The sequence below is a fragment of the Lytechinus variegatus genome, chromosome 15 (assembly GCF_018143015.1).
Source record: "Lytechinus variegatus isolate NC3 chromosome 15, Lvar_3.0, whole genome shotgun sequence".
Lineage (NCBI taxonomy): Eukaryota > Metazoa > Echinodermata > Echinoidea > Temnopleuroida > Toxopneustidae > Lytechinus > Lytechinus variegatus.
The window spans coordinates 2,229,450-2,344,784 of record NC_054754.1 but is presented as its reverse complement, the minus strand read 5'-3'; the positions used below and the strand labels follow the sequence as shown (position 1 = coordinate 2,344,784).

Below are 115,335 nucleotides of genomic sequence, written 5' to 3'. Positions count from 1 at the left end.
GCATATATTTAGAAAAGCATTTGTCTTGCATTTTTTCTATTTTCCAACTTATGAAATGAATAAATCCTAATTTATTGAACTATCAATACCATATTGGTTCCTGCACTTTTTATTTTGAAATCAGTTCAACTTCGATATATATCAAGTGATATTAGTATCTGCATTATTCTCTCTGTATCTTTCTACAAATATGTAAATTCATCAGGGGAGCGTTTCATCAATATTTTCATCCAACAAGTTGTCAGATCTGACATCTTTCCATGATTTTGATTGGCACTGTTCCTATGGTAACTGTCGGATAAAATGGGACTTGTCGGATAAAGCGTCTGACAAGTCCTTTCATGAAACGCCCCCCAGTACATTCACCCTTCCATCAATCTAACCATCCTTTTCTATCCATCATTCTTTCTTTTGATCCATCCATCCATCCTCACATTTTTACAGTGGTGCTAGAAAATTAGTGAACTCCGCCAGATAATGAACATATTAAAATGTTGAAGTTCTTCCATCTTTAAGATAATTGTGAAGTCGGGTGATAAAATGTTACATTCATTAAAATTACTTTGGGCTCACCAGACATTGTAATGTTGTTGTCTACATTCAACACTCGGCGTGAAGGAGTGCATTTTCTGGCGGGGTTCACTAACTTTTTAGCTGTACCTACATGTATCTCAGCATCTCAAAGTCATTTGAATAAAAGTTGGAGGTGTTTCAGAAAGTGCCAAAGAGCACAATATTTTACCAACAAAGGGCGTGCATCCTACGAGCATTATCTGACCAATGCAGTGGTGCACTATATAGCATAGTTAGACTACAGTGTATGTTAGATACCCCCTACCTGGTGCAAGAAATGGTGACACGACACTTGCTTTGGCAACAATCGCTCCAGGCTTTATTTCGTCTAAAGATATGGGGTAAGGGTCGCAATTGGGTTTTATGTTGGGTTAAGTATAGGGTATAACATTAAATCCAAGGTTGAAGTTAGTTGTTCCATTAATGTGTAAAATTGGCTGTGGAGCAATTGTCGCCAGAGCAAATGTCATGGACCCACAGGTAATGTACCACCAATCAAATGCATATTTGCAATCAATCGTCATTGATATTGGACCCTAAAATTGATTTTGAATCAATTATGATTATTTTTGCAATGCCCAGTAATGAAAGGAATGAAATAAAAAGTAATTACAAGATGAAGCATCAAAATTTATTACACAATAATAGATTTTACATATGAAAAAAATGTACAAATTACTTATAATTATTACTTTTATACTGCTACATAGATTTCTACAAATGCATCACACACATATCTGTATTCATGATTGAATAGTGAATATCATTTTACTTTTTAAACTCGGGCTCTGGGCCCCATTTCATAAACAGTTTATTTGATGGTGAGTCTTGTTGGAATGTCAACTACCATGACAACGGTGAAAACTCTGCTTCCTGATTGGCTCTTCAATGAAAGTTGACAAACGATGGAGCAGGAGTTGCTATCAAACCAACTTATTATGAAATGAGGGCCCTGATTTTGTACTTAATCCTATTTCTAGTCTCTGCAAACCACATTTTCACAATCTTGCAAGAAAGATAATCTTGATAGAAAAGATGGATACATTAAAGTCAAGGCCCGTATTCTGAAGTCGGATTTAACTTAAACTCAGTTTTAAAGTTGTGGTTGAAGTATGAACAGCCAATTGTTACATAAGTCACTAACAGTAGAGATATATTTCACCTCATATGGCTCTCAAATCATTCATAATTGTCTAGGAAGTAAAATTCTATGATTGTCTTCACCATCAATGAATCAGGAAAGAGCACAGTAAACATAAGAAACATACAACTTAATAACAAAATTTTGACACTTGGCTTCCCTTAAATTGAGCACAGAGTTGGACCATGGTCTAAGTTAAGCCTGACTTCAGTTTCTTTGCTCCAAGGAGACACAGGTCTGTATTACAGACCTATGTCTCTTTGGAGCAAAGAAAATTTGCCACCTCCAAACAAAATGTACTTTTGCGATGCTTTGCACCACAGGACTCTGACATGATTTTGTGGGACATTAACAAAAAATAGACCTTTATAATTTAACAACTTGCATGTAAGGGGTGATGCGAGAAGCTTACAATTGACTGCATGTGAATTTTCAATAACAAAATCATAAGTCTTGCAATCTCTGGCTGGTCTCATTCCTGCAACGGAGCATCAATCAATTAAAATTTGGAAATTTGCGATTGATTACAAATACATTTGATGCAACACCCCTTGTTCTTCCAAATCAACATTTATTGGAACCATGTTGGTTATTGTTATTAATAGTTTTCGCATTTACTACAGGAAAACTCAAGAAACGCATTGATTCCTTAGAAAATGCAATTAAAATCACATTGGAGAGCTGAGAGGCTTTTGTCGAAAATCGGTGGACTGGAACAGCAGATCATACCAAGAATTGCACCGGATGAATAATTGCAAATATGTCGTTGTCCAGAGTCAAGTGATTCTGATGTTGTCCTGGTCCACCAACTTTTGATAAATGCCCCTCAGCTCTCCTTTGTGACTTTAATTGTATTTTCAAAGGAATCAATGCAAGTTTCCCTGTGGAAAATGCAAAAAGTCCGGAATAACAGCATGAAGGAGGAATGACCATACAATCTTCAATAAGAATCATTTATCCTCTATCGTCACTTGATGACTTTCATCAAATAAAATACACACAAGTCTGAGATGATATACATTTGGAGTACAAACATATGAACTGATACTATATGCCTTCATTAGACTCTTGAATGTTCAGTAGGTATCGGCAAAGAATTCCAGTCATATCTCTTACAGTCATATAAATAGAAACTAAAGCTTGAGAATTTCATCTAATGATGAAATTGAAAGCAATCAACATGAACAATAGACTTTTTAGTGATCCCTGCAAATGAGCGATTGTTTAATAGGTCTCATCCATACAGACATATCAAATGCCATGATTTCCAAAAGAATAAAACTTACAGTTTCCATGGCAACTTGGTATCCAGCACACGGGTCCAGATTTTACCAAAAGCAATTTGTGAACAGTAGGATGGTTCTTCCCATGATTGACTCCCAGTCAATAGAAAATTAATCCTGCATAATTAACTTTTTTCATGCCTGTCCAGAAAAATTGCATACATAGTAGCAATATAAACTCTCAAGAGTGTGTAGTCAGCTTAATACCTGATAGGAACAGATACTTGGACCCTTTGGTTCCGTGCGACCATGAGTTCATCAAGAATTCCTAACTAGACTGCATCAATTGAGACAATGCACAGTTGTACCAATCAGCAATCTCAGCAATGTGATTTCATGTTGCAGCCCTCAAAATAAGCCCTCGGGAGCACAGCTATTTGTTGAGAAACTGCCTCAGTAACAGCGTTTGTACGAGGGGAATTTTGAGAGCAGCAATGCAATTGGGATGGTCACCAAAGGGAAATTCCTTCATCATGACGAGTTGACGCAAGCCCTTCAATGTTGAATCTATATCCTCGGTGCGACAATTCGCTTTTTGTAGACACCATAGTACCACATCAGACTTGTGAAGAGGGACAAACTGTACCTGTAGATAACAATGAAACACAAGATACAATGAGATATCAATACACCATTTAAAAAAAATCAATTTCCAACTGGTTTAATTGCAATAAATGTTTATGTACCCATCAAGTAGTCTGAAGAAGAACAGTATAAGCTCACTTACATAAATATCAAATAAGATACAATGAATACAATAAAATACATAATTCATGTGTCTGTCTTCAAGGAATGTTGTTGGCATGTAGTATTACTAATATACCTAGTCAAACCTCAGCTTTATCTTCTATATTTTTTGAATGATCTAGTTTTTCCATTATAATTGGATGGCCACATTTAAATTCAATATTTCTTATTCCTTAAGACTTCAGGATTTTCATGTGAGGAAATGGCAATATGAGGAGAGGGAAATTTTTGTGATGTTGCACTTCTACAGTAATACCTTGCGATTCAGCAGCTTTGGAGTTTCAAGGTATTTTCATCCCATCAACTTTATTTATTTATTTATTTATCATTTATTTATTCATTTATTTATTAACAAACAATTATTTATTAACAAACAATTATTTATATATTTATTTTTCATTTAATTCATTAATTTGACATTTACATAGAGGCCATGCATAACATAAAACACATACTTGTAGATACACAATCATTTACATTATACTAGTAATACCATGGTCACATTTGCTCTACGGCGGCCGTACGGCGAGTCGAAAACAGCCGTTTTATTCATTTTTATTCAAACCACCTATATTTAGCTGGCACAAAAATGTTAAAACGGCTGTTTTTTACCCGCCGTACGGCCGCCGTAGAACAAATGTGACCAAGGTATAAACAGAACAAATGATTCTAATGAGTAAAGTACACAAAAATCAATTACAAGCTCTGCTGGTATGAAATCATATATGACCAAATTTTGGAAAACAAATAATTTGTATCATATGAACTGAATGTTTTAGCATAATCAAACAACATATTACCATGTCAATATATACTGCATGTGTTCGTTCCTAAGACTGATTCTTGTCTGTCCTCCTATAGGTCCACCAGGCACTGTGCTAGCTGTAGAAGAAAAAAAAACATCACATAACATAAATGTATAATTCTCTTGACAAATATATTATTATTGATTTGTTCAATGTTTGTACTTCTTACATACATGTTTGTACAGTATGTATATTTTTGTTTTTACTTGTCTGCAGCGCCCCAAGAAGAACAGTACTTATTCCACTGACGGGGTTACCCTGGGTAAATAAAAACCAAATAAATTGGTACTAGTTTAACATGATATCAGTAAAACAGCCCTCCCCCAATCCTTATTTGTCCTTCTATTGGACCATCAAACATTTTGTGCTAGCTTGAACACTCATTCGAGAAAAAAAACAGTCATACAACATATCATTAGTATAACATATCAGTATTTGAAAGCCCCCCCCACCTAAAAAAAAGCATTATTCCACAAGCTGAAAACACAGTTGGGGAAAACATAGTTCTACCTCTATGATACCAAAACCCCAGTTTGAATAATTAAAGAAGTAAAATGTAATTACAATGTAACATAATTTTATGCCTTTGTAACAGATAAAAGGTGTGTGTGTATTTGAGTTTTGTCAGACGTGTGAAGGTGCCGTGGCCGAGTGGTCTAAGGCGCCTGGCTATACATGGAAAGTCCAGGGTTCGATCCCCGGCTACGATACCTGTGCTCTTTTATCCTGCATTCAAATAAATGGAAATGCTTTACGCATTATTTGTAACTAGGTGTGCACTTGTTAAAAAAAAAAAAAGTATCAATCAGATATGATTATTTACGTCTGGGACCGACCTTTAACGTCACCATCCGAAAGATGTGACCAGGGCTCGAACTTCGAACCTCTGCATCAATTTGTAACTTCCCCACAGCTTGGATTACTGGCGCACGCCACAACGCCCAGGGCAGGGACCCATTTCATAAAACTTGTCATAATACATTTTCAATAACAGTTAAAAGCTACTGAAATCCTTCTTTCTGACTGGCTGATGGTAAATTTGTTATAGAAATTTGGCTTTTGCTACAATAACAAGTCTCCATGAAGCAGGATTCTAATTTGTTCTCACCTGAATCAGCATCGATCATTATAGGTAGCGTATTGGCAACTCTCGACATGGCTTCAAGATCACGATAATGCCATCTGTTCTTCACTTCATCGTTGTTAGGCATGAATGGCGCCCTCTGTAGGCAGGAAGAAAAAAACAAGAATTCAAATTGAATATCATTACAGCAAACTTTCTCACTCAGAATGAGTCAAAGGAGCTGAGGAATTATTATTATTAATAAAGTCTAAGTCATATATAGACGCAGGTCCTGCTTGCACCTGATCCAGGGTGGTCCAGGGAGAGCTCCATGGGGACAGCTCAGGCATCCTTGGAGGTCTATTGAGGCCCATGAATGCCTGGGTGGCAACATGGTAGTTTTGGGAGGCAACAAATGGCTTCATTCGTGGACTGCCATATTGGTAGAGCAATATGAGATGGTCTGTGTAGCTGCCGTGTAGGTCCATGTGGCTGCCTGGAACAACTGTTTAGACGCCATGAGTGTCCTTGGCAGTCTGTGACATCTTTTTCACATCAAGGACCATCACAGATCATCAAGATAGTTAACCAGACATACGCGGCACATTAAAGGTTAATACATGATCAAGGACCCACATGATTTCCATCTAGGGAGGGGGGAGATTTCAACATCATCTCACTGCATCACCATAGTCGAAGAGATAAGATTGAAGCTGATCAGCTCTCAAGTTGAGAAATGCCCCCCAAATTAAATTTCAAACAGTATCCTAGTTGCAAATACCAAACTTGCAGAAAATAGTGTAGAGCTGCAGTGTGAACAGTTCTTATTCTCTGATTGGTTCTCTCTGTCATGAACTTAAGTTCATTAATATTGAATAGCAGCTATTCATATGCCATGTATATTTATGTATTTCTTTTACTTGCTATCTTTGCTATTTGAATATTCATTATTTATCTTTGTTATATATATAAATCAAGCAGGTAAATATCTTATGCTAAATACACCCCTGAGGTTCAAAGTTATTCAGCTGAAAGGCAGTTCATCACAGGCAATCATCGAGTAAGTTTGTCCACTTCATGTCTCTGTAAGTTTATAGAACCATGCCCTTTGCCTACTGCTCTGGCCACTCTACAAATTGGTGGCAGCGGTGGGATTCGAACCCACGCCATCGAAATGATTGGTGAAAAGACTGGTAAAAGGAGATATTGTTTGTAGAGCTGTAGTGTGAACAGGGTTTCAAGAATAGTTAATGTTATTAATAGGATGTGTCCTGGCCACTCTACAACAGGAAAAGAAATCCTAGGGTTAATGCTACATCTGTCTCAAAAAAAAGTGTGAATGAAGAGACAAATGTGGGTTCATTAATCAATGGCTTGCATGAACACCACACCTAGGACAATATGCATGGCTAATGAAAGAACTGTAGAATTAAGATTCGACAGGCTTCAGCAATTATATCTTACGCATGGAACACAAAATGTAGTATACAAATCCTGACAGGTATTGAGCACAGAATAGAGCACAGAAACTATTCCATAAAGTCCACATTCTACTGCGCTTAAAGGGGAATCCAACCCAAACAAAGACTTGTTTTTATAAGAAAAAGAAAAATCAGACAAGTTAATAGGTGAAAGTTTGAACAATATTGGACAAACAACAAGAAAGTTATGAATTTTTAAAAGTTGTAAATATTGGTAATCACTATACCCATGGAGACTTCAAATTGGCCGCATATGGGATGTCATAGTGATGTAAGGCAAGGACTACTCTTCCATGTACTCCGATACATATTATGGCTAAAATGTCATTTTTCCCAAAAGTTTTATTTCAAATTATATTTTTCTTTCATGAGGACATAAAACAATATACTACCAGGATTATATTTAGATTACTGCCCCAGGGGAATAGGTACTTAGGAGAAAACCACAAATCCCTGATAATAAAGTACATGGCCTATGGGAAAGTTGTCCTTGCCCCTAGTCATAATTTACTTACCCAGTTGCCAATTTGAAATCTACATACATGGCCTATGGGAAAGTTGTCCTTGCCCCTAGTCATAATTTACTTACCCAGTTGCCAATTTGAAATCTACATACTATTAGTGATCTCAATTTTCAAGCAGCTATATCTTTCTTATCGCTTGTCCGATTTCTTTCAAACTTTCGCCATTCTGTTTAATTTATTTTTCTTCTTCCCAACACAACATTTTATGGCCAAGGCTGGATTCCCCTTTAATGGGACTCCTCAAATGCTTGTTATCAAATACATATGTTTTGAGCTTTGATTTGAAGTTGTTTACGGATGGTGCTTTTCTAACTTCCAGGGTAAGCTTTTCCAGAGCTTGGAAGCTACACGAGCAAATGCTCGATCAGGCCCAAGAATTGAAAGAACATAGAATCTCTATCAGCGGGAATCAAGTTGGCATTATAGTTGAGATATCTGGCAGCAAGGGACAGTTACTACTCTCTAATGTACGGTTCTCCTTGGTCATCGTCAAGAGTGTGGTGCTTTGGAAAGGAAATACAATCACCATCCAGAGTCCTGATGGTGGATCATTGTACTACATCTACAAAGGGTTTCATTTCTTAATTCTGTTAGCCTTGGTCGATGCTGACTAAAAGTTCATCTGGGCAAAAGTAGACAGCAATGTATCAGTTGGGGATGCACGTAAGACTTTGACAGCAGTTAAACTGAAGAAGCAACCGACAGAGGTTTGGGTCTGCCAGATCCTGAGCCACTACCAAATGACGACACATTAGTGTCCTTCTACACAACAACAGATAACGCTTTCACTCTTAAAACATACATCATGAAGCCATTCTACATAGCAGCAGATGACACTTTCACTTTGAAAACAGACATCGTGAAGCCATTCTCCAAGAAAAACATGTCAAAGTAAGTGAGAGTACACAATTACAGCCTATCCAGAGGCCGAGTAATTGGAGAGAATGCCTTCAGGATTCTTGCTCATTGCACATGGTGACTGCTGGCAACCATGCTCTTAACACAAGAGACAATGATAGAGATTGTGCATGCTCGCCTCTGCTTGCATAACCTGGCGGGACTACGAAAAAAAGTGAAGCATATTGGTATTGCCGACCAGAAGGACCACGATAACGTTGCAGGAGAATGGAGGAAGAATGACCCTCTCATGGATGGATTTGAAATTTTGAAATTTGAAATTCCTCTACAATGGCTGGGGGGGGGGGGTGGGGATATCTCCTAGCTTACTTCAACTCAGAAACTGGATGACATGATTTGAACTTTCATGATTATTGTGCTTATCATTGTATATTATGAGAAAATGATAAAAGAATGCTGGAAACCCTTTTAAAGTTTAAAATTACTATTATTATACAGATGATTAGAATATGGTAGGCCCGAAAAAAATTTGATATGTAATTCATCCAGATCCTACAACCTTTCAGGCAGATCCTTTCTTTTCTCATGTAGGTTTGTAGCTGATATTGTAAGGTTGTTAAGAATGTGTGTGCAAAAATTTGTCATGTCACATACATTAGATGAATACCAAGTTCAGGAGGGGGGGGGGGGTCATCTTCTCCCACCCCCTGGTCATCAATACTCAAAATATGTATTATGTATATGTTAATGAGCTATCTGATGCGATTCAACTGGTACCTTGATGTCCTGTATATGAAGTTACATGTATTTATCAGTTTATGATTGTATAGTATTTCATCGCTGTTTGTAAACGTTGATGTCACTGGACGGGTCAAATGAAATAATACTTAAAAATTAAACAAAAAAAAAGAAGTTGCCCTGTCCAGTTCTATTTAGGGTAAATGTGAATTGTAAACTGTTAATGTAACTCCAATGTTTCTTATAAAAAAAGTACATTTACATGTATCTAACCGTTTGATATACTCAATAACATCTCTGAAATGGGTTTCAGAAATGAGATTCTTACCTTTTCTGTCAATCTAACACAACCCACCAAGTCAACTTCACCGGTTTGCTGCATAGGATAAAAAGAGCAAAGATTAGATTTACCTAAGTTAACACAGATAATGTATTTATATTTTTAAAAAATCACCAATTCTTTTATTCACTTGCTCATTTTGCTTTATTGTAGCAGAGTAGTTTCTTACATGAGGGACCTGCATAACATAAAAACTTAAAGAAATACAACTATGAAATCTATATTACATTATGGGGCATTAACAGAAAATACTAAATAATACACATGAATGAGAAATCAAATGATCTACATGTAAATGCTATGATCCAAATACGTTGAATGACTAAAAAATTGATTGCATGAATAAGAAATCATTTGATGGCTATATGACACAAGGCACACTTCAAATTTATCTCATGAAAGAATAAACATTCACATCAAATCACAGATATTAAAAGCTTTTAAAGTTTGAACAAAAAGAGAGAAAAAAAATGAAAGATCATGAAAATATTACCAGTAAAAAAATGTGAAAGAAATCTCTCATTACTGGAATAAAAATGAAAAAGGTGGCATTACACATAAATGTACTTCCCAATACTCTAAGACAATGCTTTATGATTTTAATGCAGTGAAGCTAGAGTCTGTCTATTATCTGCGCGTATTGATTTTTTTGCTGTTGCAATGATATCTCTAGATATCCTTTTTTTTCAAAGTTTATTTTATATTTTATATGTATTTACATGTAAAATCAATTCAAAAAATGAAATAAAAATAAAATTGTCCAAACACTTTTACCTGCCCAGCTAGTCTTTTCTGTGGATCCTGGTTTTTCCTTGTAACCCATCCTCTATTCACAAGAATATCAACACTGAAATCAAAGAAAGAACAAAAAAAGTCATTAATTAAACATAAATAAGACAAAGACTATTAAGTCAACATTGCATTGATAATGAAGGGACTCCCATCAGACAAGATAAATGGTCTTTAATAGGGCTTTGTGTAAATGCCAGGTTCAATTAAAATTTAGCCCAATTGCCAGTTCATCTAATTTCCAGTTAGGCTATTCATTTCGTATCATATCTACTTGGTCAATACTACTTTATTGTCTACATGATTAAATTAACTATTCATGAACCAAATTTTCATATATAAAAGAGCAAAATAAAAAGACGGTGTGAAATTAGACCATCTGGACATTAGATTATAAGACATTTAGACCAAATGAGTGTTAGACCAGTTGCTGATTAAACCTGATGGACTTAGCCCATGTGATATTAGAGAATAAGACCAATTGAAAAGAAATGCCCTTCTTACCCTAGGTCTGAGCAGTGGAATGGGGTGACGACATGGACACCAGTATCTCCACTACCCATCAGACTACCAGAATGACCGCCCTCATCTGCTTTCAATAGACTCCTTGGTAGAATGTACATCTCTCTACTATGGTCAAACGACCCTCGGACACTGACCCTCCTGTACTCAAGTTCATTCAATTCTGTGGAACTAAAGGGGGAAAAATACAGGCCAACCAACTTTAGCAACCAGCAATACAGAGTGAGAACACATATTTTTGCCATTAAAAGGTACAGGTATTTTCTGTATTTTATATCAATATAAACAACAATAAAATTATCATTGTACCATTAACATTTTTTAGGGACCTAGTAAATACAAAAACTGATTTAATTTAGATTCCACCACTGTTGTTTTTTTTTTGCAGAAACATATTTTCCAACTTATTGTACTTACTTGTATTCATTGAATACTTCTGTTATTTTTCTAGACATGTTCACTTTTTCAACTTAATATATGTAATTCAATTATTCTTTGTTTATCATGTAGGTATCATTACATGTATATGAATTGTAAAAGAAAACGAGAGTAGAAAAATGAATTCAAATCAAAATCACTGCACATTTTTCATTGAGAGGAACTTGTCCATAAAGGACCACCTGGGCCATTAACACAAAGGGTAGTATTTAATCGCTAAAAGAAATGGCCTATCAAGATCATATTTGCATGTGAATTTTGCTCAGTAGACTGACAGGGAACCAATCAGAATTGTTCTTTCAAATCGGCAATTAAAAATTTAACCTTTTGTGTTACGGGGCCTGATCATAGAGATGGCTATCACCCTTGGGTGGCTTGTATTTGTATAGATGGGATTCACTTCACTCCCCCCCCCCCCCCCCCCCCTTTTAAAATCTTTAAGCCCTCCATAGGATATTTCATAGTGCAAAAGCAAATATTTAACAAAGATCTTTAGATGCAAAAGATACATGCACTGGGCAATACCACTGGCTCATCTGAAAATTGGGGAGCAGGAAATTGAACCACCTTTTTCCAGCACATCCAACAAGGGTAATCAAGAACTCACTCTAGAGGCAAGGGTACGGGAGGGGCATTAGACCTCTCTTGCAGATCCTTGATGAGTCCTAGCTTCCATTTACGTCTCTGCACTTGCCACGTTCCGAGACCAAAGGCGGCTACTGGTATGACTAGAAGGAGATTGCTCATGAAAGAAGACCCTCCTTCATTTGCTTGGGAGGAGCAGAGGCGGTGACAGATAGGTGATGTTTGAGATCGAGACAGACCTCTCTTTCCGAATAACATCCTCTGTGGTGTATAAAAACAAATGATAGTTTAGGACTTAAAGAATTTCCCCCTAAAGAAAAGTTTGTAGTAAATACATCAGAAGAATATTTGAATATATTGGTGCTGGTGTAAGAAAAATTCATCAAAGATTAAGAAAGTTATTAAAAGTTTGTGATTGTTCATGTCATATAACAGCATCTGCCCCATATGTTATATGATGTAAAATGCCTTAATTTTCATTTATAAAAGCTTCTTCTTCTGCAATCTTCAGATGGCTCTGCAGCGTAGCTAGAAGATGAAATTAAACTTGGATGTACATTATGAGGAGTAAAGGGTATTTTTAAAGTGATTTGCAGGAGATTCTGGAAGCTGTCAAGCAAAACTGCATTTACTTTTTGATTACCGGTAAGTTTAATTGATTCAGAGAAATATCTTTCATGGTTAAACAGGTTAAATATTTCAAGATCGTTAATGGTTCACAATGGCTGATAACATCTTTTTCCTCCAGAAGTGGTTGTGAAATAATTTGTCTATTGATTTGAGGAAATGACATTTCATTGTTATTTTACTATGGAAAGCTGATCATGTGTCATGACAAAAAAATACAATGAAATTTTAATAACTTTAAAATGTTTGATGGATTTTCCTCAAACCTTCAACAATAGATTTTCTGCTATGTTTACAATTCAACTTTTGTCAAGGTGAACTTCCTTTAATCATCTGATAAGAGGAAAAATAAAACATCTTTAATCATAAGACTTAAGTACATTTCTCATTTTGAAAAAAAAACACTTATTATCTAATTGTATTAAAAAACATACCAACTCAATTTTAGGTGATGTAATTCATATACCAGACCAATAGATCTCGAGTTTCACTCATAACTGAGAAACACAAACCCCCCAAAATATCAGATTATGGTGATAGCAAGATCACAAATAAAAGTGGTGAAGTATTTTTTCTCAATAATCATATCTTAGGAAATTTTCGAACAGTGAACCTCTAGCTCACTGGTCATCTTTAATTACTCAAGCATGACTTAACCGATCAATCTCATTTTCCCTTTTTTTGCTTAATGAGTGTAGAAAACCACATATGAAATATCATATCTCAAATTAATTCCGTTCAAAAGTTACAGCAATTTGATTTAGTGGGACTTACTTTTTTTGTTGTGTATATATGGATTCTCAGATAATGATTTGGTGATGTAATCGGAGGAGCAAGTTATTGAGTTTTCATTACGAGATCGATCTACCAGGTAGTTGTTTCAGCTTTTGTTTTGAGTCTTCTTGTTATCAGTGCAAACAGACAATGGGAAGAGAGATCCTCCTGCTTGCCTTTTTGGGGTTCTATCTTATTTCAAATCTTTCCTAGCTCTCTTTCCTGATCCTTTCTGTTCATTTTTTGTTCTTTCCTTCCTTCCTTTTCTTACTTTTCTTCTTCTAATTTCCTTAATTTTATTTGCTCCCTGCCTCTCCTTTTTTCTTTTCATTCTTTCTGTCATTCCCTCTTTCCAACTTTTATCTTTTCTTGCTTTCACTCTCTCTTCACTTCATTCTTTCTTTCTTTCATTCCTTTTCTTTTCCTTTCCCTATTCTTTATCTTCCTTCCTGATACTTTCTTTTTCTCTTTTTTTCCATCCTTCTTTCTTCATCCTATATCTTTTCTGAATTCCCTCCTCCATTCTATCTATATTTATTTCTTATTATTACCGAGGTTTCCTTCCTTTCTGTCTTCATTATGTTCTTCATTCTTTCTTTCTTTTTTTTATTGAATTGATTTCCGTTAAAAAACAGATAATACATATAAAATTATACATATGGATTGGTAAATAGAAAACGGGAGGATGGCCCTACTCAGCAGCATCAATCATGGTGCTGCTGGTCTACCGAGGGGTCCTCATTTTTTCTTCCTTTCTCCTTTGTGTACTTTCCTTCTTTTTATAATTTTTATCTCATTCTTTCTTTTCTTAAATTTCTCTTTGCTTCCTGTCCGTTTTCTGTTTGTTCTTTCTCTCCTTCAATCATTTTCTTTCTTTTTGCTTAAACCAGGATAATACCAATAATTATTGATTATCAAAGTATCAAACAATGTCGCAGACTTTCGCTTAGCCTTAGCTGGCAAAATTGCCTTCGTGAAATGGAAAGCAAGCGCTGTGCGCTGGCAAATCTTCCTTATTACATGTGTCTCGGAAGAATGGTCCTAGGACGTTCTTACATATCACTCATCTCGTCATGAAACTGTCCCCGGGAGCATTCCGAAATTTTCTGTCTACCCGCTCAGCCTCAGCTCAGTGTCAGTCACGCCTGTTGAATTGAGATCGAAATTGAAACTACATAGCTACACCGAATGCAATACATGGGACTATGATTTAGAGAATTACATAATATTCATTGACCTTGCCGAAAATAGATAAAGAGAATCGTTAAACATGGTTTTATATACGGTACCTGAAATACAAAAGTTCTCGCAGAAAGATCCATTACTTTTATCCTGATCCTATTCATCATGAAGCGTTGCTGTATTTGAAGCACAAAGGAGAAGGCTCAGTGGATGTTCAATCGTGAATCCAGTCGACAAAGTCGTTGGTGTTGCAATTCGCAAAGCTAGCGCCAAGCGCCGCACCGGGGTAGTCTGCATATGCAGGCACGTCGCACAGACCCTCTTTGGAAATTTGATCAACAAGTGTGCCTCCACGCGAAGACTAGCACATAAAAAATTGCTGTTTAATACACGACGGTCTCCTGCGTTCTGAAATTCAGTTAAATAATATTTTTCATATACTTTTTTATATTCAGAAAGAGATTGTAAATGATACGTGTGTCTAAAATGTATATATATGTAAAATCTGTGTAATAATTGATTATGTTGTATTATGTTGAACATGTGGAACGCAGATATAAATTCCAAGCAAACAAGAAATCATGATTATTTCAAAATTTTCATTTTCATACGTTTGATATGCCTCCCTTATCATGCTTATGATAAGTTAACTTGCTGTACACGGTAAGAAATAATGATCTAACTTTTATTTTTTTGGGGGAAAACAATATTCAAATAAGCATAATATCATGCAATGATTAATTAACATTAAATACTTCAAGAACATATATACTTAATGTATGTTTTTGTTTTTAAAGTAAGAAAGATATAATATTGACATAAACAATTCAAGAGGTGTCTACATTAACATTCTTAGGTGAACTGTTGATAAGAAGCCTATTTGGGGTGAACATGATGGTGTCATCTGTTAAAAGATTGCAAAAAATGTTGGTGTATACAATAGGCGTGCATGCAGCTTTCATAGAGGAATTTTAATTTTATCTTATTTAAATCATTGTAACCAAGTCTGGGGAAATTTTTATAAAGTTCATATCAACAGACTACCCCTTTTACACAAAAAATACTCATACTGAACCAATATAGTCGAAGCTATAATTATAATTTCAACATGGCACTTTTCATGTATTATTGCTACAATAAAGTTTTACCAAGGACTAGTCCAGTAGATATTTTTCATACCTGGAAAAGTTGTTAAGTACAAGGTTTTTTTCTTGATTTGCGTTCTAGATGGGTATTGAAGTGAATTCAGCTTGGTTGCCACCTTGGCAACCTTGAGCATTTTTTTATTAGCCTAATTAGCATAATCATCTAATTAGCATATTACGATATGTAATATGCGACTTCTCTTAAACCAGAAAGATTAAAAACATAAATAATGTCATTTTACTAAGAGGTCCTGTGACGATGAATCGATTTATAGCAATAATTCAAATATTTAAGTCATGCAATTATCGTAATCACCCTCATTAGCATAATGAGCTAATTAGCATAAGTGTAATATATACGTATTTGTGGATGTCTATCCAAAAAATTCCCAATATGTAGATAATGCATCTTTTTAAGGGTTTTCTATAGCGAGGAATTCATTTATGACATTATTTTTCAATTTTAACCAATGTAATTGCTATAATTAACATAATTAGTATAATGCACTAATTAACAATTAACACATATACATGTAGGCCTATATGTGTAATACATATAGAATATATATTTCTTTGTCATTTCATATCGAATATGTCCGAAAACATGATTTATACAGCTACCTTATGCTTGTTTTCTATGGCGAGGAATTCATTTATTACATTATTTTCCCTTCTTACCAATGTAATTGTCGTAATTAGCAAAATTAGCATAATGCGCTAATTACCATATATGTGCAATATATACATTCCTTTGTCATTTTATGTCGAAAATGCCAAATATATAAAGAAAACAGCTAACCCATGGTTTTCTATGACGAGGAATTAATTTCTGACATTATTTTTTCCCTTTTTTGGCAATGTAATTGTCGTAATTAGTATAATTAGCATAATGCGCTAATTAACATAATTATATGTGCAATACATATATTCATTTGTTATTTTATATTGAATATGCCCGAATACATGAATAATACAGCTATCCCATGGTCTTCTATGACGAGGAATTGATTTCTTACATTATTTTTTCCCCTTTTTACAAATGTAATTGTCGTAATTAGTATAATTAGCATAATGCGCTAATCATCATATATGTGCAATATATATATTCCTTTGTCATTTTATACTGAGTGAGAATTCCCGAAAACATGAATAATACAGGCATACAGCTGTCCTATAGTTTTTCGATGATGAGGAATTCTTTTGTGACATTATCTTTTTCCTTTAAACAATGTTATTGTTATAATTAGCTTAATCAGCATAATTCGCTAATTAATATATATTTGAAATAAATAGATTTCTGTGTCAAAGTACTGTCTACATCGGCCTTAAAACATAATATAATACAGCTCTTCTAATGTTTTCTATGTTGATGAATTCATTTATGACAGTAATTTTCCATTTTAACCAATGTCAATGACTTAATTAGAATTACTGGCCCAATGCACTAATTAACATCTATGTGCAATAATTATCAAGTATATATTCCTATGACCAGTGTGTTGGCTCAGTTGGTAGAGCGTCCGTCTCACAACCGGGAGGTCGGGGGTTCAAACCCCGGCCGCGTCAGACCAAAAGACGTTAAAAGATGGGAGTTGCTGCTACCCTGTTTGACGTTCAACGATTAAAGGGATAGAGCTTCGTCGATCTGGCCCTGCTCAGCGGCTGCCGGGCCCACGATCAATTAGGCAAAGCAAATTTTCGGAGTAATATTCATTTCATGTCTATTTCGAATAATAAATTATGGATTTTCATTTTTTCATATTTTCTATGTTTAGATTATATCAAGTGTGCCTGAAAACATGATAAATACAGCTATCCTATGGTTAGTGGTAATTAAAATACAGTAATACATATATTTCGTTGTCAATTAAGCTAATTACACCATTAACATTGTTTGAAGTGAAATACGATAACGTAAATGAATTCCTCGACATAGAAAACTATGAAATAGCTGTATTATTCATGTTTTCGGGCATTTTTTAACATGAAATGACAAAGGAATATAATTATATATATATATATATATATATATATATATATATATATATATATATATATATATGTTATCCAATTGTTAATTATGTTAATTAGGGCAGTATACTGATTGCACTAATTACACAATCACATTTGTTAAACGGGGAAAATAATGTCACAAAAGAATTCTTCATCATAGAAAACCATTGGATAACTGTAATTGTTTATGTTTTCAGGCTTTCTCAATATAGAATGACAAGGGAATATATATATATATATAAATATATATATATATTTATATATTTATATATTTATATATATATATCTATATATATTCATATACATAAACATATTGCACATATATGTTAATTAGTGCATTATGCTAATTACAAAAATCACATTGGTAAAAAGGTAAAAATAATGTCATAAGTGAATTCCTAGTCACAATAAATCCTCGGATAGCTGTACTATTCATGTTTTCGGGCATTCTTGATATAAAATGACAAAGGAATATATATTCATATGTAAAATATTGCTCATAAGATAATTAGCGCATCATGCTAATTGCGCTAATTAAAACAATAACATTTGTTAAACGGGAAAAATAATTTCACAAAAGAATTCCTCATAGAATAATACCATAGAATAGCTGTATTGTTTATGTTTTCAGGCTGTTTTAGTACGGTACTTATGGACAAATAAATCTATATGTATATGTTAATTAGTGCATTAGGTTGATTATGCTAATTATGCTAATTACAGCGACTGCATTGGTTAAAATGGAAAAATAATGTCAGAAATGAGTTCCTCGCCATAGAAAACCGTAAGATAGCTGTATTATTCATTTTTCGGGCATTCTCGATATGAAATGACAATGAAATATGTATTTTATATATATTACACACAGATATGTTAATTAGTGCATTATGCTAATCACGCTAATTACAGTGATTACATTGGTTAAAATGGAAAAATAATGTCATAAATTAATTCCTCGCTATAGAAAACCATAAAAATGTTGCATTATTTACGTATTGTGATTTTTTTGGATAGACATCCACAGATACATATATATATATATACAGTGTATTACACTTATGCTAATTAGCTCATTATGCTAATTAGGCTGATTACGATAATTGCATAACTTAGATATTTAAAATATTGTTATGCATGGATTCAACGTCACAGGACCTCTTAGAAAAATGATATTATTTATGTTTTTAGTCTTTCTGGTTTAAGGGAAGTAGTATATTAAATATTGTACATATGCTAATTAGATGATTATGCTAATTAGGCTAATTTAAAAAATTGCTCAAGGTTGCCAAGGTGGCAACCAAGCTGAATTTACTTCAATACCCATCTAGAACACGAGTCAACAAAAAAACCTTGTACTTAACAACTTTTCCGGGTCTTGTACATGGCCTATGAGACCGTCTACTGGACTAAATGCTATATATACAGCTTCAGTCTACAACCAGTTTGTTGGAGCGTGATTTACAGGTGCGATGTTAAATCATCACCGCAGTGATGGAAGGATATCCGATGGACATTGGTCTTTTGGTAAATCACTCGGCAAAAATTACTCTTAACATGTAGGAGTAAACCATAGCGGAGATATTTTGTGCTTTATAATGGATGTGCCGTAACGCTAATCAAAACTGCATGCTGCAGGACTGCTGAGAGTATCGGAGCAACTAGGAGATTTATAATATTTATGAAAATACGCCTGAATGAGTGTCTTTTTTTTGTCTAGGACAAGAGCCATGGTCAAGTATTCTGCAACAGTTTGGAAACTAGGTCACTATACTAGGCATAGTCACCAGGGGTCGTCTCGTCACACATGATCTCTGACCTGACAAAGTTTATCGGTTACAAGACGTGATATAAAGATAGAGAGAGTTTATTCTTCCGATATTAACTGGGCGTTGTGGCGTGCGCCTGTAATCCAGGCTATGTGGGGAAGTTACAAATTGATGCAGAGGTTCGAGGTTAATCGAGCCCTGGTCACGTCTTTCGGATCTTGGTGACGTTAAAGGTCGGTCCCAGACGTAAATAATCATATCTGACTGATACACGTCTGACAAAACTCAAATACACACACACACGATATGCTCTACCAGTCTGTGGGATAACAAAAGAAATCAAAGAACTTTATAAAATGCTGTTGAAATGGAGTACGGTGCAAGAAGAATTCCTGGAAAGCTTCGCTATATTTAGAGCCCCATATCCCCTCTCACTTCATCGGTCATGCAATCATATCGGGAACGCACCGTCGATTATGACGTCATCACAGGAAATTCCCGGTACCATAAGACGCTTGCATTAATAGCTGAATATGAATAACATAATATACCACCAGTGATTTGAATTTACTCGGCATAACTATATGGTTATATGAGGCCTTTCTGTCTGAAAGGCAAAGGGAAAGACCATTGACATTGTATCAAGTGCAACATTCCCGCCATGGATGGAAGCGAGGAATTGTTGTTGATTAAGAAATCGAAGGCGGACGGTCCAAACGATCAGGCAATAGTCAGTTTTGGATGGCGAGTGTATGGGCTAACTACCATCACCCTACTCAATGTAATGAACTTCACTCAACAGTAAGTATACTTATTCATTTAGATGAGACTTTAAAAATGAATACGACTTCACAACTTCAAATCCTGAATTGAGTTATATTTATCAAAAATGATTTTGTTTCTTATCGGAGGTTCATGCATTTGACCATAGCACATAAAATGATTTTTATTGGGAATGACGTCCTGGGCAAAAGATTTAGAAAAGTTTTCAAGTGACAGGGCAAATCAATCGAAGTACAGTGCGCACAGAATGAAAGAAAGAAAGAAGGAAAACAAAGAAACAGATAAGATTACAGGTGTTTTCGAGAACACTTGTACATTGTTATTCTTACATTCATTGTGTAAAAATGCAGAAAATTGCTATGGTGTATGGAACCTTGCAAATTTTCTGTAATAAAACTTTTTTGTTTTCTTCTTTGTTTTTTTTTGTGTTACATTGAAGAAAATTTCAAATTTTCTGTCATAACAATTTACACGATAATTCTATTATTTTGTTTTGCAAAATGTTCTGCTCTTAATATTTCCTGTATTTTTTTAATGCGCCCATGGGTTTATCAAGGGGCTTATTTTGCAAATATGTAATTTAACATTAAATTTACAAGATATTTTTCCTGTTTTAGCAATGATATGATAAAGGAAAACCAAGGCGATATCAGTGTGAAACCACTGACCTTTTCAGCGATTCCGGTCAAAAGTCCACTAAACTGTTTAACTGATGTAGGCCTAAAGATTGAAACAAAAGCGAACAATCAATATTTTCATGCTGGTGGAACTAAAACAAAATTTTCTTGCGAGATGTAGCTAGCCTAAGCAAGGCCTTTATAATGCCTATCACTGTCAAGCCGAGTTAACTAAAAATCATTTTTATTATCGGGCTCCCCGTTTGCCTCTATCTACAGATCATGAATGGGCGAAGGACGGTTTTATATTCTTTTCTCCTTTTTTCTTCTTCTTCTGCTTCTTCTACTTCTTTTTCTCCTTTGAAATGAATGGATATAATAGTGTAATAGGGACCTTTTTGGATCTTTCTAAGGCGTTTGATTCACTTTCTCATACTATTCTTTTAGAGAAATTACATACTATGGTGTCAGATGTATTTTTTGAATGGTTTAAACCTTATCTTTGTAATAGAAAGCAATTTACTACTATTCATTCTTATCTGATGCTAAATCAATCGATACTGGTGCGCCCTAGGGATCAATTTTAGGGCCCTTATTGTTTTTAATTTATATCAATCTTATTGCATTCAATATTAACTTTAATGAATTTTGTGCAAATGTTAATTTTAATCGCTCAAAAGTAGCAATATGGTTTAAGTGCACTAAATTATGTTTATTAAAAATGTAAAACAAATCTTATTTAGATTTTAAAGTAAAATTCCAAGAATAATGACATGTGTGATAGGCGGCGGAAGCGGGGGGGACGTGTCCCCCCCCTAAATGTTAGGTGGGGGGACGTTCCCCCTAAATTTTTTTTGGGATAACCTTTTTTTTTTGCTTGTCAATTTGTATTCCTCCTCCCCCCTAAATTCACGTGGCCCCCCTGAAACGTGTCTTGTCCCCCCCCCCCTAAAATTTAGGTTGATGAACTTTTTTTTTTTTTTTTTTTTGCTTGTCAAAAATTTTTTGGGCGCTTGTCCTATTTTTTACATGTGTCCATCCCAAAATTTCAGGTGGACACCCCCTAAATTTATTGGCTTCCGCCGCCAATGCATGTGTGTATTATAGATTCTAATGATACAACAAACGTTGCAATTCTTTGAAATTTTTCAGAGTAATTCTTGATGAATTTTTGAATTGGAATGAACATATTGGTAACATATCGAGAGAAAATTCTAATTATATTTGTATTCTGAATCGTTTAAAATATGAATTACCTTTTAATATTTTTTTTATATCAGTTGTATTATCAATAATGCATATGTTTTACCACAACATATGTAACTCAATCTGGGGAAATAATTATAGTAAAATGGTCGAGGTGTTATTCGAATTACAGAAAAGAGCAATTAGAATGATAAGAAAATCAAAATATTTAGCGCACACATCCCAATTATTCTAACGTATGAAAACCCCCACAATATTTTGATAGTAATAAATTGCAGGTTTTATCTCTTATGCAACGTTTCGATTCACAAACAATGTGTCTATATAATATGAATATGTTTTCTTATTTTTCTAAAATTCATACATACAATACCAGATCTCGTCATAAATTTCATAAACAGATAAAAGGAAAAAATGGTAAATAGAAGCAAACAAACTCTTCATCACGCCCTTTTGTATGGAATTCTTTAGACTTGCCCTCATTCAACATCCAACATAAAATATAAAACTCACCTCCTTAATTCGTATTAATATTCCCCTTTACTCCATTGTTTTTATATTAATTTTCATATATTTGTCATTTAATTGTATTACTTGTTATTTGAATATTCATCTTATTGGTATATCTTATTAAGACATACCTTAACTTTCGCATACGCCATTTTCCAATCAAGTACGCTGCATTCAGTTTTTGTTTTTAAATTTTAGTTTTATTTTTCTGTTGTCTTTTTTATCTTTATTATTGTACATATCTATTAATTTGTGATTACACGTTTTTATTTGAACGCTTTGAATTGATTTTTATAATTATATTATAATCTTACTTTTAAATGATCAACGAAACATCATTTTCTTAAAAAAATTTCTTCGGTATATGAACAGACGAATCATCAATGAAATCAAAGGCATGCAAGAGACAATGACTAAATTAATGAACGACGAAGGAAATACTGTCGCATTCGAGAAATTTTGTCTATTGCCAAAAGAAACATTGAGAATTTTTTTTATCCGCTTACTCCAGACACATGGGCGGAAATCCATGGGGGGACGTGCCCCGCCTACTCAAAATAGTAGGGGGACATACCAAATGTCCCCTACTATTTCTGGTCTTATATGATGGTAAGAATTAATCATTCAAAATCGAGATGACCCTACTTGTTGGATGAAAACCTTTTTTTGCTTGTCAAATTTATTTCCGTCGAAATGACTTGAAATTTGGGGTGATAACCTTTTTTGCTTGTCAAATTTTCCAGTCCCTTGTCCCCCCCCTACCTTTTGGGAAAGATTTCCGCCCCTGTCCAGACATCAACGATTTCCTGTCGTCGGATGACAAAGTCTGTCCAAAACTGTCTAACAATTAGCAGAAAATTGTGAAGGTCTTATTTCTCAATTTGGGTTTATCGACGCATTGAAAACTATGAAAAAACAACAAAAGCCCAGGGACTGCTAGCCTTTTGAAAAGGCCACGTGACTTGGCTATTTAGGTCCTACTCCCAGGGAGGGGGGACTTCCATTCACGGTTGGATACCATGCGCGACCATGAGATCTCAAAATGCACCCTAGACACGTATTTTCCATATTCTGAAAATGAACCCCTTAACAAGTATTGGCGTGTGAAACCCTACCGTTAACAAGTATTGGAAACAAAACGATACTATTGGCAATTCCTTGAGTTGAACCCCTAAACAAGTACAGCGATAATTATGTCAATGCTAATTGGGTTTAGTACAGCCCAACTGGCGCAAATCGTACTCTAAACACTCCTGGGGCAAGAAGTACATCCTTTATAAAACATTTTAGTCTTTATTTTTTATACCCTCGCAAATTTGACCCTATACACGCAGCTTTCCTCGCGAAATAGATACCCTTATTTCACTATTTTAGTGTTTATGACACCCTTATTACATTACGTATGAAACGTGCCCCATCTTGAAAAGGACATCCTTTTTACGTGTTTTTTGGTCGCCTATGGTATCCGCTCGTGAATGTAAGTGCCCCCCCCCCTCCCGGGTCCTACTCCTCGTCAAGTACTGGCTGGGGTACTGATGGTTTTCCAGCCGAATCTAGCATCAAATAAGACAAAGAAATGTATGGGCCCATCCATGCATGCACAAGCATCACTAGAATCACTATTGTCCACATGAAATGCTTTAGTAGAATCTGAAGCTGGATAGGACGCGCCTGAAGACACAGGTATTTTTATGCTTCGGACCCTTCGGAGCTTAACTTTTCTCTTTGCACGTGGTTTAATGTCGCTTGAACAAAGAAGGGGTGTTATTTATCTTCTATCGAAAAGGGAAAAGAAACTATATTTATCAGAATAACTGGAGACCAGTATCATTATCTAAACACGGATTTTAAACTCATTGCAAAGTGCATATCTTTAAGAATGAAAACAAAAAAAATATCACACAAAATAATAAGTAATGAACAAACTGGATGTTTACCTGATAGATGGGATACTTTAGGGTACTAGAACCACCCCCCCCCCCCCGCAAAGGACGTGGGGGCACGAGGAAAGAATATAAGAGGAAATGTAATATGTTCAAAATTTCATGTCAAATTCTGTCACAAAACATTTTTTCTTCAGAAATTCCGTGTCATCATTCACTAATTATTAAATCTACTCAAAATTAATTTGGTCGATTACATGATTGATTGACATGTATTGCTTTCTGAAACCTTTTTTTCTAAATCAGGTATCTGCTCATTGTTACAATATTTGGAATGGCCAATGAGCTGGAGTTTGGTGAAACAGAATGTCAGGTGATCAAAGAAACAGAAGCACGTGACTACCTCCACGATCGCAATATTACCGGCCAGGAACTGTGTGCTGAGAGAGGAAGGTATTTTTAAAAATATTTTATGCTGACAAAACATTGAAAAGATGATAGGGAGCAAAATGAAACTACATAAACTACGGTTGGCAAATCTGCTAAAATGTAATGTAAGTTAAGATAACAGTGTATGGATGAATGATCTTATGCAATGATTTTATCAACGGCAGTACATTTATAACAAAATTCATCATGATTATCATGATCCTCGTCAATACGATATATCCTGCAATATGATCAGTAGGGGGGCATGTCTGAATATAAGTTTGGATGAGATCAAATTACTTTGAAATCATCTTGCATGAAGTTCTATTTTTTCCAGGAGGTATGGGCAGATCCCCTATCCCAGATAACGCACCCGAAATAAGAACAACAATGAAATAGCATAGTATAAAATCAAACTGAATAATAATGAAGATTGAGTAAGTTCTAAAATATAATTAAACGGGAAAGATCAAATTTATAGAAATGATTTCAATAAAATTAGTAGAAAGGATACTAAAATTTCATAATTTTCTCACCATTTTCTCTTCATTATGAAAAAACAAGGTGTTCTGAAAACAGCACGTTTTTCTTACCAGATGTGTGTGGCATACGATACACAGGACAAGGTACACTTTATGACGTATTAGCTGGGCCTATCTACCTCATAATACAGGGTGTGGCAGCAATTCCAATCGTAGGCTTGTTTCAAAGGCTTTCTCTCAGACCGACATTTGCCATTGGGATACTCACCGTGTTGTGGACCCTCTGTACATTTACCACAGGCTTCGTAGAAAACTACTGGGCGATCGCCTTGCTTCGCTTTTTTTTCGGCATATTGTACGTTGTAGTGATTAAAGATAATAACGATTTTGATAATTGATATATTTATCACCTATAATATTCATTTATCTATTCATGTTTTTTTTTATTTTTATGATTTGATTCATTCATTTCCATCAATTCATTTATTTGTATTATTTCATTTCATTGATTATTTTTCTTATATTTCATTTTTAAATTTCTTTTCCGGGAGGGAGGGGGGGGGGGTGATCCTTCCATCATCGTTGCACTGTTCTCACGTCCGGTCACTGTTTGTTAATTTTTTAAAATCAGAAATGTGTGGTTCGAGTTCACGTAATTTCTCTGTACACATCATATGAACTTATCACGTTAGCTATTGTTTTTATTACCGAAATATAAAATCAAATATTTTATTTTTTGGTATCGGACCCTAGTATTTCCTATTCCAATTCCGTTTCTTTCATTGAAAAGTGAAGAAGTAGACTCTTTTACTCTGTCAATGGCATGTTTTCCTAGTTCAGCAATAGACATGATAGATTGTGCTACACGTACACTGAACCCAGGTGAGGTGAACGTGTACCCGACAGAATTCTTTGGTTTCCTAACTGATGCAATCAGGGCTTGAACTTGAATTAATATAGGCCTACCACTTAATTGATGAATGGAGGTGCTTCACTTTCGAGCGTATATACTGTAGAATAGCCAGTTTGCCGGTAAAGTATTCCCAAAGTACCTTAATAACCCGAAGTAACAAGATGTAGCAAAAAAACATACATGATATAGTCTAGGAGATAGGGGGCTTTATTCAGAATTGTTGTTGGGGAAGGTTTGACAGGCTTATCCGGGGTAAAATTGTGTGCTGATTCCAAAAATGCCAGTCTTATTTACCGTACTTCGTATTTACCGTATTTGCCGTACGGCATTTTGGCCATTTTGGCAAATTTTTGACCAAAAATGACCATTTTGACCTCTCTTTGGAAAATGGTCCCTTAACAGAATGCTTTTGTACCCACTTCCAATTAAAAGGGTCTATCCTAAGTAGAAATGCACCCAGTTTCCAGATAAAGTGGTTTCATTAGCCAAATCACAATAGAAGTGGTAATTTTGACCATGTTTTGACCAAAAATGACCATTTTGATGATTTTTTTTGTCCGAAATACGTAACAAATATTGATCAGAACTGCGATTGGATGTCTTTAGAAATCCACATTTATTTTACAAATGTGCGCTAGATCATCACAATCAACCTCATGTAATTTATTCCACCAGTTTTGACCTATGAGTGTTATTTTGGGTACTTAAGACATAACTGACCATTCGCTCAGTTTTGCATAATAAACTGTGCAAATCGGCAGCAATTTGAGGTCTTCAGCTTGTTTAATATTCTTCCCTTATAAAATGGGAATGCATTTAAAGGTCTATCTTGTGTATAACTTTATGCTGATTCCAAATATATCACTATTAATGATCATATTGAAAAGCTGATGGTCATTTTGGCCACTTATGGCCCTCAAAATGACCAATAACATGTTCAATTTATCTAAAAATATTTCAATATTACCAGGATCGTTACAAGGATGTGCTGTGACACAAAATATTGATGTATTAATTCTTTAAATTGAACATCTCAAAAGTATTTTGACCTCTTGTAACTTATTCCATCAGTTTTGACATATGAGGGTCATTTTGGGTACTTTAGACATTATTGACCATTCGCACAGTTTTGCGTAATAAACTCTTCAAACAGGCAGGAATTTCAGGTCTTCAGCGTGTATTATCTTCTCTTATTAGATGGGAATGCATTTAAGGTCACAACCTATGTAAAGTTTTATGTTGATTCCAAATATATCATTTCTAATTGCCCTATTCAACAGCTTATGGTCATTTTGGCCACTTATGGCTTTCAAAATGACCATTGACATCAGTTCAATTTCTCAAAAATACTTCGAATCGTAACAAGAGTGTGCTGTGGGACCTGACATTGGTGTATGAATCCTTGAAATTGAGCATCCCCAAAGTATTTTGACTACCTTGGTAATTTTGGCCACCTTGACCCCTGGGCTTGACCCCTGCCCAATGTGAATGTTAATTCAGCCTGTAGCGAACATGATGAGGGGACGCTCAGGATTGCGCTAATACTCGCATCAATTATTGTTAAATGGGGATCAGTTTGAAAGCTTTTGGATGAAATCAATACAATGATTCCACATAGTCCAATGTTATTGCCCTAAATATTAGACCCTGTGGTCATTTTGACCACTTTTTCCTCACCGGAGACCACTCATGCTTTGATGATTCAAAAGGGGCTAAAATGTTGGTCAGTATCATTATCAACAAGAACTTCCAATAATCAGAGAAGAGTGTTGATAAAAGTGATAAATGTCCTTTACATCGAGCATACATAAGGTTTTTGACTATGCACTGTGGTCATTTCCATGATTTTAGCCACCTTGACCACATAGTAAATGTAAATAGAAACTTCACATATATGGGACACCAAATTCAGGAATGAGACATTTTAGCATCAATTCAGTGTTGGAACATAACCCTAAACTTTCTGAAGTAGATTAATTCAATGATTCGATATATATCAGTCTTAATGACCATTTATGAACTAGTGGTCATTTTGGTCACTTTTAGCCCCGACAATGACCAATGACATTTGAATATATCAAAAGGATTCAAATGTTGCTATTGCTCTGTGTTGTTAATAAGATGTATTATATCAATTATAATAAGTGACAAAATACTTATTGATTTCAATATAATATTACTAACAGTACGTAATCAAAATGTTGTGACCATTTGGCCACTTTGACCATTTATATAATGTAATGTATAACTTTAGCAGTAAATAAACATGACTGTGGAGTAATTATGCAAATGCATTCAATCCCATTTGATTGGAAATATTACAAGCTCACCTTGAGTATTTTTTTTCTCAAAATACCTAACTACGGTCTAATGTGGCCCTATTGGTCACTACATGGTACTTAAATAGCCAGAATATCATTCCCCGTATGTTCTGGATGAAGGCATTAATCCTCAATTCAAAGGTGCGTCATTACAAAGCGATTGTTGAAAGTAAATTTCATGAATAGATTTACTTATCATGCATTTTACCACCTTCGCCATATGTATGTTTCGCAAACCTCACATTGGCATAATTGGTGAAGTTGAAAGTGGAAAACTTGCCCTAAATTGTTATAGAGTGGCCAACAATCGGCATAAGGGATGATTTCATATAGAATGTATTTTGTTACCAAGTACTTCTTCAAAAGAATTCAGGGTAAATATGAGTTTTGTGAAGCGTTGTACCAAAAACTCCAAGTTGGTCAAAATGAATGATGGTAAAAACTCTTAAAGGTCAAGTCCACCCCAGAAAATATTTATTTGAATAAATAGATTAAAAAAAATTAGCAAAATTCTGAAAATGTTATCAAAATCAGATGTAAAATAAGAAAGTTATGGCATTTTAAAGTTTGATTATTTTTCATAAAAAGTGATATGCACATTCAGTGTCATGCAAAGGAGTCAGTTGATGATGTACATCACTCACTATTTCTTTTTTTATTGTTTTAATTATACAATAATTCATTTTTTACATATTTGACAATAAGGACCAAGTTGACTGAATCATGTAGTATTAAAAACAATGAATATTCTACATGTTCAGGGAGGAATTAATTATTGTTTCCACTTGAAAATGGGGAGAAAATTAGAATATTTCATATAATAAAATAGAAATGAAATAGTGAGTGGATGACATCATCAGTCTCCTCGTTTGCATATCGGCCAGGATGTGCATATATAACTGTTTTGTGAAATTAAGCTAAACTTTAAAATAGCACAATTTTCTTATTTTACATCCGATTTTGATGAAATTTTCAGTGTTATGCTTGTTGGATTTTCCTCTTTTAATTCAAATAAACTTTTTGTTGGGGTGGACTTGTCCTTTAATGGAGTCCACTGTGACCAATTTTGCTTTGTAAAGATTCTCAGCATAATTTGACTTTAAAGAAGGTAAATTTTGATGGCTATTTAGGACCATACAGTGACCAAAGGGGCCACGGTAGACAGTCCCAAGATATTTGGCACAATTCTTACTCAACGTGAGCCTTTTATATTTTTTATATTTCCAATTAAAAGGGATTGAACGCATTTTCATAGACCTACAATTGCTGCTCAGTCATGTTTATTTCAAAATTCACACATTGGATAAATGGTCAAAGTAGCCAAAATGACCGAAATTGTCAGATTTTGATTATGTACTTTTCATAATATCATATTGAATTAAACGATTTGTCACTGATTATGGTTGATATAATACCTATTACAAAAATACACAATTTGATTTTTATACATGCAATTGTAATTGGTAATGGCAGGGATAAAAAATGACCAAAATGACCACTAGTTTGTAAATAGTCATTAAGACTGATATATTTGGAAACATTGTATTAATCTACTTCAGATTTTTTTGTGATATGTCCTATCTAGCATTAAATAATAGAAATATTTCATTCCTGAATTTGCTGCCCGCTATAATTGAAGTTTCCATTAATATTTACGAAGAGGACAGTGTGCCTGAAATCATGAAAATGACCAAAGTGCATGGTCAAACAACCTCATGTATACCGGTATGTACTCGATGTGAAGGTTTTATAACATTTTTTCAATACTCCTGATTATTGGTGTCGTAGCTCACGCCGATAATGATATTAAGCAACATTTGAGACTTTTAACCAAAGAATTTGTGGTCACTAGTCATATAGAGGAAAGAAATGATCAACATGACCACAGGGTCCAATAGTTATAGGCCAATAACACTGGCTTATATGAAATCATTGCATTGATTTACACCCCATAACTTTCAAAATTTTCACATTTAACAATAATTGATGCTAATATTATAACATAACACAACATAACATTTTACACAGGATTGATCTTTAAGTGCATTTCCATAGAAGAAAAGATACGTTAAAGGACTCAAATCCCCATATATCTGCACAGTTTATTATGCAAAACTGCGCGAATGGTCAGTTACATGTACCTGTATGTCTAAAGTATCCAAAATGACCCTAGGTCAGTGACTTGAGGTCAAAATACTTTTGAAATGTTCAATTCAAAGGATTAATACACCAACACAGCACACACTTTATTACGATTCTGGTAACATTTGAAGTATTTTTGGATAAACCGAACTGATGTCATTGGTCATTTTGAGGGCCATAAGTGGCCAAAATGACCATAAGCTGTTGAATAGGGCAATTAGAAATGATATATTTGGAATCAACATAAAACTTTACATAGGTTTTGACCTTAAATGCATTCCCATCTAATAAGAGAAGAAGACAATACACGCTGAAGACCTCAAATTCCTGCCTATTTGAACAGTTTATTACGCAAAACTGTGCGAATGGTCAGTAATGTCTAAAGTACCCAAAAAGACTAATACTTTTCTTAGGAACTTCGGTTACTGGTTTTTACTTTTCTTTATATTATTGTGAGTAAAGTTCACATTTCTTTGACAGGATGCGAATAATGAGACCAGTAATATCAAGGTTTGCTGTTTGGTGATTAATAACACCTCGAAAATGTATCTTTAAAGTTTAGCATGCAGGGGGAAAACTACTTTTTTTTCCAATTTGCGTTATATTCATGATTTGATTAAACGTGTAGTTTTAGGAGTTTATTATCAAAAGGAAATTAAGTACGGAAATTGAATCCAGGGAATCCAATAAAAAATATAGTCTTTGTCGTGATGAGCAAAACGTGTGTGTAAGGGCACGGGTGTGTGCTCTTAGTATTATTGATTTTGTTATTATCATTAATACAGTCATTATCACTTTCGTTATTATTATTGTTGTTATTATATTATCATTATTATCGTCATCGTCGTTATTATCCCATTCGGCGATTAAGAAATACATCGAAGAAATTTGTAAAATATCACACAATGCAATATTGAACATGACACAACATAGATTATGCGCCTATAGACACCAGGTGTCTCAAAAAGTGGATGCATTGTGCCCCACTTTTGAAGCACTGAAAAGGTTACCCTTTTTACACAAGAAAAAAATGCCCTCTCATGAACGTGTACAATGCCCTTTTCATCGGAAAAGGACCCGTTTTATGTGTTTCCGAGTTCCCTTTCTCGTATCAGTGCCAAATTTATATACCGAACATTTCCCCTCGTGATCGCGTTCTTTGCACCCTTTCACAGGAAAAGGACCCGCTTTATGTCTAAAGTGCCCTTTTGTCATCTTATAGGAGCCCCTGAATCGATGCCCCTTTTTACCCAAGAAAAGTGCCCCACACGAACGTGTTCTATACCCCTTTCACCTGAGAAGGATCCGTTTTATGCCATTAGAAAGTGCCCTTTTCCTTCTTATAGGTCCCCTTTCTGGTATCAATGCCCCTTTTTACCAAAGAAAAAGTGCACACGAACGTGTTCTGTGCCCCTTTCACCTAAGAAGGACCTCCTGTTTTATGTGTTAATGAGTGCCCCCTTTGCCTTCTCATATAGGTGCCTGTTCTTCATATAGTTATCCTGAAACGCCACTCTTCGTGCCCGATGAGCGCCCGGTTTCTTTATTTAGCACCGTTCTGCTTCCTTCTGCCATTGCATAATGAATAAAAAACCTTATAAAAATATTCTTACATGCCTTATGTTTCATGAGTCATGTAAGTGGGTAAGAGAAGTCATTATTTTCTTTGTCTAAGGATCATGGCCGTACGCAACGAGGGGGGATGGGGAAGTAGCCCCCTCCCGAAATTTTGAAAACTCACATTTTTGTACTGCGGATTTCGACTAAATTCACCAAAACTATGCACAGAGTCAAACAATTTCATTTTTTTAATGCAAAAACGCCTCAATGATAAGCTCGGTCGTTTCGGTCCCTCGCTTTCGATTTTTTCCAAAAAAATCTACACGTGCACCGCCCCTCCCCCAGCATACAATTTCTGCATATGGCCATGTTTACACAAGAAAAGATGCCCCCTGTCCCCTATGCCCCCCTCCCCACTTTCAACTTCGATCCGCCGTCCTTAACTGTTGTGTGTTTACATTATGTGTAAAAGTATAACAGCTTTGAAAATAATTCGTGTGTTTTTTTCAAATTGTGAAAGAAATTGATATAGAGAACAATGTTACCTGTAGCTTAAATCAAAGTTCCCCAAAGCTAATACCCCTATTGAAAACTTTGGTGAGGCCGAAAAAATGTATCCACCGTGAATGATCCCGGGCCCGCAGCTTAGAACATCGGTGCCTTAACCACTAGACCACAGAGGGGGATTAGTGGCTCGAGCGAACCCGATCCAATTGACGGTCAATCCGTATGGTCAATGTGTTCCCCATAAAGGATTTTGTTATTGCTAAAAGGTATCATTTCCGAAATTCTATTTTAAAGTCCTATCAAGCTTTGATTTTTTCTTCTTTATTTCTCCTTGTTTCAGTTCGGGTCCATATCCTCCTTTAGCTCTAGGATATTTATCACATATCTTTCCGAAGGTAAGAGTCTACTTTTATTTTCTTTGTTTTTGCCATTTTACCCCCATCTTCTGTTACATTTAAGTCCTTAACTTAAGTTGAATTTAGGGGCATTTTATCTTTTTCAAGGACAATTTGAAAGTAGTAATGGTTTTTGCCAAAAAAATCCATGAGAACAGACTGTTCTAAAAGAAGAAAGTGATAGCTTGCAATAAGCTATGACAAAAAGGTAATGAAAAGGATGTCCTATATTCGTCATGAAATAATTATTATGCGCTCTGTATACTTAAGTTATTACATGCCCGTATGGATAGTCTTTTTTTATTTCTAGTGTAGTAATGATAGAGTGTATTGGTTAATTTACAATGGCACAACGAGCCAGATATTCTGAAAGGCTCAACATGGCATATGAAAAAAAATCTTTAAAGTCGTTTACGATTTCAGCATTTTCCTCTTTTTTTTACATTTTCCTATTTCCTATTTTGGGCCTTCAATAATAAAACCCTAATTCTGTCATATATTTTGACATCATATTTCGATATCATATTTCATCCATTTTTCTTTTCGTTTTCATTATTTTTCTTTGTTTTATTATTGAAGTACCACCAAGGCCCCGATTATTCGCTAGTCTGCAGGCATAGACCCTGATTAAAACTTAGATCAACAAGGAGGGCTTCACACAAAGACTAGCTCATAAGAAAATTGTTGTTTCAATTCGAGGGTCTTGAGGACACAAGTTAATGTAGGCTGCGCATTCAGACGGGTGATTAACTGAAGAAGGTTTTGCACAGCAGACTAATAATACGCCTGTTAGTTTCACCCAATACTATGTTCACCCCAATTAACGTTCCAATTAAGATACCATACAATGTGATGCCCTCTCAATCCCTTCTTTATTTTTACCCATTACCACCCCAAAGGAGGTACACACTGTGGTCTTTGGGATAGGACAGTACGGTAACCTCGCAGGGTATGGCGTATCATACATCTTCATTCTTGTCAGTGAAAGCATGGGATGGAGATGGTGTTACATCATCTGTGGTGGGTCAGGTCTCGTTCTCGCTGTCGCTTCTTGCTTCATGGTAGTAGTGCAACCCAGAGGACATCATAATCAAAACGAGGTATAACGGATTGTGATTCAGTCACACCGATGATAATGGGGAGTTTTCACAACGGCAGCGGAGACGAATTCAAGAACATACATGTCTTGAAAATACCTTTAAAATGACAATGAACAGCTGGAAGTCTTTGTCGAAAAATGGGTGAATCGGAATAGCAGTTTCGTCCTAGTTTTCGGAGCTGATGAAAAAATGCAAATATATCGTTTGTCGAGAGTTCAGACCGAACGAAACTGCTGTTTTAATCCACCATGTCATTATGTGCATTTGACAATATATTTTCTATGTTCTGGAAAGCGTTTTGTGTCGCAGTGCGCAAACTCTTTAATATGTCACTTGTAACAATGTATATGGTAGCCTTTGCCGGTCTGTGGAGCCCGTTCCACCGGTGACTGGATGAGCTATGGCGAGTATGTGGCGTTATCAATGAATCGCAATGTGCTTGATTTATTCATGCAAATTTAAAATCATATGGATATTAGGCCTAGCAAATTTCCTTACTTTGAGATACAGTAAATAAGTTGAATTGCCAATTCGTCTAACGCTAACTCGTCCGCGCATCACATTTTCTACCTTAATTAATTTAGTCTAATGCCATTCCGTTCATCAACAATTTGACTAACAGCCACTTGGTCCAATAACCATTTGGTCAAATATTCACTTCGTCTAATCACCAGTTCATCTGTGACCATTTGGTCTCAAACCAGTTAATTGGTCTAATACCCATTTTATTTTCATTCATTTCGCCCAATTAACACTTCGTCAAATTAGACCAAATGGTATAGGCTATGGACTAAGTGGCTTTTGGCTCAAATGGTTATTTGGCGAAATGGTGAGTGGACGCAATGGCAATTATAGTGGACGAACTGATAGTAGACGAGTTGGTAATCGGACGAATTGACATTACATCATAATTGGAATTAAATCGTTAATAATAATAATAAGGGGAATGTAATAATGTAGGTATGATAGTATCTTGTGTACCTGGAAATTCTTGTCAGGGGTAGTTTCTGGGGTCGTCACGGGGAGGTGGTCTGATCGACAGCGTTCTGATTCCCTACTCATATTTTGGACATGTTCACAATATTCATGCAGGATATTCATGTAGGTAACAGTATAGGCGGCGGAAGCGGCCTAACTAATTTTTAGTTGGGGGGGACGGTCCCCCCCCCCCTAAATTTTGTTTTGATAACCTTTTTTTGTTGTGCTTTTCAACTTATTTTCCTGCGTCCCCCCTAAATTCACGTGGACCCCCCCCCCTGAAACGTGTGTTGTCCCCCCCCCCTTGCTTGTCAAAAAAAAATTTGGTTACCAACTCAAAAAATTTATGATGATGAACGTTTTTTTTTTTTTTTGCTTGTCAAAAATTTTTTGGTTACCAACTCATAAAACTTAGGTTCAAAACCTTCTTTGGGGGCGCTTGTCAATTTTTTTACCTGTGTCCATCCCAAAATTTCAGGTGGACACCCCCTACATTTTCTGGCTTCCGCCGCCAATGGGTAACAGAGAAATGTCGATCAGGGTAGAACTGACGTTGATCACTGAAGAAAATATCTTTGACCGAGATGACGAGTTCAGCTGTTGAAATGAGAACTATAATGGACTAGACGGATGGACGAGTCTCAGGATCACAACGAAATTCCTTACCATTGTAAGGAAACTGTTTGCAGTTCTTGAAAGCGTTTCATGAATTTAAAGGAGAATGAAACCTTTAGAACAAGATAGCTTGTGTGAAAGCAGAAAAATCAAAGAAACAGATAAACGAAAGTTTTAGAAAAATCGGACAAATAATGAGAAGGTTATGAGCATTTGAATATTGCGATCACTAATGCTATGGAGATCCTCACATTGGCAATGCAGCAAAGATGTGGGATGTCACTGATGAACAACTCTCCCCATTACACTAGTATATATTTCACTTAAATTGCCTCTTTTATCACATCTATCAGTAGATCATGTATTCTTTCTATAGGAGGGCATGTAATACATTTTTAAAGAATACATCATGGATAAAAGTTTGTATCACCATAAGAAAAGGCAAAAAGAGACATTTTGGGGGAATTTTATAGTCCATCATAGAGAAAGTTGTTCACATGTGACATCACACATCCTTGTCGCATTGGCAATTAGAGGATCTCAAAAGCATTAGTGATTGCAATATTCAAATGCTCATAACTTTCTCATTGTTTGTCCAATTTTTCTCAAACTTTCTTTATTGTTATTCTTTGATTTTCCTGTTTCAACACAAGCCTACTCATTCCAAAGGTTTCATTCCCCTTTAAACATCTCGGATGTTTGGCTCACAGTCATGGGTGTCAGAAGACCAAAGGCTTCGGTCTCTGTTAGGTTGGTTGTTCCGCTGAACTCCGTTGGCTTTACTCACCAAATACGAGAATATTTTTTTTTAAATGTAAAAAAAAAACTCCCCAAAACAGATGGCTGCCAGTTGTCTAGGGATTCAGTAGCCTGTAACTTTTATCAGTGAAGGTCACCCTTAAATTCTGATTCTTATCCGTTTTTATTTTCAGAACACCTTGACGCCATCTTTGAGCCAGCTTCGTATCAGTTTGAGACAGATTGCTTGGTCTTTCATGGTATTTATAATCCTCGCACAAACAGCACGAATTGCAGTCGCCTATGTTCTGTCTTTCAACATCACCCTTTACTTGGTCGAATACTTTCCAGATTTTAACATATCTCTAGTTGGTGTGATTACAATAATCGCAGCATTTCCCAGCTGTATATTTGGAGGGATGGTGTGCGATCGTCTACGGAAAGTTGCTGGTTTACGCGGAAGGATTTTCGTGACAGTCATTCTCATGGTAAAAAGCAATACATGTTTACCCATCTTTCGATGTTTACAGACAAAAACCGTTTTTAGTTACCTCTTAACCGGCCTCTTAAGTTCTTGTAAGAATAATTACACCAACAACTGTCAACATGCTTCTCTAATCAAAATAAGTGTTGGCAGGCCCTGGTTTTCATTGTTCATGCTGTATCATTAATCTGCAGTGCCACTGGTTCATGAGTCAGGTTTTAGTTCTACAATATAAAAAGAGATAAAATACCTTTACCATCAGTAGAAAATTGAAAAAAAGACTTTTATAATCTCTTTCTGAGACTGGATTCACCTTTTTTATATACATCGATCTCTATGTATTAATCCTAGTTTTAAGGAACAACATTCAATGAATAAAGTTACCTCATATGACATTCGTATTTGAAAGAAAAACAGAGGGTCTTGCCGAAAAAGGCAAAGCTTGTACAAAAGACAAGCCCCTAACTTAGTTTCATTACAAAATTACAACAAAGAAATCATATTGGGTCATAATGATATTTATAATTTTGGTTTAAAAAATGAATATAAACAATTATTGTATAATTTTACAAAAACGTAACTGATGGATCGTGTGAGAAATATTTTGTTTTACAATATTCGAGAGGGGGAGCGAGGGGAGAAAAGAGGAGTGCAGTGTAAGCTAAGTAGAAAGAAGGCGGGCAGCAGGCCGGCAAGTACTTTGGCTAATTGCAAATTTAGGAAGAAAAAATAGATGAAAAAATAAACAAATAATATACATGTACAGTTGAGGCCAGAAATTTACATACACCCAGGAAATTCAGAGAAAAGTTAACACTTGCCAACATCATAAAATGTTCTGTATTTTATAAAATATTTGTGCTACCATAACGAATATGATATCAAACATAACCATACCCCTTCATTACATTGCTACGTCACCAGGAGCTGAAAAATATTGAGGTGTCATTTCCCCCCTACAATCTTCATACTTTAGACAGATTGAAATAAAAACTTGACAAAATGATTTCATATCTGTGCTAGCTACTTCTCAAACATTTCAGATTACACTTTCTGTTCCGTTGTTACATATCATGATAGAGAATGTAATATAAATCATAGAATTGACATTTATGTATTTCTATGAAACGATGTTTGACAATATAATATCAAACAATAGTCCATTTGGCACAAATATTACTTTTTTTCTTCAAAGAAAATTCCACCTGAAATATACTTGATCTCAACGGCATCCCAATCATAAGAAAGAGCTTAATACATTCTTTCATTTGATACCAAATTCGTAGAGGAAGTATTTATATTTTTCTGAAGATATAATAGATTTTACGATTTTTGGCAAAAGTGAACAAATTTCATTGAATTCCACTGGTGTATTTAAACTTTTGGCCTCAATTGTATATGTATATGATATGAGCGCACATAATACTCATAAACACAAAAGCTGAGTACAATTAAATCAGTCATTCAGCTAGACCTGTTTACAACGAGTATTGCAAAATTAGATTTTTTTCAGTTTGCGTTTAAGAATATTTACATTAGGGGATTCTTCAAGATCTTGCGGCAGCACTGTACTGGATGCATCGAAGGAGCTCCTTGAGGCATAATGTATGTTAATATGTTTATTCACATGTAGAGTCCGTCGATAGAATACATTTATTTAGTCCTATTTCATTGTTACGAATGTTTTTCCCTAACTAATTCCTTATTCTATGTCTTTGCTCATCCCCAGATAATTTCGTTTATATGCGGAGTATTGATTTTCCAAACCAACCTTACCTCTCTGGTGATTTCATATGGTATCCTGACCCTCGTGGCGGAATGCGTCTACTTAACACTGCTCTCTATCATCTCAGATCTTACACCCATGGAATGCAAGCTGGTCGTCTTTGCCATCGCTTACTTCTCCTTACACTCCGTTGCGGGAGCCATCAATCTCCTGATCACCCCGATCGCCTCTGCAACAAGCTTCAGACTAGCGCTCACGCTTCTAGTTGGAACCCTGTTCGGGTTATGCTTAATATTTCTTCTCTTCGGCTGGGTTACCATGCACATTCAGAAAGTGAGCGAGAGTCAACTGGCCAGTCGAGAAACTGGGAAAGAACAAAGAGCGGGGGAGATGACTGAGAATACTCCCCTGGTATACTCTCATAACGGACATGATAAGGATGCATTAGTTGGGAAATAATTCTTAATACACTATAAATGTTAGTGTTATGCTAGTTCGTGTATGTTGTTTCAGTTTACAGTTTGTTTTTATTGTGAATAGGGTAAACTAAATCATAATGATATTGTGTGTTTACACTGTGATTTGCATGGCCAGAGCGGATGACCCGTTTCATATATGGTATGGACGTACAATTATGGTAAACTTGCCACAATTGTAACTGCCATGGTAATGGGGCTCAGCAGCTAAATAAAAATCGAAATTCCCATAATGCATTTTTGTAAGTTTTATAAAAACTGATGTCAGATCTGTTGGGAATAGGAGCTAACCATGCAAGCTGTGGTTTTTCTATTTATATTTTGAAAATGAAATGATTTTAAGAACGGATCCCAGGGGTTAAATCTAAATCCACATTCAAATGGTCAATATTAACAACCAATCTGAATTTTCCTTCTTAAATGCATGCGTTTAGAGTTTAGACCCCAAACCTTCTCGATGTCGAAACATACATGATTATGAGCAGATGTCTTGCATATATTATAGGCTGAAAGGGACCACAGATAAATGTTGTGCCCAGTGGTTTACCTTGGAATACAAGAATGTGTGCTGAATAATTTCTTAGTGCTTTCCCGTTTTTTTTTTTATTTTCACTCTTAATCCTGGTGTACCAAATTTTCTTTTCTCTCTCACATTTTGGCCCGTATTCTGAAGTCGGGTTTAACTTAAACCATGGTTTATCTCTGCGCTAAATTTATGTGAAGCCAAAATTGTCAAAATTTGTATGAAGTTGTGTGTTTCTTAATATGATTGCTGTGCTCTTTCCTGATTCATCGATGGTGAAGACAATCATCTCTTTATACTTCCTAAACAATTATGAATGGTTTGAGAGCAAAATGACCTGAAATATATCTCTACTGTTAGTGCTTTATGTAACAATTGGCTATCCATACTTAAACCAGTTCAAACCCGAGTTTAAGTTAAACCCAACTTCAGAATACGGGCCATAATGACCAAGATTTGATTCCCTTTTAAGAACCATTTCGCCACTGACTGTGCATATTCAATTTCAGAAAAGTTTTCGTTTGATGCTGCATGATTATATATTGCGAAATAATAAAACATAATAGCCCTCTATGGGGCAACGTGATCGAGTGTTCAAATCTTAATTTTCAACGAAAATACAATATGTGTTGTCTCCCCTTAGTTGTACGCTGTAAATGGCTAGTCTTAAAATATACCTTCTGATATAACTATTGGTAATTCAGAGGATGAAATAGCCAATAACTTTATTTGGGTATAGGAACCAAAACGTTCCTATACTTTCATGTTTGGATTTGAAATCAATAGAATAAACTTAAAACTCATAAATAATTAAATCTTGTACGAAACGAAAGGTATCTGTTATGGCACCTGGTAACAATCATTGCGATATTGAAGTATTGAGCAGTGAATATCAAGTCAATGATGTCAAGTGAGCCTATATTACAAGACTACACTGCTGAGAATGTTGCATTATGGGCAGTGAACCATGGGGCATTTCATGAAAGGACTTGTCGGATGTTTTATCCGACACGTCTCATTTTATCCGACAGTTACCATAGTAACAGTACCTCTCATCCAATCAACATCATAGAAAGATGTCAGATCTGACAACTTGTCGGATGAAAATGTTGATGAAACACTCCCCTGGTCAGATAGGAGTATAGTAGGGTCTTTGAGGTGGGGCTATATTTTGGCTGCTGGTTCGTTCTTTTTAAACTTCTAAAGGTCATCTTCAAACTATATCATATTTATAGATTTTTAAAGGAAAATAATGGTGTTACGATTATTTGGGTGTGCTTTGCATCCCTGGTGGGTGTGTATGTGCGTGTGCGCTTATGCGAGATGTCTGTGTGTGGGAGATTCAAGATAGAGGAGAGAAAGGAAGGGAGAGAGACAAAAGGAGGGGATGATTCATGTAATCTGATATCATTCATATATAAAAAAATATAATGTCCATATTAAAACAATATATGAATGTGATAATGTATATAACTGTTTTGATTTCTTCATTAAAAAAAGAACTTGTTGTGCAAGTAGTCTACATGAATTAATAAAGTTTTGAATATCACAACCTCTTTAGTATGATGAATGTGTATATTGAAATATGCCATCATTCCGTAGTTGTTAAGTTTGATGGAATTTCACGATTCTTCCAGGCGCTTTCCTCCATTCCAACACGGATGCTCTTTCACGTGACGTTATGCAGTTCATGGAAATGATACCTCATAAATCACATGGACCCATTTATTTAAAATGTTCACATAACAGCCATTTCATTATTCATATCTAATGGATAAAACAAAGACTCACTCATTACAAACCATTAAACGTGTTACATGGTGACCTCTGATCAAACCCTAAACCCGAGTTTTAATAGGTCCGCAAAAAATTGTAGTTAACAGTTCTGTCGAATGCTAGGTTTTTTTCTACTTTATTCAACATTCACGAATTTCGAAAATGTTTATTATGTTTTGTACATAATATATATATCATGGCAATATACAATTTATTTTTGGAGAGGGGAGGGGTGTATGTAAGTTGTTCCAGATTGCCCGTAAGGGGGTGGGGGTGATGATGCCAAGTTTTTATTGAAAATGGTTGTTTTACATTGAAAAAAAGTCCCAGGGGCACATTTTCTGTGACATTCTGTAAAATTTTGCAATAAAATATCGGTTTGAAAACGTTCTGGAACAGGATCCCCCCCCCCCCCCCGCTGCGTACATTTTTTTTTCTTTTTATTTCATTTTTTTTTCTTTGCAGTGAAAAAAAATATACAAATTATGCGAACGGGAAGCCAAGCTGATTCATATTTAAAGGACATGTCCACCCCAACAAAAAGCTGATTTGAATAAAAAGAGAAAAATTCAACAAGCATAACACTGAAAATATCATCAAAATTGGATGAAAAATAAGAAAGTCATGACATTTTAAAGTTTCGTTTAATTTCGAGAGGACGGAAGATGGCGCTGTGAAGCACATAACGTAATTTGCAACTGGTGAAAAAGACCGAGGAATTTTAACGAGATGAAGAGGATCTTAAAAAATCAAAATATACATAAGTATCTGGTAAAGATTGAAGACGAATCAGAAGCCATAAAAGAAGTAAAAAACAAAGAAGGACAACAAAATATGGAAACAGAGCCCGTTGTCGACCATGCCGGGTCGCGTGCTGAAGAACTAGACACCCGCGAGGAGCCGAGCCTGAGGCGCGGACCGGGAGAGAGTCCGGCGCTCCGCCGGAGGATGGACATGTTGAGAGAAAACGTCGAACGAACGGGCACGACAGCGAGGCAGGTAACCCGAATGATATGAAAGAAATGCTTCTTACGATCATCACCAAAGTAGATTGTACCAATAATAAAGTTGACAAGATGAATGTGAACTTAGATCTGGCCCTTCAGAAAATTAATGAAAATAGAAAAGACATTGACAAAGTGAAAGAAAAGGAACAACACACTGATTTTGAGCTGAAGGAAATGAAGGACAGAGTTAGAGAGCTTGAGAAAGAGAATGCAAGAATGAAGGGTCAATTTGTTGATCTTGCAGCCAGAGAAATGAGATGCACTGCTGTATTCTTTGGCTTTCCAGAAGGCTGTGAGAAAGGCAATTGTTAGAAGCTGATTCAGGCCTTTGGAGAGTCTCATTTGGATCTACGAGGGCAGGATTTATGCATAGAGAGGGCACACCGTTCAGGTCAGCGATCTGAAAGAGGGGCTCCCCGCCCGATTATGGTGGCATTCAATAGGTATACCACAAGAAGCTCTGTACTTGCAAGTGCTCGAAAACTACTAAAAGACAAGCCATTCGTCTACGAGGGGAAGGGGAACCCCATATTCATTGATGAAATGCTGCCGAAGGAGATAAGAGACCAGCGAAAGAAGATGTCGCATACCCGACAGAAGCTGAAGAAAGAGCATGGAAAGGCCTACTTCAAGTATCCGGCTAGGCTGTTTTATCGGGACAAACAAACACAGAAGGAAGAAGAGTATAAACAAGACTGAGAATGCATTGACAGATTCGGCATTGACAGTAAAAATTTTCACAACATTGGTGGAAAAAAAAGCAAGGGAAAAAAAGAAGCAATGAAAGTTCTAATATAGTGAATCCTATTTAAAGACAAATGCTGATAAGCATATAGGCTTATAAGATCATTTTGTTCACCACGCAAAGCGTCACTCCAAGCATGAAGCAAGTGGTTGGAAAGCCGCAATCATTCTGTTTTTTTGTTTGCCGTTATATTGTAATTGTTTGTGTTTTTTAGTGGGACCATCGTCTGATTTTTTCAAACAATGGATTTAAAATTAATGACGCATAATGTAAATGGATTAGGGGATTTCAAGACTAGAAAACGATACTTCAATTTCTTATCGAAATTAAAAAAGGACATAATTTTGCTACAAGAAACACATTCCACAGAAAAGGATGAGATATGGTGGAGGAATCAAATTAGATCAGACATAATATTTAGTCATGGTACATCAATGAGCAGAGGAGTTTGTATGATTTTGAGGAGAACACCAGATATTAAACTTCTCGACTCGATTAAAGATAAAGTAGGTCGCTTTTTATGCATCAAAGTTGAAGTACGAAAGGAAATATATATCATTGTTAATGTATATGCACCCAATAATGAAAAGGAACATGTGGAATATTTTACTGATCTTTATTTGAAATTACAAGAATTTAATGATGAAGGACACAAATGCATAATAGGAGGAGACTTTAACTTTATACAGGACTTGGATATGGATAGAGAAGGTGGTAGTATGAGAACAGTGTGGAAACGTTCATGTACAACAATAGAAAAACTGAAAGAATGCTTTTGTCTTATTGATATTTGGAGAACAAGAAACCAAACAACAAAGAGGTTTACATGGAGGAGACTTAATCCATATATTCAGTCAAGACTGCGGTCTGTTGTCGTAGAAAATGATATGTACCCATGTGTCTTATCTGATCATGATTATGTTACCTTGCAACTCCATATTGAAAAACAAAAAATGGGACCCTCATATTGGAAATTTAACAACAGCTTACTAAGGAATGAGGAATTTGTTACAGCTCTCAGTGACAGCCTCCCATCTTGGGTTGATGAATGTGAACAAAAACATGATAAGAAAATGTTGTGGGATTGGCTGAAATACAGAATTAGAAAATTTACCATCCCATACTCAAAGAAGAAAAAAGGTGAAAAGGAAAAACAAAGACAAGAACTAGAGGAGGAATTGAAAAATATATGTGAAAGTATTGAAATGGAAGGAAATGGCTTAGATGAAGAAGTTGTAGATAGAAAGAAATACATTGAAGAGGAATTACATAAATTGTATGATTATTTTGCAGAAGGGGCAATTTTGAGATCGAGATGCAATTGGTATGAGAAGGGGGAAAAAAGCAACAAATATTTTCTTTCATTGGAGAAAAGCCAGGCTGCAAATACATCTATTAGTATCCCTAAATTAGACCCCAAAGTAACCAATCTGGAATAAAATTATTGGAAATGGTTTTTCAACTGATTTGAGTAGGTATGGGTGTCAACATTTACCAAAAAAAAGTTAGGAGGAATGCGGGTTGGGGAAAGTGCTTTTTTTCAGGGTCAAAGGTCAATGACCTTTTCATATGTACTGTATAATGGTATCTCTGAGATGGAAAGGCGCAGGTTGGTGATAATGGTGTCAAAATACACAAATTCTTACCAGAATATCAAATAAAATAAAATTAAGTACCTAGAATGCACATTCACCGATAAAATTCAAGGTCAAAGCCTTTCAAAGGTCAATGACCTTTTTACATTATATACCATATTGTATAATGGTATCTCTATACCATATTGTATAATGGTATCTCTGAGATGGAAAGGCGCAGGTTGGTGATAATGGTGTCAAAATGCACTGATTCTTACCAGAAGATCAAATGAAGAAAAAAAATAAGTATCTAGAATGTACATTCACCCATAAAATTTAAGGCCAAAGGTCAATGACCTTTTATACATTATATACCATATTATATAATGGTATCTCTGAGATAAAACACCACAGGTTGGTGATCTTGGTGCCAAAATGCAAAGATTAATATTGTACATGTAGATTAAACAACACCAAAATCAGTATAAAGAAATAAGTTTCAACCTTGAATTCCAAGATCAAATGAAATATTATATATATCTGTATGACATAAAAATAACAAACATTTATTCTAATTTATTTGTGATAATGTAAATAAAGATGGCTAATTTGTAATGAAAACATGGAGGTTTCATAAATTCAGTCTGAAGTAATGAAGGTCATGGAGAATGTTTTTAGGGGTCAGAGGTCAATGAACTCTTTCCAAAATATCAGTGAAAATTAAGTAAAAAAAGTTGATAACCAAATAACGCTTCTTCATATACTGTTACGCATTGCCAAAAACAATGAACAAAAATAAATGAAATCGAGTATATAATTTGAAATGATATTTATCTTAAGTAGCAGCATTTAATGCATCATAATATCTAAATCAAGGTGGTCGTGTCTTTTTCTCTCCAGCGATATTCCACTCACCTCAATGCTATAATAAATACTATAAACTATTAGCTTAATCTTATGAATAGGATAGGTCTAACTCTCATGTTGCAGCTAGCATCATCTGAGAGCATTTCCAATCAGCAGAGGGATGACGATGAAGATGAAATGAAGGCCATACTTAGAACTGCAATTTTTCATAGTAAATAGCATGTATCTCAACTTCAACAAAGATGAATTCCCGTATTATTATTAATTACCTCTCATTGCGAGCTGCCAGAATCTCTTGAGATGCTATAATGATAATGCTGCAAGACAAAACTTCATATCTGCTCTCTAGCTGCCGTACGTCACCCACGATGCTATTTCTACTAGGTATCAATTTGTACAAGGATCATGTATTTGGTCCAGAACAACTGATTGTTACCATGCACAAATTAGGCATATAATAATAAAATTCAAAAGGAGATAATAGCTTACAAGTAGACATCCGTCGACCTATAAACAATACTCCTACAGCACTTCCAGTTCTTGAGGATCAAGCTGTGCAACGTATCAGTAATATAGATCCTGGTCTGATATCCCTTGACAGAACATAAGGCTTTCATTGAATGGGCCAGATCAAAGTCCTGAAAATCTCAGAAGGTTTTCAAGAGTTTGATTACTCTTTGCCGAAATTGAGACACTTAACTTCATTTACTATGACCAAAGCTGCAGCTATAATGATTGCCTTATTATAATTCTTCATCATTGTCCCTGGCTATATGAAAATGTTTTTGGATGATGCATGCCATTAGGGTTAGGCCTATCTCTCTATTTACAGATTAAGTTATAGTTTATAGAATTTATTCTACCATTTCAAGGTATAATAGTGACCTATTGCTACAGAGAAATTAGTACCTTGATTTAGATTTATAAAATGCATATCTAAATGCTGCTACTTTAGAAAACTTCACCATTTCAAATTATATCAAACATGTTTTTTTTTTACACTTTTGGCAATGCATTACTACAAAATATATTAAAAAGTTCTATTTGATCTCAATTTCATCTCGAACTTGTATTTTGACATCATCATTGGTCAAGGAATCAGCTATTAAATTTCTGTTAATTTTCCAAGCAGGTCAGTCTTTTTCCCATCAGAATCACTATATATCTACATGCCACAGTCAAGTTATCGACCTATTTACTTAAATGCCCTGTCATTATTGACAAAGTTGATTGACCTATAACCCCTAAATATATTTTTCATGGCCATTATTTATCCTTATTTCAGAGTAAAAATTATTAAACAAGCAAGTTTTCATTACAAATAGCTATCTTTCTTTCTACTATTCACAAATAAAATGTGAATATGATGGATTAATTTCTTGGGGGGGGGAATCTTGCATGGATATATGAATATTTATTAACTTTTGACCTTTGACTTTGGATTTTAAAGGCGAAGGATAATTCTTTATTATTATTTTGTGCCTTTTTATCTTCTTGCAAAAATTGCTTTTTGACACCAAAATCACCAACATGCGTTTTATCTCAGAGATACCATTATACGATATATAGCCTATTAAGGTCATTGACCTTTGACCTTCAACTTTATGGATTAATATGCATTCTGTGTACTTAATTTCATTTAAAAAAATCTTTCTGTAAGAATCTCTGCATTTTGACACCAAGATCACTAACCCGCGCATTTTCATCTCAGAGATATCATTGTACCGTATATGGTATATAATGTAAAAAAGGTAATTGACCTTTGAAACGCTTTGACCTTGAATTGCATTGGTGAATGAACATTAAATGTACTTGATTTTATTTCATTTGATCTTCTTGTAAGAATCTGTCCATTTTGACACCAAGATCACCAACCTGCGCCTTTTCATCTCAGAGATACCATTATACTGTATGATGGTATATCATGTAAAAAAGGTCAATGACCTTTGAAATGCTTTGGCCTTGAATTTCATTGGTGAATGAGCATTGTATGCACTTGATTTTATTTCATTTTCTCTTCTTGTAAGAATCTGTGCATTTTTACACCAAGATCACTAACCCGCGTAGTTTCATCTCAAAGATATCATTGTACCGTATATGGTATATAATGTAAAAAAGGTAATTGACCTTTGAAACGCTTTGACCTTGAATTGCATTGGTGAATGAACATTAAATGTACTTGATTTTATTTCATTTGATCTTCTTGTAAGAATCTGTCCATTTTGACACCAAGATCACCAACCTGCGCCTTTTCATCTCAGAGATACCATTATACTGTATGATGGTATATCATGTAAAAAAGGTCAATGACCTTTGAAATGCTTTGGCCTTGAATTTCATTGGTGAATGAGCATTGTATGCACTTGATTTTATTTTATTTTCTCTTCTTGTAAGAATCTGTGCATTTTGACACCAAGATCACCAACCTGCGCCTTTTCATCTCAGAGATACCATTGTACCGTATATGGTACATAATGTTAAAAAGGTCATTGACCTTTGAAAGGCTTTGACCTTGAAAGTTTTTTTTAATGTGCATTCTAGGTACTTAATTTTATTTTATTTGATATTCTGGTAAGAATTTGCGTATTTTGACACCATTATCACCAACCTGCCCCTTTCCATCTCAGAGATACCATTATACAGTATATATGAAAAGGTCATTGACCTTTGACCTTGAAAAAAAGCACTTTCCCCAACCCGTATTCCTCCTAACTTTTTTTTGGTAAATGTTGACACCCATACCTACTCAAATCAGTCAAAAAACCATTTCCAATAATTTTATTCCAGATGGTTACTAATTACGGGATACTATATTGATGTATTAGATACGAATGAAGGGACTTTCAGAAAACAACCAGACATTCAAAGATTTATCAAGGAATATTTCACTGATTTTTTTAAAAACAGAGATATAGTAGATGAAGAGATCTCTAACAATTATATTTGACATAGTAATCTGGAGAATATAACAGAATCAGAAAAGGTTTCATGTGAAGGTTTAATCTCATGTAATGAAGCAAAAGAAGAACTGGTTAAAATGGCTAAAAATAAAACACCGGGAAATGATGGCCTAACAGTGGAGTTTTATGAAACATTCTGGCCCCTGGTCTCAAAATATATGATAGACTCTTTCAATGCAGCTTACAAAGACCAGTCTATGTCAGTTTCACAAAGACAAGGGGTGATAAAATTGATCCCAAAGCCCAATAAAGAAAGATCCTTATTGAGTAACTGGAGACCAATTACTTTGATAAATGTTGATGCAAAAATCCTTTCCAAATGCTTAGCCAAAAGAATTTCTAAAGTAATAGGAAACCTGATTAACTGTCAACAGACAGCATTTATAAAAGGTAGAAACATTGGTGAAGGAATTCGATTAATATCAGACTTAATGTTTTATGCAGAAAATGAAGACTTTCAAGGCATAATTATGGCGTTAGATCTTACCAAGGCATTTGACTCATTAAGCCACTCATTTATTTTTCAATGTCTGGAAGCTTATAATTTTGGGCCTTCGATTATTAGCTATGTTCTCGTAAATGGATTTACTACAGGCTATGTTCTCGTAAATGGATTTACTACAGGCTATTTCAAAGTAAGTAGAGGAGTAAGACAAGGGGACCCTCTTGCGCCCTTATTATTTATTTTGGGATTAGAGGTTTATTTGAATAGAGTTAGAAATAATGACAGTATAAAGGGTTTTGAAGTGGAAGGAAAGGTAATAAAATATACTGCTTATGCAGATGACATAACATGTTTCTGTAAAGACCGTCACTCCCTACAACATGTATTTTTAGAGTTTGAGGAATTTTCTAAAATATCTGGTTTATGTATCAATAAATCAAAAACTGAAGGCATGTGGATTGGTAAGAATCGTCATCTAGGTGAAAAGGACAGTGTTATCTTATGGCCAGAGAAAGGAATTAAAGTTTTAGGCATCTTCTTTTCATATGATACAGAAGAAGCAAGGAAAAGGAATTTTGAAACCAGAGTTAAAGAGATGAGAATTGTACTAAATAAATGGAAAAACAGAGGACTTACCTTGATTGGCAAAACACAGATATTGAAAACTTTTATAATGTCCAAAGTGATTTATTTTTATCCAACATCTCATTACCCATTGCTTTTGTTAAAGAAGTTGAGAAGCTCATGTTTTCATTTTTGTGGAATGGCCCAGATAAAATCGCACGTACTACTATGTTTGCTGATTATGCAGAAGGGGGACTAAAATTCCCAAACATTCAATGTATGATCAACACTCAGCTAGTGAAATGGGTCCAGCGATATTTCTTTAGATCAAATCATAGTTGGATAACCTTGTGTGAATATTTTGTAAAGTCATATGGTGGAAAATTTATATTTGTCAGTAATTATGCAATGGAGAAACTACCAAAAACTAAGGATATCCCTCCATTTTATATTGCTTTATTAAAAGCGTGGTTAAAGACGGATATCTATTTGGACTTGGTTACTAATGATACAAGCCAGGTTAGCATACTGAGACAAGGTGTATGGAATAACAAATGCATATTGATAAATAACAAGTCAATGTACTGCAGTGCCCTTCATGAAGCAGGGCTATCTAATATTTATCAATTATTTAACAGTGATGGAAATTTTTTACATTTTGAGTATTGGAATGGAAAAGGTGTTAAAAATAATTATTTTCTACAATACATGGCAATAATCGAGTCAGTGAAGAAAGAATGGAAATGTGAATTCCATCCCCTAATATTACAAATGTTTTGGGATAAAAATAATGAATATCAGTTACAACAAGAAAAAGTGACTTCTGCATTATGTAATGTGAAATCCAAAGCAATTTACAAGAACCTTTTATCTGGGTTGATAACCAGACCAGTTAGTGAACAATTATTTTCTACAACCTTTAATATTCAAGATGATGACTGGTCTCAAATCTACACCCTTCCGTTCAAATGCACAATAGAAGCAAAATGAGAGTTTTTCAATTCAAATTAATTCATAATATACTGTATACTAATCATAGATTGTTTAAGATGAAAGTGGTCGACTCAGAAACTTGCACGTTCTGTCACTCAAATTTAGAGACACCTGTTCATTTGTTTAATGACTGTGATGTTATCTATAATCTTCGACGGGAATTTATCTATAAGATTGGCAAGAGCTTTAATACTAAGTTTGAAGATTTTACTAAGAAAAGAATGATATTTGGATTCATTATGGACTGGAAAGGCCCCCACAAAATGCTACTAAACCATTTGGTACTAATGTTCAAAAGATATGTTTACGTAGAAAAGTGTAAAAACACACAACCATGTATAAGAGGGCTAATATCTTTTATTTCTAATATTAAACTGATTGAACTTAACATTGCAAAACAGAGGCATATTGAAGGATTGCACTATAAAAAATGGACCCCTGTTGAAAAAATCTTTTAATTATACCATTGATATACAGATAATGTTATTTGTTACCCACTTTTCATGTACAACTGTGATGTATGTTTTTGTATCGTTTTGTTTGTGAGTGTATCCTATACCATTGTAAATGTGATTGATATCATGATTATTGTTGTACATACCGATTGTTTGATCAATAAAAAGTTTAAAAGAAAAAAAAAGTTTCGTTTAATTTCACAAAACAGTTAAATGTACATTCTGGTGGGTGTGCAAATGATTATACTGATGATGTCATCCACTCACTATTTCTTTTGTATTTTATTGTATGAAATATTCTAATGTTCTCCTTATTGTCAAGTGAAACGATTAATTCCTGCTTGAACATGTGGAATAAGCATTTTTAATACTATATGGTTCAGTCATCTTGGTCCTTATTGTCTAGTCTGTAAAAAAGGAAATATTGTATAATTCAAACAATTAAAAAAGAAATGGTGAGTGATGGACATCATCGACTGACTCATTTGCATAACACTAAATTGTGCATATCACTGTTTTGTTAAAAATAAGCAAAACTTTAAAATGTCATAACCTTTTGTTGATTTTACATCCGATTTTGATGAAATTTTCAGCGTTATGCTAGTTGATTTTTCTCTATTCGAATACACATTTTTCTAGGTTGGACTTGACCTTTAAGTATCGCCGTTCCTCGTTTACTTTTTCCCCTTTCCTTCCTTTATCTCCCCTTTCAATTTTCTTTCACTTCTCCCATCGTTTCCACTCCCTTGTTCTTTTATTTCCTCTTTACTTTCCTATCTCTCTCTCTCCTTTCATTTCCTTCTCATCTCATTTCCCTTCTCTTCTTCCCCTTTTGCGTTTTACTCCTAAATTTATTTTTTGTAGGTCCATGGGTTGACGAACTTAGTCACTGGGTGTAGAAATGTTTCCACCCGGTAATCTTGCTCAAAATATTTTGTTTCTGTAAGGGAAAATTTATATTCAAACAGGCAGCTCTGTAGAAATCTCACAAAATATCTATGATGCAAAAAAAAAAAAGATTGTAAGGGGTAATAATGAGTGGGGGGGAATATAAAAACCTGGATTCCATGCAATGTCACTCCTCCAATATTTAAAGTACGAATGTAAAATCACTTTTATTCAGATTAACGAGGTCTGATAAAAAATCGTGTTTTATTTGGAATATCACAACAAAAAGACAATTATCATACACATACTGGGATAAAAACAGTAGAATCAACAATAAAAACACGGACATTTCGGGGCTTAATTAATAACATAGTGCAATACATTATCTGTTAATCCAAAATTGATTAAAATCAAAGTGAAATTCAGATTTGTAGTTTGAGCAAGACGAAAACAAATAATATAATATGACTTGGACATGTTTATGCTTGGCAATTCCATAAAATATGCACGTCCGACCCCATGTACCTTCACGAAATTTTCTGTCTCTGATTTCTAGTTCTTTTGACAGTCTGCAAAGCTCTCAAATGATCATGACTTGGTCAGTTTATGAAGTAAAGTAAAACTTGAGAAAAATGGGGGTCGGACATACAAAAAGGTTGATTTTATGGAAGTGCCCTACTGTTATACTAAATTGGAGAACAATACATAGAAAGATATTTTGTAGAACAATACATATCCTGTATTAATATTTTAACTATCTACATGATCTAAGGGCCCCTTTCACAAAACTGCTCTTAAGGTGATGTTGTCCCAATATCACGAATGTGCTCATACAACAGTTACCCTGTGGTTAGAAATTGAGCTCTTGTCCAATGTAGAGACATGTATCATTGGCCCGTATTCTGAAGTCAGGTTTAATTTAGACCATGTTCTAACTCTGTGCTAAAATTATGGGAAGCCAAAAGTGTAAAAAAATTATTAAGCTGTATGTTTCTTATGTTTACCGTGCTCTTTCCTGATTCATCGATGGTGAAGACAATCATCTACTTATACTGTCTAGACAACTATAAATGATTTGAGAGCCAAATGAGCTGAATTATAATATCTCTATACTGTTAGTGATTTATGCAACAATTGGCTATCCATACTTAAACCAAAACTTTAAACCTGAGTTTAAGTTAAACCCGACTTCAGAATACGGGCCATTGATTCCGATCTGGGTGGTGGACAACACCTGTTACTGGGTAAACACCAGGGCCCATCTGACGAAGAGTTGTAATTGATCAAATCAACTGCTAACTATGGAAATCTAGTAATGTCATAATCTTTCATACAGAAAATTTTTACAACGACCAAACATTAACAAAATGGAACACGCTAGCAAAGACAATGATGCATGCTTATACTATAAATGCTAAACATCGTATTTAGATAACACTTTTAACAGACATATGCATTTCAGAAGTTGCTATTGCTGTTTTCCATGATTTTGTTTGATTTGATCAATCACAGCTCTTTGCAAGACATGCCCCTGAATGATGTTGATTTCCCCCATGAAAGTTGAGTGTTTAAATTTAACTTTGAAACTAATGAAAGGTCACTTGGGGATACTGTCACATGGAGCACCTTGTTGGTTATTTTTCACAGACCTATTTTCTCTGAGCCAATCAGATGTAATGATTTCAGTAGCTTATAACAGTTGTCAGTAATAAACACTGTTTATTGTATTAAATGCTCCCCTGGCTTCACTTCATGTTGTCATTTCTCCCATATATCCATTAGCACTGAACAAACTTTAAGATCACTAGACAGCAATAGGCCTATGCTATCGATAGTGTTAAATGCATGTCAATTGGAATGTGTAAATGAATATAAATGTTTAGTAGTTATCATAGATAACAATCTCGACTTAAAAAAACATGTTGAGAGTATAGTTTTGATTGTGAAACAAAAACTAGGAATTATTCGTCGCTGTAAACAGTATTTTAATAAAGCACAATTGAATAAGCTGTATTGGGCTTTTGTAATGCCTCATGTAATGTATTGCTGTATCGTCTGCTGGTCGGGAAGATCTGAAATTAATCACAGTAAGTTAGAGAGATAACATAAGAGGGCGGCATACATTGTGTCTAATTTCTCTTGGGAAACTCCATCTGAACAAATTTTTAAAAAAATATCTTGGCCAAAAATACACAATGTATTTTAGAGCATCTTGCTTAATGGATCATAAATGTTTACACGAAGCTGCTCCTCAGGTACTTTGTGATAAGTTTATTTATATAAAAGAAGTATCCTCTCGAACAACTAGAAACACAAATAAGATGATAATCAGGGTGCCATATGATCGTACAACCTTTTATCAGAAATCATTTTTTGTCACAGGCCCATTACATTGGAATAAACTACCCGAACACCTACGATTCATATACAAACAGTTTAAACGGGAAATGGAAAAATGGGGGAAAAATTGATATGTAATATGGACAAATCGTGGAATCTATTTTATTCTTTCTCGTCATTTTGTACGTATCTTATCTTTTTCATGTGTATATATAATTTTCGTTTACTTTTAGGTAACATTTGTACAGTATCATATTTTATCTATTTTGTTATTTTCCATAGTTAATTATGATTATTTCATTATTCAATTTTTTAGATTTTTCAATATTAGTATTAATGCTCTATTCTTTGTTTATATTCAAATGTGTCACCATGTTTTATATTTGTGTTTGTTTACGAAGGGCCCCAATGAAAATTGAAAACCAGCTTGTTGCTGATTTGGCTACCCTTCTTTTAAATATTTGAAATAAATAAACATAATCATAGATTTAAGTAACACAATTCAGTAAATAAAGTTATCTCAAATGACATTTGTAATTAAAAGTAAAACGGAGGGACTTGCCGAAAAAAAGCTTGTACAAAAGGCAGCCCTATCTTAGTTACATTACAAAATTACAACAAATAAATATTGAGTTGTAATAATAATTTTGTTTGGAAATAAATACAAACAATTTTTGTGCACTTGACAAAGACGTAACTGATGGATCATGTGGGGAGACGACAGGATCGAGGGACAGAGGAGTGCGGTACATTAAGTAGAAAGAAAGAAGGCAGGCAGCTGCAGGTACTTTGGCTAATTGCAATTTTAAGGAGAAAAAATATAAAACAAATAATATACATGATTATATGTATACAATATGAGCGCATATAAAAAACAGTCGAGTATGATTAAATTATTCAGCTTGACCTATTTGCAACGAATATTGCAGAATTAACATGTTTTTAAGTTTGCATTTAAAAATATTTACATTAAGAGATTCTTTGAAATCTTGAGGCAGAGAGTTCCAGTAGGCAGGCCCGGAGAAGAATAGACAAATGAGTTTTTTGGCAAATAAAGTTATTGTTAAAGGAAGATGATAACATTGTCGTTTCCTTCTTGGGAAGCAGTGTATGGATACATTTTACGGAACATATTAGAGAAAGTGGCGGGGAGATCGTCCTTGCTTAATTTGAACATAAAAATGGCTCTGTGTAAAAATGGCAGAGGTAAAATGGCAGAGGTAATAATGGCAGAGATAAAAATGGCAGAGGTAATAATGGCAGAGGTAATAATGGCACAGGTAAAAATGGCAGAGGTAATAATGGCAGAGGTCAAAATGGCAGAGGTCAAAATGGCAGAGGTAATAATGGCAGAGGTAAAATGGCAGAGGTAATAAAAATGGCAGAGGTAAAAATGACAGCTCTAGGAATATAGCCAGCCGTAAACCCCCATGCAATGAATTGTCAAAAATCCCCCGCATGTACATAGATTAAATTAGAAATGCATGTCACGGTTAGGCATTTCATCATATCATTATGCCTTTATCGGCCGAACAATGCTATTTACGAAGTCGTTGAAGATGCACCGTGAAGGCTTTTTAAAGGACAAGTCCACCCCAACAAAAACTTTATTTGAATAAAAGAGAAAAAATCAACAAGCATAACACTGAAAATTTCATAAAAATCGGATGTAAAACAAGGAAGTTTTGGCATTTCAAAGTTTCGCTTATTTTCTACAAAATAGTTATATGAACGAGCCAGTTACATCCAAATGAGAGAGTTTTGACATCACTCACTCACTATTTCTTTTGTATTTTATTATGTGAAATATGAAATATTTTTATTTTCTCATCATTGTCATGTGAAATGAAGTTTCATTCCTTCCTGAACACGTGCCAGTGGAATTCCATTATTTTAACATTTTGTGCTTCAGGCAAGGAGGTCCTAATCGTCAAATTCGTAAAAATTGAAATATTGTATAATTCAAACAATAAAAAACAAAAGAAATAGTGAGTGAGTGACATCATCGACTCTCTCATTTGGATGTAACTGGCTCGTTCATATAACTATTTTGTTGAAAATAAGTGAAACTTTGAAATGTCATAACTTTCTCATTTTACATCCGATTTTGATGAAATTTTCAGCATTGTGCTTGTCTGATTTTTCTCTATTGATTCAAATCAACATTTTTTCTGAGGTGGACTTGACCTTTAAAAAGAAATCAAACGACAGATATTTTTTTTCATTCAATTTATCAGGAGCAAAATGATACTGCACTATTCTCATTCATCATTTTATAACATTACTTTTTGTCTGGCTGGTTGTTTTTTATATCTAAAGTTTTCCAGGTTTACCGGTGAAAAAGGAGGAAGAGTAGACATAAGAGAGGTGGAGAGATCAAGAGGGTAGGGGGTGGGAAAAACATAGAGAACATAGCGGGAAAAGCTTAGACGTTGAAATTGTCACGAATGATCGTGGTTAAATATTATGTCCTTATTTGTAATGTCGTCTGTATTATTCTTTTGAAATATTTGAATGACAATAAGCATGCGTTCTCATTCTTGGCCCTGAATATGTAACTGATTATGAAAATCAATAATAATCTTGTTTTGACTGGTAAACCAATGTGGGGTCGATCGACGGGGCCGTCTCGTTCAGATTCTTTGCATAAAAGAAGACACGGAACCTTCTTTACCACTGCATCCAATGTGATAAAAACGGCTTGATGGTCATAACCCTTGGAAGCGGAAGTGCTGTTGCGTATTTTGTACACCATAAGCAGCACCCTCTTGGTAATAAGGTTGGTATATGCTAAAATGTAGGGATTTGATACAAATCTCTGTTAGTTTTCAAACAGAAGAAAAAACATTGTTTATTATCTGATTATTATTATTTTTATTGTAATTCTTTTTCTGACCCAAAAGAACTTTACTTACTAAGTAAAGTTCTTTTGGGTCAGAAAAAGAATTACAATAAAAATAATAATAATCAGATAATAAACAATTATTTCAACTAATAGTTGAAATAATTTTTGTGTCATTTTCCCCCTTAACCAAATCCCCTTTGATTTTAGAGTGAAAACTTTTTTTTCTCGGCTTTTTAACAAACCAGCACCCCATATCTCTTTCATTTTTGCCTATGCCATCTTTACCTTTGCCATTTTCAACTCCGCCATTTTTTACACTGTTAGAAAATTGATACTTAACAATGAAAAATTAATGCAACAGAGTCTGGAGAACACCTGTAGTTATACTGCACTGTGTAATCCTACATGCATGCATTTGTGTAAAATTACAGAAAATTGGTATTTTGTGCATGTACCCTTACAAATTTATCATAATAAAACCGTTTTCCACATTAAAAAAAACATATCTGTTCTGTAAAATTGTGGAAAATCCTCCTGTTATAATCTACAAAATTATTTGTTTTTTTTTCTGTAAAACCTGTTTTTAATTTTTCTTCTGTAGAATCTACTGTTTTTTTCTAATAGTGTACCTTGGCCATTTTTACCTCTGCCATTATCACATCTTCCATTTTTACCTCTCGTCATTTATGCCTCTGCTCTTTTTATCTCTGCCGCTTTAACCTCTGCCATTTTTACCTGTGCCATTATTACCTGTGCCATTATTACCTCTGCCATTTTTACCTTTGCCATTTTTACCTCTGCCATTATTACCTCTGCCATTTTTACCTCTGCCATTTTTACCTCTGCCATATTTACCCGGCACCGAAAAGATATATTACTTTAAGATTAATTTGAGATTACTTTAAGAATCTAAAGTGTGTTTGAAAAATTATTCTTATAGCTTTTTTTCTGAAGAAGTAATATTCTATCTAGTTGTGTTTGTATTGTACATCCCCAGACGTCTTAAATTACCTCTTTCAATGGATTAGTTGATGGTAAATTTATTCCAACAAAGTAACATTTCAAAGGGTGCCCTCGGGCAACTCGATCCCGGCCAAAGAACACTTGGCACTTTTCGGATCCTAACACAAATCAATGGTCAAATTTGATTGGCTCCGAGGGGTAAACTGTGGTGTCTTAGACTAACTTGAATCAACAGGCATGACCATGATGACAGACGTACATACCTCTTCCCCTTCTTCTCTTACATGATGTGAAAGAAATAATCCCTTTCCCATTCCTCAACAGTTCCCTTCGATATTGCCTCCTTTTCAAGTTTCATATCGTGCCTTTTAGAAGCAACAAAACACTTGATGAATTCTGGTCCAAGGGCATCAGTAATGGCAGCATCGGCCAGCAAGGCTTCAATTGCATCTTCCATGTTGTCTGGGAGCTTCTGTGTCCCGGATGGAATATATTCATCCTCGTATGCATCACCTGGTCCGTCGATCCCTTCTGGAAGTGGAAGTTTATTGATGACTCCATCTAATCCAGCAGCAATTGTTGCAGCCATGCTAATGTAAGGACTACAACCACTTGCTCCCAGCCGGTTTTCGATGTATGTGCCACTCCCACCATTCGTTTTAACGCGAAAGGCGCAGGTTCTGTTATCCGGACCCCATGTGGCGTTCCAGGGTGCGAAGGAATAGCGTTTGAATCTCTTGAGGCAATTGGTCGTTGGTGCCATCAACACAGCTGTTGCTCTGGCGTGAGTAATGAGTCCTGCTACCCAGTGTTGGCCAACCTCCGATAATCCAGTCGGGCTTCCTGCATCGTAAAGCATTGGCACCTTCCCAGCTACGTCCCAAAGGGAATGACAGTAGTGAGCCGAACAGCTATATCTTTCAGGAAAAGGCTTTGTCATAAATGATGCCACCAGTCCTTGCTTCTGAGCAATCTCTTTGATACCAATCTTGTAGGTGTGAGCAGTGTCTGCAGCCTTGATCCCGAACTCCGGGCGGTAGGTGATTTCCAGTTGTCCCATAGCAGCTTCAACCCCGTAGCACTCAATATCGACACCAGCCGGAGGCAGGTCATTGAGTATCTGCTGGAAGAATGGTTCGTAAGCTGCCATAGGAATAACTGCTGTGGAATTTGTATATCCGTGTAAAGATTCCATGGTGCCTTCTTTGACTACAAAGAACTCGTGTTCGTGAGCCGACCAAAGCGACAGCCCGTGTTTCTCCAACCTTTCTAACTGCTTCCTGGCTACAACCCTTGGATAGACAGGTACCTTCTCCCCTTCATGGACACCTTCGATCAAGACCCTTGCTGTCTTCGTACACCAAGGCAATATCTGAAAGGTATCCAGATCTGGAAAGGCGAGACAATCAGCGTAGTGAATTTCCTCGCCATACCCACTATTAGGGAAGACATGCCCCCTGGGATCATAAGCCATGTAACCCATAGAGATGTTTATTCCTCTAGTTGCCATCTTCTCAAAATGCCTGGTTGGAATGGCTCTGCAGTGTGGGATCCCGTACATATCGGATTGCTCAAAACGCACTGAAGTGATACCATTTTCCTCAAGACGCTTCTTAATAAGTTCCATGGTTTTGTCCTTTAAAGACGGAGATTCTGGATAAAAATCAAATCGAAGATATTATTCTTTTTTTCATTTTCACATTTCAATTATTTTTTTTTACATTGTTATACATTCATTCATTCATTTTCTTTCATATTGGATTAATTCATCCATCGATATATTCATCTACATGGAGCGTTGTGGCCCAGTGGATTAGTCTTCAGACTTTGAAACAGAGGGTCGTGGGTTCGAATCCCAGCCATGGCGTAATTTCCTTCAGCAAGAAACTGATCCACAGTGTGCTGCACTCAACCCAGGTGCGGTAAATGGGTACCGGTAGGAAGTAATTCCTTAAAAAGCTGTGTGCGTTATATATGAACGCCTAGCTTAGCCGGGTAATATAGGAGCGCCTTGACCACCTAACAATGTGGATATGTGCGCAATATAAATTGCCTATATTATCTATCTATCTATCTAATAACTATCTACCTATCCATTCATCCACTGTCGTTACAACTTGGGAACCATGTTCGTCTACACGTACAAGTGGTAGTTTTCACGACCTGGGGAGCGTTTCATGAAATGACTTGTCGGACGTTTTATCCGACAAGTCCTGTTTTATCCGACAGTTACTATAGTGACAGTGCTTCTCAACCAATCAGAATCCAGGAAAGTTGTCAGATCTGACAACTTGTCGGACAAAAATATTGATGAAACGCCCCCAGGTATACCATATTCATAAAAGTTACCATTATATAGACATATCATGTCTGTTTTCTCCAGTTCAACAAAGTCAATATTCATTACGTTCTAGAACAGACCCTTTTCTTTTACAAGTCCCAAGAATGAACTCCAAGAAAGGTCAACAATGCATAGGTTTAACAGGTCCCAGTATTGGAATAATCTCCCTATCAACATCCGCTCATGTCCTTCACTGCAATTATTCAAAAACAAACTAAAGACCTATTTATTTTCTTTGTAATATCCATTTGATTAATATTGTTAGCACTTGGAGAGCAGAATATTCAACATAATTATAATATGATACTGTCAAGCGCTTTGAGCATGTTTACATGGAAAAGCGCTATATAAATATTAAATGTATGTATGTATGTATGATAACTTTGCCATGCAATGGTAACTCGCATGAAAATTCTTGATTTTGATTAGCTGTTGAGTATCGTTGCCAAGGCAGTTACAATTGGATGACAATGACAGAGTTACAATATTAGTAACTTTATGCAACGGGTTCCAATCCAAATGGGTGTCAAGATCATTACCAAAAATTCGGGGGGGGGGGGCTATATACCTTTTAGCAGCCTTCGTCCATGCTGCTTGCATTGGAATAGTATATTCACCCTATCATGAAAATAAAGTATTTTGAGAAAGTATGACCATAGCACGGAAAGGTCAAAGCAATATGCAAAGCAACTACCTAAGGTTTTTTAAATGGATGGTCCAGGCTGAAAGTATGTATAGCTTAATAAATAGAGTAGAAATCACTGAGCAAAATGCCTAAAGTTTCGTCAAAATGAATTCTAAAGTTTAGCAATATTTTGTGAAAACAGTCATCATGAATATTCATTGGGTGGTCTGATGATGTCACATCTCCACTTGTTCTTTCCTATTTTATTATATGAAATTAGGTTTATTCTATTTTTTGCCTCCAAGAACTAAAATCATTGGATCGACAACTGATTTAGTGCATTAGATATTTATTGCTGCAGCCCAGAAAGAAAAACTAGTAAGACCAGTCTTTTTACTGGTTTCCAGTAGATTTTTACTGGTTTCCAGTATATTTTTATTGGGTCAGTTGATTTTTAACTGGACCAGTAAAAATCAAATGGAGACCAGTTCCAACAACTGCATTCCAGTTGAAGCAGTTAGTAATACCAGTTAAATTGTTTTTCATCAAACTGATGCTACTGGTCCAATAAAAGGTTTCCAGAAGATTTTTACTAGTTTCCAGTATATGTTTACTGGACCAGTTGATTTTTAATTGGGCCAGGAAAAATCAACTGGAGACCAGTTCAAACAATTGCATTCCAGTTAAGCAAAGTAGCAATACCAGTTAAATTGTTTTTCATCAAATTGGTGTTGTATTGGTCCAATAAATAATGACTTTATTTCAAGTGAGATCATATGACGATTTATGGAAAACGAATCTTGCAATTCAGAGAAAGTTATTACCGTTATCATTTATCATTGTTATCATCATTCTTCTTATTATTACCATAATTATTATGATCATTGTTGTTATCATTCTTATTACTGTTATTATTGTTATTGATTGAAATTATTATTATTAATAAAATAATTATCAGTCAGACCAGTAGAAAATACCAGTAAAGACCAGCTGAAATTGGATACCAGTATGAAGACCAGTAACAACCAGCAGAAACAAGACCAGTATAAAATTCCAGTAATTCAAGACCAGTTGAATTTTTAACTGGACCATTAAAATTTTAACTGGACCAGTTAGACCAGTAAGCCGACGTTCCAATTTCCAGAGTTACCAGTTAAAATTATACTGGTCTAACTGGTCCAGTGGAACTGTTTTTTTCTTCTGAGAACTTATTTCTTTATAAGGGAGACATATTATTCACCCAAGTATGAAATAATGAAAAAAATTGTAAGAAAACGGAAAGTGGAGATGTGGCATCATCAGCCCACCTAATGAATATTCATGACGACTGTTTTCACGACTGTTAATCCGATTTTGATGAAATTTTCGCCATTTTGCTCAGTGAATTCTGCTCTATGTATTAAGATATAAATATTTTCAGCCTGGATCATCCCTTTCAGTCCTTATTCATACTAGGATATATACGAGCATCCAACCTCTCGAATAGCACACCCTGTATCAAAGGATTCTTGAAAACTTCGTAATTATGAATACTCACCTTGAAAACGAACGATGATGGCTAGCTGGTTCAAATCCACCTGGTGCTTATAACTTGACTGTCGCTGTTTTAGGCATATCACCTCCTATTAGAGAAGTACACATTAGGTTAAAAGAGTTGAATTCAGAGGCGGTTTCATGGGGGTACAAAATGCGAATAGTCCTTTGTATATTGAAGAGGGGGGGGGGCATGCTGGTAAAAATGATCTCATATCGTCATAACGCCTCATGTATTTATTTTCACGACAGGAATAAAAAGTATGTAGACTCTTATTGTCAATTTTGAAACCTTTTTCATTTCAGGCACGAACATCGGCTGTCAATGAAGAATAACCCCCTTTTCCCATCTCATTGGAATAATAAAATGATGTCATGTGTACACTGGAATTATTGTAATTTTCATCATGAAACATCTCCAATGAAATGTCGACTTCGTACTTTGCTCTGTATCAATGTCATTATGGGCAAATAACAGGGTAGTGTGTTGCGGAAGGTGTTCTACCCTTTTCTAGGGTCGAGAGCTCACAAGTTCAAAGTCTACATCTTAAAGGACAAATCCACCCCAACACAACTTTGATGTGAATAAAAAGAGAAAAATCCAACAAGCATAACACTGAAAATTTCATCTAAATCGGATGTAAAGTAAGAAAGTTACGACGTTTTAAAACTTCTCTTGATTTCACAAAACATCTATATGCATATCCCGGTCAGTATGGAAATGAGGGAACTGATGACATCATCCACTCACTATTTCTTTTGTATTTTATTATATGAAATATTCTAATTTTCTCCTAAATGTCAAGTGAAACAACTATTATTCCTCCCTGAACATGTGGAATTAGCATTGTTTAATATATACTATATGGCTCAAGCAAGTTGGTCATTATTGTCATAAATTATCTGTAAAAAATGAAATATTGAAACAAAAGGAATAGTAAGTGGGGGACATCATCGACTGTCTCATTTGCAGTTCACTGAGTTGTGCATATAATTGTTTTGCCCCAAAATAAGGGAATTTGAGTCGGCACTCAATTCAGTACATGTTTATGCCGATGACATTCAGATGTTCACCACTTTTGATCCTACCATGGACCTACTACACAGCAGTAGGTCCATGGTCATGGTAACAAACTCACAATGATTGACATAGCAAAATTTGTGCCCAACTTCCAAAGATGAAGCAGACCCTGAGCGAGAGAGCCTTCAGTACACAAGGCATGATTAGGCTGCACATTCAGACCCTTATTTCGAGTGAAGTGTTTGCCCAGCAGACTAGCCGGCTAGCTAGCTGTAGGTACGGTAGGCGGATCCAGGGCAGGGGCGGGCACCCCGAACCCCCCCCCCCTCCCTCGATCTGTTCAGGACACATGTGGGAATGATTTTTTTTTAAGTGAGGGTACTGATGTAAACTTTAATTTCATGTACCGCAAAATGGAAGTCAAATTGGTCCCGATAAATTTAAAAAGTAAAAAGAAGGATAAGTAATAACAGATTTCACTATTAAATATCTATCGACTGAAGCTCGTTTGGCAAAATTATTGGGGGGTGCTGCCTTTGGAGAATGTGCCTAATACACGCATCACCCCGAAGATTTTTTTTTGGGGGGAGGGTGCTGCCTGGAGGTGCTGTGTACACATAGCAGGCTCATCCTGGAAATGCGTTGCTTCAATCTTCGTCATTTGGGGAACAAAATTGCGTTTATTAATCTTTTTTTAGGGTATTTTTCCCCAATCTTTTTTCTTGTAAGACTAGGAAAACGGGTTTAGGGTATGTTTTTCTCCAAGCTTTTCCCCCGGGCTTTTTCCTCCTCATTTTTGAAAAGGGCAAGGGGTTCTTCCCGAATTTTTTAACCCTATAACTGCACTGGGGGCATGTGATACTGGTACCCATGAGCCATGAATATACTATTAATCGTTAGCAATGGTAGACAAAACTTGTCATCTTCTGCAGTGGTGTATAGGGGCCAAAATGCCTGGAGGCCTAAATTATACAGCCCGCGATTTGCACACAGAGTAACATCGTTTATAGGGGTGATGTTAAAATCATTTGGTCACGCATGTGTACAGCTATAGTTTGACTGCCCCCCCCCCCCCCCGGTTCAAATTCATCTTCATGAGTTGTCCGTTGATAAATAATGGTCGACAAAGGTTCGGAAAGGGTCTCTAGTCTTGTCGATTGGACACTGGCGTAAATCCGTGTTGATGGGTGGGGGGATGACTGAAATATTTTGGCATTTTTTTGCAGTCATGTTTTTAGATATGCAAGGAATTGTCATTGATATGTCCACACTGGCGTTCCGCGGGTCACGGCATTGTGGGGGCACCAGCAAAATTTTTTAATCACTGAGTGAACGCGCGAAGCACGAGCTGATTTTTTTTTATATTCACAATTCACACCTAAAAAGGGACATTATAATCAAATTTATATAATCATGATAGGTACCTGTCTTGCTAAACAATGTGAGCCCGAAGCGCGAGCTGAAATTTTCGTATATTTTGACCATGCACAAACAGCGAGATTTTAAGGAATATATTTTAGGAATCCATTAAGAGTATGCATATCTCACCATAGTCATCTAATGCGAGTGCCAAGCGCTTGCTGATTTTATTAGAATTACATCTGAACACACACTCTTTGTAGTAATTGCGATCATGATTATCATACGCATCTCACCAATCAAATATTGCGAGCGCGAAGCGCGAGCTGAAAATTTAGATAATTCAGACCTGAAGTGGGGCATTCTAAGGTTTCTTTGTAGGAATTAACTAAGATCATATCGGTATTTCATTAACCAAATGATGCGAGCGCGAAGCGCGAGCTGAAAATTTTTCATATTCAGATCAGAAGAAGGAACATTTTAAGGACTGATTGTAAGAATTCACGAAGAGCAGACATATCTCACCAATCCACTAATGCGAACGTAATCACGGACAGGAAATGTCTATATACAGAGACCTTAACATGGGGCAATCACTTTTTGAGTCATGTAAAAGAAGCATATGTCAATATATGATAACTCAAGTGCTAGAAAATATATTTGGTTTATATTGACTTGAAAACGTGATGTTTTAGTACAACAGGATTATATATCTTGTTAAACAGACAATGAGAGCACCAGGAACAATGAAGACGTAGGCCCTGGGCAAATTATGTTTCATAAAGTTATGATAAAGATGTTTCTTATGTAATGTAACATAAATAATTATAATATAACATTATAATGAATTATATTTTCTTCTTTCCCACTACGTTTCTCTTCCTTTCTCCCTCATTTCTCATTTCCCCCCTTTTTTTGGAGGGGGGGGGGATGTTGCACCCACAAATGTAATAACGCCCACAAATGTAATAACACTTTACCCACAAATGTAATAACGCCCACAAATGTAATAACACTTTACCCACAAATGTAATAACGCCCACAAATGTAATAACACTTTACCCACAAATGTAATAATTTTTGATCGCCCACAAATGTAATAATGACTTTACCCACAAATGTAATAAATTTGAAGGGATTTTTGGCGAATCCGTTCTAAACTAAAATCCTATAGTAATGCGTTCATATAGCACAAAAGTGCAAAGTCTTTTTTTCAGACCGGGTTAATAAAACATCAAAGTACAAGTCCAAAGTCTTTTTTCCAGACCCGGTTGTTTCAAAAATTATAATATAAATCAAAAGTCTTTGAAAAGTCTTTTAAAAAATATAATAAAAGTCCAGTCTTTTTTTTCCAGACCCGGTTGTTTCAAGAATTTTAATAAGTCCAAAGTCTTTTTCGAGACCCAGTTATTTCAAAATTTATAATATAAGTCCAAACTAAGATACAATAATGATATTCCTGTGGAAAATATGGGAATCGAGCTTAGTCTTTTCTCCAGACCCAGTTTATTAAAACTGGTGGAATTAATGTCTTTGTTGTTGTTTCAACTTATACGGTGTATATTGTGAATATATGTACTCAGAGTAAATTGAGAATCAAGCGTAGTCTTTACTCCAGACCCGGTTACCTGTTATTTAAACATTATGAATAACAGTTTAAAAACAGTATAAAGACCCTATAATCTTATTAATGCTGGATATAGCGTAGTCTTTCAGCCTGACCATTTTTTCTTTTAAAAAAACCCCGCTAATAGTAAGAATTAAAAAAATCAAAGTCTAAGACCAAACAAACCTTCAACCTAAGAACCCGTTTTAAAAGAGGTTTAGAGTGTTGTCTTTATTCCAGACCTAAAACAGTTACGAAAAATTTTTTTCTAACATAAGACCTTATATTCTTATTCTCGTGGAATAACACGAGTTTTAAAACGTACTCTTTCCTCCAGACCCGGCTATCAAAAAAAAGTAACTGAAAAACTTCAAATCTAAGACCAAATTTCCAAAGTTTCACCCAGTAAAAATATGTCTTTTTTAGATAATACTACTACCCCTACTAACGCGTGGGTAAAGCATACATCCTTTCTCCAGACTTGGTTAGTATTTGAAAAATAAAATAATTTTTACAAATATTCTAAAACGAATACCCAATAATCTAATTACTGTGGAACAACATGAAGACCGATTGTCGAAGATCGACTTTCCTCCAGACACAATTATTTCAGGAATAAAAAAATCAATAAAACTCAACCCCCAACAACGAATCTAAGAACCAACAATCCTCCAAATTAAGACCATGCATGTAGAAAAGCACATGTTTAGAGCGTATTCTTTATTCCAGACCCGGTGATTTAAAAATCATTTAAACAATCCTAAAAACAAAAGACTCATATTCTTATTCTTGTGGAATAACACGAGTATTATGCTTAGTCTTTCGTCCGGACCCGGTTATTTAAAAGATAAAGAAATATAAAAAAAAAATGACAGCTGAGACCAATCTTCAAAATTAAACCCACTTAAAATGCTTGGGCTTAGAGTGTTGTCTTTACCCCTCACCGACGTATATTATAACTTTTGAAACGACCGGGTCTGAAAAAAAGACTTTGGACTTGCATTATTTTTTAATTAACCGGGTCTGGAAAAAAGACTTTGGACGTTTATTATAATTTTAATGGGCGCAAATATTCACTACTGAATGACACGCGCCGTATAAGCTAAAACAACAACAACAACAATTTTGAAACAACCGGGTCTGGTAAAAATACTTTGGACGTATATTATGATTTTGAAAAACCGAGTCTGGAAAAAGACTTGGACCTGTACCGTAATATTTCATTAACCGGGTCTGGAAAAAAGACTTTGAACTTTTGTGCTCTTTGAACTTTTGTGCTCTTTGAAACGACCGGGTCTGAAAAAAAGACTTTGGACTTGCATTATTTTTTAATTAACCGGGTCTGGAAAAAAGACTTTGGACGTTTATTATAATTTTAATGGGCGCAAATATTCACTACTGAATGACACGCGCCGTATAAGCTAAAACAACAACAACAACAATTTTGAAACAACCGGGTCTGGTAAAAATACTTTGGACGTATATTATGATTTTGAAAAACCGAGTCTGGAAAAGACTTGGACTTGTACCGTAATATTTCATTAACCGGGTCTGGAAAAAAGACTTTGAACTTTTGTGCTCTTTGAACGCATTACTATAGGATATTAGTTTAGAACGAATTCGCCAAAAATCACTTCAAATTTATTACATTTGTGGGTAAAGTGCATTATTACATTTGTGGGTAAAGTGTTATTACATTTGTGGGCGTTATTACATTTGTGGGTAAAGTGTTATTACATTTGTGGGCGATCAAAAATTATTACATTTGTGGGTAAAGTGTTATTACATTTGTGGGCGTTATTACATTTGTGGGTAAAGTGTTATTACATTTGTGGGCGTTATTACATTTGTGGGCGATTATTACATTTGTGGGTGTAACAGGGGGATGCTCAGCCGATGGGGGGGGTATGTGCCCCCATGCCCCCTCCCCCGTAGTTACGCCACTGTATGTCCATAATATGGCAAATACCCCTCCGATATTGTTATCTTTTTTACCCCATGATGGTTTAATGGTTTTATTAGAGATTACATTCAAAATGTTTTGACATTCCATCTTAATCCCTCCCCCCAAAACCCCAACATTGATGAATTGGAAGAAACGGGGGTTTCTTTTCAGTGTTATAATAAGGACAAAAGTATTTCGTTTGCAAATGGTGAACTGGCTCTTTATTTGCATTTTATGATCCAATGGTATTGTTTTATTTGTTACGCGGTATTTTAGGAAGAATTTTTTACCAACAAAACAATTATCTGTTGTGATTTTTTTTCATTTCTTCCGTAAAACGTTGGGGGTGTTTGTACAGGCTATCCCCCTCCTCAAAAAGTGGGGGGATATATCCCCCATCCCCCCCTCGGGATTTACGCCAGTGCATCGGATTGGATAAATAGCACGGTTGTGCTTCCATGGCTCCATGGAAGCACTTGTTTTACAAGTACAGTAAAACAAGTACTTGGTCATCATCAGGGACGACTCGATCGGGACTTTCCAAAAGGGGGTATGTTTGTTTTGTATATTCTAACAAGCAAAAAAAAAATCTCTCCTAAATGAGGGTTATTTGTGACATGAAAAAAATATGGCAAAAAAACTTGCATACTCCGATATTTGCCAATATATTGGGTCAAATAAATTATTATGAAAATGGTGATCGAAAAGAAGAACATAATATATATTTACACCAAAAGGATGAAAGGCCTGGATCCCGGGCCTGGATAGGACCACTGAGGCCTACAGATGGTTTGGGGTTTTAACAAGTTTATTGACTGGGCCAGTGGGCCTACATGTATGTATAAAGGCTTATATGTATTTCGATGTTCGTAATTCTTTAATTGTTCATACAGCATATTCTTGCTAATATTTAACCTTATTGAAATTGTACAATGGCATACCGTGGGTCACGGCATTGGAGAGGGGGGGGGGGGGCACCAGCAAAAAAATTGGGTCACTAATAGTGATTTAATATAGAAATTTTAAGGACAGTGTCACTAAACGGATATGTATCTCACTTATCTTATTTAGTGAGCTCGAAGCTCAATCTGAAGTTTTATAATATTCAGACTTAAAAAGGGACATGATTAAGCAAACTTTTGTGATCACGATATGTATCTCTCTCGCTATAAACAAACAATGCGAGGGAAGCGCGAGCTGAAATTTTTATATATATTGACCACAAACGGACGTTTTAAGGAATATATTTTAGGAATAATTTAGGAATATACATCTCTCATCATATTTCTCTAGCTAAATGATGCGAACGCGAAGCGCAAGCTGAACATTTTTGATATATCTGAAAAAGGGACATTAATTAAGGACTGATTTTAGGATTTCATTAAAAGCATACATATCTCAACAAATGCGAACGTAAGAACGGACAGGAAATGTTTGATATAAGGACCTTAACATGGGGCAATCACTTTAAGTAGTCCTGAAAAAAAGCATGTCACTACATAAAACAATAATAATTCGAAGTGCGAGGAAATATATTTGGTGTATACAGACTTGAAAACGGGGGAGATTTTAGGATTATATATCTCGTTAAACAGACAATGCGAGCACCAGGAACAAGACATAGACACTGAGCAAATTATGTTTCATAAAGTTATGATATCAAACTTTTTTATGTAATATAAGAGCTAATTATAACATAACATTATAATGAACAATTATTTCTCCTTTCCCAATACGTTTTTCTCCCTGTCACCTCTTTTTTTTCGTTTCCCCTCTTTTTTTTGCCCGCCGATGGGGGGGGGGGGCGGCACGTGCCCCCCATGCCCCCGTAGTTACGCCACTGAAATTGTATTTAAATGAATGTATTTTTCCTGGTTTGCAATGAACTTGAATTTTAACAACCTTAATTGTGTATGATACAGCCAGGGGGGCGGGGGCTGTGCACATATGGGGGCCACTATACGTACAGCGATCACGTTGAAAAGATGTGTAATTAATATCAAATGCACTCATGTTAATAAAAAAGTCATATTTAATCTAATTCAGAAATTTATCAATTTCAATGAATTTGCAAGAATCAAGAAATTTTTGTCCTTTACATGATATTGGCATTATGCAGCAAGCAAGCGCAACTAACAAGATTTTTGTTGGCTAACTTCAACGTGTACGGTGTCCGGATATTTCCTTTTTTCTTGAACAGTTTTATCTTCAAATTCAGGAGTTTTCATCTCCATATTATTGAAATCATGTTTGCTGATACTCTGTTAATTATCTTTATTTCAGTCTGCACAGCCTTGTTGTCAGAAGGTACGTAGAAGTCAATATGCATGTTAAAAATTGTGTATTTAAATTGTGCAGCGTGTATAAAGTTCGAGCTCCGCCACAGTGTGACTGGTAGTCCCAACCGTGCATTCTAATGTTGGCGTGGTATTTTATTTCGACTGTGAGCTCATGTGTGTAGACGTTATATTATAACCTTGTTCATTGAATGAGTGTGTGTAGACTGTACTACAGTGCAGTGTGTGTTGTGTTGATGTTGTGACTAGCTCGTAGGCTCCTAGACTAGAGAGTAAACATCATTTACTAATGTGTGATTACTCTCCACAGAGCCAGGGATTGCGTCCCATTCATGTGTACCGCCACTCATTCAATGAACAAGGTTATATAATATAACCTTGTTCTCAGTTATATCTCCATGTGTGACAAAATAAGGGTGGCAATGTTTGGCTTATTTTCTCTTTTTCTTTGGGGCAAATGCTTGATTTTTTTACACTGACAGTTTCCATTAGACCTGTTAATTCACACTGCTTGGCTCTTATTTAAATTTGATTCTTTATATCATTTTTTCTTAATTAAAAATAGAGATCAAAAAATGAAAATTTTCTTGCCACATTACTTTCCACCAATAGAGGGCGTACACAAAAATATGCCCAAAATTCAAGTTTTTGAGCGCTCTGGTGAATACAAAAATTATTCCCACATTAATACTAATGATAAATAAATACAAACTGTAGGGAAATTAGTAATTTTGGTCACAAAAGTGATATTTTAATGATTTTTTAAAGTGTGTGCTCTATACAGCATTGGCATACCATAGTCCTACCTGTAGATTCTCCACAGGCCAGATGGTAGCAGTGAACAAGTGTGTACCGCTAAATAAATCCCTGAAATTTTGCCCCCCAAAACTAAAGCCGGCTGAGTGAGAGTGAGACAGAGATTGAATTTGAACTGTTTGTTTCCTTCTTCATCTGTTCTTTTTTTAAAAGATCTAGGCCTAACGTTAATGTTAGGCCTAGCAATAAATTAAGTATGAAAGTGGGATACAACTTCATTTCTGTATTTGTACAATATTGATTTTTAAACAAGAAAAAATGAAAAGACGGAAAACTTGCTGTGATGTTTATGTCGCCATCTTGTTTATTTTTTTGTTCTTCGCCAAGCTACAACAAGACTCATAATGTCATATATATTTATTTCAAATAATTGAAAGAATTTCAATTATACTTATGATCCAAGTTTTATGATGAATAGCTGTAGTGGAAACTGAGTCTGATTGTCAAAAGCATTTATCCCCAATGCCAAGAACAAGAGGAAACGAGCCAAACATTTCCAACCTTATTTCACCACACAGTGCGTCCAAACAGAGGACAGTCACAAGGTTACAATCCTAACCTGTATATTGGATGAGTGGGCCAAGGGTAGGTTACTTGTAGGTGTGTCAGTGCAAAGTCATAAAACCAAGACAAATCATGTCCTGAAGTAAATAGATTGGGAGTGTCCCTGTGTATATAGGGACAGTTCTTTTTCACTTCCCCTCAGTGGGATATATGAAACTTCAGAAATTGAGAGTTCTAAAATTGGATTCTATGACCTCAACCCTTTTCTAACTTTTGCACTTGTGACTTGCCTTTTTTAGGAATTACTTACATTTTGGTGTACAGAACTGAGACTTACAAGAAACTGAAAGCAGAGGTAGAGAAACAAAGCAAGAAACGTGAGTAAAACCAGGGATGTAGATTATAGTGATGTAGTCTGGAACTGGAACTCTAGCCTTTATTGATGATGATGATGATGGGTTCTTGTATACATGTAGCTCCGGTATCCACCTCAGCTGGGCGCTCATGGCGCTTGCTCAAAAATAGGAAATATCTCACAAATTTCAATGTCCTCAAACAGTGCTTAGGATCATCATTCAGTTCAAGTACTGCTACAATTGAGTTATTCTTGCAATAATGTTGGAGTGGGGAACAGAAAGGTTATTCATGCGCCCCTCCCACCAGATGCATCATGTTGATTAAAGGGATTATCCAGGCTGAAAATTTTAATAACTAAATAAAAAGATTGAAATTCACAGAGCAAAATGGAAAATTTGATCGAAATCGGATAACAAAATGATTGAATTTCAAAGATTTGCATTTTTCTGGTGAAACAGTTCCAGGCATGTCTTCATGAATATTCATTAGGTGGGTTGATGATTTCACATAGTCCTCTTTCTTATGTTACACTATTACATGTACATGAAATCTTTAACATTTAATTTTTTCATAAATGTGTAAATGATGTGTCTCCATGATTATGAAATCTGTTGTAGCAAGAAATAACTAATGCACTTTATAATCAGTTGTCAATCCAATTGTTTAAGTTCTTGGCAGAAAATTTTTGAATAAACCTGATTTCATATATTAAAATACAAAAGAACAACTTGGGGTCTTGGCAATATGACATCATCAGCCCACCTAATGAATATTCATGAAGTCATGCCTAGAACTGTTTTACCAAAATAATGCAATTCTTTAAATTTCAATAACTTTGTTATTTGTTATCCGATTTCGATCACATTTTCAGCATTTTGCTCTGAATTTACTCTATTTACTTAGTTACAAAAATTTTCAGCTTGGAGCCTCCCCTTAAAACCAGGTCCATGTTGCTCTCAGGATAAAAAAACCTGATCGCAAATCTTAAAATCTATTCCTTGTATTTGTTTTTTTTTCTATGTTAATTATGCTGAATGAAATTATAATAATAATGATGATGATAATCTTGTGAAATATTTTCCAAAATACCATGCAAAAAAAAACACAAAAAATCAATGAAAAGGTGCTAAGTTCTTTTTGCAGCAAGGAAGTTATCATGTTTTGTGTAATACACATTTCTCATAAAACTTGAGCCAAATATTTTTTTTCTGGTGTGACTTATAGACTGAAAATTACATCAATTTTTTTAAAGTTTTGAATTTTTCTTCACTTTTTAATTTCAAAGTAAATTGATTTGATAACTACATGTGTAGTATGGTGATTTCTAATCACTATCTTCTAATTCTGTTTTTATTTTTGTGTGTATTGTTCAGTTGAAAGGACGAAAGAAGCCTTTGGTGATGTATCGGACAAAAATCAGAAGAAAAAGCTTGGTATGTATTGACTATTTACTGATTTTTAGAAGGGATAAGGATTTCATTGAATATCTAGTTTAATCTGACCGCTGATGGAGAATTATGTTATTGAAAGCAGGGAATAATTTTCTTGGTAACGCATCGCAATTAGCTCCTCATTTTTGAAAGACTGCTATGCATAAAGTCTTTTGTATAGCATATTTTTACATAGGACTGTATATTACTTAGTTGAGAGCTTTTCTCTTATGACCGAAAATGCTATTCAAAGTTGTAAAGCAAAATTATTCTGTGGAAAGGATAATTATGATTTGAACATTTAAAAGAAATTCTATTATTCAGCTGTTTTCATTATAAAGTATTTCTTTATCAGCATACGGTATAAGAATTACTGAAGAATGAAGATACCATGATATTGCTATCTCAGTGGATCTGTGGTCATTGATTTCAAAAGGAAAATCACTTGAGTGATTGCTAATTGTATAAGGGGTTATTTGTAGGAAGAAGGGGGGGGGGGTTGATGACATATGATGATGAGCAGGAGGAGGAAGAGGTTAGAATTTTGAGTGTCCTTTCCGTTTTATTCCAGAACGACAGGAAGAAAGGTTGAAAACGAATAGCCGGGATCTTTCCATGGTGAAGATGAAATCTATGGTTGTCATTGCATTCACCTTCACCTCACTCATGAGCATGTTCAACTCAATGTAAGTTTACAACTGCACTTCATACAGGCACCAATTTTCATTAATGTGATCAAGAATAATAGTAAATTAAACTCATTTCTCTAAGGGAAACTGCCCTTGTGCAACCAAAAGGACATACCAGTATTCTGGAAATTACATTAATTACTTCAGTTCGTGTCAAAAGGAGTTCCCCATTTTTTGTTCTTCTGAAAATTTTTAATTTTCATTTCAAGTAGATTTTCATTTCTTTCCTTCTATGTGTTTTATGGTAATTCATTTATTTGGGCCTACTTTTATAAATACCTCCAACCCACCCTTATAGTAAGAAATTCTAACATGGTCAAATTGTTGTGCAGGTGTTCAGTTGTTAATTCACAATGAAAAAAAATAGTACAATTACAGTATGCAGACATATTATTATTATGCATAAGTGTGTTAAATTATTTTTTTCTGAATTAATCTTCAGTGCTATTGTTGACATTTGATTAATTTAAAATAAACAAGGCATTCATACTCTGATTGAAAATTATGTATTCTGAATTTAAGCCATTTCTGTTTGGTCTTGAGTGGGAGCCATATTAATGTTTAGATTATGATTATCTTCTGAAAACACAATTGATACTAATTATGGCAATGGGTACTGTTATTTTACAGATTTGATGGTCGTGTGGTTGCCAAGCTTCCATTCACCCCGATCTCATGGTTACATGGAATCTCACATCGGAATCTTCTTGGGAATGACTTCACAGATTCATCCTTCATCTTCCTCTATATATTGTGCACCATGTCAATCCGTCAGGTAGGCTCAAAGCTTATTTTGGATTGGTTGTTTTATGGCCATGCCATGATAGTAGGGTACAGTATACCAAAATTTTCTGGTTTTGTGTATGAAATGGAGGGGGGGGGGTACCATCATACCTAACAAAAGTTTGTTTGCCACTGACAATTATTGTTCTCTTTTCCTTCCTTTTAAAACCCCTAAATATTTGGGTGACATTTATTTACGAAATTTTGAAACAATATTTCAACAAAATTTACCTCTACTGGTGAATGCTACCATTTTATTTATCCTTCAAATGTTCTCTTTTGCAGAATATTCAAAAGCTTCTGTTTATCCTTCAAATTTTCTCTTTTGCAGAATATTCAAAAGCTTCTGTTTATCCTTCAAATTTTCTCTTTTGCAGAATATTCAAAAGCTTCTCTTTATCCTTCAAATATTATCTTTTGTAGAATATTCAAAAGCTTCTGGGATTTGCGCCTTCAAGAGCAGCAGCGAAGCAGTCTGGAGGCTTCTTTGGGCAGACGCAACCAGGAGTTAAATAGCGCCCTCAATGTAATGTCGATGGCAACCAGAGAGTGTCCTTCAGGTCATTGATTCTTCTATTAAATCATCATTCATTTCTTAGGGCCGAGTCCACCCCAACATCAGGTTTTGAATACAGAGGGCCAGTATTCTGCAAGACTTTAACAGTGAACATTTTTGTCAAAATCAGATGTTGAACTAAAAAAAATATATTGCAGTTTTCCCTTTTTTTTCATATGACCTATAACCCTGGTCAACCTTAAAACAAAGCTGAATGGTATGTGGATGATGTCACACTCAATAACACTTAATCACTATGATTCAACTTGGTATTGAATGTTTTTATTGTATAGAACATGTTTTCATTTGCAATGGAAAGCTATTTTAAATGTTGCTCCCGTCTACATGATTGTATAAAAATTGTGTTATTTGAAATTCTTATCTTATCGAGTTCATAATGAATGATGAGTGTCATATCATTAGCCTACCAATACCAGTATTGACCATATTACTATCTGAAGAAATGAAAAATTGGGAACATTTAGTCTTGTGACTTTCTGAGTTTGCAATTGATTTTGGTTAAATTCTAACTTTGGCCGATTTTATTTTCTCCTTTGTAGTAAAAACAAACTTGATGTTGGGGCGCACTTAGCCTATAAAACCAGTACATTATGATGGAGAAAATGGTGTTTTAGATATTGTTAAATGGTACCGATAATCACGGCAATGGAAAAAGAATGTTATTACATGTACCTTGAAGTGCATTCTGTATTTATTTCCCCTCTCCTTATCTCTTTGTGCACAATGTATGGTTTATTTTGTCAAATGCACAGTGGTGTCTTTGGATGAATTGTGAATTGCTTGACTGATTTGCCAAGGAAAAGAGGTCTTCACTTTGGCGAAATTGGGGCCTATTTCATAAACTATGGAGACTTTTGCCAATCATTGTCAGTACCATAGAAACCTTGATTGTAATTTGCTGGTGAACCCTGTTACCAGGGTAGTTGCCACAATGGCAGAATTACCATACTCTTTATGAAAGTGTCCCCTGGAACCGACCTTCAAATCAGGATCCCATTCCCCAAAATTGATAATTAATTGTGCTACTGTTTCTTCTTTGTTCCCTATCTTTCTTTTTTCTCTTTTTAGAGGGGGGGGGGGGAATTAGTCCATATACAGTTTCTACTTGCCAAAGTTGCTTACAGAAATTTATTTATCTTGAAATTTCATTTTACTGCAAACTGGCTTTCATTTTGCCACACTGAACACAGATATCATGCCAAAACATTTTTAATATTACTGATGGCACACCGATATATCAAAACACAACAATGATCCTTGCAAACACAGTACCCCCAGCAAGTTCCATGCCCATGGTTGGGTAATGATTGTGTTTATTCTTTTTTATTTGAGTATTGAGTTCCATATCTCGGGGGAATACAGCTGAAAAGTTTTTTCAGTGCTAGTGGATATATGGGAGAAATGACATGAACTGAAGCCAGGGGAGCATTTAATACAATAAATAGTGTTTATTACTGACAACTGTTATAAGCTACTGAAATCATTACATCTGATTGGCTCGGAGCAAATAGGTCTGTGAAAAATAACCAACAAGGTGCTCCATGTGACAGTATCCCCAAGTGACCTTTCATTAGTTTCAAAGTTAAAGAGAAATTCCAGTAGTTGCAGTAAACACTGATATCATGAGAAAGTCTGTAAAACCAGGCTGAATTGTCAGTATACCATCGAGGATCTAGATCTGGTACAGTTACATAAACTGGTCTTTGTGAAATCTTGAAATCTACGCTGAAAAATGTTCAGACTGAAGATCCCCAACACAGATAAGGGCACGTGGGACAATGTATAATTATTGCTGAGAGTGTCGGGCCCGACGCTCTACCCGAATCCTGTGCTTATTTGCTGATTTCTCAGCAATTACACAATTTCTTCCAAAATCCTTTGGCACATGCGTTTTATTTATACAAACAGAAACTTTGGTGGTCATGTCATTGGATTCTGTACGAACTCATTTTGATATCGTTACCAAAACTGGCATTTACCTTTAAATTTAAACACTCAACTTTCATGGGAAAATCAACATCATTCAGGGTCCTGTCTTGCAAAGAGCTGTGATTGATCTAATCAAACAAAACCATGGAAAACAAGCAATAGCAACTTCTGAAATGCATATGTCTGTTAAAGGTGTTATCTAAATACAATGTTTAGCATTTATAGTATAAGCATGCATCATTGTCTTTGCTAGCGTGCTCCACTTTATGTTTGGTCGTTGTGCAAATTTTCTGAATGAAAGATTATGACATTACTAGATTTCCATAGTTAGCAGTTGATTTGATCAATTACAACTCTTCGTCAGACAGGCCCTGGTGTTTACCCAGTAACAGGTGTTGTCCTCCACCTAGATCGGAATCAATGGCCCATATTCTGAAGTCTGGTTTAACTTTAACTCAGGTTTAAAGTTGTGGTTTAAGCATGGATAGCCAATTGTTGCATAAATCACTAACGGTATAGAGATATTATAATTCAGCTCATTTGGCTCTCAAATCATTTATAGTTGTCTAGGAAGTATAAATAGATGATTGTCTTCACCATCGATGAATCAGGAAAGAGCATGGTTAACATAAGAAACATACAACTTAATAAAAATTTAGACACTTTTGGCTTCCCATAATTTTAGCACAGAGTTAGACCATGGTCTAAATTAAACCTGACTTCAGAATACGGGCCAATGATACATGTCTCTACATTGGAAAAGAGCTTAATTTCTAACTACAGGGTAACTGTTGTATAAGCACATTCGTGATAGTGGGACAACATCACCTTATGAGCAGTTTTGTGAAAGGGGCCCTTAGATAGTTAAAATATTAATACAGGATATGTATTGTTCTACAAAATATCTTTCTATGTATCGTTCTCCAATTTAGTATAACAGTAGGGCACTTCCATATTAAAATAATCAACCTTTTTGTATGTCCGGCCCCCATTTTTCTCAAGTTTTACTTTACTTCATAAACTGACCAAGTCATGATCGTTTGAGAGCATTGCAGACTGTCAAAAGAACTAGAAATCAGAGACAGAAAATTTCGTGAAGGTACATGGGGTCGGACGTGCATAACATTTCCAAGTCATATTGTATTGTTTTCGTCTTGCTCAAACTACAAATCTGAATTTTAGTTTGATTTTAATCAATTTTTGGATTAACAGATAGTGTATTGCATTATGTTGTCATTAATTAAGCCCCGAAATGTACTTGTTTTCATTGTTGATTCTACTGTTTTTATCCTTGTATGTCTATGATAATTGTCTTTTCGTTGTGATATTCCAAATAAAACACAATTTTTTATCAGACCTCATTAATCTAAATAAAAGTGATTTTAGATTCGTACTTTAAATATTTGGGGAGTGACATTGAATGGAATCCAGGTGTTTATATCTCCCCCCACTCATTATTACCCCTTAATTTTTTTTTATTGTTTGCATCATAGATATTTTGTGAGATTTCTACAGAGCTGCCTGTCTGAATATCACATTCAAACAATTTTCCCTAACAAAAACAAAATATTTTGAGCAAGATTACCGGGTGGAAACATTTCTACACCCACTGACTAAGTTCGTCAACCCATGGACCTACAAAGAATTTAAGTTAAGGAGTAAAACGCAAAGGGGAAATAGAGAAGAGAAAAAGAGAAGGGAATTGAGGTGAGAAGAAAAGGAAGTGAAAAAGAGGGAGAGAGATAAAGGGGAAAAGAGTTAACAGAACGAGGGAGTGCAAAAGAAGGGAGAAGTGAAATAAAATGGAAAGCGAGAGGGGAAATAAAAGTAAAAGAGAAACGGCGATACTTAAATATGAAATCAGCTTGGCTTCCCGTATGCATAATTTGTATATTTTTTTCACTGCAGAAAAAAAATGAAATAAAGAAACAGCGGGGGAGGGGGGTCTTGCTCCAGAACCTTTTCAAACCTACATTTTTATTGCAAAATTTTACTACATGTCACAGGAAGGGTCCCCATGCCCTTTTTTAAATGCAAAACAAACCAACTTGGTAGCATCAATCCCCTCCCTTACGGAAGTGGAATCTGTGGAATAACACCCCCCCCCCCTCCTTTCTACAAAAATAATTTGTATATGGCCATAAAATATGTATTATTTACAATAGATAATAAACATTTTCGATGAAATTCGTAAATGTTGAATTAAATAGGAAGAATCCTAGTATTCGATAGAACTATTTTTTTGCGGACCTATTAAAACTTGAGTTCAGGGTTCGAGTAGAGGTCACCATGTAACATGTTTAATAGTTTGTAATGAGTGAGTCTTTGTTTTATCCATTAGATATGAATAATAAAATGGCTATCATGTGAACATTGTAAGTAAATGGGTCCATGTGATTTACAAGGTATCACTTCCAAAGAATGCATGACTTCACGTGAAGAGCATCCGTGTTGGAATGGAGGAAAGCGCCTGGAAGAATCTTGAAATTCAAACAAACTTAATTTATTACTACGGAATGATCGTATATTTCAATCTAAACATTCATCATACTAAAGAAGTTGTGATATTCAAAATTCTATCACTTAACGTAGGCTTCTTGTACAAGTCCCTTTTTTAAATGAAGAAAACAGAACAGTTATACATTATACACTGTATTCATATATTGTTTTATTATCGATATTATATTTTGTACATATAAATACATCAGATTACATGAATCATCCCCTCTCTCTGTCTGTCTCTCTTCATTTCTCTCCTCTATCTTGAATCTCTCACTTTTTTTTTCCATACTGTTTTATTCTGATTCCATGAACAAAAATATAACATTTCAATTTAACATTTCAAAACACATAAAATAATATTTTACATTTCATATTTTGACTTTTTTCACTAACTTAATACAAGCATAAATCATATATAACTTAAAGGAGAAACAATGAAATCAGTTATAAAAATGGTTGAAACACCACTCCTCCCCCCCCCCCGCCCCAAACAAAAGTCTGCCCTTGCTCATTTGTGGAGGGCGATTGATAAATGGAATACAAAGAAAGAACAAACAAAGGAGACCCAAATCCAAAACAAACAAATGAACAAATAGATATACTGACACTAGGATCCCCTTAAAAAATACATATAATATGCCTAACACTTTTCCTTTCATGTATCAAATATTCAACAATGATTTAAAACTATATGAAATTACTTGGCTTGCACAAAGCAAATAAAAAAAAATAGGCGAGTAAAAAACAAACTAACAAAAAAAAAACATCCCAAAGAATCACCCATCCCAAAGGAAAACTTCATTTTCCCTCCCCCAAATCACACATACACCCACCCTCACATACACACATACACCCTCACACACACCTACACAGTCACTTTCTCCCAAATCACACCTGGATATCGCCCTCAGTCCTGCCATTTCGGTACATTCTCTCCCATTTTAATAAATGCTTGTCTAACTTGTTCCTTTTAATAGCTATTGCTTTTTCTTCATTTCGATATTCTACGACTCTCTGAATACTCTCGTCTTGAGTAGGAACTCTACCTTCTGACCTTGATCTAAAAATGATATATTTCATTACAAAGATTACCGTGTTACAAAATTTCACTTCAAGATCGGATCCATTAATTCCCACATGTATATCTTTCCACTCTGCATTTTGAAGCTTTATCAAACTAAGTTTTTCAATGACCCTCTGCCATAAAGCTTTAACATCATTACAAAGCCAGAATAAATGTTCATAAGATTCCGGGTTATGTTTACAGAATGAACAGATATTAGTATCTATAAAACCAAATTTGAACAAATGTTCGTTGGTGTATATTGCACCATGAAGTAATTTATATTGAAATTCTCTTACTTTTGGTAAGATTATTGTGATTCTAGGTCTTATAAATATTCCTGAGATTTCTTTTTTTGAGACATCAAAATTATTGTGGCCATCCCTTATTTGTAAAGTATAGAGATGTTGTAAATTTATTACAAAATCTTCATAAACCTTTCTAGAAGGTACATCTTTCAATAAAATTATCTTTCCAAACATCTTCAAAGAGATATTGTTCTTGTGTACGTCATTCGAGCATAACTGGTGGAAATTCCCATTATATTTTCCGCTTTTCAAAATTACATCAGTTAACTTCCAAATTTCCATGATATTTTCAGCACTCAAACCTAAATTATGAAAATAATCGATTGTTCTCACCTGCTCTTCCTCGAAAATGTGACCTACTAGATAAATATTTTTCTTAAACAAGTCTTCATCAAAAATCATTTTACCTCTCAAAATATAATCTTTATTATTGAAAAAAATTGGATTAGCTTTTCCTGCACTAAAATTCCGATTTTCCTCCATATCTTGCCAAGCCCTTAACATCTCAAAATAAAACACTGGTGCTTTTAAATTTAATAATTTAACATCGTAATTACAGAGTGAAATAAACTTACCTCCCACTTTTCTAAAGCTATAGTCAAAATAACGCTTCCAGCCCATATTTCTTTCCCCATAAAGCAACCGTTTTAACCACATTACTCTTTGAGTTTTCACAAATAAATCAAAATCTATCATCCTTAAGCCGCCATTTCCGTAGTCCTGGTAACAAATGTCTCTTTTAATTCTGTCTTTTCCGTTCCATATACATTCAAAACAAATTTTCTTGATCTCTGTTACTACCCACTTTGGAACAACTAATGATGACGAAACATAATTCAGTTTTGACAAGGCATATGTTTTAAGCAAATGTACTTTCCCCATTATTGTCACGTCTCTCTGTTTCCACCATCCCAGAATCCTTTTTATTTTACTCAAAATCTCCTTATAATTCAGGTTTTCCATCCTCTTTACATCCAAGGAAAAATATACGCCTAAAATTTTCATTTCCATTACAATATTGCCAAATGGTAGTGTTCCCAGGTCATTCCTGTTTTTTCCTATCCTCATTATATTAGTTTTTTCTATGTTAACCTTTAAACCGCTTAAGTCATGGAAAGCTTGGAATATGTCCTGTATTCTTTTAATTGATGTTTCATCCCTAACAAACAAAGTCATGTCATCGGCATATAAAATTTGTCGAACTTCAGAATCACCAAATTCCACTCCTTTAATAACACTATCATTCCTAAGCGCGTGAGCCATGGTTTCTATAACTACCAAAAACAGATACGGTGAAAGTGGGTCACCCTGCCTTAACCCTTTCTTAATATCAAAATAACCAGTGGAGAGACCTCCATTCATAATACAACTACTAATTCCGTTATACATGGTTTTAACCCAAGAACAAAAATACTGTCCAAACCCAAATATTTCTAATTCTTTAAAAAGAAAGTTATGTGAGACAGAGTCAAAAACCTTTTGGAAATCGACTGCTATAAGGAAAATCTCTCCCACACAGTAATTGTTACAGTGAAAAATTACATCATCTATCAAACGTATAGCTTCACCAATGTGTCTGTCAATATATAGCCAACTTGATCAGGAGAAATAATGTCATTCAAAACGACCTTTATTCGTTTTGCCATTATCTTTGCGATTATCTTATAGTCAGTGTTTAACAATGTAATTGGTCTATAGTTTTTAGCATATAAAGGATTTTTGCCATCTTTTTCAATTAATGTTATTACACCTTGTTTTTGAGAGGTTGATAAACAACCCTTTTCAAATGCTTCGTTTAAGACATCTACCAGTAATCCTCCTAAAAGCGGCCAAAATGTAAGATAAAATTTTACAGTAAACCCGTCGTTTCCAGGAGATTTGTTAAGTTTCATACTTTGTAGCGCTTTATAACATTCTTCTTTGGTAATTTTTCCGTCACAAGTATTCATACTTTCAACACTTAGGTGCGGTAAGTCTTTACAAAATACACTGTTAGCTTTTAAGTCAGCCTCTATATTTAAATTTCCTGAATACAACTTTCCGTAAAACTCTCTAAGAATTAACTGTATTTCTTTCATTTCTTTCACTACTTCCCCAGTGTCATTGAGCAATTCCCTTATTACAGTTTTCTTCTAATTGGAGCGAAGTAACTGTTCAAAGTATTCTTTATTATGTTCACCCTCTTCATACCAAACCGCTCTAGACCTTACCTTGAGCCCATCTACTGACTCATCATATAATTTCTTTAACTGACCTTTTTTAGCTTCTATATTTTTGATAACTGAAGGACTATTAGGAGATTGCCCTAGATCTTCCTCGAGTGATGTAATTTCTTTTTCAAGTTTTTGTATATTGAGTCTCCTCTCTTTCGATTTCTTTTTAGAAAAATTCGATGCATAATTTCTCATTTTCATTTTAAGAAAGTCCCAAAAGGAAGATTTGGTATTAAATTCCTTCAACCAATCCGTTTTTATCACTCTGATTTCCTCACACATACCTTGTACAAAAGCTTTATCTAAACATAAACTATTGTTAAATTTCCAATAAGATTTACCATACCTTTCATTAAATCGAAAAGGTTTCAGTTCTAAAAGAATTGCTGAATGATCAGGAGCTATTGAAGTAATAATGTCACATGCACTTATCTTACCCTCTAAATTTTTTGAAATAAAGCAGTAGTCAAGACGACTTTGCTCAAGAGTATTCTGTCTAAAGGTAAATTTCTTTGTTGTTGGATTCTGTTTCCTCCATATATCAATTAATTCAAGTTTACTTATAAAAATCTCTAGCTGTTTCACGAAGTATGTTTTAACATTCACACTATATAGTCCCCATGTAATCTAGGTCTTTATTAAATATTACGTTAAAATCTCCCCCTAAAATAAGCGAATAATTTTGAGAGTATAAGTTTGAGAGACACTTGTCCAAATTCTCCAAAAAATCAATTTGTTGATGTATTTTATCTCTAGTTGGAAGATAAACATTTCCTAACACCAATTTGTACCCTAATAAATCCCCTTTCAAAAGGACGAAACGTCCATCATCATCTTTGACTACCTGATCAAATTTAAAATTTATTCCTGGTTTAAAAAGAATAAGAACGCCTTTGCTATGATTTGACCCATGGCTAAAAATCATCTGCCCTTCCCATTCCCTTCGCCACTCCCTCTCAACGTCGTAGGTACTGTAAGTTTCCTGCAACAAAACTACATCCCCTTTCCTCATTCTGACCCATCCAAAAATTATATTCCTTTTACTTCTATCCCTCATACCTCTTACATTTAATGAGATAAAATTCAAACCCTCCATATCCAGTGAGCTTTACACAAAACAAAACTTTCAAACGTATGCCTATGCCATACATACACGCCTGGAGAGAGAAAGGAAATGCAAAATGAAGAAAAAAAACAGCATTAATAGTACTCAATGACCCGTAACAGCACAAGCTACATATATGACCCATTCTATGAATAAACCTCAACCTGATTAAAGAACAGCAGGAATGAAGGCAGTATCCAACACACTCAACATACACCCTCACATACGCAAACAAGCCCACCCTCCCATATTCTACCCCTGCCCAAAACCCAAAGGTAGAAAAACAATCTACCATTTCCCAAAACCAGACATGCAAGTTTCGAGGCCCCTCCCATCACCCATTCTGAATGAAAACTTGATGGCTTTAAAACGCAAAGTATTGATAGTCTTCTTACAGAGGAAAATGATAGTAAACTCGTCTGCTTAATAGGATACCTCATTGCATTCTGAGGAAAGAAAGTAAATGAGAGAAAAAAAAAAGAATGGAAAAAAATGGGTAAAATATTCTCTGTATTGGGTAAAAAAAAAAAAAAAACAACCCCAAACAACAAAAACAAACCCCAAATTTAAAAAGAGAGTGCCAAAAGAGAGAGCACATGGCCCACTTTTAGTTCAAATATTTACATGTAAATATACCTTCATTAGCTCACACACAGACACCACGCATAAGCGCACACGCACGCACACACACAAACACACCCACAAGGGATGCAAAGCACACCCAAATATTCTTAACACCGTCATTTTCCATAAAAAATCAAATACATATAAATATACAGTGCGTATCAAAAAAGTTTACACTTTGAAAAGGCCCTGGGAATTATAAAACATACAACATGTGGGTAATTTTTTCAAATATATTCTTGGGTTTGAGTCTCATCTATCCAATGAAAGTAAAAGTTTTGACAGAATGTTACACTTGAGTGAGCACTATCCATTTTTGTAAAGCTCGCAGAAATCTGTTTGCGCAGAAATGCTCGTTTTCACGCTGTGTCAAGGGGAAAGGGCGAAATCAAACTTACCCTGCGAAATATTTCATATAAATTTCCTTTGCACTTTTAGTAAATTGGAATAAAATGGATACATTCAAGCATTTTGTAACAATTAGTCAGCACAACTTTTACGCTTTTTGTGCCTGCTGGGTCTGAGGACATGATTGAATCTGAACAAAAGTTTATATCAGACATCTCCAGCACTTTTTCACTAAGTTTTTATCATTTAAAGTGGATTTGCATTTCATTTTTCATTTAATACTTGTTTCTCCACACTTTTCCAAAGCTGAAAATCAAGCATTTCATGTAAATCACAGCTCAGTGTAAAGTTGATATCACCACGATGGCCTCGGTGTGTGGGGGAAATGGGGTGGGGCGCAATGCACTCTTCGAAGTGTGTAGGACAAAGAAACAAGTTTTAAAAGGTAAGATATATCTTCAAATCAATTTTACTAGCTAAATTCCACGTGTTCTTCATGATTAAGGTCTACTTTTATTCGCATAACTATTTCAAAGTTCTGCGCAAATCATTTTTCACTAACTTTTCAAAAGTAAGTGGTGCTCACTCAAGCGGAAATATTTTTCGACAGTAATATCGTCATTTGCTTAAATGGATCTGTAGCAATGTTGAAATGTGGAAAAATCATCAGGATATTACAAATGTATCATTTTACAGGATTTTTTTTTCTAAGTGTAAACTTTTTTTGATACGCAATGTAAAGTTTGTAGATGACCTTCAGAAGTTTAAAAAGAACAAACTAGTAGTCAAAGTAGCCCCCTCAAATATTCTTCTACATCCGACCAGGTTTACTGCCCACAATATAACATTCTCAGAAGTGTAGTCTTGTGATATAGTCTCACTTGACATGCTTAAATGATATTCACTGCTCAATACATAAATATTGCAATGATTATTTTACCAGGTGCCATAACAGGTACCTTTTAATTCAACAGGCTCAAGAACGTTTCGGTTCCAATATATACACAAATAAAATTATTGGCTATTTCATCCTCTGAATTACGAATAGTTGTATCAAAAGATATAAGACTAGCCATTTATAGCGCACAACTAAAGGGAGACAACACAGATTGTTGGCCAGTTCGCTCCCCTTTAAGATGTTGCTATTTTTATTGAAAATGAAGATTTGAACCGTCGATCGCGTTACCCAAAGGAGGGCCTTTATATTTTATTCTTTGGCAGTATATAACTATGCAGCATCAAACGAAAACATTACTGAAATAAAAATACGCGCAGTCAGTGGCAAAAGGACCTTAAAGGGGGAATCAAATCTTGGTCATAAAATGTGTAAGAGAAAAAGAAATGGTACGTCAGAATTAAGAGAGCACTAAGGAAGTATTCAGCACACATCCTTGCTTTGCTAGGTAAACCACTGGGCACAATATCCAACTGTGGTCCCTTCTCTATTATATCCACGATATCTGCTCATAATCATGATCATGTATGTTTCCAAAACGAGAAATTTAATAAGGGTATCCACTTTGAACACATGCATTTAAGAAGAAAATCCAGATTGGCTGTTGATATTGACCATTCAAATTAGGATTTAACCCCTGGGATCTGTTCTTATATCTAAAATCATTTTATTTTCAAATGTTCAAATAAAAACCACAGCTTGCATGGTTAGTTCCTATTCACAACAGATCTGACATCAGTTTTATCAAACTTAAAATAAGGCATTATGGGAAATTCGATTTTTATTTAGCTGCTGATCAGGAGCCCCATTACCATGGCAGTTACAATATTTTGGCAAGTTTACCATAATTGTATTATGAAACGGACCACCGGATTTAAATCCATGCAAATCACAGTGTAAACACACAATATCATTATTATGATTCAGTGTACACTATTCATAATAAAAACTAAAACTGTAAACTGAAACATCATACACGAACTAGCATAACATTAACATTTATAGTGTATTAAGAATATTTCCCAATTAATGCATCCTTATCAAGTCCGTTATGAGAGTATACCAGGGGAGTGTTCTCAGTCATCTCCCCCGCTCTTGGTTCTTTCCCAGTTTCTCGACTGGCCAGTTGACTCTCGCTCACTTTCTGAATGTGCATGGTAACCCAGCTGAGGAGAAGAAATATTAAGCATAACCCAAACAGGGTTCCAACTAGAATCGTGAGCGCCAGTCTGAAGCTCGTCGCAGAGGCGATCGGGGTGATCAGGAGATTGATGGCTCCCGCAACGGAGTATAAGGAGAAGTAAGCGATGGCAAAGACGACCAGCTTGCATTCCATGGGTGTAAGATCTGAGATGATAGAGAGCAGCGTTAAGTTGACGCATTGCGCCACGAGGGTCAGGATACCAAATGAAATCACCAGAGAGGTAAGGCTGGTTTGAAAAATCAATACTCCGCATATAAACGGAATTATCTGGGGATGAACATAGACATTGAATAAGGAATTAGTTAGGGAAAAACATTCGTAACATTGAAATTGGACTAAATAAATGTATTCTATCGACTGACTCTACATGAGAATAAACATATTAACATACATTATGCCTCATCAAGGAGCTCCTTCCATGCATCCAGTACAGTGCTGCCTCAAGATCTTAAAGAATCCCCTAATGTAAATATTCTTAAACGCAAACTGAAAAAAATATATAATTTTGCAATACTCGTTGCAACCAGGTCAAACTGAATGACTGATTTAATTGTACTCAGCTTTTGTGTTTATGAGTATTATGTGCGTTCATATCATATACATATTCAATTGAGGCCAAAATTTTAAATACACCCATTGAATTTAATGAAATTTGTTCACTTTTGCCAAAAATCGTAAAATCTCCTATATCTTCAGAAATACTACCTTGACGAATTTGGTATCAAATGAAAGAATGTATTAAGCTCTTTCTTATGATTGGGATGCCGTTGAGATTAAAGTATATTTCAGGTGGAATTTTCTTTGAAGAAAAAAAAGTAATGTGCCAAATGGACTAAAAAGGTAATATTTGTGCCAAATGGACTATTGTTTGATATTATATTGTCAAACATCGTTTCATAGAAATACATAAATGTCAAATCTATGATTTATATTACATTTACTATCATGATATGTCACCACGGAACAGAAAGTGTAATCTGAAATGTTTGTGTTGAGAAGTAACTAGCACAGATATGAAATGTTTTTGTCAAGTTTTTGTTTCAATCTGTCTAAAATATGAAGATTTTAGGGGGAAAATTGGCACCTCAATATTTCTCAGCTCCTGGTGACGAAGCAATGTAATGAAGGGGTATGATAATGTTTGATATCATATTCGTTATGGTAGCACAAATATTTTATAAAATACAGTACTTTTTCTGATGTTGGCAAGTGTCAACTTTTCTCTGAATTGTGTGTATGTAAAGTTCTGGCCGCAACTGTAAATGTATATTATTTGTTTATTTTTTATTCATTTTTTCTTCTTAAAATTACAATTTGCCAAAGTACTTGCTCCTGTTGCCCGCCTTCTTTCTACTTAGTTTACAATGCACTCATCTCCCCCCCCCCCCCTCGCTCCCTCCCTCTCTCTAATATTGTAAAACAAAATATTTTATCACACAATCCATCAGTTACGTTTTGGTAAATTGTACAAAAATTGTTTTTATTCATATTTTTAAACAAAAATTCTAAATATTATTACGACCAAACATATCTTTTTTGTAATTTTGTAATGAAACTAACATAGGGGCTTGTCTTTTGTACAAGCTTTGCCTTTTTCGGCAAGACCCTCCGTTTTACTTTTAAATATGATTGTCATCTGAGGTAACTTTATTCATTGAATGTTGTTCCTTAAATCTATGATTAATACATAGAGATCAATGTATAAAAAAAGTTTCAGAGAGAGATTATAAAAATCGTTTTTTTTTTCAATTTTCTATTGATGGTAAGGGTATTTTCATCTCTTTTTTTATTTAAAAGAACTAAAACCTGAATCATGAACGAGTGGCACTGCAGATTAATAATACAGCATGAACAATGAAAACCAAGGCCTGCCAACACTTTTTTTATTAGAGAAGTATGTTGACAGATGTGGGTGCAAACATCGAAGGATGAGTAAACATGTATTGCTTTTTACCATGAGAATGACTGTCACGAAAATCCTTCCGCGTAAACCAGCAACTTTCCGTAGACGATCGCACACCATCCCTCCAAAGATACAGCCGGGAAATGCTGCGATTATTGTAATCACACCAACTAGAGATATATTAAAATCTGGAAAGTATTCGACCAAGTAAAGGGTGATGTTGAAAGACAGAACATAGCCGACTGCAATGAGTGCTGTTTGTGCGAGGATTATATATATCATGAAAGACCAAGCAATCTGTCTCAAACTGATACGGAGCTGGCTCCAAGATGGCGTCAAGGTGTTCTGAAAATATAAAAACGGATAAGAATCAGAATTTAAACTATAGGATGATCTTCACTGATAAAAGTTACAGGATACTGAATGCCTAGACACAGTGGCGGACCGTGACCCCGAGGAGACAAAGCATTGGGGGGGGGGCACGGCATTGTTCACAAACAATGCAGTGCCCCCCCCCCCAATGCTTTGTCTCCTCCGGGTCACGGTCCGCTACTGCCTAGACAGCTGGCAGCCGTCTGTTTTGGGGAGTTTTTTTTTTTAATTTCTCCTCGTATTTGGTGAGTGGAGCCAACAGAGTTCAGCGGAGCTACCAACATAACAGAGACCGAAGCTTTTGGTATACTGACACCCACAACCGCGTAGCCAGGATTTAATTTTGGAGGGGGCGGTAAATGCACGCGAAGCGTGCCAACACTTACAGAGCGCGCGAAGCGCGCTCCCTAGGGGGTGGGTGCAGGGAGGGGGAGTTTCCCCCTCCCGCGCGAAGCGCGAAGCTTTTAGTGTTTCATAAATTAAAATTAAAAGGAGCCGTTTCTCTTGTCTCTAGTACCTCCAATTTGGTTGACTATATTGCGATTTTGAACCTTGTTTTCAAATGATTTTGAATGCACAAAAGAGGTATATACATGTACAATGGAGGAAATTAAAATGATAATAACTCCGCGCGAAGCGCGGAAGCTAAAGCGTTTTATCAATTTTTCTTGCCATAAAAAGGGTCCCGAGAAAAGGGTTTTCTCAAAGATATATTGAATACTTTCTTTGGAAAGATCAGATTTGATTACAAACAATTTAGCAACAGTGCATATTTTTAACTCGCAAAACAGAGGATAAGATTGGTAGAGGAAGATATTCCTCCCCGCGCAGAGCAATGAAACTCTGAAATTTCAAAGGGCGGACGTTTCATCAAATGTAGATGAATACCCAATCGGCTCTAATTCAATTGATTTTCTAAGATTATTGAACTTCATTACAAGGAAAATAGTGCGCAAAAATAGTTGAAACTTCTGCGATTTATTGAAACTATCTATCTTTATAAAAAAAAGGATGCCTAATTTTTTTTGACTTATCCTGAAGCGCTTCATTTTGAATATAAAGAAACTTAAGTGTCATTCAAAATTTCAAACTGAGGGCGCAAAACAGGACAGGAGATGAATGTATACAGGGAAATGACATGAAGTTTAATACAATTTGATAAAAAATATTGTACTTTTTATTTAATACGACACGAATTTCATACCCTTCCTCTTTTTAAATTAGGAACCTGTTTGCCCCCAAATTATGGTTGTTTAGTAATGAGCTGAAAAGCGGGAGAAGTTGACTTTATGGAGGTGACGGCAGAAACTGATATAAAGATTTTACCCGCCCGGAGCCGACCAGCCCAGAAGTTGCGCGATAAATTGAAAAAAACTTCATATATTTACTTCGGCCTAACCTTACTCAAATTCATGCCCTAATGTATACAATTTTAACTTTACCTGGCAAGAAGCACATAGCTGAGGTGGAAAAACAGGGTTAGAGAAAAGGTGGGGGAAACAATGGAGAACTTCAATATTGTCATCTAACCGCGCGCAGCGCGGAAGCAAAATTCATTTATAAATTTAGAGCAAGAAGAGTGAAGGAGTTTCTCTTTTGAGAAAAAAATAAAGAATAAAAAGAAATAAACAACACAAAGCTACCTTCCTTTCTTCCCTTTCCTCCCTTCCCTTTTCTCCTCTCTTTTTTCCTTCTTTTTTGTTTTCTTTTTGGGGACGTTTTTTGGGGGGGCGACCGCCCCCACCGCCCCCCCCCCTGGCTACGCGCCTGGACACCCATGACTGTGAGCCAAACACCCGAGATATTTAAATTCACGAAACAGTTCCCAGAACTGCAAACAGTTCCCTTACGATGGATAGGAATTTCGTTGTGATCCTGAGACTCGTACGTTGTTCATCCGTCGAGTCCATTATAGTTCTCATTTCAACAGCTGAACTCGTCATCTCGGTTAAAGATATTTTCTTCAGTGATCAACGTCAGTCTACCCTGATCGACATATCTCTGTTACCTACAAGAATAGTGTTAACATGTCAAAAATGTGAGTAGGGTATTAGAACGCTGTCGATCGCACCACCTCCCAGTGACAACCCCAGAAAGTACCCCTGATAAGAATCAGGTACACAAGATACTACGATACCTACAATATCCCATTCCCCTTATTATCATTATTAGCGGTTTATTTCAAGTTATGATCTAATGCCAATTCGTCCGATTATACCAACTCGTCTACTATCATTTTGGTCTACCATCATTTCGTCCACTATCAACATCTCCATTTCGTCGAAGTACCAATTGGTGCAATAGCCATTTAGTCCATATACCATTTGGTCTAATTTGACTGTTAATAAGCAAAAGGGTATTAGACCAAATGGTCATCGACGAACTGGTGATGAGACGAAGTGAATATTTGACCAAGTGGTTATTGGACCAAGATGCTGTTAGGCAAAATGTTGATAAACGGAATGGCATTAGACTAAATGAAGGTAGAAAGTGATGAGTGGACTAGTTAGTAATAGACGAATTGGCAATTAACCTTATCACTGTATCTCAAAAAAAGGGACTTTGCTAGGCCTATTATCCATGAGTAAAATTTGCATGAATACATCATGCACATGGCGAGTCATTGATAACGCCACAGACTCGCCATAGTTCCCCCAGTCATCGGTGGAACTGGCTCCAGACCGGCAAAGGCTGCTGTATACATTGATACAAATGACATATTTAGAGAGTATGCGCACTGCGACACAAAACGCTTTCCAGAACATAGAAAATTATTGTCAAATGCACATACTCCATGACAAAGAGCATAAAAGTGGATTAAAACAGCAGTTTCGTTCGGTCTGAACTTTGGACATACGATATATTTGCATTTTTTCGTCAGCTTCGAAAACTAGGACGAAACTGCTGTTCCGGTTCAAAAATTTTCGACAAAGACCTCCAAGCTGTCCATTGTCATTTGACAGGCATTTTCAAAACATTTATTGCGTTCTTGAATTCGTCTCCGCTGCCGTTGTGAAAACTCCCCATTATCATCGGTGTGACTGAATCACAATCCGTTATACCTCGTTTTGATTATGATGTCCTCTGGGTTGCACTACCATGAAGCAAGAAGCGACAGCGAGGATGAGACCTGACCCACCACAGATGATGTAACACCATCTCCATCCCATGCTTTCACTGACAAGAATGAAGATGTATGATACGCCATACCCTGCGGGGTTACCGTACTGTCCTATCCCAAAGACCACAGTGTGTACCTCCTTTGGGGTGGTAATGGGTAAAAATAAAGAGATTGAGAGGGGATAACATTGTATGGTATCTTAATTGGAACGTTAACTGGGGTGAACATAGTATTGGGTGAAACTAACAGGCGTATTATTAGTCTGCTGTGCAAAACCTTCTTCAGATAATCACCCGTCTGAATGCGCAGCCTACTTTAACTTGTGTCCTCAACAGGCGCGCCGGAACACTTTCAGTTTTGGGGGGCAAAATCCCGAAGGGGGCACAATATTTTTGACAGCGTGAGATACCTAAGCGATCGAGCGGGAGAGGGCGTTGGACCCCCCCCCCCCCCCCACGGTAAGGACTTTGTGTAAAAATGGAGTTTAAAAGTTACGTTTCTAAGAGAATTCAAAAGTAAATTTCTTGAAATTTAAACACAGAATTCACTACGAAAGACTATACTCGGTGTTTATGAGAACCTATGAAATCTACGCGCAAAACGATCGCTTGATTTGGAATGTGGTTTTCGTGTCTGATCAATTAAATTACGAAATACGCTTATATTGACTCAAAATACCAGAAATTACATTTTTCATGCAATATCCTTTCAGAAATATTTATTTTTGTACATTTACACACACGGACGACGCGAGAGAGCACAATTATCATAAGTTTCATGAAGTGTATTAAGCAGAAGAAGCGTAACAACAGAAACAAAACACATTCTAATGAATGTCTTTTTAAATTCAGAATGTCATACTGTTCTGACGTGGCAGACGACGATAAGCGCTTAAATCCCCATTCTATTTCAATAATTTCTGACCTCAGCATTGGAGAGAGTCCCTGATTATCCATGCATAGGCAAAACGTTTCATATTTTGTAACTGGAGGAAAAAGAAATATGACCTGCTTAATTATTGTCTAACAATTTAAAACTTTTCTGAAAATTTAAAACATTACTCGATTTATGTGTTTCCTTTGGCATGTTTTGTATGGCTGGGAAGCACTTTTGGATGACCCCTTCAAAATCTTCTTTTTTCTTTACATATTTTCTGGGGGAAATGTGACCATAACTAGGAAATGATGAATATCAAATTCCAGGAAATATTCATTTGTAAATAATCATGAACTAACAAACTACGGCAGTTCATAATGTACATTATGTAACATTATTTAGAAGAAAACAATTACATTCCAACAGCGGATGTGGTTGACGGTACACCATGTGGAGTTTTCGAGAAAAAAAAGTGGATAGAGGAAGAAGTGAAATTGATAGGAGGAAGTAGACAGTTGATAGTCGAGTAATTTTTTGTTCAAACGAGCGTAGTCCTGATAAAGACAATAAACCAGAAAAGGTTGAAGAAGAGGCTTGATTAGTTGATAGATGGGTACTCCTGCTCTGCACTCCATTCGCCGACTCAAGCTAGCATCTTCTCATTTATCCAATAAGCAACTACTCAATCCTCTATAAGTCTTTAAACTTTTCGGTTTTACAGCTATTTTCAGATTCCATATGTTGCTCGAGTAACTAGCGTTCACGCGCCTTGGTGATATCGGGTCCGGGGAGCGTTTCATGAAAGGACTTGTAGGACGTTTTATCCGACAAGTCCTGTTTTATCCGACAGTTACTATGGTAACAATGCTTCTCAACCAATCAGAATAAAGGAAAGTTGTCAGATCTTACAACTTACAACGAAAATATTGATGAAACACCACCCCGTTCTGAGCGTTTCTGGGCGACCGCGCGTTTGTTAGCCGACACAGCCAGCATGCAAATTTTTTAGTCTGAAATGTATTCATTAATAGGCCCCCATTCCACAGAAAGGAGACAATTGAAAGACCACTGAAAGACTTAAAATTGGTGAGGTCTTACAGCGGTTTTCAAGATCAATGAAATTTGTCATCTCTGTGGAATGGCTCAGAAAGACCCCTCAAAGAACTCTGAAAGACTGATGGATATTCCTTGTCGTACTGGTCTTAGACTAGTCCTCTCGACAATGCTCGAGATCTTTCAATGGTTTTTCAGAGATCTTTTATGCAATAAGTGATCTTTCAGAATTCTTTCCATGGACTTTGCCTGGTCTTTCAATGATCTTTCAATAATCTCTCATGAGTCTATGATCTCCGCAAAATCTTGAGAGACTGCCGAAAGATCAATGAAAGACTATGAAGACCTTTGAAAGTTCATCGAAAGACCGCTGAAAGACCACTGAAAGACAATTTTCCTGTAAGACCGTTGTAAGACTGTTTTGAACCGTTTCAAAAAGTTTTGGAGCCCATGAAGACCACGAAGACCACTGAAAGATTGGTCAGGACTCGTGTAAGACCTCAAAGACCATTGTAGGTTCATTGAGAGACCTCTGAAAGATCAACCAAAATTCATGGTCTTTCAAAGGTCTTCCAGCGGTCTTGTTCTCTGTGGAATGGGGGTTTAAAAGTTAAACGTTATCACACTGTAATAAGATAGAAAAGGGGCTTATCAAAGGTATGTTTCACAGAGGGACATGTTCGTCAAAAGACGCAAGGCTTAAGATGTGTAATTGCCCCGTCAGGGGCGAAATTTTTTCATTTTTGACAAAAGAAATGACAATTCTTAGGCAGAAAAGTGCCTTCATCGTTTACCTTTGTCCTTAAAAAATATCATTTTTCTACTTTTAGGGGGGCACATTGGGGGGGGGCAAAATCTCGTTTTGCCCCCCCAAAATTTTCTTTGGGGGGGCAAGTGCCCCCCTGCCCCCCCCCCCCCGCTTCCGGCGCCCTTGGTCCTCAAGACCCTCGAATTGAAACAACAATTTTCTTATGAGCTAGTCTTTGTGTGAAGCCCTCCTTGTTCGGATCTAAGTTTTAATCAGGGTCTATGCCTGCAGACTAGCGAATAATGGGGGCCATGGTGGCACTTCAATAATAGAAATAAGAAAAACTAGAATTTAATTCGTCATGTGGACGAATTAGGTGGTCTGTCATGATTTGTCATTCAGTGTCGGTTGATGTATGAAATAAATCATTTAGATATCATTGATAATCTTGATCGTAGACATCCTAAGAATAAGTTTTGACCATTGCTAAATGTGATTATTGATGTGTTGATGACAATCGTCAGACATACATCTTCAAACAGATACATACAAGATAGATGATTATATATATAGATGGATGGAGTGGTGGATGGAGCAATGGATGGATCAAGTGATCGATTGAGAGATAAATGATAGGTGGTTATATCAATAAAACATAGATAGACAGACAGACATATAGATAGATAAATAGATAGATAGATAGATAGATGGAGACAAATAGATTGATATAGATAGATAGATAGCCAGACAGACATACATATGAAAAGATAGATAGAGACAGGCAGATAGATTGATGGATATATAGAACGATAGATAGATATACATATCTAAACAGATAAATATGTTATATTAGACAGAGAGATAGATAGACAGATACATATACAGAGTAGGTAGATAGACAGATAGACATATATTCATGCAGATCAATATGATCTTCATGATGACGACGGAATATTCATTATGGATGGAATACTTGTGAAAGACGGGAGATGATAAAGCACTGTTAAAAGGGTCTCTTTCATGTATGACAATACATGTGATATGAAACAAAGTAATTATAATCTGTTTTATCTTGCGAAATTTTAAATTTTATACCATTAAATTATCACGAAGGATCATGTACGAGGTGGTAAAAAGAAAAAAAAATGAAAAAAAAAATCTTGTTTACCCCAGGACTCGAACCTGCGCCCCTGTGAAAGCGATTCAAATGCGTTATCCATTGAGCCACGATATTCCCCATAGAGAATACACGTAAGCAATTTTGAGAATTCCAATTTTGCAAGCGAAATACGAGCATGATCCCGGCATCTGATCAAAAATAAAGAGCACATTTTCGAAAGCTTAGAATCTCGGCTACAACATACTAAAAGCTCAGGGAAAACTGACAAGAAACAATGGAGATATGGCTCACGAAATAGAGGAATGTCGAATCTAGTTTTGAGAAAAAGTCATGTCCCATAGAGATTACACGCAAAACACATGTGATATGAAAAAAGCAATTATAATCTGTTTTATCTTGCTAAATTTTAACTTTTATACCTTTTAAATATCATAAAGGATCATGTAAGAAGTGGCAAAAAGAAAAAAAAATGAAAAAAAAAATCTTGTTCACCCCAGGACTCGAACCCGCGCCCTTTAGAAAGCAGTCAAAGCCACGATATTCCCCATAGAGAATACACGTAAGCAATTTTGAGAATTACAAGTCCAATTTTGCAAGTGAAATACGGGCATGATCCCGGCATCTGATCAAAAAATGAAGGGCACACTTGCGAAAGCTTAGAATCTCAGCTACAACATACTAAAAGCCTAAAGAAAACTGACAAGAAAAAATGGAGATATGGCTCACGAAATAGAGGAATGTCGAATCTAGTTTTGAGAAAAAGTCATGTCCCATAGAGATTACACGCAAAACACATGTGATATGAAAAAAGCAATTATAATCTGTTTTATCTTGCTAAATTTTAACTTTTATACCTTTTAAATATCATAAAGGATCATGTAAGATGTTGCAAAAAGAAAAAAAAAACTGAAAAAAAAAATCATCTTGTTCACCCCAGGACTCGAACCCGCGCCCTTTAGAAAGCAGTCAAAGCCACGATATTCCCCATAGAGAATACACGTAAGCAATTTTGAGAATTACAAGTCCAATTTTGCAAGTGAAATACGGGCATGATCCCGGCATTTGATCAAAAAATGAAGGGCACATTGCGAAAGCTTAGAATCTCAGCTACAACATACTAAAAGCTTAAAGAAAACTGACAAGAAAAAAATGGAGATATGGCTCACGAAATAGCGGAATGTCGAATCTAGTTTTGAGAAAAAGTCAGGTCCCATAGAGATTACACGCAAAATGAGGAAAAATGACATGCCTCTTTTCATCGCTGTTTTACGCAATGATGCGTTTCTCAAAACGAATATTCATGTTAACTAAGGAGAAAGAGTACATTCTAAACTACAACATATTGAAATCTGGGCGAAAAACGATCTATATTCGAGAAGTTACAACCAAATTTGCATAAATTTGATGACGTCATTTTTGAAAAAATGAAATTTTTAGTTTAGGCGCCATTTTGATGACGTCACGATATAATTTAGGGACAATGGTGACATGAAATCAAATCTACAACTCATACTCTATCGATATATGAAAAAAAATGGGGGGTCAATGGACTATTTAAAGAGCTACAGTGAATTTGCAATAGGCATGTTTTTGCCCATATATGGCCTATAGTGAGAGCTCGCGCGCACACGTGCTGCAAACTTTAACTGGTGTTAATTTCGTTATTAATGGTCGTAGAAGCTTGATCAAGGTATCAAATTGTTCAGAATTTTATTATCAATGCAAAGATGTAAAAAAAAACGGTGTTTCTGCGTTGTGTTAAGGCGTTACGCGCGGAAACGCGCGCGCAAATATTTGAAATGCTTAGAATGACCTGAAACGTACTCTAATATGGTCAAAAAGTGATTTTGAGCATTTTTAAATTTTGACGCGCGCACACGCGCGCGCGCATGACCTCCAGGTGACCTTTGATGACATGACCTGATGACCCTTGACCTGAAATTGATGTGATGTAAATATTATTAATTTTTGATAATTGATAATGGAGATATGATTGATAATGTGATTTTACAAAATGGCGCCTAGATGACGTCATCATGACCTGATGACATCAAAAAGCAAATTTTGACGTTTCCATGAGAGACCCTATGTATGGTATAAACTTCAATGAAATTGATTTTGTCAAACTCGAGATAACTTGGCGACAAAAACCTTGCCATTAAAAAGAATAAAAATAAAAAAATTCTGACGAAATTAAGAGGTGATCTGTCATAAATGACAGACCACCTAATAATGAAAACGAAAAGAAAAATGGATGAAATATGATATCAAATATGATGTCAAAATATATGACAGAATTAGGTTTTTATTATTGAAGGCCCAAAATAGGAAATAGGAAAAAAAAGAGGATATGCTGAAATCGTAAACGACTTTAAAGATTTTTTTCATACGCCATGTTGAGCCTTTCAGAATATTTGGCTCGTTGTGCCATTGTAAATTAACCAATACACTCTATCATTACTACACTAGAAAAAAAAGACAATCCATATGGACATGTAATAACTTTAGTATACAGAGCGCATAATAATTATTTCATGACGAATATAGGACATCCTTTTCATTACCTTTTTGTCATAGCTTATTGCAAGCTATCACTTTCTTCTTTTAGCACAATCTGTTCTCATGGATTTTTTTTTGCAAAAACAATTACTACTTTCAAATTGTCCTTGAAAAAGATAAAATGCCCCTAAATTCAACTTAAGTTAAGGACTTAAATGTAACAGAAGATGGGGGTAAAATAGCAAAAACAAAGAAAATAAAAGTAGACTCTTACCTTCGGAAAGATATGAGATAAATATCCTAGAGCTAAAGGAGGATATGGACCCGAACTGAAACAAGGATAAATAAAGAAGAAAAAAATAAAAGCATGATAGGATTTTAAAAATAGAATTTCGGAAATGATATCTTTTAGCAAATAACAAAATCCTTTATGGGGAACACATTGACCATACGGATTGACCGTCAATTGGATCGGGTTCGCTCGAGCCACTAACCACCCCCCCCCCCCCCCCTCTGTGGTTCTAGTGGTTAAGGCACCGATGTTCTGAGCTGCGGACCCGGGTTGATTCACGGTGGAGACATTTTTTCGGCCTCACCAAAGTTTTGGGGAACTTTGATTTAAATCTACGCCTAACATTATCCTCTATATCAATTTCTTTCACAATCATCTGAAAAAACACGAATTATTTTCGAAGCTGTTATACTTTTTCACATAATGTAAACACATTTACACACAGCAGTCGAATGGATGTCTATCAGGGGCGGCGGATCGAAGTTGAAAGTGGGAGGGGGTGGCACAGGAGAAAAAGGCACTATCTTAAACATGGCCATATGCGAAATTGTTTGCTGGGGGCGCACGCGTAAACTTTTTGGGAAAAATCGATATACGTCGTGTCGTATTTCAATTTACTACACGACGTAAATAATAACGTAGTGTAGCAATTCGAATTACTACACGTAAATAATTACGTAGTGTAGTAATTCGAATTACTACACGACGCAATTCCGAATTACTGCCCAACGATTTAATGTCATGACGTTAAATGAATTAGTGTCGCTACATCAAATAATTAAGGTCGTGTAGTAATTCGAATTACTACACTACGTAATTAATTACGTAGTGTAGTAATTCCAATTACTACACTACCTAAATAATTACGTCGTGTAGTAAATAATTACTACACGACGTAATTCCGAATTACTGCTCAACGATTTAACGTCATGACGATAAATGAATTAGTGTAGTGACGTTAAATCAACCAATGAGACCGTTCGTTATATGAGCGCAATGCGAAGAGCTGAGACTACAGAGTATTGTACAGGAACGTACCGGCAGGAAGTTAGTTGGATGTTCGACATTTGATATTCAAACTGTGAAGTTGGTTTGATATTCAGGTTCGATATTCAAACGCCTGTGAAGCTTGACCAATATTCGAGTCCGTCATTGCCACGAACCCGATCCGCATAGTACTGCCCCCCCCCCAAAAAAAAAAATGTTCTACAACCGAGAACAATAGGAAATGATAAAAGGAAAGAAATGAAAGAAAGATGAAAGATACGTTATTTTATGAATACCATGTCAAAATCAATCTCAAAGTTAAAGGTGTGTTTTTTCTCGCTGGCTCGAGACTTATTACGAAGCAAATTTTTGCTGCATGCGCCATTGTGTGCCCCCTCTTTTTGTTCTTATCACGCATTGAGCTTCGCCCTAATGCTCGGGCACAATTAACATCCTGTTCATACAATGATATGACCCCTCCGTTCTCCCTAGTTCTCTCCTGTTCCCCTTCCTTTTCTTTCCAATCTCCCCCTTTCTCTTCTCTCTCTCCTATTATGTATTCTCTCTTTCCTTGTTTTTTTTACTCTATCCACTGGCGGCACCAAGAGATTAGTCAGGAACGTGGTTCCCCATGCTTGAAATATTCCGTTTTGTTAATTTTAGCCCCCCGTTAATGTGCATGCGCCGGGTAACCGAGTCAAGTTCTACAAGTTAGGGTAGGTGGTTACCCGGATAGGCCGTCGGGATATTCCTGGGGGCCCCTTGGAAAAAAAATAAACAAAATGCGATAAATAGACCTTTATTCCTTTAATTTTGTTAATTTGAGCCCCCTAAATGTGCATGCACCGGGTCAAACTAGTGTTTATATGGTTGCCCGAGTCAAGTTCTACAAGTTAGGATACGTGTTACCCCGGCTAGGCCGTCGGGGTATCCCTGGGGGCCCCTCGAAAAAAAAAATCTTGCCCTTTTATTCACTGACGTTGTCCCCTAAATGTCCTCGTACTTGGGCACGCCAGTGTTGTTATGGTTGCCCGAGACGTGTTGCACCTGTAAAACCCCTTAGCTTTCAAAACCCCTGAATATATTTGAATATCGAATGTTGGTCCAGCTTCACAGGCGTTTGAATATCGAACCTGAATATCAAACCATCTTCACAGTTTGAATATCAAATGTCGAACATCCAACTAACTTCCTGCCGGTACGTTCCTGTACAATACTCTGTAGTCTCAGCTCTTCGCATTGCGCGGGGCATTGCGCTCATATAACGATTGGTCTCATTGGTTGATTTAACGTCACTACACTAATTCATTTAACGTCATGACGTTAAATCGTTGAGCAGTAATTCGGAATTACGTCGTGTAGTAATTATTTACTACACGACGTAATTATTTAGGTAGTATAGTAATTGGAATAACTACACTACGTAATGATTTACGTAGTGTAGTAATTCGAATTACTACACGACCTTAATTATTTGATGTAGCGACACTAATTCATTTAACGTCATGACATTAAATCGTTGGGCAGTAATTCGGAATTGCGTCGTGTAGTAATTCGAATTACTACACTACGTAATTATTTACGTCGTGTGGTAATTCGAATTACTACACTACGTAACTATTTACGTCGTGTAGTAAATTGAATTACGACACGACGTATATCCGTGTTTTTGACGGTCTCCTGCTTCCATACTCGTTAACACATAAAGCAGGTCATTCGCAGGTGAAAGGGGTACAGAACATGTTCGTGGATACTTTTCTTTGGTAAAAAGGGGCACTGATATGCAAAGGGCACCTATATGAAGGCAAAGGGGCACTTGCTAACGGCAGAAAACGGATCCTTCTCAGGTGAAAGGGGTATAGAACACGTTCGTGTGGGGGCACTTTTCTTGGGTAAAAAGGGGCACCGATACAGGGGCTCCTATAAGATGGCAAAAGGGCACTTTAGACATAAAGCGGGTCCTTTTCCGGTGAAAGGGGCACAGAACGCGATCGCGAGGGGAAATGTTTGGTAAATTTGGCACTGATACGAGAAAGGTCACTCGGAAACACATAAAACGGTTCCTTTTCCGATGAAAAGGGCATTGTGCACGTTCATGAGGAGGCATTTTTCTTGCCAGGCAACTTGTCAGTGCTTCAAAGTGAGGGGGGGGGAGGGGACAACGGAGTCTATGGGCGCAAAATCTATGTTGTGTCATGTTTGATATTGCGTTGTGTGATTTTCTATAAATTTCTACGATGTATTTCTTCATCACCGAATGGGATAATAACGACGATGACGATAATAATAATAATAACAACAATAATGACTGTATTAATACAAATAACAAAATCAATAATACTAAGAACACACACCCGTGCCCTTACACACACGTTTTGCTCATCACGACAAAGACTATATTTTTTATCGGATTCCCTGGATTCAATTTCCGTACTTCATTTCCTTTTGATAATAAACTCCTTAAACCATACGCTTAATCACATCATGAATATAACGCAAATTTGAGAAAAAAGTAGTTTTTCCCTGCATGCTTAACTTTAAAGATACATTTTCGAGGTGTTATCAATCACCAAACCTTGATATTACTGGGGCCCGTTGCAGAAAGAGTTGCAATCAATCGCAACTCTAAAAATCAAGCGCAACTTGATTTTCAACCAATCAACAGCGCGCATTTGGGACTTGCGATTGATTTTTTGACTTGCGTTTAATCGCATCCTGTCAAGAAATGTGAACTTTACTCACAATAATAATTATAAAGAAAAGTAAAAACCAGTAACCGAAGTTCATAAGAAAAGTATCACGTATGTTGGTTTTTTTTTGCTACATATTGTTACTTCGGGCTATTAAGGTACTTTGGGACATATACTTTACCGGCAAACTGCCTGTTCTATATACGCTAGAAAGTGAAGCACCTCCATTCATCAATTAAGTAGTAGGCCTATATTAATTCAAGTCAAGCCCTGATTGCATCAGTTAGGAAACCAAAGAATTCTGTCGGGTACATGTTCACCTCGCCTGGGTTCAGTGTATGTGTAGCACAATCTAGATAAATCTATCATGTCTATTGCTGAACTAGGAAAACATGCCATTGGCTGAGTAAAAGTCGAGAGTCTACTTCTTCACTTTTCAATGAAAGAAACGGAATTGGAATAGGAAATACTAGGGTCCGATACCAAAAAATAAAATATTTGATTTTATATTTCGGTAATAAAAACAATAGCTAACGTGATATGTTCATATGATATGTACAGAGAAATGACGTGAACTCGAACCACACATTTCTGATTTAAAAAATTAACAAACATTTACCGGACGTTATAGAACAGTGCAACGATGATGGAAGGATCACCCCCCCCCCCCTCCCGGAAAAGAAAAGAAATTTAAAAATGAAACATAAGAAAAATAATCAATGAAATTAAATAATACAAATAAATGAATCGATGGAATTGAATGAATCAAATCATAAAAATAAAAAAAACATGAATAGATAAATGAATATAGGTGATAAATATATTAATTATCAAAATCGTTATTATCTTTAATCACTACAACGTACAATATGCCGAAAAAAAAGCGAAGCAAGGCGATCGCCCAGTAGTCTTCTACGAAGCCTGTGGTAAATGTACAGAGGGTCCACAACACGGTGAGTATCCCAATGGCAAATGTCGGTCTCAGAGAAAGCCTTTGAAACAAGCCTACGATTGGAATTGCTGCCACACCCTGTATTATGAGGTAGATAGGCCCAGCTAATACGTCATAAAGTGTACCTTGTCCTGTGTATCGTATGCCACACACATCTGGTAAGAAAAACGTGCTGTTTTCAGAACACCTTGTTTTTTCATAATGAAGAGAAAATGGTGAGAAAATTATGAAATTTTAGTATCCTTTCTACTAATTGTATTGAAATCATTTCTATAAATTTGATCCCGTTTAATTATATTTTAGAACTTACTCAATCTTCATTATTATTCAGTTTGATTTCATACTATGCTATTTCATTGTTTTTCTTATTTCGGGTGCGTTATCTGGAATAGGGCGTCTGCCCATACCTCCTGGAAAAAATAGAACTTCATGCAAGATGATTTCAAATTAATTTGATCTCATCCAAACTTATATACAGACATGCCCCCCCCCCCCCTCCCTACTGATCATATTGCAGGATATATCGTATTGACGAGGATCATGATAATCATGATGAATTTTGTTATAAATGTACTGCCTTTGATAAAATCATTGCATAAGATCATTCATCCATACACTGTTATCCTAACTTACATTACATTTTAGCAGATTTGCCAACCGTAGTTTATGTAGTTTCATTTTGCTACCTATCACCTTTTCAATGTTTTGTCAGCATAAAATATTTTTAAAAATACCTTCCTCTCTCAGCACACAGTTTCTGGCCGGTGATATTGCGATCGTGGAGGTAGTCACGTGCTTCTGTTTCGTTGATCACCTGACATTCTGTTTCACCAAACTCAAGCTCATTGGCCATTCCAAATATTGTAACAATGAGCAGATACCTGATTTAGAAAAAAAAGGTTTCAGAAAGCAATACATGTCAATCAATCATGTAATCGACCAAATTAATTTTGAGTAGATTTAATAATTAGTGAATGATGACACGGAATTTCTGAAGAAAAAATGTTTTGTGACAGAATTTGACATGAAATTTTGAACATATTACATTTCCTCTTATATCAAGTTCAAGTTTATTGATTTCCTTTCTTCACATATATACATTGGTACAAACAGGACATTAAGTGAGTAACATGGTAAATTTTAACAAAGGAAATAATAACAAAATAACATAATTATTAAAGAAACAAAATAAGTCATTATAGATGACACATCTTGTCATTAACAAATTAAGTGTTACAAAGTAAAGTTCATAACCTGTTACTAATATTGAAGTCATGAAAGAAAGGAGGAGACCTTTAAGAAGCTGGGCTTGTGAACGCAAGGTCCCCAAAGAGAAAACAATATATACTTAAATGTTTACTTACTTTAAGACATCTAAACGAAATAAGCTAACGTATATTTACATTAAGGTTAAAATAAAAAATATCTACAAAAGGGATAGAGTTGAAAGCTGGAAAAAGGAAATATATACAAGATGGAGAAGGAAACAGTTAGTGTGGGGGGGGGGGCAAAAGGAAAACATGTGAAAGAAGAGGGTTTCAAGGATAGGGAAAGAATGTTAGAGAAAAAGAAACACAAAAGAAGAAACAAATCAAAATAAAAGTGCAAGTTGGTTCAGAAATTATTGTTCAGGGCCAGCCTGTGAAAGAAAGAGGGGAATATAGCCACGATTACTTATTTTCAGCATAGTTACTCAATAAATGTAATTTAAGTTTGCGTTTAAAAACAGAGATACTGACAGAAGAAGTTACATTAATAGGAAGTGAATTCCAATACTTGGGACCAGTACAAGTTAATGTGTTCAAGGCAAATGTAGTTCTGACACGTGGAATGTGAAGTGCAGTTGCTTGTCTCGTATTATAACTATGAAACTCATTATTCTTTCTAAAAATTTGTGCCAACACACTCGGGAGAGTACCATTTTCAAAATCATACATTATTGAGCCTACCTGTAAGAAGTAAATATCTTCTTGCTTTAATAGTTTATTACTATAAAACAAAGCATTTGTATGAGCACGATAATTTACATTAAAAACAATTCTAACCACCCTTTTTTGAGCGATGTGTATCTTATCTAGCTGCATTTTTAATGACTTCCCCCATGCCAACACTCCATAATTAAGATAAGGCAAAATTAATGTGGAGTATAAAATAGGCAAAATTTCTTGTGGAAGAAATGAACTTAATTTATAGATTACACCAGTATTTTTAGATATAGTTTTACAAATATTACTACAATGGGTTGCCCAACTCAGCTTCTCATCAATATGTAGTCCAAGAAACTTGGTGGAGCTTACTTTTGCAATATTGACATCATCAAAAATTACACCTCCAGGTAAGTCTCTTACAGAATTACTGAAAAACATATAGTTGGTCTTTTGGAGGTTCAAAGACAGCTTATTTGCATGGATCCACAAAATAATTTTCTTCAATTCACTATTAACTGTATCTAATAAAATTTCAGGGTTTTCATGCGAAAAAAATACACTGGAATCATCTGCAAAAAATATAAATGATAGGACATCAGATGCCAGATGGAAATCATTTATGTATAATATAAAAAGGAGGGGGCCAAGCAGAGATCCCTGGGGGACTCCACAAAATATAGTTTGACGACTCGAGTCGATTCCATTTAATAAGACATATTGTCTTCTACCAGATAAAATATTCTTTCCTCGTGCCCCCACGTCTTTTTTTTGCGGGGGGGGGGGGGTGGTTCTAGTACCCTAAAGTATCCCATCTATCAGGTAAACATCAAGTTTGTTCATTATTATTTTCTGTGATATTTTTTTGTTTTCATTCTTAAAGATATGCACTTTGCAATGAGTTTAAAATCCGTGTTTAGATAATGATACTGGTCTCCAGTTATTCTGATAAATATAGTTTCTTTTCCCTTTTCGATAGAAGATAAATAACACCCCTTCTTTGTTCAAGCGACATTAAACCACGTGCAAAGAGAAAATTTAAGCTCCGAAGGGTCCGAAGCATAAAAATACCTGTGTCTTCAGGCGCGTCCTATCCAGCATCAGATTCTACTCAAGCATTTCATGTGGACAATAGTGATTCTCGTGATGCTTGTGCATGGATGGGCCCATACATTTCTTTGTCTTATTTGATGCTAGATTCGGCTGGAAAACCATCAGTACCCCAGCCAGTACTTGACGAGAAGTAGGACCCGGGGGGGCACTTACATTCACGAGCGGATACCATAGGCGACCAAAAAAACACGTAAAAAGGATGTCCTTTTCAAGATGGGGCACGTTTCATACGTAATGTAATAAGGGTGTCATAAACACTAAAATAGTGAAATAAGGGTATCTATTTCGCGAGGAAAGCAGCGTGTATAGGGTCAAATTTGCGAGGGTATAAAAAATCAAGACTAAAATGTTTTATAAAGGATGTACTTCTTGCCCCAGGAGTGTTTAGAGTACGATTTGCGCCAGTTGGGCTGTACTAAACCCAATTAGCATTGACATAATTATCGCTGTACTTGTTTAGGGGTTCAATTCAAGGAATTGCCAATAGTATCGTTTTGTTTCCAATACTTGTTAAAGGTAGGGTTTCACACGCCAATACTTGTTAAGGGGTTCATTTTCAGAATATGGAAAATACGTGTCTAGGGTGCATTTTGAGATCTCATGGTCGCGCATTGTATCCACCAGTGAATGGAAGTCCCCCCCCCCCTCCCCGGGAGTAGGACCTAAATATATAGCCAAGTCACGTGGCCTTTTCAAAAGGCTAGCAGTCCCTGGGCTTTTGTTGTTTTTTCAGTTTTCAATGCGTCGATAAACCCAATTGAGAAATAAGACCTTCACAATTTTCTGCCAATTGTTAGACAGTTTTGGACAGACTTTGTCATCCGACGACAGGAAATCGTTGATGTCTGGAAAATTTGACAAGCAAAAAAGGTTATCACCCCAAATTTCAAGTCATTTCGACGGAAATAAATTTGACAAGCAAAAAAGAAAAAAGGTTTTCATCCAACAAGTAGGGTCATCTCGTCCTAAAATGCATGTTTTATTTCGATTTTGAATGATTAATTCTTACCATCATATAAGACCAAAAATAGTAGGGGGACATTTGATATTATGTCCCCCTCCTATTTTGAGTAGGGGGGCACCTCCCCCCTGGGATTTCCGCCCATGTGTCTGGAGTAAGCGGATAAAAAAATTCTCAATGTTTCTTTTGGCAATGGACAAAATTTCTCGAATGCGACAGTATTTCCTTCGTCGTTCATTAATTTAGTCATTGTCTCTTGCATGCCTTTGATTTCTTTGATGATTCGGCTGTTCATATACTGAAGATAATTTTTTTTAAGAAAATGATGTTTCGTTGATCATTTAAAAGTAAGATTATAATATAATTATAAAAATCAATTCAAAGCGTTCAATAAAAACGTGTAATCACAAATTAATAGATATGTACAATGATAAAGATAAAAAAAGACAACAGAAAAATAAAACTAAAATTTAAAACAAAAACTGAATGCAGCGTACTTGATTGGAAAATGGCGTATGCGAAAGTTAAGGTATGTCTTGTTAAGATATACCGATAAGATGAATATTCAAAGAACAATTAATACAATTAAATGACAAAAAAATGAAAATTAATATAAAAACAATGGAGTAAAGGGGAATATTAATACGAATTAAGGAGGTGAGTTTTATATTTTTTAAGAATTACTATGTTGGATGTTGAATGAGGGCAAGTCTAAAGAATTCCATACAAAAGGGCGTGATGAAGAGCTTGTTTGCTTCTATTATTACCATTTTTTCCTTTTATCTGTTTATGAAATTTATGACGAGATCTGGTATTGTATGTATGAATTTCAGAAAAATAAGAAAACATATTCATATTATATAGAGACAGTGTTTGTGAATCGAAACGTTGCATAAGAGATAAAACCTGCAATTTGTTACTATCAAAATATTGTGGGGGTTTTCATACGTTAGAATAATTGGGATGTGTGCGCTAAATATTTTGATTTTCTTATCATTCTAATTGCTCTTTTCTGTAATTCAAATAACACCTCGACCATTTTACTATAATTATTTCCCCAGATTGAGTTACAATACATAGGTTGTGGTAAAACATATGCATTATAAAACTGATATAAAAAAAATATATTAAAAGGTAATTCATATTTTAAACGATTCAGAATACAAATATATTTAGAATTTTCTCTCGATATGTTACCAATATGTTCATTCCAATTCAAAAATTCAAGAATTGCAACGTTTGTTTTATCATTAGAATCTATAATACACACATGTCATTATTCTTGGAATTTTACTTTGAAATCTGAATAAGATTTGTTTTACATTTTTAATAAACATAATTTATTGCACTTAAACCATATTGCTACTTTTGAGCGATTAAAATTAACATTTGCACAAAATTCATTAAAGTTAATATTGAAGGCAAGAAGAGTATAGTGTAATCAGCATACAAAATAAAATTTAAATAGTGGTAAGAACTGATAATGTCATTGATATGAATTAAAAACAACAATGGCCCTAAAATTGATCCCTGGGGCGCACCAGTATCGATTGATTTAGCATCAGATAAGAATGGATAGTAGTAAATTGATTTCTATTACAAAGATAAGGTTTAAACCATTCAAAAAATACATCTGACACCATAGTATGTAATTTCTCTAAAAGAATGATATGAGAAAGTGAATCAAACGCCTTAGAAAGATCCAAAAAGGTCCCTATTACACTATTATATCCATTCAAAGAAGTAGAAGAAGCAGAAGAAGAAAAAAGGAGAAAAGAATATAAAACCGTCCTTCGCCCATTCATGATCTGTAGATAGAGGCAAACGGGGAGCCCGATAATAATAATGATTTTTTAGTTAACTCGGCTTGACAGTGATAGGCATTATAAAGGCCTTGCTTAGGCTAGCTACATCTCGCAAGAAAATTTTGTTTTAGTTCCACCAGCATGAAAATATTGATTGTTCGCTTTTGTTTCAATCTTTAGGCATACATCAGTTAAACAGTTTAGTGGACTTTTGACCGGAATCGCTGAAAAGGTCAGTGGTTTCACACTGATATCGCCTTGGTTTTCCTTTTTCATATCATTGCTAAAACAGGAAAAATATCTTGTAAATTTAATGTTAAATACATATTTGCAAAATAAGCTCCTTGATAAACCCTTGGGCGCATTAAAAAAAATACAGGAAGTATTAAGAGCAGAACATTTTGCAAAACAAAATAATAGAATTATCGTGTAAATTGTTATGACAGAAAATTTGAAATTTTCTTTAATGCAACACAACAAAAAAAAAACAAAGAAGAAAACAAAAAAGTTTTATTACAGAAAATTTGCAAGGTTCCATACACCATAGCAATTTTCTGTATTTTTACACAATTAATGTAAGAATAACAAAGTACAAGTGTTCTCGAAAACACCTGTAATCTTATCTGTTTCTTTGTTTTCCTTCTTTCTTTCTTTCATTCTGTGCGCACTGTACTTCGATTGATTTGCCCTGTCACTTGAAAACTTTTCTAAATCTTTTGCCCAGGACGTCATTCCCAATAAAAATCATTTTATGTGCTATGGTCAAATGCATGAACCTCCGATAAGAAACAAAATCATTTTTGATAAATATAACTCAATTCAGGATTTGAAGTTGTGAAGTCGTATTCATTTTTTAAAGTCTTATCTAAATGAATAAGTATACTTACTGTTGAGTGAAGTTCATTACATTGAGTAGGGTGATGGTAGTTAGCCCATACACTCGCCATCCAAAACTGACTATTGCCTGATCGTTTGGACCGTCCGCCTTCGATTTCTTAATCAACAACAATTCCTCGCTTCCATCCATGGCGGGAATGTTGCACTTGATACAATGTCAATGGTCTTTCCCTTTGCCTTTCAGACAGAAAGGCCCCATATAACCATATAGTTATGCCGAGTAAATTCAAATCACTGGTGGTATCATGTTATTCATATTCAGCTATAATGCAAGCGTCTTAAAGTAGGAATTTCCTGTGATGACGTCATAATCGACGGTGCGTCCCGATATGATTGCATGACCGATTCAAAGTGAGAGGGGATATTATTTGGGCTCTAAATATAGCGAAGCTTTCCAGGAATTCTTCTTGCACCGTACTCCATTTCAACAGCATTTTATAAAGTTCTTTGATTTTTTTTGTTATCCCACAGACTAGTAGAGCATATCGTGTGTGTGTGTGTATGTATTTGAGTTATAGTACTTTGTCGCTGGAACACGATGAATAGGTTTGTACTCGTCACTGCACTTACTCTCAACTGTCAGACCCCCACTTCTCTCTCTCTCCCTCTTCCTCTCTTTCATTTTGTTTGTTTGCTTGAAATTTATTTCTGCGTTCCACATGTTCAACATAATACAACGTAATCAATTATTACATAGATTTTACATATATATACATTTTAGACACACGTATCATTTACAATCTCTTTCTGAATATAAAAAAAAGTATATGAAAAATATTATTTAACTAAATTTCAGAACGCAGGAGACCGTCGTCATGAGCGACCTGCTTGATGTTGACGACGGCCTCAAGGTAAAAAAAAGCCACATGTAAGACTTACACATTTTTTAACAAGAGGTCATGAGGGTGTAGTGCAAGTGTAGTGAAAGTACATTAGAAGAGGAGGGGTCAAAATTCATCATTAAAAAAAGTACAAGTATAGTCAATGTGGCGGATTTGAATACAATGATATTAGGTTGCGCTTCATAGTGGCTTTAAAGGAATAAAGTGAGGAACACATTTTTGTAGTTTCGGGTAAATTGTTCCATAAGTCGGGGCCATGGTGTCTAATTGATTTATGACTTATTAATAACTTTGGGTTTGTTAGGTGAAAATTTCCAGAAATACGGGTAGGGTATGTGTGAATTGTACTGTTTAGATTAAATAAATTTTGAAATGAGGAGGGAAGTTGGTGGTTTTTGTATTTGAACATAAAAACTGCAACTTGCATGACATTCAAATCAGAAACCTTCAATGTTTTGAGCTTACAGAATAGTGGATCAGAATGAGAAAAATAAGACGATCCTGTACAGATACGAAGAGCCCGCTTTTGTAAGGTGAGAATAGGGTTGAGTTTGGTAGTTTGTTCCACAATTGGCCCAAACAATATTACAATATGTTATGTAAGGAAGTACTAGTGTATTGTATAGTAAAAGCAGAGTAACTCGTGGTAATATAAACTTTAACTTATTAATAATTCCAACGCCTCGAGAAATACATAGTGTAACATGATTTATGTGATTATTCCAAGTTAAATTCTCGTCAATGATGACACCCAGGAATTTCGAACTCTTCTTTTCTTCGATTGTATTGTTGTCAATGTTAATATTAATTGGATTATTATTCACATGGATATTGTTATGCTTGAAATGTATAAAATGGGTTTTCTGAATATTGAGAGAAAGTTTATTGCATTTGAACTATTTCGAAATTTTTATTAATTCGGCATTCAAGATATTTTCTAGAGACTTAAGGCTCTTATGAGAATAAGATATGTTAGTGTCATCTGCAAATAGGACAAAAGATAACAGTGATGATGTATTGATTATGTCATTGACGTACAATAAAAACAGAAGTGGACCCAGGATAGATCCCTGGGGGACACCACATTTGAATGGAAGAGACCGTGAATTAAGTGAAAAGTCACATACTGTTTTCGATTGCTTTAATAACTTTTAAACCATACGAGCGCCGAGCCCCGAACACCAAAGGAATACAATTTCGAAAACAATATATCTTGATTAAGAGTGTCGAACGCTTTACTAAGGTCTAAGAAAATACCAATAATGTGTTCTTTATTGGCCATGGCTTCTGTAATTTTATCATATTTCTGAACCAGAGCTAGATCCGTGGAATGATTTTTTCGAAAACCATACTGGTTTGGATTTAATATTTTATGGAAGTTTAGAAAATTTTATAATCTATTATAAACAATTTTTTCTAAATTTTTTGATATACTAGGGAGAATGGAAATAGGACGGTAATTAATGGTTTCATGTTGGTCATCTTTTTTGAAAATTGGGGTTACATTGGCTATTTTTAACAAGTCTGGAAAAATACCGGATTGTAAAGACTTGTTAAATATGTGTGTTAGTGGATCAGCAATGAAATGGATTATTTCCTTTAAAAGTGAAGTATTAATTTTATCATGACCTTTGGATTTCGAAGAATTTAATGATTTAGCAATATTAATGATTTCATTCGGGTTTGTCGGTCTTAAAAATAAAGAGTCTTGAATCGGTTCTGAAAATAATTCAGTAAAATGAGCATTATTCGGAGTAGCAATTTGGGTGGCAAGTTGAGGACCAATATTAGTAAAGAAAGAATTAAAGCTATCGGCATAGTCGTTAGAATCTGTGATTTTGTTACCATTGAAAGTAAGGTTATCTTTAGGTATAGTCTCGTTTTTTGTTCCCATAATTTCTTTTATATCTTTCCATGTAGCTCCTGAATTGGATTTTACCTTTTGTAATTTGTTTGAGAAATGTAACTTGCGAGAAAAACGAATTAACTTTGTTAATTTGTTACGATACGTTTTGTACACAACTAGACTTGTATCCGTAGGGTTCCTCAAATGTTGTTTATAAAGTCGGTTTCTTGTTTTTATAGATTTAAGTATACCTTTCGTTATCCATGGGTTTATGGGTGTATTACGTTTACGTTTATTTCTTACAAGTGGAATGTTTTTATTGTAATAGAATTGTATAGCTTTGAATTAAAATTTTCATATGCAGTATTCACATCATTTGTATTTAGGATATCATTCCATTCTTCGAATAATAAATCTTGTTTTAACATTTCAATATTACGAGGGGTTTCTTTCCGATACATCAAATACTGTGGTGGTTTAAAACGAGTCAATGATTTTCCACACACAGTAAATATAGGCAAGTGATCAGATACTTCGGAATACAGCAATCCTCCAGTTATCTTTTTGTCGTGTATATTAGAAAATATGTTATAAATTAAGGTTGAGGAGTGTATGTTAATTCTAGTTGGTCTGTTAATGAAAGAATAAAATCCATATGAATTCATCAGTTGCAGAAACCTATTAGAGAGATTGTTCTGATGCAATGGAAGAAAGTTGACATTAAAATCACCGAGAAAATATATCTGCTTATTTTCGTTTGCTAATTTGCTAACGCATTGCTCGAAATTATCATAAAATAGATCAAAGTGAGTATCAGGAGCTCTATATATTACACCTAAAATTAAGTTTTTGCATTGAAGATTGTCAATTTCAATAGAGAACTTCTGTTTGATCAAATTAATATCATTTCGAATTTTGAAATTTAAATGATTGGCGACATAAAATGCGACGCCACCGCCTCTCTTACCTATACGATCAGCTCTGACTAAATTAT

General features: G+C 35.4%; 5 protein-coding genes across 5 annotated transcripts; 2 read left to right on the top strand and 3 right to left on the bottom strand.

Annotated features, from left to right (window-relative positions):
- Positions 1 to 3,141: 3,141 nt before the first annotated feature.
- Positions 3,142 to 14,754, bottom strand: LOC121428765 (surfeit locus protein 1-like). Its single transcript, XM_041625583.1, has 8 exons — positions 14,579 to 14,754; positions 11,911 to 12,149; positions 10,848 to 11,036; positions 10,329 to 10,401; positions 9,543 to 9,590; positions 5,659 to 5,773; positions 4,545 to 4,626; positions 3,142 to 3,583 (listed from the first exon to the last, which is right to left on the bottom strand). The coding sequence occupies exons 1-8, from the start codon at positions 14,636 to 14,638 to the stop codon at positions 3,505 to 3,507; spliced, it is 885 nt and encodes a 294-aa protein (XP_041481517.1). The 5' UTR covers positions 14,639 to 14,754; the 3' UTR covers positions 3,142 to 3,504.
- Positions 14,755 to 19,823: 5,069 nt separating this feature from the next.
- On the top strand, positions 19,824 to 40,759 carry LOC121429267. Its single transcript, XM_041626250.1, has 7 exons — positions 19,824 to 20,196; positions 24,701 to 24,847; positions 25,388 to 25,660; positions 33,089 to 33,143; positions 34,043 to 34,243; positions 36,769 to 37,062; positions 38,788 to 40,759. The coding sequence occupies exons 1-7, from the start codon at positions 20,057 to 20,059 to the stop codon at positions 39,241 to 39,243; spliced, it is 1,566 nt and encodes a 521-aa protein (XP_041482184.1). The 5' UTR covers positions 19,824 to 20,056; the 3' UTR covers positions 39,244 to 40,759.
- Positions 40,760 to 57,869: 17,110 nt separating this feature from the next.
- Positions 57,870 to 59,853, bottom strand: LOC121428451 (lengsin-like). The gene has a single exon (XM_041625062.1). It carries the CDS (start codon positions 59,830 to 59,832, stop codon positions 58,486 to 58,488), a length of 1,347 nt encoding a protein of 448 aa, XP_041480996.1. The 5' UTR covers positions 59,833 to 59,853; the 3' UTR covers positions 57,870 to 58,485.
- A 10,931-nt stretch (positions 59,854 to 70,784) lies between these two features.
- Positions 70,785 to 79,373, top strand: LOC121428450 (calcium load-activated calcium channel-like). Its single transcript, XM_041625061.1, has 6 exons — positions 70,785 to 70,942; positions 72,552 to 72,629; positions 73,983 to 74,042; positions 74,611 to 74,725; positions 75,359 to 75,503; positions 75,935 to 79,373. The coding sequence occupies exons 1-6, from the start codon at positions 70,882 to 70,884 to the stop codon at positions 76,025 to 76,027; spliced, it is 552 nt and encodes a 183-aa protein (XP_041480995.1). The 5' UTR covers positions 70,785 to 70,881; the 3' UTR covers positions 76,028 to 79,373.
- Positions 79,374 to 86,847: 7,474 nt separating this feature from the next.
- LOC121428927 (probable glucarate transporter) lies at positions 86,848 to 112,134 on the bottom strand. Its single transcript, XM_041625817.1, has 7 exons — positions 111,644 to 112,134; positions 105,687 to 105,833; positions 104,867 to 105,139; positions 100,306 to 100,360; positions 93,677 to 93,874; positions 90,294 to 90,587; positions 86,848 to 88,606 (listed from the first exon to the last, which is right to left on the bottom strand). The coding sequence occupies exons 1-7, from the start codon at positions 111,781 to 111,783 to the stop codon at positions 88,145 to 88,147; spliced, it is 1,569 nt and encodes a 522-aa protein (XP_041481751.1). The 5' UTR covers positions 111,784 to 112,134; the 3' UTR covers positions 86,848 to 88,144.
- Between the last annotated feature and the right edge of the window lie 3,201 nt (positions 112,135 to 115,335).

Bases quoted from the DNA above. Each gene is read 5' to 3' on its own strand.
- LOC121428927 (XM_041625817.1), bottom strand. From the start codon at position 111,783: ATGGATGGAAGCGAGGAATTGTTGTTGATTAAGAAATCGAAGGCGGAC. The intron at 93,875-100,305 runs GTAAGAGTCTAC...ACCACCCCAAAG, and splicing joins TATCTCATATCTTTCCGAAG to GAGGTACACACTGTGGTCTT. The intron at 88,607-90,293 runs GTAAAAAGCAAT...GTTCATCCCCAG, and splicing joins TCGTGACAGTCATTCTCATG to ATAATTCCGTTTATATGCGG.
- LOC121428451 (XM_041625062.1), bottom strand. From the start codon at position 59,832: ATGGAACTTATTAAGAAGCGTCTTGAGGAAAATGGTATCACTTCAGTG.
- LOC121428765 (XM_041625583.1), bottom strand. From the start codon at position 14,638: ATGATGAATAGGATCAGGATAAAAGTAATGGATCTTTCTGCGAGAACT. The intron at 9,591-10,328 runs GTAAAAGTGTTT...TATCCTATGCAG, and splicing joins AGAAAAGACTAGCTGGGCAG to CAAACCGGTGAAGTTGACTT. The intron at 4,627-5,658 runs GTGAGAACAAAT...TTTCTTCTACAG, and splicing joins AATGATCGATGCTGATTCAG to CTAGCACAGTGCCTGGTGGA.
- LOC121429267 (XM_041626250.1), top strand. From the start codon at position 20,057: ATGGATGGAAGCGAGGAATTGTTGTTGATTAAGAAATCGAAGGCGGAC. The intron at 25,661-33,088 runs GTACGTTGTAGT...TCCTTGTTTCAG, and splicing joins CGCTTTTTTTTCGGCATATT to TTCGGGTCCATATCCTCCTT. The intron at 33,144-34,042 runs GTAAGAGTCTAC...ACCACCCCAAAG, and splicing joins TATCACATATCTTTCCGAAG to GAGGTACACACTGTGGTCTT.
- LOC121428450 (XM_041625061.1), top strand. From the start codon at position 70,882: ATGTTTGCTGATACTCTGTTAATTATCTTTATTTCAGTCTGCACAGCC. The intron at 74,043-74,610 runs GTATGTATTGAC...GTTTTATTCCAG, and splicing joins AAATCAGAAGAAAAAGCTTG to AACGACAGGAAGAAAGGTTG. The intron at 75,504-75,934 runs GTAGGCTCAAAG...TATCTTTTGTAG, and splicing joins GCACCATGTCAATCCGTCAG to AATATTCAAAAGCTTCTGGG.